This window comes from Mytilus californianus, unplaced genomic scaffold (assembly GCF_021869535.1).
Source record: "Mytilus californianus isolate M0D057914Y unplaced genomic scaffold, xbMytCali1.0.p SCAF_11, whole genome shotgun sequence".
NCBI classification, from domain to species: Eukaryota; Metazoa; Mollusca; class Bivalvia; order Mytilida; family Mytilidae; genus Mytilus; species Mytilus californianus.
Genome location: NW_026262593.1, coordinates 26335961 through 26445503, shown reverse-complemented (window position 1 = coordinate 26445503; position 109543 = coordinate 26335961). Strand labels below are relative to the sequence as shown.

The 109543-nt window shown below is 32.5% G+C and overlaps 6 protein-coding genes across 9 annotated transcripts; 4 read left to right on the top strand and 2 right to left on the bottom strand.

Moving 5' to 3' along the window:
* Window positions 1-7753: 7753 nt before the first annotated feature.
* On the bottom strand, window positions 7754-16491 carry LOC127719808 (E3 ubiquitin-protein ligase TRAIP-like). Of its 2 annotated transcripts, XM_052226113.1 has the most exons (3): window positions 16421-16491; window positions 10839-11347; window positions 7754-9814 (listed from the first exon to the last, which is right to left on the bottom strand). In XM_052226113.1, exons 2-3 carry the CDS (start codon window positions 11341-11343, stop codon window positions 9027-9029), a joined length of 1293 nt encoding a protein of 430 aa, XP_052082073.1. In that variant the 5' UTR covers window positions 11344-11347; window positions 16421-16491; the 3' UTR covers window positions 7754-9026. The 2 variants fall into 2 exon arrangements, with proteins under 2 accessions (XP_052082073.1, XP_052082072.1); XM_052226112.1 differs by lacking the exon at window positions 16421-16491 and having other exon boundaries at window positions 10839-11426.
* A 286-nt stretch (window positions 16492-16777) lies between these two features.
* On the top strand, window positions 16778-68815 carry LOC127720841 (DNA-directed RNA polymerase, mitochondrial-like). The gene is made up of 32 exons (XM_052227589.1): window positions 16778-16980; window positions 20422-20646; window positions 20850-21781; window positions 22301-22417; window positions 23966-24127; window positions 24514-24582; window positions 25514-25621; window positions 27497-27646; window positions 27810-27903; window positions 28747-28820; window positions 29441-29572; window positions 30051-30167; window positions 30966-31007; window positions 31936-32036; window positions 34380-34446; window positions 35225-35360; window positions 35868-36004; window positions 36926-37026; window positions 37532-37652; window positions 38671-38755; window positions 39321-39432; window positions 47268-47346; window positions 48269-48391; window positions 49764-49890; window positions 50464-50537; window positions 51410-51598; window positions 52654-52814; window positions 54552-54650; window positions 55660-55732; window positions 56517-56608; window positions 57463-57518; window positions 65244-68815. Exons 1-32 carry the CDS (start codon window positions 16824-16826, stop codon window positions 65291-65293), a joined length of 4362 nt encoding a protein of 1453 aa, XP_052083549.1. The 5' UTR covers window positions 16778-16823; the 3' UTR covers window positions 65294-68815.
* On the top strand, window positions 39529-41954 carry LOC127719825 (uncharacterized). The gene is made up of 2 exons (XM_052226134.1): window positions 39529-40534; window positions 41108-41954. Exons 1-2 carry the CDS (start codon window positions 40450-40452, stop codon window positions 41467-41469), a joined length of 447 nt encoding a protein of 148 aa, XP_052082094.1. The 5' UTR covers window positions 39529-40449; the 3' UTR covers window positions 41470-41954.
* A 7813-nt stretch (window positions 68816-76628) lies between the features above and the next one.
* On the bottom strand, window positions 76629-85147 carry LOC127719804 (uncharacterized). 2 transcript variants are annotated; one of them, XM_052226108.1, is made up of 2 exons: window positions 84938-85147; window positions 76629-78418 (listed from the first exon to the last, which is right to left on the bottom strand). In XM_052226108.1, the coding sequence occupies exons 1-2, from the start codon at window positions 84969-84971 to the stop codon at window positions 76938-76940; spliced, it is 1515 nt and encodes a 504-aa protein (XP_052082068.1). In that variant the 5' UTR covers window positions 84972-85147; the 3' UTR covers window positions 76629-76937. The 2 variants fall into 2 exon arrangements, with proteins under 2 accessions (XP_052082068.1, XP_052082069.1); XM_052226109.1 differs by having other exon boundaries at window positions 84993-85147.
* Window positions 85148-85168: 21 nt separating this feature from the next.
* On the top strand, window positions 85169-99980 carry LOC127719820 (ciliogenesis and planar polarity effector 2-like). Of its 2 annotated transcripts, none has more exons than XM_052226128.1 (6): window positions 85169-85618; window positions 93311-93428; window positions 94504-94650; window positions 95423-95547; window positions 97344-97480; window positions 98717-99980. In XM_052226128.1, exons 2-6 carry the CDS (start codon window positions 93320-93322, stop codon window positions 98937-98939), a joined length of 741 nt encoding a protein of 246 aa, XP_052082088.1. In that variant the 5' UTR covers window positions 85169-85618; window positions 93311-93319; the 3' UTR covers window positions 98940-99980. The 2 variants fall into 2 exon arrangements, with proteins under 2 accessions (XP_052082088.1, XP_052082089.1); XM_052226129.1 differs by lacking the exon at window positions 85169-85618 and adding an exon at window positions 85775-85930.
* A 7927-nt stretch (window positions 99981-107907) lies between these two features.
* Window positions 107908-109340, top strand: LOC127719815 (type-1 angiotensin II receptor A-like). The gene has a single exon (XM_052226122.1). The coding sequence runs from the start codon at window positions 108035-108037 to the stop codon at window positions 109118-109120; it is 1086 nt and encodes a 361-aa protein (XP_052082082.1). The 5' UTR covers window positions 107908-108034; the 3' UTR covers window positions 109121-109340.
* Window positions 109341-109543: the final 203 nt, after the last annotated feature.

The window sequence follows — 109543 nt, the reverse complement described above, 5'->3', positions numbered from 1 at the left end:
AGACATAACTTGTGTGTTAGTTTATGGATCTCTCTGACATTGTACCACAAGGTTCCATATCACAAAAGGAATGCTGGGATTGATTTTGGGGGTAATTGCCTCAAAATTTTAGGAATTAGGGGCCAAAAAAGGGGCAAAAAACAAGCATTTTTCTAGTTTCATGACAATAACTTGTGTGTAAGTGTATGGATCTTTCTGAAATTGTACTACAAGGTTCCATATCACAAAGGGAAAGCTGGGTTTGAGTTTGGGGGTAATTGCCGAAATGTTTAGGAATTTGGGGCCAAAAAGGGGCCAAAAATAAGCATTTTTCTAGTTTCCAGACAATAACTTGTGTTCAAGTGTATGGATCTCTGAAATTGTAGTGCAAGGTACCATACCACAAAGGGAAGGCTGGGATTGAGTTTGGGGGTGATGAATCATAAGGGGGTTCAAATATTGGGGGGGGGGGGATTTTTTTTTTTTTCCTTTTTTTTTTCTTTTAAAATTTTCCATTTTCAGTTGGTTATTTCTGATTTATATTTAAAAGCAAATAATAATGATATGATAGGAGATACACACCAAACAGGATGTGTAAATTATTATATAATAAGTATTGTGCAAATGCAAGAAATTTTCAATTGCACAGTATTGCACAATAGCAAGAAATCTTCAATTGCACAGTATTGCGCAATAGCAAGAAATCTTCAATTGCACAGTATTGCGCAATACATGTATTTTCTAATAGCACAATATTGCGCAATAGCAAGAAATTGTCAATTGTACAGTATTGCGCAATAGCAAGAAATATTTAATTGCACAGTATTGTGCAAAAGAAGATACTTCGTATAAATTGCTTATTTCTTGACCAATTTCAATGGGGTTTTATTCTTGAATTCTTGGGGTTCTTTAATATGCTGAATCAAACCGTGTATTTAGTTTTTGGATTTTGGGCCCCATTTTTAAATTGGTCCACATTGAGGTCCAAAGGGTCCAAAATTAAACTTTGTTTGATTTCATCAAAAATTGAATTATTGGGGTTCTTTGATATGCCGAATCTAACTGTGTATTTAGATTCTTAATTTTTGGTTCCGTTTTCAAATTGGTCTACATTAAGGTCCAAAGGGTCCAAAATTAAACTTAGTTTGATTTTAACAAAAATTGAATTCTTAGGGTTCTTTGATATGCTGAATCTAAACATGTATTTAGATTTTTGATTATGGGCCCAATTTTCAAGTTGGTCCAAATCGGGGTCCAAAATTAAACTTTGTTTGATTTCAACAAAAATTGAATATATGGGGTTCTTTGATATGCTGAATCTAACCATGTATTTAGATTTTGATTTTTGGGCCCCGTTATCAACTTTGTCCACATTGAGGTCAAAAGGGTCCAAAATTAAACTTTGTTTGATTTCATCAAAAATTGAATTCTTGGGGTTCTTTGATATGCTGAATCTAACCATGTATTTAGATTTTGGATATTGGACCATAATAGGTGAATGTCCAATTTAAAATTTTTAAGTTCTTAGACCACATTCATTCTGTGTCAGAAACCTATGCTGTGTCAAATATTTAATCACAATCCAAATGCAAAGCTGTATCAAGCTTGAATGTTGTGTCCATACTTGCCCCAACTGTTCAGGGTTCGACCTCTGCGGTCGTATCAAGCTGCACCCTGCGGAGCATTTTATTGGTTATTATCTTGAATATTATTATAGATAGAGATAAACTGTAAACAGCATTAATGTTCAGCAAAGTAAGATCTACAAATAAGTCGTCATGACCAAAATTGTCAGTTGATCCCTTTAGGAGTTATTGCCCTTTATAGTCAATTTTTAACAATTTTTCGTAAATTTTTGAAACCTTTTCAAAAATCTTCTTCTCTGAAACAACTGAGACAAATTTAACCATACTTGGCCATAATCATTTTTAGGGTATATTGTTTAAAAAATTTGTCCGATGACCCCGCCTTCCAACCATCATGGCCGACTTGGTTAAAAATAGAACATAAGGGTAAAATGCAGTTTTTGGTTTATATCTCTGAAACTAAAGCATTTAGAGCAAATCTGACAGGTGGCAAAAATTTTCATCAGATTTAGAGTTATCTGCCCTGAAATTTTCAGACCAATCCGTCAGCCCGTTGTTGGGTTGCTACCCCTGAGTTAGTAATTTTACAAAAATTTTACAGTTTTTTGTTATTATCTTAGATATCATTATAATATCTAATATCTAATACTATTAATTATGATTTTAACCTTATTTTACATGATTTCCAAAGCATCAGTAAATACAGGTGAGCGACACAGGCTCTTGAGAGCCTCTAGTTTACAATTTTCATAAATTTTGTAAATTTTTGTAAATTTTTACAAAATATTTTCCACTGTAACTACTGGGCCAAGTCCATTATAGATAGAGATAATAGTAAGGAGCAAGAATGTTCAGTAAAGTAAGATCTACAAACACATCACCATCACCAAAACATAATTTTGTCATGAATCCATCTGTGTCCTTTGTTTAATATGCACATAGACCAAGGTGAGTGACACAGGCTCTTTAGAGCCTCTAGTTTAATTTGTTTATGTTGAAAAAGTACATTTTCAATGCCCTTTATTGGAAAATATAAAATTATAAATTGAATTAAAATGCACTTTACCACTTTTAATTTTCAGTGTCATATAATGATAATTGTTTTCAAAATCAATGAGCAATTCTTAGAGGAGATAAATAGTACACCTATGTTTCAACTTACCAAAACACCCCCAAAACAGCTTTTTAGATTAATTTTTGGAGACAATAAAGATCTTAGTTTCAAGTCTATCTGTTGGTCCCATGTTCTATAAGGATAATTGATAAACTTTATTAGAAGAAATTAATCTTTATTTGGAAATTTCTTGTTTCTAAACATAAAACGTTAAAGGTGAAACATGTAATAGGGAACATTATTTGGTTAAGATATGAAATTGCAATTTAAACAAAATTGTTGTGCCAATTAAAGGACCCGCTATCATTGATTGGCGTCAACAATGTATTAGTTTGTATTAGTTTGTGATTAGTTCTAGTTCATGGTGAACCGTTAGTGGTAGGTCAATGATATTTGGTATGCAGTTGTATTATCACTGGCACATCTCATTACCATGGAGATTATTTGGCCCCGCCCCCTCAGTCAAGGTCTATTGACTTTGAAACTTTTCATAGTTTAATTGTATTTGTGATTAGGTCAATTTATGGGGAACCACTAGTGGTAGGTCAATGATATTTGGTATGCAGTTGTATAAGCATTGGCATATCTCATTTCCATGGAGATTATTTGGCTTCACCCCTTAGTCATGGTCTATAGACTTTGAAAATTTTGCTAAGTTAACATGTATTAGTTTGTGATTAGGTCAGTTCAAGGGGAACCATTAGTGGTAGGCCAATGTTAATTGGTGTTCAGTTGTATAAGCATTAGCACATCTCATTTCCATGGAGAATATTTGGCCCCGCCCCCTCAGTCATGGTCTATTTACTTTGAAACTTTTGCTTAGTTTACATGTATTAGTTTGTGATTAGATCAGTTTAAGATGAACTGCTAATGTTAAGTCAATGATATTTGGTATACAAATTTATTGGCATTTGCAAGTATCGTTTCCATGGAGATCATATAGCCCCACCCCTGATCATGGTTCATTGACTTTGAAACTTTTACATAGTTTACAAGTTAATGTTTGTGTTTGGGTTTGTTTAAAGGGAACGACTTATAATAAGTCAATGGTAATTGGTATGCAGTTGTATTAGCATTGGCACATCTCATTCCATGGAGATTGTTTAGCCATGTACCTTCAGTCATGGTTCATCGACTTTGAAATTTGCATAACTTACATGTTAAAGTATTGCTATTTTAATTTCAACATTTGCATTATCAAAATTACAAAAAGGCGAGACATATCTTTGTGATAACAGTTTATTGCTTATAGTATTAATTACAAAAATTGAACATTGACCAATGGACGATTAAAATAAGGTAAAGGTCAGATGAATCCTGCCAGACAACATGCACACCATGCAATCATTCCATGTACCAGTACCAGATATAGTTGACCTTTACTTATAGTTTCTGAGAAACAAACATAACCAAGAACCATGAGAAATAGACCAAACCACAAAAACTTAACATTGTTGAATGAACCATGTAAATGAGGTCAAGGTAAAATTAAAACTGCCAGACATACATGTGTACAATCATTCAATACACCAAATATAGTTGACCCATTACTTATAGTAACTGATAAACAGACAAAACCATGAAAACTCAGCATTGACTAATGAAACATGAAAATGAGGTCAAGGTCAAATAAACCCAGCCCGTTGGAAATGTAGGCTTAATAATCATTCCATACACCAAATATAGTTGATCTATTGCTTACAGTATCTGAGGTACAGACTTGATCACTGATCCATGAAATGAGGCCGAGGTCAGGTGAACCCTGTATGACTGACATGTAGACATTGCAAGGAACCCATATATATGGCAATGCAGACCAAATATAGTTATCCTATTATTCATCATGCTTATAACAAGTGAGTATTTCACATATTAATAAAAAAAAAAAAAAAAATCAGCAGTCACTGAACCATGAAAATGAGGTCAAGGACAATGTACATATGACAGAAGGAAACTATGTAACATAAAGCATCTGCATTCAAGACAAAGTATCCAGGTCTTCTACCTTTTGAAATATAAAGCTTTATACCTATGTTTACCTGTAGCTGCAGTCGAAAAGTAATCCATGTCTTGCATTCTGGCAAGACAATAATGAATCCACAGTATCATTTTTGTCACTCTCCAGCATGAGCGCATGATCTTTGCATCAGTACAGAGCGAGTTATGGAATATGTATGTCTGTGTTGCCCTTTAGTATAAGTATTATTTAAAAGGCTTTTTCTTAAAATTTCTTAATGGGTTTCGCTAAAATTTCTATGAAAGATTTATATTTCCAATATTTAACTTTTTTTTGAAAATTAGTGCTCCATGAAAATCTTTATTAGAAATATGGCTCTTGTAGATGTTAAGTACTAGGAAATATTCTTGTAAAAATACTGCTGCTAAAGATTTGTTCAGGTCAAATTATTATTTTTTTGTATGCATGTAAGCTTGTAAAAGCCAGAATATACTGTATCTTTTAACATAGATTCTTCATATAAGGCATGTTGGTGAAAACATATGCAAAACAGTCATAGACTATGTGTTGCATACCATCATGACCAGCAAGTTCACATATAACTTGAATATTGACCTCCAGGTCAAAATGCAAATGTTTTGACAACTAAAGTTGTGTTTGCATCTTCTTTATCTTGTGATGCATTGTTGTGTAGTCTATGAACCTGCATGTTAAATACATGTATCCAACAAGAGTGCACATGCTGAAATGTCTCACCTGCTTTACTGACCATTGATTTTATGCTGAAAGTCTTAAAGATGAAGGTTTACCTAAAAGCATCACAGAAACTCTGGTCAGATAAATGCTGTCAGATAGACATATACACCTTACAATTTTTTTATGCTCAAGATATATTTGACCTATTGTATATGATAATTGAAAAAAAAAAAAACTTACATTGACCAATGAACCATCAAAATGAGGACAAGGTCAGATGATACCTGCAAGACAGACATGTACACCTTACAATCCTTCCATACATTGAATATAGTTGACCTATTGCTTATAAAACTTGAAAAACAGACCAAACCACAAAAACTTAACATTGACCAATGAACCATGAAAATGAGGTCAAGGTCAGATGAAACCTGCCAGACTGACATGTACCCATTACAGTCTTTCCATACACCACATATAGTTGACCTGTGGTTTATAGTATTTGAGAAACAGACCTAATCACGTAACTTTAACCTTGATCACTGATCCATGAAATGAGGTCGAGGTCAGGGAAACCCTGTATGACTGACATGTAGACATTGCAAGGAACCCATATATATGGCAATGCAGACCAAATATAGTTATCCTATTATTCATCATGCTTAAAACAAGTGAGTATTTCACATATTAATAAAAAAAACCAAAAAAAAACAGCAGTCACTAAACCATGAAAATGAGGTCAAGGACAATGTACATATGACAGAAGGAAACTTTGTAACATAAAGCATCTGCATTCAAGACAAAGTATCCAGGTCTTCTACCTTTTGAAAAATAAAGCTTTATACCTATGTTTACCTGTAGCTGCAGCCGAAAAGTAATCCATGTCTTGCATTCTGGCAAGACAATAATGAATCCACAGTATCATTTTTGTCACTCTCCAGCATGAGCGCATGATCTTTGCATCAGTACAGAGCGAGTTATGGAATATGTATGTCTGTGTTGCCCTTTAGTATAAGTATTATTTAAAAGGCTTTTTCTTAAAATTTCTTAATGGGTTTCGCTAAAATTTCTATGAAAGATTTATATTTCCAATATTTAACTTTTTTTTGAAAATTAGTGCTCCATGAAAGTCTTTATTAGAAATATGGCTCTTGTAGATGTTAAGTACTAGGAAATGTTCTTGTAAAAATACTGCTGCTAAAGATTTGTTCAGGTCAAATTATTATTTTTTTGTATGCATGTTTAATAGCTTGTAAAGGCCAGAATATACTGTATCTTTTAACATAGATTCTTCATATAAGGCACGTTGGTGAAAACATATGCAAAACAGTCATAGACTATGTGTTGCATACCATCATGACCAGCAAGTTCACATATAACTTGAATATTGACCTCCAGGTCAAAATGCAAATGTTTTGACAACTAAAGTTGTGTTTGCATCTTCTTTATCTTGTGATGCATTGTTGTGTAGTCTATGAACCTGCATGTTAAATACATGTACCCAACAAGAGTGCACACGCTGAAATGTCTCGCCTGCTTTACTGACCATTGATTTTATGTTGAAAGTCTCAAAGATGAAGGTTTACCTAAAAGCATCACAGAAACTCAGGTCAGATAAATGCTGTCAGATAGACATATACACCTTACAATTTTTTTATGCACAAGATATATTTGACCTATTTTATATGATAATTGAAAAACAGACGAAAACAAAAAAAACTTAACATTGACCAATGAACCATGAGAATGAGGTCAAAGTCATATGATACCTGCAAGACAGACATGTACACCTTACAATCATTCCATTCACCAAATACATTTGACCTGTTGCCTATAGTACTTGAAAAACAGACCAAAACACAATAACTTAACATTGACCAATGAACCATGAAAATGAGGTCAAGGTCATATGAAACCTGCCAGACTGACATGTACCCATTACAGTCTTTCCATACACCACATATAGTTGACCTGTGGTTTATAGTATTTGAGAAACAGACCTAATCACGTAACTTTAACCTTGATCACTGATCCTTGAAATGAGGTCGAGGTCAGGGAAACCCTGTATGACCGACATGTAGATGTTGCAAGGAACCCATATACCAAATATGGTTATCCTATTACTCATAATAATTGAGAAATTTACATGACAAAAAAAACCACTTTTTTTTTCAAGCAGTCGTTGAACCATGAAAATGAGGTCAAGGACATTGGACATATGACAGACGGAAACTTCGTAACATAAGGTATCTGCATACAAGATATGAAGCATCCAGGTCTTATACCTTCTGAAATATAAAGCTTTATACAAATAGTTTACGTCGCTGACGCCAGATACATGTAGTAATACCTATGTCTCGCATACTGCAACTTTCGTCGCAGGCGAGACAAAAACAACAAAATCAAAGGTGCTTGTTTTTTTTATGTTTTATGATAAAAATCTTGATCTTATACACAAAAACATATCACAAAATCATCCCATGCAAACATTTACATATTTGAGGTATAAATCACACCATTATGTACACACAATCAATCATACAAATAATTCATATTTTCATATACACCATATAAACATTTCTGTTCAAACTTTCAGTAAGATGATTTATTGTAAAATTAAAAATTTCCTGAAGTTTTGGCAATGAGGTAATGCATTTTAACAACAGAAATATTTAAGAATTCATAAGTTGAGACTTTTTTTTAATGGATTTTTAGCAAATCTGTTCACAATTAATTTTAATTTGATCCACATTTTTACTACCCAAAGATGCCTTACAAAAATACAAATGATGCACAACTAAAAGTGTCCAGAATGATGGAAACATCAAAATTCAAATTAAACCATGATAATACAAATGTAAATAATGTATAATTATACCAGTATACAACACCTTATCCCCTTTTTACCATTAACTTTAAAACTACAAAAATTGCTCTGTCTGTATCATCAATCAAGCAGCCATACAGAGGAAGCCTGAGTTACAGAATACAACTTCAACATCCATTCAATTGTCCTTGGAAGTATCATTTACTCACTAACAAATCAAAGACCCGAGACAAAAAAGATCTTCATTCATATTTAAGATAAGTTGTTTAGAATTAAGCATTGAACACATGACCAGTTGCTGTCATGGTCAATGTATTCACTCCATTACCTTATCTTGTTAATAAAATTCTTAATGACTTATGCAGAGTTTTGAAGTTAACTTGCAAAGTTTGTATACAACATCATAGATAAATATGCACTGCTAAATAAGCAACATTATTAAAAATTCTGATTTTTAATTACTGTAAATTCAGAAATTAATACATGCGTTTATTATTGGGAATCCTTGACTACTGGCAAAAATGCAAAATCTAATAAATGGGATTGCAAACATTCAATGACGGAAAATCATTACTGAAATTATAAATGCAAGTTTTTATTATTGCAAAACCTGATACTGTCACATACTTCACATTAATAAAAACATTGCAATAATTTCTGAATTTACAAAAGATATTTTCATGATTTTCAAAGATATGTATAACTCAAACAGACTAGCACATTAAAATTTGTTTAGTACTCTTAAAGAAATAAGTTTTTTTCTTTATTGACATATTATAATATATATAACTAAATATATCAAATGCGTTAATCACATGACTTTTTAATTAACAATCCATATACAACTAGCACAAATATGTTAGCATGTTATTCGATGGTGATAAAATTATCAAGCGATGGAAGCTTAGGAACACGTGCCATCTTCCCTTTTCTTATATCAACTGTTCTACTAACAGACTTCTTCATTGCCAGTTTTGGCTTCATCTGACGTTCTGTAAATGTCATGTGACCTCCAAGTCCATCATATCCTTTACGTATTGCACTTTTCATATCACCAAGTCCTGATTTCTTCTTGAAAATATTTAAGTTGCCTAATGTGTTAACATCATCACATTTTTGTTTTTTCGCTGGTGGTTGACTTGAGGCTGAAGTAATCTTCATAACCTTGATATTATTTTCTTGACAATGGTGTCGTAACTGAGTATTTGGACTAGGCTTGACTATTTCTGGTGTATCTGATATAATGTTGTGAGAGAAATTTGTCAGTACTGGTGTAGATATCATAGGACTAGCCTGAGTAACCGTCTCTATAAAGCTGTCATTACCATTTACTCTTGGACTCTTTAACAAGTTCTGTAACTTAGACACCTTTTTCTGTAAATGATCATTATGTTTTTCTGCTTTTTGTAAGTCTTCTTCTGATTTCTTAGACACCTCTCTTAAATATGATAATTCTTTTGATGTGTCTTTTAGCTTGGTATCTTTGGAAATAAAGTCTCTTTTAAATTTTTCATATTCAGATTTGATAGCTTTTCGACTAGATTTAAGTTGTTCAAATTCACTTTTTAATATTGCACAATATTTGGCAAGTTCTTTAACAGAGCCATCACTGTTAGTTCTTGTTTCTAATAGTTCCTGTACATCGGTCTCACAACCTGAAAAATATGCAAATATACTCATGATATTTGTTAATAAATGTTTCTTTTTCCTTAAAACTAAATTTTATTTCTTTTTGTAATAAAATGACTCACTTCTAGATTCAGCTCATAAAATCTTGATAGTGTAATTAAGGACAATAAATCCTTATTCATAAGCAGTTATCAGGAGCATTTTTGTAGATCATGTATTGATGATAATTTTTACCATTCACTGTTTCTACCTACCCATACATGTATCTATTATAATTTTTGAGATAATAGGCAAAAACATGAAAATTAGCCAAAAATCCTGATGGAAGGGCAATTACTCCATTAGAAGTCATCTGATAATTTTATTGAAAATACAAATGAAGGTAGATCATGACATTTTGAGCATTTTGCAGTGTAAGATTATCTTTAATGATTTTCAACATGTTCAAGATACAAAACAAACAATTCATTTCACACTTATGTTCTTTGTTAAGCCATGATGGCTATGTTAGTTAACCTACCATAACCAGAATAAAAAAAAACCATTAACTTTATACCAAATACCCAAGAAACAGTCACCTTATGTTCGGTTGTTATTGTTTCAAGAGTTTCATAGAAGTTCTTTGGAAAAGTTACAACAGACGATGGACAAAGAATAATGGACAACAATGGACGTTGATGATGACCAATGCTCACATGACCTTTTTGGCCAGGTGACCTTAAAAGGGCAGGGAGTTGAGAAAAACCCTGCCAAAACCTCCTGTAGGAAACATTAAAACCATGAATATAAATTGTTGTGAATATGTCAAATTTAGGTATTCTCTTTTATGAATACATAACATTAACTTTGTCAACAAAAATAGGAAGAAGATATATTAATCATGTTAATTATAACAAAGTTAGATAGAAACGACTAAACAAAAAAAATATCAGCAAAAATAAATTGGTTTGTAACAGTCATGACAGTAGTTGATTACACCAAATTTTGATTAACCTAGAAATTGTTTTACTATTCATGCTGTTACTTCATGTTCTTAAACCTCAATATTACCTGTTAAGAGTATTTGAACATTTTGCAGTTCAATCATTTTGCGTTTGGCCTTCCTACATTCATCTCTTTCTACTTCTAGTGATTTCTGCTGAGCCTGGAAGTATTGTAACTCTTTCTTCATAGAGGACACTGTAGTTTGTTTCTCTTTGATTTTGACATCTTGGTTCTTAATCTCTATCTCCAGATTTTTAATCTTGCTCTGCAATGTTTGTTTTTCATCGTCAAATTTTTCACGTTCACGATCTTTTTCTCGTAGCTTAGCTTTGAGATTATTATTTTCATTGGATAATTTGCTTTCATCTATTCCTTCGTCATCTCCTTTATCAAAGAATAGTTTTTTAATGGCCTTTCCTCGCTCTACAGGAACTCGACAACTTGGACAAGTATTGGCATTTTTTAACCATTGATTTATGCAGTTTTCGTGGAAGGTATGTCCACATGGTAAAGCTGATATAGCATTATCATCTTCAAACAAATCAGTACAAATGGAACACTGTGCCTTCATTCTTCTGAAAAAACAAATGAACATGAAATGAAAGAGAGGCTTGCATGTCAGACATCCTGTGTCACCAGTCCAACAAGAGGCTTTAAGTTTAATTGAAGTCTGGAGCTGGCATGTCAGTTAACTGCTAGTAGTCTGTTGTTATTTATGTATTATTGTCATTTTGTTTATTTTCTTTGGTTACATCTTCTGACATCAGACTCGGACTTCTCTTGAACTGAATTTTAATGTGCGTATTGTTATGCGTTTACTTTTCTACATTGGCTAGAGGTATAGGGGGAGGGTTGAGATCTCATAAACATGTTTAACCCCGCCGCATTTTTGCGCCTGTCCCAAGTCAGGAGCCTCTAGCCTTTGTCAGTCTTGTATTATTTTTAATTTTAGTTTCTTGTGTACAATTTGGAGTTTAGTATGGCGTTCATTATCACTGAACTAGTATATATATTTGTTTAGGGGCCAGCTGAAGGATGCCTCCGGGAGCGGGAATTTCTTGCTGCATTGAAGACCTGTTGGTGACCTTCTGCTGTTGTCTGTTCTATGGTCAGGTTGTTGTCTCTTTGACACATTCCCAATTTCCATTCTCAATTTTATTAAGTTGCCTGAATTGTCATCTGGGAAAAATATGCCATATGTCCCCCCTCCCATAAAATAAAATTCCATCCCTTAAATTCAAATTGCCTTCCCCAATCATCAAAATATCAATAACCAATTTGATGGTTTATCAATTTCAATGTCTACATTTTCTATTACCCATCATCATCATGATAATTGATATCAAGATAATGCCCAAAAAGCTTAAATTCATTAACGGTCATCATTAAAGGCAATAACTCTTATACAGCCAAACAAAAAAATATGTATTTAACTATTCCCCCTTAATAAAAATAGGTCAGGAAGATTAATTGTATTTTATTCTGCTCAATTTTTTTTTTACCTTGACAATATGAGAAACCTGCAATTATACATGTTATATGTCCCAATTAACTACCAAAAGGTTCTGTAAGAACTTTAAGGTAGGCATTTTTAGTCATAAAAAATATGATAGGTTGGGAAATCCTATACACAATTATTTTTTTTATTAGGCCTAAGGAAGCATCTGATAATTTCGATGGGCTAATAGTTGATCTTGACTTTTCCAGCATTTCTGCACCTACAAGATATTCCCTACTTAAGTAAGTTATCAGAAATCTAGGACAGGTACTTGTGGTATGATTGCCAATGAGACAACTACATGTATCCACCAGAGTTCCAAAGACATGGATATGCATAAACATTGAAAGAAAATGTTTGAAAGAATCTCCCTAAAAACTATTTTGGAGTTATTGCTCTTGGACAGATAAACTACATTTTTACGTGCATTGACAAGGGGACATTAGAATGCTGTTGTTATATTAATATAAATACATGTTCTTAATTATTAAATAGTACTCGGTTTTAAAAACCAAAGGAATAAATCTTGAACTTTATACTATTTAACACACACAATTATTTGTTTTGACCTATTAAACGCAATGTACAATAAGCTGCAAAAATATATTTTCAGGACATGACTGATAAGCCGCAATAATTTCTTAACAGCATCTGATTTTAACTCGATAGCTGCATGTGCCTGATGAAGCTAATTTGTTTAGGGAAATATTGCATGAATATATAAAATATAACTATTTTTATAACACTCATTAGTGTGTTAATGTTGCATTCTTAGACATTTATATAATTTAATTTAGTAACGGCATCAGTTTATTTTCAAACTGATCCACATCTTGATAGATTGAATGTTGATTGTTGTTATTTTTAGAGAATGCGGGACAACTCAGCCCCACTAATAAGTCAACTCTGACCGTCTATAAAGTCAACTCGGAATGTTTATAATGATAACTCAGACAAAATATTTAAATTGGATTTGAACTATTTAAATCATTATGAATGATTAAATATTATATTTTACATGACAGTATCATTTACGTGTTGCCAAATTTGCAAAAAATAATCAAAATAATTGATTAATGTGAATTCAAATTTCTACTTGTCTCTATCAATTTATTATAAAACTTACTTTAACATGTTTAAGTAAAAAAAAGTCTAGGTTGAATTTGTTATATTTATTTGATGATTTTGTTATTTATCATTTGTTTAAACTAAAGTCTGTCAATAAGTCATCTCGGATTGATGTTTTAAAGTGAGCTCAGGCCATCTATAATGCCAAATCTAACAAAGTATAGACATAGAGTTTAGGCTATTTATATGATAAAATGTTATATTTAACATAAAAATATCCTCTTTACATTGCTGCATTTGCAAATGACAACCCATGCAATAATTGATTTAATCCAAATTTTAATTTTTACTTCATTACATTGATTTTATATTTTGAATAAAATCTTTGTTAATTCATTAAACAAACTTGATTTATCCATTAATTGAAATTGTTATTTATCATATATTTGTTTCTTATAATCTCATTTCATTTTACCTACAGCCATATAATTCAATTGCATTAAATCAACAATCCGAGTTGTCTTTTTCGTCATTTTTATAGTCAAAACGGGTGTCAATACTGACTCCCTATTTTTTTTGCATTAAAGGCATTCTGACTTCTCTTTAGACACAGTCTTTTTCATTGAAAACTCATTGAATCATTTATATAGTCAAAACTCTCCTTTTATACTTAGTCTGAGTTGGCATTATAGACGGTCCAAATTGACTTATTGATGGTCAGAGTTGTCTTCATTGACGGTATGAGTTGTCTTTTTTGTAGACGGTCCGAGGTCGTCTTGCACCCTTTAAAGGGCAATAACTCCTTAAGGGCTCAATTGATAACTTTGGTCATATTGACTTATTTGTAGATCTTACTTTGCTGAACAGTTTTGCTGTTTACAGTTTATCTCCATCTATTATAATATTCAAGATAATAACCAAAAACTGCAAAATTTCCTTAAAATTACCAATTCAGGGGCAGCAACCCAACAACAAGTTGTCTGATTTGTCTGAAAATTTCAGGGCAGATAGATCTTGACCTGATGATCATTTTTACCCCATCAGATTTGCTCTAAATGCTTTAGTTTCATAGATATAAGCCAAAAACAGAATTTTACCCCTATGTTCCTTTTTTAGCCATGGCGGCCATCTTGATTGGTGGGCGGGGTCATCGAATACATTTTTTTAAACTAGTTACCCTAAGAATGATTAAAGCCAAGTTTGGTTTAATTTGGCCCAGTGGTTTCAGAGGAGAAGATTTTTTAAAAAGTTAACAGATGACAATGGACGCCAAGTGATGGGTCAGGTGAGCTAAAAAGGAATCTCAAAATCCAGAAAAGTTTATATTTTCTGAAACACAAAATGCATTTAAAATTTTTAAGTATCTACACATGTAGTTCCTGCCATGCCTTAAAACTTTTCCAGGTGCACATGTTTGTCTGTACTCAAAGAGTAAAATTTGTCTTCTTTATAATTCAGTACTCCATCAATATACAGATGATAGCGTGCCAGGCACTGATTTTACTATGCTGCACGTGCGTGGGATCTAATTTCTATTTACAGTTATATATCATGTATATATACAAAATATTAATAAAATAAAAATTCCAACGTAATTCCTTCTTCCTCTGTTTTTGTACTATACATTTTGGTTACAACTATATACAGTGTAGATTTTATTTAGATGTTTAGATGTTTGTTGAGAACAGATATTGGAATCTGTTCTCGGAAACAGTCAAGAGTAGTACTTTTACTGCAGCTACAGATAGAGGGTTCCATTGTCTGTCAGGGGTACTACTTGAACAAGTTATTTTTATTAACTTCAAGAAGTAAATATTAATATATTTATAAGTAAATTTGTACGATACTTATACAAGTGTATTTTCTTTTCTTGTATAGGTAAATTATTTTAATGGCTTAGTTATGTCCCTTAGACATTCAAATGCGAGGGTTTTATAGCCAGTCAAGGTCGTTAAAAACCCCCATTTTCATTGAACTCTAATAAAAAATTATGAGAAAAATTGTTTAAAGCATGTTTTTACATCCCAAAACTTGAGAATTTTAGGGATTGCAAAAAAAAATTACTTATACAAGTAAATTTTTTGAGAAAATTAACATGATTAAGGGAAGATTATTCAAACCTTATAAGAAAATATGAATATAACAAATTTACTTATATATTATCATTTACTTCTTCAAGTAAATAAAAATAACTTGTACAAGTAGTACCCCTGACTGATTGTAATATTGTTCTTGCCAAGAACTTCATTGGTAAAATGAATATTTGTATGAATCTTTAGTGGTCCGTATAGGCCTGAAAGGTGAATGTTGCCTTGTTTCTTGTGTCAGATTGGGTAAGTAGACCTGCCGGGTATAATGGCTACAAGATGGTGTATGATTTAGCATGGGATACTGCTCGACAGTAAAGCCGGGCGGAATACAACGACATGATGCATCGTGGGATAGCGTCATTTCTTGACACATGGCGGAAAATATTTATATTGTCACGAATTTATTGAAAATTATTTGTCATTTCATATTAAATGCAAATTTCGAAAAAATTTAGCATATACAACTCAAACGTTATTGACTAAAATTGTGAATGAACTGTTAATTAACGATCCGATCGATATATTCCTTATTTATAGAACATGCACATATAGGCTGGGCAGTAATTCAGTCCTATTCAGCGCTGATAGTTGGTCACGTGGATTGTATTACGAATGGCCCTATCAACGAAGTATTAGATTGGGTCAGGATGCCAGGCTAGTAACTAGTAGTGTATGATTTTGAATTTTTGTAGAAGATGATGCGTGTTCTGTTGTGTAAATACGTCCAGATTATTCAAAGGGTATGATGAACCTAAAGAACAATATGAAATAGGCTGACCGAATCGACTTTGGCCGAAATGGTACTGTGGTTATAACGACCTATGGCCGATCTGGTTGTGTGTCCGCAACGTCTCGAAAGCAAAATCAGAACACAGTTCGGTCTCTGGAAAATCCCTACAAGGAGCACCAAAGATCTGGACATCTTTATGGAAAATCATGGTGAATAACGAGGACATAAATATGTTGTGAAGTTAATGTAAACCAAAACATACAGAGCACAGCATAATCTGTAATGTAAAGTTATGTTGTTCAAAGTTCGCGCTGTTGTTAGATGATAAATAGTCTGGTTTCCGGCAGGAGTAATAATTATAAAATGTGGCAAAATATTAATGCAATTTGTGAACTGTCGAGGTTCAAAGTCGAATTTTATTAGATTTAATCTAAATTCTGTAGAAAAAATATATTCATCAACGTTTAAACTCTACTGCATTCTAATTCTAAATATATTTAATTTTAATTTACGAAAGGAAATGATTACTCCCAAAATAATATTACATTGTCGTTGAAGCGTTTATTCAAATGAAAGATAGTAATGAAATTTTAAAAACCATATTGATTGGTCAGGGTAAAGGACGAAGCACATGTCCTACACGATTTACGTAATTTTAGCCACAAATGTCTCAGATCCTTAGACTGTGTTGTTCTAGCTTATACAGCAAACCAATTACTTTTCATTTGACATGTCTTCCCCTCAAAATAGAAGTAGAAGTCATCAGACTCCAGGGTTGCAATGGCTGCAGGGCCTTTAGATCTAACAGTAACAGAGGACAGGGTAAGGAGATCACTTGGGGCGTGTTTTTTTGTTCTTCGGTAGTGAGCCAGAAGAGGTCCATTTCTGTTTTTTTTTGCATAGGGAAGATCTTCTGGCTCTCTTCCACCTCTTCTTTTTTGATAGGTAGTTTAGACGGCAGAGGCACATAACAAACATGGCGTCGTTTAGTCTAAATGACATTGATAAATTTATGAATGCAGATATATTAGAATGTGAGCTGTGTTATAAACGTTTTTATGGTATGACAGTCTTAGTAGGACATCCCTGTAGGACGATAAGCTGGATAAATATAAGAACTACACGGACAATAACAGTTAAGGGACGACAATTTGATATTCTAGGGAAAGGATTTTGATTGATTGGTGTTTAACGCTACTTTCAACACTAAGTTGGGCTATTCCGTGGTGGTAAGTTTAAATTATAGATGAAGGATGGGGAAGGGAAGAGGGCATTATTAACTTTTTTAATCTGTCGCTAATTATGCCTATTTTTCAGCTCTTACCAGGCAACCATATTCATATATGAAATCCTCCTGTCCCCCACCCCAATAAATGAATAAATATCATATGGTTTTTCTTCTTATTTAACACAAGTTTAAATTCATTGATTGTTTGTTGCTAATTTTTAACCCCCAGTGACAAATATGTCATGCATGTTCAGGACTCGGTTCAGGAAAACACGAGTTTAAAAGTCAGGTATATAATAAAAAAACGAAGAGATGTATGATTGCTAATGAGGCAACTATCCACCGGAGTTTAAATATGAAGTGGATGTAAGCAATTATAGGCAACAGTAAAAAGTAAGGCCTTCAACAATAACAAAACTCGATACTGTATTAAAAGTCGTCTATAAAAGGCCCGACGTGAAAAGTGTGAGAAACAATTCAAACGAAAAAATTAACGGCCTAATTATACATAACAAAATAATTTACAAAATATCAAATATGAGTCGAGAAATGAACCAACGACAACCACTAAACTACAGACTCCTGACTTGGGACAGGCACACAAAGAATATGGCAGGGTTGATATAAAAACGAAGAATGCCAATGAGACAACCATCCACAAGAGACCAAATGACACAGCAATTAACAGCTATAGGTCACCATACGGCCTTCAACAATAAGCAAAGCCCATACCGCATAGTCAGCTATAAAAGGCCCCGAAATCACAAATGTAAAACAATTCAAACGAGAAAACCAACGGTCTAATTAATGTACAAAAAAATGAACGAAAAACAAATATGTAACACAGCAACAAACGACAACCACTGAATTATAGGCTCCCGACTTGGGACAGGCACATACATACAGAATGTGGCGGGGTTAAACATGTTAGCGGGATCCGGCCCAACCCGCCCCCTAACCTTGGAAAGTGGTGTAACAGTACAAGAACATGTTTGTGAGCGCTCAACCCTCCCCGAAGCTGGGACAGTGGTGTAATAGTACAATATAAGAATAACCTGCACAAATCAATTGCAATTAGATTAACTCGAAAAATCAGTACGAGACACACACAAAAAACTTACATTAAGACAATAGACACAAAGCACCGAAATAAGAGTATTTGCAATTACTGGAAAATTATTTAAAGCTAATTACAACTAGTACTGAAATAAATCTTGTTCTCCCAGACTGAAGTATCAATCAGTACACAACCAACGGATTTATTAAAAAAAAAAGAATAAAAAGAGTCTGAGAAATGTCTGGTATACATTGTATACTTGCATATGAAGATCCATATACAATGAAAATTTTTGAAAAGTGGTGGTCCGAAGGTTTTGACCATCGAAATTTTGCAATAGAAATAATAGTTAGGACCAGAAGATTTTCTTCAAGGACCACCAGAGAAAAATGATTTTGAGAACTTTCCGATATCTTTGCTTTATACAAAAATAATCCAGTTTGGTTACTTTAAAAAAAAATTGGATAGACAAGATGTCCTTTTTTATCATATTCGAGACAAACATTGACGAATTTTTGTGCAGTTTAAGATTGTTCTTAAAAATCAAATAGTGATTTGTCTAGCAAAATTGAGTTAGAAGAAAGAACAAAGAAAAATGTCACGAACAGAGCACACTTTTACAGTCATGTCTACCGGACGTATCTTAATTTTCTATAAAATCATCGTAAACTTCATTTATATCACCCAACATAACAAAAATCTGCTATATTCGACGGCAAATTGAATTTTTGTTTTATTGATCTTCCGTAGAATATCTCCAGGATATCTCCAGATTCATTTTTTTGGACTCTTCACCAGAAGACATTCTGGAGATGTGCAGAAGAGACCAATAAAACACGCCCTTGTTTTCCCTCTCACATCTGACGATTTTGGTGCACATTTATATAAACTAATTCGAGTCGTTTCGTATCCTTCGCCTCTCATTTGACATGAATTCAATCGACATAAATGTCATTGAAGAGGGTAGGAACGCCCTTTATCGTCAGTTGTCAAAACGCTCATTTTTGGCTACTGTTAGCCTCTAATCGGTTGAAATTTCATAGTGATTTGTCAAAATATCCTCTTCATGATTCATCAGAGGTCTCAAATAATTATCTGTTACCATTTAAGTTTTGGAAAGAATTTTAATGTGAATTGTTTAAATCAGTTGATTTTTTTTTGGTCGTAAAGAAAATGTACATTTTTACGTCATGCACCTAAAATTACTGTTAACGCCATTTGGCAAGATTTTTTTTACAGTTATTCTTCATGAAGGTACCCTCATTACAATTGATTAAATTTATTTGCAACTTTAACTTCGCTTTTGACATGAGTTCAGTTAATTTTTCACTTAACAAAGGAATTAAAATGACCTAGGGTCTGGGTAACCAAAACAGACATATTTTTTTTTTGGCATATAAGATAAGCGTTGTGACATGGGCAAGTACAAGAAAGTCGTCTATAATAATATGACATAGGTGTTATACCTGGGAAAGAGAACGAAGTTCATACCAAAGTGTCAATGATCACTTCAACATGTAACAGGTTAATCCATCGAGAGGTTTCTGGGCCATTGTTGCACAATTTATGTTCCCATTTGTACATGTTTTACTGAGCGAGTACTCAAGTATCACTTAGTAAAACTAACAAGTATTGATTAGTAATTCTTCTCAGAGTCGACATCTCTATTGTATTTTGAAGACTTTTAAAACGTTTTCTATCAAAAATTTGCAGTTCTTGGAGCATCAGTTGACAGTGTTTTTCCTGTAATTGTAAAAAATGGTTCAAGCAGGTGACATGTTGTTTACATTAATAAGATAGCAACACAGGAACAAAAATAACCTAAAGGCATCTTGAGATCAGCAAATAGTCTTTAACAATATGTTCCTGACACCCAGACTACTTGGGTACCTTGAACTATTATCTTAAAAACTAAAAAGCAATTATGAATTACAAACTTTAAAAATTCTGTAGATTTATTGTTAAACTTTTCTTTTAGGACCACAGCATATCCATGGAGGTGTATCCATGCATGTTCGTCGTCATGATTCATTTCCAAGTGTCCGTTATAAAAATAAACGAAGCTATGGAAAGGCATGGTTTAAAGAGAAGGAATATGAAAACACAGTCAACATAGAGAAGTTAAAGTCAAAAGGAATCAATTACAAGAACTTAAAAAGCTCTTCAACGTTTGAGGGAAAGGATAAACCCTATCTTCATATTGGTAAGCTTAATCAAAGATATCTGTATTTTATATAACAAAAAGAGTATGGAAAGAGGTTATGAATGTCAGAAAAATATAGTTTAAAGTTTAAAACCTTTTGCAAAAAGTTCTAACTAATTCAATACACTGAACCTTGAATTTTAAAGTTTATTACCATATTATTAATATTTCTCTCTCTATTATATATATAATTATATTGTCAGATGGCTGGGAAAATCAGTTGAAGAAATTTCAGAAACAGATTTCACATCAAACTGTTGGTAGTGAACCAGAACAAATAAATGACATGGAACATTTGAATGTGGAAGAAATACATGGAACGCTCCAAAATCTGGAAGGAATGCAGAAACCATTTCCTTCCACTGAAAACAAGACTGTGAATACTAATAATAGTGCTAATGAACAACTAACACAAATAATAGGATCAACGTCAAAATCTTTACAGTCTGTCAAAGATGCTTTAAAAGATGAAAAAATTAGTCAGAATGACCAAAGATTTCATCATCAAGTGAATTATAATGACTCAAGAAGAATATCTGAAACAGAAATAAGCTCAGTTGAGGACTATTTAACTGCAAATGTTAGTGATAAAATTAAAAATCAGAATAAGAGAAAACCACATGGAAAGGTCAGAACTGCTGTTCAAAAGTCAAGTACTTCTAGTTCTAAATTAAGAAATTTATCTGGAAATTTGAAATCAGAAAAATTTTCAAGTTGTCCAAAATCAGAAACAATTTCTAGTAGTCCAAAATCCGAAACATTTTCCAGTAGTGAAAAATCAGAAACGTTTTCAAGTAGTCCAAAATCCGAAATGTTGAGTCATTGGAAGCCAGAAAATTTATCAGGAATAAATTTCAGCAAGCAAACTAATAGTACAGTTGTGGATGTTACTGAAAGTATAGATGCTCCTTTTGAATTAGGGTCACATGCTATGGACAGTTCAAAAGACTCTTCCAAAATAGCAACAAAGACAAAAACAAGTAAAAAACATACTGAACAAAAGTCAAAGAAGAAGAAAGATTGGAGTCAGCATTTAGATAATAATAATAAAACTGTAGAAGATATTGAAAGGAAAAATGCAATATTTAATATGGATTTTAGATACTTCGTAGATGCATGTCTGTTTTCAGATCAGGTAAGAAATTAATGGCTTTAGGAATACTAATAGTCAAACCAAAGACTTTAAAATTTGTATTTGCTGCTTCTCCGTTAAGCACGCATCATTAATGAGAAAGAGCAAAGACTGGTCACTTCGGAGTCAGAATAATGTGTCCGGTTTAGGTGACATGTCCTCCTGTGCACTGTTACATTGCGAAACAGCACATTAAAAATTCGGCACAGCGTGTCAGTCTAGTACAAAGCAGGGTTAATATTCATATTACATTAACATATTCTCTTCCTGAATATGCATATTAATTTCCCGCTGGACGTTAAGCAGCCGTCCATCGTCATTAGTACTGGAGTGGTTCACGATCTTAAATTATGTGATAATCACACTACATTGAATAATTGTGTTTTTACCAATAATTTATATTATAGGCTACCCTTACATCAAGATAACCTAGCCTCCCTTTGTCAGTTTTAATGGATTTTTTTGATACACAAAGAATACCAGTACATTTAATATGTTTCTTACCACTAATTTATATTGTAGGCTGACAAAGCTTACTTTGCTTTGAGGTATAATAGACACAAGCAGTTTAAGAAGCCAGAATATGCCATCACAGATAATTCCATATATTCTACTCTGCTTCAACATTATGCAGTAATTGTAAGTACACAATTTTTGGTACAATTAATAATAAATCAGCAAACATTCAAATGAGCACTGACAACAAATTTTTATGCGCCGCTGTAACGGAGGGGGCATTAAGTTTTACCCTTGTCCGTCTGTATGTCCGTACGTATGAACGTCCCAAAATTGGTTTCCGTTCTCTAACTTTAGTTTGCCTCAACCAAATGTTATGAAACTTTTACACAATGCTTATAACCACAAACACAGATCAAGATTGAATTTTGGTGGCGTCACTTTTACCGTTCTAGAGTTATCAGTCAGGGGCATTACTTAAACAAGTAACTTTTAAAATTACTTATACAAGTAATGTTGAAAACGAGGCTATATTAAATATTACTTATATAAGTCACTTTTCTAAATATTATTTTTATAGGTGTCCATTAATACAGATTTTACAAGCTTTAACAAATTTTCACAGTCATCTGGTTATTTTTCCCATGAAATATAAAAGTTAATCATCCTGAAACACAAATTGCCTCTCCGACGCACTTATCTTTCATATCGAGGCTTCTTGGTCAAAGATTAGTCTCTTGGGACTATTAAAATATCATTTTCCTTGAAAATCTTGAAGGTAGACAGATATAAATAGATAGAAACTTGTGATTTAATTAAGACTTAAAGTTATTTATAATTTGTAACCCAAAACAATTACATATGTTCCTTCAATAATTGTAATTACTAATTCTTTCAAAGATGTAAAAAATAATGAATTCAAGTAATATTTTTGTCATTATTTTTAAAGTAACCTCTTATCTCTATACTCCTCTCAAATTTAATAGATTCTTAATTTTATGTAATAAGATGATGTAAAAATTCATGAAAACTACATTTAGTCCATGCTTCTATTGAAACATAAAATAACTCTATTGAGTAATTTAATAATTTTTAAAAACACATATTACCTATATAAGTAACTAAAAAAAAATACTTGTTTAAGTAACGCCCCTGACTAGTTATGTCCCTTTACAAATTGAAAAATTGCTAAAATATTTGTTTCTGTTCTCTTACTTTATTTTGCCTCAAATAAATGTTATGAAACTTATGAACAATGCTAATTACAAGAAAACACAGATGAAGTTTGAATTTTGGTGGCGTCACTTTTACTGTTCTAGAGATATGCCCCTTTACAAATGGAAAAATTGCTGAATTTTCGTTTCTGTTCTCTAACTTAAAGAGTGCCTCCACTAAATGTTATGAAACTTATACACAATGCTTATTACTACAAAACTCAGATCAAGTACAAATTTGGGTAGCGTCACTTTTACAGTTCTTGAGTTGTGTCCTTTTATAATGTTATATGCAAGCGGGGGCATCATCTGTGTCCCATGGACACATTCCCCATTTATTTGGAATCTCTCACTGTTTTCATACCGGTAAGTAGAACACGTGAATCGACGTAGTGAAAAGATTTGGATATATTGATTTAAACCTCTCCTTGCCTTTGTATGCCTGAATATATATGAAGTATAATTGATAAAGTAAATGAATACCAGGTAACCAAACTATAAGTTTTATTTATTTCAGGGCGATGTAACAAAAATGGTAGAAATAATGGATTGTTTAAAAGAGCAGGATGATATCAAGCCATCATTACAGTGCTATTCAGCTTTTCTGAGCTATCTTGGAAGGCAAACACAAATGGATTTAGAAATGGGACAGGAGATACTAAAGGAGATCAGTTCTCAGGTGCGTACAGAAAGCATTAGAAACTTATTGAAATATGGACATCTTCTTGACAGCATTTAATTTTTTATGTAAATTGTCTATTTTTTCAACATTTTTGGGTTAGAATTTCTGGACTAATTTTTAATTCTGACCTTTGATTTTATTGTGTATCCCAAACCTTAAGATTTATTTTTTTATTAAAGATATGGGAAATCTATGTGCACATATTTCTATTTATTAGACAACATACTCTGTCATTTAAAATATTGGAAGAAAGACAATTACTTTTTTTTTCTTTGTTTTCTTTTAAATTGCATGGAATTTTGTAGCAGCACATCTAAATGTGAATTAAAATATGAAATGGGAGAGAGAATAGATATTGTATTTGAATATTGTTTTTTTTGCAGGGTTATGATGTAAAAAATATTTTCAATGAATGTGTGATGAGGAAAAATGAAAGGCAAATTATTCTAAAAGTAAGTAAAAGTATAAAAAAGAATGTTGAAGCCTAGGTGTTATATAAAAAAATATTTATTTGAAGTTACAAACAACAATATAAATAAGAAGATGTGGTATGAGTGCCAATGAGACAACTATCCATCCAAGTCACAATGTATAAAAAGTAAACAATTATAGGTCAAAGTACCGCCTTCAACACGGAGCCTTGGCTCACACCGAAACAGCAAGCTTTAAAGGGCCCCAAAATGATGTATATTTTATATGATATAGATTTCAATCTGATATTGAATACCAATCCTTGGTATATATTGAAAGAGCATCAGAACAAAGAGAGACTTACCTCTGTACCTCTTTGATTTAAAAACTCTTGAAAATACAGTCGTATTTCATATCCCTTTTGAATGATTCTCTTTGGCTTAACAAAATTTCCTTTAACTGCAAACATGTAATACATTTATTTAATACATATTGCTTCATTGTTTGCAACATTTAGATAAATAAGGAAAGGAATATTCATAGTTATGATAGTTTTGACTGAAACACAAATGTTTTCTATTGTGATTTTACTGATCTCAGATAATGACTATAAAGGGGAGCTAAGGAGTCTTAGATGAATGAAAATTAAGTTGTGGTTTATCTTCCCTTGCAGTTATCGGTTTCTTTGTTTTTGTTACTATACATACAAGTCATTAATACATATATTTGTACTAATTAAAAAACTTTTGTATGCCTCTTTTATTGATACTATCTCATAACTTATTTCAGGTTAATTTCAGTTTACAAATATATTTTTTTCATCCATGCAAGTTGTTAATGTAAACCTCTAATTTCAAGCATAAAATCAGTTGATAGATCCTTAGAAATTGTTGCTTTTATTTATGTTATTTTACTTGAGAGATAATTTTGAGCCACTTATACCTTTTATGCTATAAAACCATATCGTTTTAGGCTTTTAATCAGTTGATAGAGGATTTTGTGCCACATCCTGCAGAAGGACCCCGGCCTTATACTGGACCTCTTCTCAAACCTCTTAATGAACCAATTGATGTATCTCAGGTAAATTTCACAGCATGTTATAAAGTTTGCAATGTTAAGCCATTTTTAGTGGGTTGTTAGTATTCTAAAACAATTGTAACTAGAAAAGTAAAGTTTGAATTAGGCCATGAAAATAGATGGACAGCATAAGTAGTTTTTAAACAACTTTGCCAAAAATGATGGAGTAGTATAACTACAAAATTTTTCACATGAACAAACGCTCCATGATATGCAAAAAGGGATAAGTGGTTGTCACTGAGTTTTCTATATAATAGCTGGTTGACATAAGGAATTATAATTATAGTGAAATCTGTCTGAACAAAACCCCTTAAAAATGAACATTTATTGATACGTATCAGGTATTAGATCTAACAGGTCAAGAAACCAAAGAATTCTTATCCTAGTTTAAGATATAAAAATAAGAGGATGTGGTATGATTGCCAATGAGACCAAATGGCATAGAAGTAAAAAACTGTAGGTCATTGTATGGCCTTTAACGTTGAGCAAAACCCATAAGAGTTTGTTTTAGACAACTTTTACATGTTTTATTGTCGAGCCTTCGACTTTAGTCAAAAAAACGAGACATAGCGATCCTACATTCCGTCGACGTCGTCGGCGGCGGCGGCGTCCACAAATATTCACTCTGTGGTTAAAGTTTTTGAAATTTTAATAACTTTCTTAAACTATCCTGGATTTCTACCAAACTTGGACAGAGGCTTGTTTATGATCATAAGATAGTATCCAGAAGTAAATTTTGTAAAAATAAAATTCCATTTTTTCCGTATTTTACTTATAAATGGACTTAGTTTTTCTGCCGGGAAATATTACATTCACTCTGTGGTTAAAGTTTTTAAAATTTTGATAACTTTCTTAAACTATCCTGGGTTTGTACCAAACTTGGACAGAAGCTTGTTTATGATCATAAGATAGTATCCAGAAGTAAATTTTGTAAAAAAATAAATCCATTTTTTCATTATTTAATTTTAAATGGACTTAGATTTTCTGCCAGGAAACAACACATTCACTCTGTGGTTAAAGTTTTTTAAATGTTAATAACTTTCTTATACTATTTTGGATTTGTACCAAACTTGGACAGAAGCTTGTTTATGATCAAAAGCTAGTATCTAGAAGGAAATTTTGTTAAAAAATACATCCATTTTTTCCGTATTTTACTTTTAAATCGACTTAGATTTTCTGCCAGGAAACAACACTTAAAATTTTAATAACTTTCTTATACTATTTTGGATTTGTACCAAACTTGGACAGAAGCTTGTTTATGATCAAATGCTAGTATCTAGTAGGAAATTTTGTTTTCTTCCAGTTAACATTACATTCAGTCTGCAGTTAAAGTTTTTAAACATTTATTAGATTCATAAACTATCCTGGATTTTAACCAAACTTGGACAGAAGCTTCTTACAATCAAAAGATAGTATCAAGAGGAATATTTTCATTGATTTACTTCCTCATTTTTGTTGAGCCTGCAATTAACAGAAAAAGTAGGCAAGACACTGAGTTTTGCTGAACCCTTACGAATTTATTATTTTATGCATTATTATTTTATTATGACCCACTTAAATAGTAGTGGGGCGTTATGTATTTCTGGTCTCTGCATCCATCTGTCCAGTTCGTCCCCTTACAGGTCAAAGTTTTTTTTAAGGTAATTAACCATGAAGTTGAGATCACATCAACTTTAAGCTTTGTACACATGTTCATTATGATGTGAACTTCTTAAGATGTATGCCAAATTAGGGGTTTGACCCAGATTTCATGGTTTACTGAACATTGATATAGATAAACAAGGCATGTTGTCCTTTATATGGACATAAATTCTTGTTTATTTATAAATTCATGAAAGTGTCACAATTTGAAATGGAAAGATATACATGTAATTTTAGGTACAAGAAATGAACCCTTATCATGGTGTTATCACACCTGAATATCTCCACGAGCAGACCAAGAAACAGATGGCCCTTGAGAAAAATGATGTTATATATGTCAAAACCATAGAGAAGAAACGACCTTTGACGGAGACAGACATTGAAATGGTATGGTTAACCACAAATCAAGCTACTTTATGATTGTTTAAATTTCGTTTAAAAATACCTAATAAAATCAGTATTAGCAGAGATGTAATTTTAAAAAAAATGGCAATTTATATTGCTTATATATGTGAAGTATAATGTTTTCATTATATGAAACTAATTTCAGAAAAATAAATTGGAAAAATTGAAAAAGAACTGGAGATATATTTTACTGTGCGCTTTTGAAAAAGAAATAGAGCGATTAGAGAAGACAGAGAATGGTAAGTCTAGATATTTATTAGTTAAACTAGGTTTATGTATTGTAACAAATATTTGAATACAAAATATACTTTATATTTATATAATTGATAGCTCATGATTAATGGTAAGACTTCTCCTTACAGCAAAGATTCTTAAATGTTCATCGTTTTGATGACCAAATTTGTTCGTCCTTGCAGAAGATGGAAAAAATAAACTCCTGAATTTTGTTTGATGCCTTCCATTCAGTTACACTGTTTGAATCACTTTTGGTGTGTAGATATCTATTATCCTTTATTTGTCCATATCAATCAATACAATACAATTATTACCCAAGGGGAACATCTTGAAGCTTTTACCCAACATAGTTTATTTTAACACCTACTGTAGGATCAGAAAAAAAGGCACATTAAATTTCAGGAAAGTTTTTAATTTTCTGAAACACAAAATGCATTTTATGACAAAAGACACTGATTAATCTTGCAATACTAACAACAGCATATCTTGAATTTTGGTACGGGAAAGAGATTTTTCAGCTTGGACAGTTTATGCCTATGCTCAACAATTCTCTTTGCAATCTTAACACTCAGCAATGAAACTAATTAGGGCCTGTCTAGTGGCGGGTCACCCTACAGTGATCAATCTGTCCATCCATTCGTAACAAATTGTGTCCTCTCTATATCTAGAGAACCGTAATAATTTCATACTTTATACTTGACATGTATATTAACCAACACCAGAGGGTGTGTCATAATGTTTGTACGACTTCCTAGGTCAAAGGTCAAGGTCAAAAACTTTGGTTTCAGTTGACAACTGTTATTTAATAAGATAGATCTCCATGTGTTATTTTCTGGTTGTATTTTCAGGTAATAGTGACGTTTGCATCTCTCCATTTTTGAAACTGTTTAAACCAGAAGAATATGTTGACCTGATGATGACAGTGAGTTCCATATTTTATGTATATCTTGCACAGAGTCTTAACTGATTTTATTGTATTATTCATTATGACTTTATATTACTGTCAGTATGAATCAAAGAAAATGTGGGGTATAGGTCAATGTGATGTTACCCATTGACCCAAAAAACAATGGATCTAGAGGTTGAAATATGTTCTAAACAATAATGCACTGTTTGTAATAAATATATATCAATTCTAAATTTGATGCATACACATTTTGTCTGGAATTAAGAGGTTCATTAAGTATAAAAATAAGGAGATGTGGTATGATTTCCAATGAGACAACTGTCCACTAAAGTTTTAATGAAGTTGAAGTAAGCAATTATGCACATTGAAAAAAATCAGGAAGGTCAAATACACACAAATTATTAGCTCGGCTTTTTATGACTTTCATTGCATACATGACAAAAACTTGCATTTTGTAAACGTAATCTCATTGTTTCTATGCAGAATTTCCTGAAATTGCATTATCTGATTTTTCTTTTTTGTCAATGATATATTTAATTGATAAATGCACACAATAATTTTTGAATTAACACTCTAGCTAGTATCTGGGCTATTTCAGTATTTTTTATAGTCTGTAAAATGGTTTGAATTTTTAGGAAGTGGAACGTTTATGTCTTGGATCAGGTGGATACAGTCCGTCTGCAAACCATTTATGGCTGATGTTTGGTAAAAGAATTTATCAGATGTGTCTTATAAGATTCAAAGATAAACATGGAATTACAGACCAGGTAATATTTCCTCTTTATATATATCACCTAGAAAACAGGTGTACAATACATGACAAGAGACTAATCAAAAACAAAGATGATTGATTAATGTCACAACACAAAAGCAGTGACACTGTGCATACAAACAAACAAAACGTATATAAAAAATGATTTCTGAATACAGTTCTTTTTGTATAGAACGCTAATACCATAATGTTTTCATTGAGTTTTGCAAACAGCAGTGTATTTGAAATTTTGATTTTGGAATAATGTTGAACGTAAGACATGCAACATTTTCAGATTTTAAAGATCCTTCTTTTCTCAATCACTAAATGATGGGGAGGGGGAATAAGTATTGGGTTAGGTAAGAATTTATGATTTTTTTTAATTGTAGCTTTTGTTTGTTAATCTGGGAAAATATTTTGTTTTTGTGTTATATTTTATCTGACTATAATAGAAAGGTTTTGTTTTAAGAAAATAATTATTTTTTATTTCGTAGATATTAAAGCAATACAATGATTTTGCTGAGTTGTATACAAGAGAAGATTTCCCATATAACAACCAAAGAGAATGTTGGCAAGAACTAGGTCAAAAATATCTAGATGGACCGTCTGCTGTAAGTCCTGTTAGTAAGGGCAATAAAATGATAATTGTGTTTTGTTTTTTTAATAATATGAAATAAAGAGATACGATATAATTGCTAATGAGACTACTGTATAAGTAAGACCAAAGGACTAGAACTAAATCTCTACATATCACTAACTGTCTTCAACAATGAGCAAAACCCGTATCTTGTAAGGTTTAAAAGGCCCCAGCATAACAATATGTAAAATAATTAAAAAAAAATCAATGGAATGATTATAAATGAAAAAAAAAAAACAATTTTGGTACAAAAGCAGGCAACAACAACCACTAAACAACAGCCCTGGCTTTGGAAAGACCTAAAGAATGTGGCGGGGTTAATTAATTTTGTGAGTGCTTAAAACTCCCCTAACCTAGGACATTGGCCTAACATTACAACATTAAAACAAAGGGTAAAAAAAACAGGTGAAGAGGGCTTGACTCATCAGATCAGTAGCTGCAGTGACAAAAAAATTATCACTTCTGTTGTCCACGTCACATTTTGTTAATATACAATAGCTGGCTTCAGGAAATCACAAGATTTTGATTTTCGTTGCCAGTTGAAGAATTTTGGAGCCCAAAACTTTTTAATAACTTTTAAAGACATCAAGTTTCAAAGTCACCTTGGAGATATATGACAAACAATGTTCTTGTTACAAATAGGTGTATTTATTTGAGAAAATTTGCAAAATTCCTAGTGAAAAACTTTCATTTTCAAGGAAATATATTAAAAAGGATATTTATAGAAACTTGTAGATATATAATTTTCCCTTGGCTTATTTATTTCTCACAGGATCTATCTATGAAAAGATGGTCTGACCATTTGAAGAAAAAAGTAAGTAGCAAAAATTCATTTAATAATGTGTATATCATATTCCTCAACTCTTCTGAGGTTGTCATTTCTTTGTTTTGGTAACACCAATGAAGTTTTGATATAAATCAGTATCTAGTTATCATTGTATTGTTTTGAACGAATGTTAATGTGAGTTTATTCAGATGGATCAAATGTGATTTTGTTTTGCATGTATGATACAGATTGTCATGTTTTTGCTTATGAATATTTTAAAATATCTGTGGTTTAACACAATATGAAGCTTGATGAATACGAAATGGATAAGTTAAAAAACTATTTTATATATTTTTTTTTAGTATCAAGGGTAAGTTTGGCAATTTTTGAAACAAAACCTACAGTTGGGTCAATATCCCTAATGCGCCTCGAAATGAGGAACTCAAAAGTTGTGTGTAAACAAAAAATCTCTGTGTAGTGATATTGGACATGTTTCTATTTTTTACAAATGACTGAGCTTAACCATTTGTGGTGATTAGGAAAGTAGAGGAACATAGAATAAATGTGTAAAAACTATGTGGCTATAAAATGTGTTCAAAGTATTAAATTTTCAAAGAACTTATTGTGTTAAAAAAGGGATTTTTTACCACGAGGAGCCGCATCACGAAAGGATGTACGGGGTATGCTAATTTACGGAAAAAGTAATCTCACTTAGTACCCCGAAAATTTAACCACATATGTGAAAATGTCACAGCTTCGAAACGAGCTATCATACATATCCAAGTTTACTATATGGACTGAGCTTCAGGAAAAAACGTTACCATTACCGCCTATGGAAAAACAATTAAAGATATTGACCCAGTTATTGCACTCAAATACCTCCTTACCGTATTGACCACTATCAGTGATAGAAGAAATTTTTGAGTATGTCAGAATGCATAAAAGTTACAACTTTTAAAAGCATTTGTATTTTTAGATTGGAAAGACTTTATATGAGTTAATAATGTACAAGTTAACAATAGACGGTAGTGTATTAAGTGATCCAGATAATGGAACAGAACAGGATGGTCATTCCAAGTGAGTACCAGTAGATGGATTAAAAGTAGATACTAAACCAACTATACTTGAATGGATACTAAAAGAATCAAGAAGACTAAATGCATAAAAGGATATGTGGGGTATACATCAATGAGACAGCAGCCTAACAACAAAAATAACCAAAGGACATGCATCTAGAGGTCAACATTCAATCTTCACCAATATACAATATGTTGAGCTGTAAAATGGTACCAAATCTCTAAAAGCTGTGAATAAATTAAAACAGAAATAGTCAGAGATTTGCTATCAATAACAAATTCTCTAAATAACAAAAACATTAAAGTATGATATGACAGCCACTGCTTTTCATGAAGAGGCTTCTCATGGTACTTTTTCACTTCTAAAATACTGAATAACATGATCATGAAATAAGGATTTTTTATTAAGTTTTTTCATAATATACAGAGTAAAGTACCTCCTACAAATTTGAAAAGAACCAGTGCAGTGAAATTAGAGGTAATGGAGCCTCTAAAAGCACAAAACAGGGGTACCAACAAACGGATGAAGGAGTATACAAGGATATTACTTAAAATTGAACCTTTGGAATGAAAGAGTTCCCATAAAAAAACTGGTTTTGATAGCAGGTGCTCTTTTAGAATATATTTTAAAAGCATGTCTTGCTTCATTAAAAAAGAATATTTGTTTACTGAATCTGCACGTTTTTGTATCTCTTTTGATAAACCTTGTATGCTTCAAGTATTATTATTACTCTGGTTTATTGTTGACACACATTTTGTAATAAAAAACTTTTTGAACACACAGTAATGTATATGTATTACAGCCAATTTCATTGAGTGTGTAGAAAAAGGTAAAATCTTTGGTTAGCTTGCTTGCTAGCTGAAGCGTGAAGTCATTATTAGGTTAGGTAAACTACCCTCCTTTATGAGTAGACTAGTCCGACAGACAGATAGAATTGGTTATCTGTGGGACTAGTCTACTCATAAGATAGGGTAGTTAACCTAACCTAATAATGACTTCATGGTTCAGCTAACAAGCAAGCTAACCAAAGATAATACCTATTCCTACACACTCAATGAAATCGGCTGTAAATGGTTTTATTGTCGAGCCTGCGACTTTTGTCGCAGAAAGCTCGACATAGGGATAGCGATCCGGCGGCGGCGGCGGCGTTAGCTAACTTCTTAAAAGCTTTATATTTTAGAAGATGGAAGACCTGTATGCTTCATACTTTGTATATGGATGCCTCATGTTACGAAGTTTCCGTCAGTCACATGTCCAATGTCCTTGACCTCATTTTCATGGTTCAGTGACTACTTGAAAAAAAAGTTCAGATTTTTTGTAATGTTAAATTCTCTCTTATTATAAGTAATAGGATAACTATATTTGGTATGTGCGTACCTTGCAAGGTCCTCATGCCCGTCAGACAGTTTTCACTTGACCTCGACCTCATTTCATGGATCAGTGAACAAGGTTAAGTTTTGGTGGTCAAGTCCATATCTCAGATACTATAAGCAATAGGTCTAGTATATTCGGTGTATGGAAGGACTGTAAGGTGTACATGTCCAACTGGCAGGTGTCATCTGACCTTGACCTCATTTTCATGGTTCAGTGGTTATAGTTAAGTTTTTGTGTTTTGGTCTGTTTTTCTTATACTGTATGCAATAGGTCTACTATATTTGGTGTATGGAATGATTGTAAGGTGTACATGTCTAGCTGGCAGGTGTCATCTGACCTTGACCTCATTTTCATGGTTCAGTGGTCAAAGTTAAGTTTTTGAGTTTTGGTCTTTCTTTCTAATACTGCATGCAATAGGTCAGCTATATTTGGTGTATGGAATGATTGTAAGGTGTACATGTCTAGCTGGCAGGTGTCATCTTACCTTGACCTCATTTTCATGGTTCAGTGGTCAAAGTTAAGTTTTTGAGTTTTGGTCTTTTTTTCTAATACTATATGCAATAGTTCAACTATATTTGGTGTATGGAAATATTTTATGATCTATATGTCAGTCACGCAGGTTTTATTTGACCTTGACCTCATTTTCAAGGTTCATTGCTCAGTGTTAAGTTTTTGTGTTTTTGTCTGTTTTTCTTAAACTATAAGCAATAGGTCAACTATATTTGTTGTATGGAAGAATTGTTAGCTGTACATGCCTGCCTAGCATGGTTCATCTGACCTTGACCTTATTTTCATGGTTCATTGGTCAATGTTTAGTTTACTTGGTTAATGTTAAGTTTATGTGACAGTTGTAATAAAGCTTTATATTTAGGACTATCAACATAATATCAATGATTAGTAAAGAAGGCGAGACATTTCAGCGTGTGCACTCTTGTTTAGTTTGCTAACAGTAATCTTGTATTTTTATAGGAACAAGATTCCAGCATTTTACTACGTTTATAGATCATATAAAGGGAAATCTAAAGCAGAAGTTAAGGTAAAAAATAAAAACACTTTTGATGTCATTCTATTTGATTGTGTTGTTTCATTCTATCTCATTTGAACTGTATAATCATTATTTCATTATTTGTTATAAAAAATCACAAAAATATTTCTTCAACTAATCTGTTTTAAATCTGGTAAGGGTTGTTACATTTCACCTATGTGACAGTGCAATAAATAAAGATGCATGGTTTAAGTTTTGTAATAATGGCATCCCTGTCATCATGTTTATTTAAGTAGGACAACCATTAAGGCTATTCCATTAAAATGTATGTGGGAGGGTAGGAAGGGAAGTTTTATTATTGAATGTTGGTCATGGGTCTTTTTTCAGTATGCGTCTATTACCATTATATGCAAAATAATCTTAAAAATTGGTTCTTGGTTGTAGGGATATTTTGAAAGTCCCTTCCTACCCTCCCACATACATTTTAATGGAATAGCCCTTACTTGAAAAAATAAATCCATTTGATTTTTATCTATTTCTTGTTTGAGTTCTAAAGTGTATACAGTGCAGTGTAAACTGTAAAAGAGGAGATATTGGCAGCTAAGGCAAAATCCTTATTAATGAAGCATTTTTTTCAAATTTTGTTTTTCTATTATATGTTTAGATTTAATGGACCATAAATTAAGATTGCAATGCCTTTACTGTTGAAAAAAAAACCCAAAAAAAACAATTGTATTTGATTTTGCTAAAGTTCAAAGTTGTCACCTGATGATTCCTTGGCTAAAGGAAATATTCAATGGTCCTTGAAAATATCTTATTACTTTTTCAGCCTCATCCAATTGTTCTAAAGTTACATGATGGTAATTATATCCAAGATATTCCATTTGAGACGTCAGAGCTTCCAATGTTAGTGCCACCTATACCATGGCACGCACCAGACAGGGGAGGCTACCTCCTAAATCAACGTATGTATTACATAAATAAATGAAAATTCTAAACAGTTGGTTAAGAAAGTTATGGATTTCTATTTTTAAATTGATAGACAAACATTATTCGGGGATACACAATTTCCAGTTGCTTTAATTGGAGCAAAATATCAACAAACTGCAATGTTAAACACACCCACACACTAGAAGTATTATGATACAAATAAAAACTGCAATTTTTTCCATGATAATGTGTGCTGGTCATACACACACCTGTTTTGAGTGGGAGTTTATTAAGAAAATGATTGATTGATTGTTGGTTGCTTAACATCCAGTGGCAAATATTTCATGCATATTCAGGACGATATTAAGAAAATGAAAGTCCTCTTGAGACTTTTTGAACTTTTATTTAAATATTTTATTGAATATTCCCACTTTTATATAAGATAATTTACATTTGAAATTTGTGAACAGCATAGAAATATACAGAGAAATTTTATACTGAACATAGTAATGATATGTTAATTAATGCTTTGACATTTTTAGCAAAGACCGTGAGAATGGTGGATAGATCGATGTCCAATAATTCCTCTGTAATTGAATCTGTACCAAGTCACAAGTTAAATGGCGTATTTGATGCTTTGAATATTCTTGACATGTGTCCATGGATCATCAACAAACCAGTATGTAAATAAGTTGTATACAGTAGAAAAAAAATTCTGCTTTTTGCAGTGCTCCCTGGTATTCTTAAATTATTTTCTGATTTTTGGAACTAAATTTGGACATATGAATTTTGAAAATTGATTTGGACTTTAGTGCTTTGGTTATTTTTTCTTCTTTTTGTTTTCCAGATTTTTTATGTAAAGGTTTTTAATGGAAGATTTTGGTATTTCGGTTTATTAATTCCCATCCTAATAATTGTCCAAATTTTATCTCAGTTGAAGTTAATGATCAATAAGAAGACCTTTTAACTTTATTTAAAATGTCTTGCAAAATATATTTCACATGTATATCATCAAAATGAAAAAAGAAAGTTTTGTATTTGATAGCTGGAAACCCAACAAACTTTGTTTTAATAGAACATGCATACGTCTTTAGAACTCCAAATTTGTATAGACTCTTCTCCTTTACATTAGTATTTACCTGATTCTTGGAGCTATTGTTTGAACATGAAATTTCAATGAAGGAAACACCAAAACAAAGCATTTATATGTCAGTATTTTTATTCCCCCGCTTTAAAAAAGTGGGGATATACTGTTTTACCTCTGTCTGTCTGTCCGTCCAACCATCCATCTGTTCATCCGTCAGTCCATCCATCCCATGAATATTTTTCGTCGCAGCTTTCTCAGGAACTACATCATAAGTTTTTCTGAAATTTAGTTTCAGGGTTTATATAAGTCAGCTATACAGTGTGATGCATTTTCAGATTCATCACTCAACAACTTCCTGTTTACTGAAATATTTGGGCGGGGATATCATCAGTGAGCAGTAGCTCACAGTTTCACTTGTTAATTGTCAAATGATTATATACTTAATTTATTTTTGTAAAATGTTAGAAAATGTGATACAATAGTAATAATGTATATACTATATATTTTTGTTAGATGTTAGAAGTGGTGATAGATTTGTTCAACAAAAAGGGAGATAAGAATTTAGACATACCCCAACCTCCATCAGAATGTCCTGCACCACCAAAAATATCTCCGTAAGTATCTGTTAAATGTAAATTATTGGAAATGTTAGTGTAAACTGAGACATGTAGCTGTATACTGCAATGACCTTGTATGTCATCTGTTCGTCTATCAATTACTTTGACAATGTGTTTACTTTCAACTTTCATTTTTATAAAATCCAGCTTCTGTATGAAGACATGATTGATATTTGGTCTTTAGTTTTATAATTTTGAGTTGAAATCTAAGTGATTTTCCATAGAATTTATCTTTTCAAGGGACATAATTACTGTAAAAAAATAATAGATTTCTGCTGATTTTATAATTTGTTTGAGACATTGCTGATTTAAACCCTTGATATTTAAAAAAGTAAATAAATTTTAAAATGTTTTACAAGAAATGTAGTCTTGAGAGTGCTTACAATGCAATTTTCCATATAATCTATATTTCCAAGGGGCAGAACTGTTTTCTTTTTATTGGAATGCCTTGATCCTTTCTCAGAAAAATATGTAAAACAATAATTTTCTTATTCTTTTGCAGTGACATGACACCTGCCCAGAAGAATGAAATAAAGTTAAAGAGAGGCCATCTAAAACAACAAAAATCAGAGATGAACAGCCTGTGGTGTAGTGCACTGTATAAACTTTCCATTGCCAATAAGGTACTGTCTGTCCTTCTGTCAAAGCAATTGTTGTTAAAGAATTATAGGACATTTAATCTTCAAATATATTTGGTGATAACTCAAATTTTTTTTCACACAATTATTTGAAATTTTTTGACAATATCACACTTGATATTTGTAAGCTTTCATTTGATTTTGAGGATTTTCAGATTACAAATGTATTTTATTCAGAGTTATAGGACTTTAACCATCAAAATTATTCTTTTACTTTTACATATGCCTCAGGAGAGATAAAATTAATCTTCACAAGTCATAGATTTTTACACATTGCAAGATTTCATGAAGACATATGTATTTCCCATTTTCAGATTGGTCATTCCAGTTATTGGACTTAAATTGTTAAAAACTATGCATAGTTTCATATATCTGGTGATAACTCAAGTTTGCTTTCAATGATTCACATGACATTTATTTTCCAACAATGTTACAAACAATGATCCATTTCCCAATTTTGAAGATTTTAAAAATTAGTCATCCTAGAGTTATGGGACTTAAATCACTTAAAGTTGTGAACCTTGATTTTATTGTTTATTTTAGTATAAATATAACATTTTCTGTTCCCTGCATGAACTCCATTTTATTATTTATTCAGTATTTCTGGTTCCCTTCTAAAATTTATTTTATGCCCCACCTACGATAGAAGAGGGGAATTATATTTTTCAGTCTGTGAGTCCCTTCGTTCATCCGTCTGTCCGTTTGTCCGTCCATTCATCCATCTGTCCTGCTTCAGGTTAAAGTTTTTGGTCAAGGTAGTTTTTGATGAAGTTGAAGTCCAATCAACTTGAAACAAGAGTACACATGTTCCCTATGAAATGATCTTTCTAATTTTAATGTCAAATTAGAGTTTTGACCCCAATTTCATGATCCACTGAACATAGAAAATGAAAGTGCGAGTGGGGCATCCGTGTACTATGGACACATTCTTGTTCTGTTTATTTCAGTATAAAGACGATATTTTCTGATTCCCACATAACCTTGATTTTTCTGTATATTTCAGTATAAAGATGACATTTTCTGGTTCCCGCATAACCTTGATTTTAGAGGACGTACTTATCCATGTCCACCTCATTTTAATCATCTAGGTAAGGTTTGTAATAAGTTAATAAATAAGAATTGCATACTTCAGTACTGACAGAACCATACCATGACAATTTACAATGATACACGTACATAATATTACTGGTAATTGCAAATAGCTGTTTTCATAGAATAAATATCTTGACTAATATTGATGATACTGAATTGCTCGTAATAAACTTACTTTTTTCAAGTGGCAACCAGTGGATATTATAAAACAGATAGCATTGTTGCAGAAATAAATGTATGGAGTTTCGATGGTTGGGAAGGCACTTTTTATTTTATAGCAATGCATAAAACTTAAATTGTTCAACCTATCTTTCTGAAATAATCAAAACCCATCATATTTTTAGTAGAAGTGCCTTGTGACACCCACCAATACAATCAGTTCTGGTACAGTTGTTATAATCATTATTTTTGTTGATGTGAGTAAAAAACAAATGGCTGGTTATACAAGAGGTTGTCTATTTTCATATTAAGGTATTTTCACATGAATGTATTTTCAATTTTATGTATTTTCACATGAATGTATTTTCAATTTTATGTATTTTCACATGAATATATTTTCAGGAGATGATGTTACGAGAAGTATATTATGTTTTGCCAAGGGTAAACCTTTAGGGAAGAAAGGACTTGATTGGCTTAAAATACATCTGATAAATCTTACTGGATTGAAAAAGAGGTATGTTATGCCATTAAATGACAAGAATGCAGTAAAAATGGCCACAGCAGTTTAATCACTTGTTAATTTTCATCTTGGGCCAACAATAAATATAATTATACCCCACGCAACGAGTTGCGGAGGGTATAATGTTTTTGACCCATCCGTCCGTCCGTCTGTCCGTCCGTCTGTCCGTCTGTCTGTCCGTCCGTCAGTCCGTCAGTCCTGTTTCTTGTCATCGCAACTCCTCTCAAACCACACAACAGAATTTCACGAAACCTTTTTAGATGATAAGGACATACTATGTAGTTGTGCATATCGACAGGAAATTACGATTCAATTTTTAAAGGCAGTGCTTTAATGCCTTTCTAGTTGCCGGGTTAATCCTTCCTTCCGCGATATCCAACTTATCTACGTGGGGGGTCATTAGACTCCAAGTAGATCCGGAAATGTTGAATTCTCTCCTCTTCTTATTGCGATATAAAATGTTTTTTGTTTCATTTCATTTACATTGGGAAATAGAGAAACGATCATTGTGTTTTGTTAGTTTTAAAAACTTTTGATATATTAGTATTTTGCATTATAAGCAGTCAACCGATTGACAAACTAGAATTATTTGAATTCCGTGTGGAAAGAGCTCGGGTTAATTTCGAGTGTTATCTGCAATCTAGATGTTTATAAATCATTTCAGTCGTTGATATAATAATTAAAGGTCGACTGAACATGAATTATATTATACAATTTAAAGCGCATTTCTGTTTATGCACGTGAACCCGTCTAACGTTATTTTCGCAGTTATATGAAGTAGCAAATTATCGTTCTTGAATAGGTGGCGCCGTGGTAGCGGATCCTGTTGCTCTTCTTCCGGTTTCTGCACTGTGCAACTATTTCAGTTATATTTTTAATTAACGATGCCAAGTACTTGTTGTTGTGTACCTGGATGTCATTTAAGAGGAGGACATGCATTTCCAAATGACTTAAAAAGAAGGAAAAGTTGGATCAACGCCATGGCCCATACGCAGATTGGACGAGAACACGATGATATCGTGGAGTCCATCTCAATCAGCTGTTGTTTGCAAGGCACGTTTTACTGAAAAAGACTACGTGCAGGAAACTATTCTTGGTAAAACTCTATTTTCTTTGTGAAATATATAGCTATATATGTAATCTCCATGCGAATTGAACCAAAGTCTGTTTACAACCGCAATTACCGTTTTAGAATAAAAGGGGGTGGGTAATTCAAGACGTCATAATTTATTGGATTACGATTCAATGTGATCTGTTTGAGATTTTTTGGTGATTGCTACAATTATAATGATTTCTTACAAGAGGTATATCATACTGAGAATTATTTTAGCAGTAATTATGCTAATGTAGTAATGACAGGAATGCATAAGCTATGCCTTATAGACTTTCTTGAAAAATATCAATGACAATGTTAACAGGAACAAAACAATGACATGCTCTCATCTATATTATAGTTATTTAGGTACAAACAATGTATGTTTGTTGCATAAGTCTCTCATTGTTTGTCCTTTGGATTTACATAACATACATTGAATCAGGCAAACATAGTTTTATCCAGATTGTAATGAATAAATCTAGTTAATATTTCGCCAGGTAGTACAAAGTATACATTGCTAATGGAAGTTCATTTAATTATAAAAAAACTAATGTTTTATAACCTTTTTTTCAGGGCGCAAACCCACCATACAGAGACTTAAGTCTACTGCAATTCCCAGCCTATTTTCCTGGACCAAGCAAGAGACTGAATCGTCCCCAAAAAGAAAAATCAGGGCAGTTTCCTGTGAAAACAAAAGAACTAAACTTGATGTATATTGTAGTAGAAATCTAGAGGAAAGTTTTGATTGTAAAGTTGGTTTTCCTGAAGAAGTCATTCATACTGCAGAAAGGATTTATGACTGTCCAGCACCAACTGCCGAGCTAATGTTGAGCTTCACAGATGGAATTACGCAAACACCATCAATGCCTATGTTTTCAGCAGAGAATTTTGAAATGAAGACACGTGACACAGCCATGCATTTTTATACCGGTTAAGAGTTGTATACTAAATTTTTATTTGTTTTGACCACACTTGGTCCAGCAGCACATTGTTTGAGATACATATATTTTCAAATTGATAGGGTGTCAGTTGAAAATCAGATTTTTATGACTTTGATGAAATTGAGGCATCATACAACCAACTTTGAACCGTCTAGATTCTAGATTGAATCTAGTGTTAAGAATATTGTGTATACATGGATTGTTTTTATGTCTAAACAGTGGTGTGAGGCTAACACTTGACCATCTAGTGGTTTAGTCAGGTATTTTTCACCATCCAACTTCAAATTAAATTTCCTACGACTTGGATTATTATTGACAGCACAGAATATCCCGTGATAAAACCTAAAGCTCCTAGAGCTCAGGCAACCTATTCATCAAATAAAAACAGAAACACTGAAAATTCTTGAATGTTCGACACCTGGTGGTTTAGTCAACTATGTCTCTATGTCACATAGAGCGAATTATTGGACTTGGCAAAACATACTTAATTCTTAATTAAGAACTCCTTTTTATACAACAGCAAAAAAAATTTTGTGGTCGTATATTGGTATGACGTTGGCGTCGTCGTGTTCGTCGTCCGAAGACACATTAGTTTTCGCACTCTAACTTTAGTTTAAGTGAATGGATCTCAATGAAATTTTAAAATAAGGTTCAATACCACAAAAGGAAAGTGGGGATTGATTTTGGGGGTTATGGTACCAACAGTTAAGGAATTAGGGGCCAAAAATAAGCATTTTTGTAACTTCCAAACATAACTTGTGTGTAAGTGTATGGATCTCTCTGACATTGTACCACAAGGATCCATATCACAAAGGGAATGCTGGGATTGATTTTTGGGGGTAATTGCCTCCAAATTTTAGGAATTAGGGGCAAAAAACAAGCACTTTTCTAGTTTCATGACAGTAACTTGTGTGCAAGTCTATGGATCTCTCTGACATTGTATCACAAGGTTCCATATCACAAAGGGAATGCTGGGATTGAATTGGGGGGTAATTGCCTCCAAATTTTAGGAATTAGGGGCCAAAAAGGGGCAAAAAACAAGCATTTTTCTAGTTTCATGGCAATAACTTGTGTGTAAGTGTATGGATCTTTATGAAATTGTACTACAAGGTTCCATATCACAAAGGGAAAGCTGGAATTGAGTTTGGGGGTAATTGCCCAAAAAGTTTAGGAATAAGGGGCCAAAAATAAGCATTTTTCTAGTTTCCAGAAAATAACTTGTGTTCAAGTGTATGGATCTCTCTGAAATATGTACTGCAAGGTACCATACCACAAAGGGAATGCTGGGATTGATTTTGGGGGTAATTGCCTCCAAATTTTAGGAATTAGGGGCCAAAAAGGGGCAAAAAACGCATTTTTCTAGTTTCATGACAATAACTTGTGTGTAAGTCTATGGATCTCTCTGACATTGTATCACATGGTTCCATATCACAAAGGGAATGCTGGGATTGATTTTGGGGGTAATTGCCTCCAAATTTTAGGAATTAGGGGCCAAAAAGGGGCAAAAAACAAGCATTTTTCTAGTTTCATGGTAATAACTTGTGTGTTAGTGTATGGATCTTTATGAAATTGTACTACAAGGTTCCATATCACAAAGGGAAAGCTGGGTTTGAGTTTGGGGGTAATTGCCCTAAATGTTTAGGAATTTGGGACCAAAAAGGGGCCTAAAAACAAGCATTTTTCTAGTTTCCAGACAATAACATGTGTTCAAGTGTATGGATCTCTCTGAAATTGCACTGCAAGGTACCATACCACAAAGGGAAGGCTGGGATTGAGTTTTGGGGTGATGAATCATAAGGGGGTTCAAAAAATTTGGGGGGGGATTCTTTTTCCTTTGTTTTCTTTAAAATTTTCCATTTTGAATTGGTTATTTCTGATTTATATATAAAAGCAAATAATAATGATATGGTTTGAATACTGTAAATTCAGAAATTAATGCGAGGTTTTTATTAATGCGAATAATGCGACTGAAAGAGTATCGCATTAATAAGAACTCGCATTCTTATATCTGATACATATAACTGTATGTACATTTTTCTGAAATCGCAATAATTAATCTTGCATTTTAGTCCTTTCTACAAAATTCGCAATAATAAATGCACGCAATAATTTCTGAATTTACAGTAGGTAAATTAAATTTTTTTAAGTATCTTAGCCCACTTTCATTCTGTGTCAGAAACCTATGCTGTGTCAAATATTTAATTACAATCCAAATTCAGTGCTGAATCAAGCTTGAATGTTGTGTTCATACTTGCCCCAACTGTTCAGGGTTCGACCTCTGCGGTCGTATCAAGCTGCGCCCCAGCGGAGCATTTTATTTCATTCATAAATTACTTTATGCTTGGAAATATCATTTTGCTTGGAGTTGAAAGAGTTGACATGTTGCAATGTACATTTACTCTACATAGTTCTATGGTACCAAATCAAAAGTTTATATAAAGAAAGAAGTCAAAGGTTTCCCATCATAGTTTAGTTAAATACATTTTTTTTGTACCTGAGGTCGTTGAATATAGATCATTATATAAATAAGGAGATGTGTTATGATTGCCAATGAAAAAACTAAGGATTTTCTTATCCAAGGAATAGATTTCCTTAGCCGTATTTGGCACAACTTTTTGGAATTTTGGGTCCTCAATGCTCTTCAACCTTGTACTTGTTTGGCTTTGTTACTATTTTGATCTGAACGTCACTGATGAGTCTTATGTAGACGAAACACACGTCTGGCGTATTAAATTATAATCCTGGTACCTTTGATAACTAATTTGACTATAAACATAGATAAAAAAGGTACAAACTGGACATAATGCACTAGTTCATAAACAAGTGAGAACAATCGCCTTCATATAGTGCTCAGAATATGACATTCATAAAACTTATTCAATATCATTAGAGAACTCTAAATCTTAAATACTGAAAGCCACCTCTGATAAGTACACTGTACTATGCAAGATAATGATATAACTGGACTTAAAATACACACAACCTGTAATTAACTGCCTTTACAGCGCTTTCGTGCTTTGATTTTCCCAGGAGTTACGCCCCTTTGAACTTATTTGCCCAATATTCTACTGCAACAGTTTGTCATCGCAACTCCTCTCAAACCACACAACAGAATTTCATGAAACCTATTCAGATAATAAGGACATACTACGTAGATGTGCATATTGACAGGAAATTACGATTCAATTTTTTTTTCAGGAGTTATGCCCCTTTGAACTTATTTGCCCAATATACTACTGCAACCTTTTGTCATCGCAACTCCTCTCAAACCACACAACAGAATTTCACGAAACCTTTTTAGATAATAAGGACATACTATGTAATTGTGCATATCGACAGGAAATTACGATTCAATTTTTTTTCTAGGAGTTACGCCCCTTTGAACTTATTTACTTTAATGTACTACTGCAACAGTTTGTCATCTCAACTCCTCTGAAACCACACAACAAAATTTCATGAAACTTTGTAGATAATAAGGACATACTACGCAGATGTGCATATCGACAGGAAATTACAATTCAATTTTTTTTCTAGGAGTTACGCCCCATTTGAACTTATTTGCATCAATATACCTCTGCAACAGTTTGTCATCGCAACTCCTCTGAAACCACACAATAGAATTTCATGAAACTTTGTAGATAATAAGGACATACTACGTAGATGTGCATATCGACAGGAAATTATGATTCAATTTTTTTTCTAGGAGTTACGCCCCTTTGAACTTATTTGCATCAATATACCTCTGCAACAGTTTGTCATCGCAACTCCTCTGAAACCACACAATAGAATTTCATGAAACTTTGTAGATAATAAGGACATACTACGTAGATGTGCATATCGACAGGAAATTATGATTCAATTTTTTTTTCTTACAGTTATTTTATTTCTCCAGTGACAATGTGGGGACGTGGGGTATGTGAGCGCGCTCACTAAGGTTCTTTAATTAAGTTTATGGTTATATCTGTTTAAAAAAATAGGGTAAGTCAGTAGGCATTTTGAAATATTTACTTTTTTAGCTCACCTGACCTGAAAGGTCAAGTGAGCTTTTCTCATCACTTTGCGTCCGTCGTCCGTCGTCCTGCGTCCGTCGTCCGTAAACTTTTACAAAAATCTTCTCCTCTGAAACTACTGGGCCAAATTTGACCAAACTTGGCCACAATCATCATTGGGGTATCTAGTTTAAAAAATGTGTCCGATGACCCCGCCAACCAACCAAGATGGCCGCCATGGCTAAAAATAGAACATAGGGGTAAAATGTAGATTTTGGCTTATATCTCTGAAACCAAAGCATTTAGAGCAAATCTGACAAGGGTAAAATTGTTTATCAGGTCAAGATCTATCTGCCCTGAAATTTTCAGATGAATCGGACAACCTGTTGTTGGGTTGCTGCCCCTGAATTGGTAATTTTAAGGAAATTTTGCCGTTTTTGGTTATTATCTTGAATATTATTATAGATAGAGATAAACTGTAAACAGCAATAATGTTCAGCAAAGTATGATCTACAAATAAGTCAACTTGACCAAAATGGTCAGTTGACCCCTTAAGGAGTTATTGCCCTTTATAGTCAATTTTTAACCATTTTTCGTAAATTTTTGTAATCTTTTACAAAAATCTTCTCCTCTGAAACTACTAAGACAAATTTAACCAAAATTGTCCACAATCATCATTAGGGTATCTAGTTTAAAAAATGTGTCCGATGACCCTGCCCGCAAACCAAGATGGCCGACATGGCAAAAAAATAATACATAGGGTAAAATGCAGTTTTTGGCTCATATCTCTGAAACCAAAGCATTAAGAGCAAATCTGATGGTATAAAATTGTTCATTAGGTCAAGATCTATCTGCCCTGAAATTTTCAGACCAATCAGGCAACATGTTGTTGGGTTGCTGCCCCTGAATTGGTAATTTTAAGAAAATTTTGCAGCTTTTGGTTATTATCTTGAATATTATTATAGATAGAGATAAACTGTAAACAGCAATAATGTACAGCAAAGTTAGATCTACAAATAAGTCAACATGACCAAAATTGTCAATTGACCCCTTAAGGAGTTATTGCCCTTTATAGTCAATTTTTTACAATTTTCATAAATTTTGTAAATTTTTGTAAATTTTTACAAAATATTTTCCACTGTAACTACTGGGCCAAGTTCATTATAGATAGAGATAATAGTAAGGAGCAAGAATGTTCAGTAAAGTAAGATCTACAAACACATCACCATCACCAAAACACAATTTTGTAATGAATCCATCTGTGTCCATTGTTTAATATGCACATAGACCAAGGTGAGCGACACAGGCTCTTTAGAGCCTCTAGTTTTAAGTTTCCACTCTGTCCATCTGTCAGTCACTTCCTTAAGTTTTTTGCACTTTTTTCTCTGTAATCTTCAATATATTGATTAGATATTTGGAGTGTAGTCATGTTATAAGAATTTACAGATCAAATTTGGATTTCATCATGGCTGAGGGATTTTTATGGAAGTGTGTGGCACTTGGACTTCAATATTTTGTTCCCTTTTGGAAATTTGGTGCCAAGAAAGACAACTTACTTACTTCCAAATCCAGTTCAGCAATAAAATATTGGAACAGTAGGGTAACAGTAAACACATATATATCTTTTTATACCTAATAGGTTCTACCTAAATCTTCTGTATACTCAGACATAAAATACTAATGTAAATATTAGTGGGAGATGTTTTGTGTGTATAGCTTTTGTGATAATTTATGTGAGTAGCTGATTCACTTGTCTTATGACACTTTTAGAATAGTTCTTTTACCAATTTTTTCCTGTTTCAGATCTTCCAACAAAGAAAGACTTGCTTATGCTGATGAATTGTTACCTGAAATTTTTGATTCAGCTGACTATCCAATGGATGTAAGATTTAATATGTATTCTTTAAATTAATGCTGCTAGAAATAAACAAATATTGCACAATAGTATGATGAAAGAATTGGAACAGTTACATACAACAAAAGATACACACTTAGTATATTAGTTTGTAAAGACTCTTAGGCTATGTAGTAATACATAAAAGAAATGATTGTAAATAACAATAATATTTCCCAGTACAACAGATCTCAACAACTCCCAACTCCTCCAAGTTACAACAACAAACAACACATGGTGCAGATATCCTAACTTGGTTAAGGCACAAAATGTAATGGGATTAAATTAGTTAAACGTGCACGCAAACATCCCCCATGGCATTTCTAGACCATATGTTGTAAAATTAAATCCACAATAAAAAACCATCACAGTCTAGCTACTAACAGGATGACTACTAACTTGCACACAGAAATGAAAAAAAGCAGCTCGTATTTCGAAAAGCAGGAACACATGTACTGGTAACTACAGAGCAGCTGGCTAATGTAGCTGCAGTTATTGTTGAATATTGCTTGTTCTAGAAACAATACTCCGAACAAATATTTTGAAGTCTTCTCATAAATTTGATTGAAATCAATAATATTTGAGATGGCCTATAGCATATCAAATTATAAATTCAGTTATAAAGGTTTTGTAATGTTGGTTGACCAGGATGGTGTGCAGGAAATTTGATCTTTTTAATAAATAGAGTAAGTCAAGTTAGGTTTCACTTTATATACAGTCAAACCTGTGTATAAAGTACTCTTTCATGATTAAATAAAATTGACCTTATAACAGAGGTGACCTTTAAGTTGAGGTTCATATGATGCATAGGTATTTAATACTACAGTAGGACAAAAAAATGGTGACCCACAAGACAGGTTTTAAAGAGATGACATAACAGGTGTGACAGCATATTGATTTTTTTTTACAGGGAAACAGATGGTGGCAAGCTTCAGATGAACCATGGCAGACTTTAGCAGCCTGTAAGGAAATAGCTAATGCTGTAAGGAGTCCGGATGTAGAGAAATATATTTGTTATTATCCTGTCCATCAGGTAAGAAATAGCTAATGGTGTTAGAATGAGACATTAATGAAACCTGGGATAATCTATTAGTCCCAGATGAAACAACACACAAACAAAATTTCCTGGATCCTTGATTTCGTGGTTATTAGTCCTCTACCGACGAAGTCGAAGGGGACTTAAGGGTTGCACTCGGACCGTCTGTCAGTCCGGCAAATCAGTTTTCCAGACTTTTTTTCTTCATGCTTGAAGATATTGATTTGATATTTGGTTTATTGATTTATCATGAAAAGTTACAGGTCAAGTTCAATTTTCACGATTTTAGCTTTTCTCTTTGTTCAGTTAAAGCCCTTTCCCAAGAATTAAATTTTTGATGAAATACTTATTAATTAGTAGATTTCTGTTCAAAGGGAAATAACTCATTTTGTAAAAGACAAAATGACATTTTGGATTTTTTTCCTTTCTTTGGTAAATTGTTTGAAGAATTTAGTTGTAGGTTTGTTTGTCATTCTTGAAGATATTGATTTGATAATTAGTATATAGTTTTATCATGACAAGTTACAGATCAAGTTGGAATTTTGTTCCAGTCTGATAATTTTGTGCAGAGTTATGGTCTTTAGACATAGAAAATTCACTTAAATAATCAGTTTTCAACAGTTTTTTTCATCATGCTTGAAGATTTTGACTTGATATTTTTATGTAGTTTACACCATGACAAGATATAGATCAAGTTAGAATTTCATTCCATTACAATGAATTTTAACAGGTAGGGGACTATGTATTGCCATGCAATACTCACAGAATGCTTGTTGGTAATTCTTTATATAGGTCTATAGGAAACTTGTATTTAGTTAAATATTAGAATTAGTGGTTAATCCACACCCATGAAATCCATACACATTAATGCACCACAAATAATATTGAATCCACATTATTTCTAATCTGGATTTTTCCGTTTATCTTCCTTTATTAACGTAGTATTTGGCTTCGTTAACAGCCATTTCTGCTTTTTATTTTCAATGTCAGAGTAAAATCATGTATGAAAATAACATAACAATTATTTATGAGAATGATATGAAAATAAGAATATCTGTTTATTAGAGGACAGATATTTATCCATTACAGATAGAAAAATTTTAGAATTTAAGTTAGAGATAAAACATCTAAAATGAGAAATTTATCATAGATATTCACATTTTTGTAGGTTTTCAATATCCTACTGTAAAACTTGTCTCTTAAATGAAGATAATCAAATTTGCATTTTGTTTTTACTATGTGTGTCTGTTCCATGTTGCAACAGAGTTGACTAGCTATGTTTTCTCAGAGCAGATAGTTTGATTTAAACAAATATTGACAACTCAGAAGTTACACTAAACCCCATTAATGGATTGATTGACCTTTGTAGGATGGTTCATGTAACGGTTTACAACATTATGCAGCACTTGGACGTGACAAGGCAGGAGCTGAGTCGGTTAATTTGTTCCCATTTGAAGCTCCTAAAGATGTATACAGTGATGTTGCTGAATTGGTAGGTATTTATATGTAATGTTGAATAGAGAGTATGGGGATGACAGACTGGATTTAATTATAATGGCATATACTCAACATACACATACTTTTTGCAAAGATCAGTTTTTCCTAAAATTTGTTTTCAAAGCATATTTTTTGTTCTTTTGAGAAGTATCTAAAGGAATCTTCATCCTTGGCCAAGGCAGATGTATTAAAGACCAAGACAACTAAAATTATTAAAGACAGATATGAAAACAAGCAAAATGTTGAAAATTCTAAATCTTTTGAATTTTACTTAACTTGAGGAATACATATTTGGTCTAGAGAATTTGAAAATGCTGTTTGTTCTAGATTAAGTTGAGATATGAATTTGAAATACTTTGTCCTTTACAGGGTAATATTTGTGTTCTTCAGAAGTCAATCTCTTCCCTGACCATCGTCAAGGTCATGAACTGTCATGAGATCTCTCATATAAATTATCAAACAAAATTTTCTTTCTAAAGTTAAAATGTTAATTAACAATTACATACATTTTTAAACCAATGATTTAGCATTGCATTTGGTCTTTTAAGTTTCCATTTATTTATTTCAGGTAGAAAAAGTAAGACTGATAGATGCAGCAAATGGAGACGAAATTGCACAAGTGTTAGAAGGATTTGTTCGTAGAAAGGTATTATTACATCATTCATACTGTACACCAACTAATTTTTCCGACTTTCACCAGTACAAAAATAATGTGAATACAAATTATCGCAAATGTGTAAAACTTGGATCTTTCTTTATTTAACTACATAAAGTAAATTTGAAATTTCAAAATCAAATTGATGCGGTGTAGGCTGCAATGGGCTAAACGGGAAATAAAGTATCTGCAAAAATAAGTTATTTTACAGTATACAGTTGTACTATAAAAAGAAAAAAATGAGCATGATAGTAAACTGGATTTTCACTAAGACGAGTCTTTGAGTCAGGTACTAATCAAAATCTGTCTGCACTCGTCATTACTTGACTTGTTGAGTTCAAAGATGGATCAAGTTTGTACATTGTTTTATCAGCTGACTCCAGTTGTCTTTGTTTCATTGCAAAAATTTAAAGATTAATATAAATTTTGGTTTTATATTCTACCTCTATTTTGTCATGGAGACTTTTATGAATTAAAAAATTAATGAAGGCATGGATATCGTTTTTGTTCCAACAGTGGGACTCATTACAGCCTATAATGATGAGCCTTTTGACTTAGATCCAAATATACTAAATAAGAACCCCATTTAAATTCATAAGAAACTAATTAAAAGGTAAACTGGATAAAAAAGTCCATTAAGGTTACCAATAAGTAATGAAATTTCAAACTGGATCAACATGCAACACAGAGGTCCCTGGTGGTCATTGAAGAAATTCTGCTGGTCTTCACTCTTATCTCTATTGCAGAATATAAAAAATGTGTTAGTTCTTTACAAATTTTTGTGGTCAAAACCTTTGGGCCGCCACTTTTTGAGAACTCAGGCAACACACCCATAACTGTTCTTTGTTTGATCAATTTTACAGGTTATTAAACAGACAGTTATGACCACAGTGTATGGTGTGACACGTTATGGGGCCAGATATCAAATATTAAGACAATTAAAAGACATTCCAGAATTTCCTGAGAAATATCAATGGAAAGCCAGTCATTACCTTACAGAGGCTACCTTCAGTTGTCTACAGCAAATGTTCACATCAACGAAAATGATCCAGGTTGGTATAAAATGCCTATTTAAAGTAAAGATAGTATCAAGTAAGATAGATTGTAGATATGGTATTGAAGTGAATAGTCAGCACATAGGCTACTGCTTCCGTTTTACTGATCTTAAAAAAAATCAATGCATTCCTTTGAAACTTTGTACAAATTTTGAAAGGAATTTGAGTCATTCAATATTTTTGAATTATTTTGATACAATATTTAAAAAAAGCAACGCATGAAATATTAATTAATATTCACCTGAATGTACTGTATAAGTGATCTTATAGGGTTGACTGTTGCATTGATTTCTTGTATTGTGGTTCAGGTTAAAATTGTACATTATTTCATTTAGACAATATATGACTTGTTACTACTGATAGATCTATATTCAGATCACCTATAAATAAGTTTGCGTGTTATGTTACCACCCACAAATTTTACTCCCCCTCCCCTTATGGAGTGGGTGGTGTACTGCAATGAATACTCCACTTTTTATTCCTCTGTGGGTTAAATTCAACAATTATTTAATATATAACTTGACATCTATACTAAGGATCGATTTGATATTTGGTCTTGGGAACTTTATATTGTTGTAGCAATTTTCAGTTCTGCCTGGAAGTCACCTGCTGTTTGATGATGCTTTGAAATCATTTCAGAGAATGGAATTTTCAGTCAATGTCTAATAACAAATATGGGGTACTGTAAAGCAACTATTCGTCAGCCATTTATTTTTCATGACTTTCGCTAGTAGAGAAATAATGCAAACATTAATCATAGAGAATATGTACAATGTAAAACTATATGGTCTTCACTTATATAAATACATCAAGGAAATATGAAAAGCGCTAGAATAAATGGCTGCTTACATCTGCAAAAAAGGGCCATACACGAAATAAACTATCAACGAAAATAAAGTTTGTTTGCAGTATACTTTATATGACATTATGTGCATATTCATGGTTAAGGACATTTCAACAACTTCTTTTATGACATATGTACAGCTAAACTTTGCTTTCAATCTTATCTTTATGACAACCACCAACCAGTCAATCATTTGAATGTTTTACAGGATTGGTTCACAGAATGTGCTGATATAATATCAAAGACCTGTAATAAACCAGTTGAATGGGTTACTCCCCTTGATTTACCTGTACTTCAGCCTTATTTTAAACAGAAGACTGTTAATCTCAAAGGAATAACCAAGTTATCAGGAGAGTTTGATAGACCTGAGTAAGTGTTTACAATGATAGGGTTTATATTTTATGAAATCATGCGCATGGTAAGCAATTGATTAATAATATATACACAAATATTCAAGTTACAAATGATGTGAAAAACCAAACTTATCAAGAAACTTTTTTTTATGAAAAATAGCATAAGTTGTGCATTATGCATGAACAAAATTTGGAGCTTCAATTCCCATAAACAAGACATTAAAGGGGCATTAGCTGTCAAATTCATGTTCACCGATTTGACTCAAATTCTCATAATTGATTTATAACATACTAAAACGTATATCCTAGTTATAAAAAGTCTTAAATAAACAATTTACAATGCATGGGCTCAATAATATGTATCAGCATTTTGTGTGTATTTTTGTCTAGACACCATCTAATAAACCCTTGAGGTGAACTCCGAAGACTGCTGACGGTCATAAAACCCGAAGTAAACATAATATAGATATAAATAGATAGTGAACTCGTGCAATTGGATTTTTCTAGGTCTGTTTGATTTCATATTATAGGTTACAAATATATGTAAATCATTGTGTTTACCTGTATGAGAATGAGTTTTTGTGGAGCGAATCAGTCAATCAAATGGTTTACCCTTGTTTCACTTTCAATGTTGACATTATATTTTTTAATAACTGAACACACCTTATTCATGCGTAATCCAACTCTAGCTAAGGGGTTAAATAGTAGGTCACATGAATACGGATTCAATGAGGTCGAATTATTCACTTGCAAGTGATTAATTCATCAGCGATGTTTCTTTGCTTATTTTGACATAATCAACCAAACTGGCTGCTAAAAGCGAATTATTATTTCACTATTTCACTTTCATTAAAGATTGACCAAAAAAATCATATTTAAAATTTTTTTTATATCTCGTAGCAGGAACATATATATTGACGGGACTTGACACTACCTGATTGTAGTCGATTTTATCGTCGTGCCATAGTTAATAAAGATACGATACAGAAACGGACATGTGTTAAAAACGGATTCGCTATTATCCTAATAATTTCTGATATTATCAATAAAATGTCATTCAAACTAGTTTTACAGTAATGCTAGTGTATCAAACTTGTATTCTGTCACTTCAAATTTGTTAAAATCGAAAGCATTTCATCACAGAATTGTGCAGAATGCAAACCAGGTAATAAAAAAATGGCGGCCATTGCCGCGATGATTTACAAATTCCCAAACTATTGTAAAACACTTCACATCAAATAAATCAAACTTATTTTGGTAATTTTATATAACAAAATATATCTACTAAATGATAAAACTTATATTTATTTACAAGTAGAGTTATGTGGTTTATTAGTTGAGCAGTTCTGATAGTTTTTCAGTCAGACGCTACCAAAATCCGTAAATCTCGGGAAGTCTCGGGGAGTCCGAGATTTTATCAATTTTATACTGAAAAGTGTATCAGATTCATTTCCCGTTAGATATACTGTTCCCAGCTCGTAGCTAATGCTCCTTTGAATTGGAGTGGCTTAAAGTTCAAGTACAATTATGAGCAAAGGAAGATAATCCACTTTGAAATATTTCCCCTATGTGTTCCATTGCAATTCAAAAATTAAAGTGTGCTTTCGTCTTTAGTGTAACATGTTTAATAGAATAATGATCAGAAGCAGATTTTGAATGAATTATTTAAAAGGTGAAGTAAATTACTCCAGAAACTAATTGTAGTTCTAAAACTCAACTTTTGAAATTCTACAGATTATGTTTATTTTTGCAGCAAGCCTAATAGTCAGAAACAAAAGAATGGGTTCCCTCCAAATTATATACATTCCTTAGATTCTGTCCACATGATGTTAACAGCTTTGTTTTGCTGGAGGTTAGTTGTAATATTTAAATTAACATACATTTATTGTTTATACTTTATGTCATGCCTCATCATTAACACAAAAAAAAAGTACAAACATACAAACTTCCATAAATTTATATGCAAAAACTTGAACTTGAAAAGTGATAGTTACTATAAACCATCTTATATTTGTAGATACTTTATTTTGTGGTTAGGTCTTTCTGGACAACTTTTCTGCAATTTATTTTCGTGATTTTCATAATTTCTCTGTATAGTATATTAGTGAAGATTCCAGTTTTACATATTCACAACAATTTATATTTGCATTATTTGTCTACTCTTGAAAATTAGTTGGTTTACAGTATTTCACATGAAAAGCATTGTCTCAGACCTGAAACTCTTTCATACATGTATTTCAGGGTTTAGCAACAACATATTTCTGATAGTATGTCCAGTACTGTCAGATTTGTATTGTTACATCAGTTACATCAAGAATATTCCCTTAGATACACATAGAAGCTTACAGTAATATGTCATTACAATAGGTCAGGAGTACATGTTTCTGGATTGAAAAAAGTATTAACAAATATACCGAACTCCAAGGTACCATTAATATAACTTTGAATAGATTACATTGCATAACATTCCTTAAACATTCATGAAATGGTAATCAGGCAATTTTTTATGCTCCTACACATATTCTTACTTATCTGTACCTCTGTCATTCTGAAAATAAACAGTTGTCAGGGCCTGTTTGTTTTTGTCCTTCAACTTTAAATTTTTGTGAAGATTGTACTTGGCTGGACTTTTTATTTTATTCTTTGAGAAGGTGTATATTAATGACTTTTAACATCAAGTGTTCATTTTGCTGTGGTTGATTTTCCCTCTGAGATAATGCTGAAATCAGGGGCATTCTTATGTCACAAACATATCTAGTTGACTCGGAGCAATATTTGATAAATGAATATATTAATTAAAGAGAAAGAGGCTGTTGGTTTGTAAAATTTTTTGTAACATGATTATGACATTGTATTTTCAGAGCTGGTATTACCTATGTTTCTGTTCACGACTGTTACTGGACACACCCATGTGATGTAGATATAATGAACAAGGTATATTCATTAGTTTATAGAATTTACTCAAATGTTTATTTATGCTTTGGTCTGTTCCATAAAAACATACATGGGACCCAGGGAAGGCACTTGGACATTTTATCTATGGGTGGTTGTTTTTGTGCAGTGAAAGTGTAAGAGAAATTCTAAAATTGCCACTATAGAGGGTTATCCAATTATCGAAGTACCTTTCCAGCGCTTTGCATAAATATTACTTTAAAAACTTTAAATCCCCCTACGAAAATCATTATATGTACTTTTGTTTTAGATATTTTAAGCTCTAAACTAACTTAGTCTTAACTTCAACTTAATGATGTTTGTGTCAAGATTTCAAATTATGACATGTCTAATATCTTGAAAAGGTGGTAATTAATGAAAAATTGACAGACACAAAAGTACTCAGAAACTGAAAATCTACTGAAAAAATATACCTAACAAAGTCGTAAGGCTATTCCTCTTTGGACTTACTGCACTTTAATGAAGATTTTAATGAATTTGTTTCTTCTATCTTATTGTTTACTTATCTCAAAATACCTGAATAAATCCAGTTGAGCAATTTACGTTCAAGGGAGGGTCTAGATTTATGTTCCACCATAAATATCTAAGGCATTTTCTTTGAAATATATGTATTATAAACCTGAATCAGAGATGAGCCCCTACCAACCCAAATTTCTATCATTTGTGTCATTGAACATAGATAACATTTTTGTGATACATGCCTCCACTTTATTTTGTTCTTAGATATGACTAATCTATATAGAAGTTTAATCTTTTTATATTGCAGATATGTAGAGAACAATTTATAGCCATACATAGCCAACCCATTCTGGAAGATTTGTCTAAATTTATGTTGGAAAGATTTGGTGACATACCAGAGTATGTATATTTATATACTGTAAAACCTGAAAAAATAAATTTTGTGGATCTTTATTCTGTTCAGTTGTTTTATGAAATGAGGTTAAAGCCCCATTTTAACAATGTGTACACATTTTTATGATGCGCCCGTTTACGCGACGTATAGTGGTATACCGTTATCCGTCGTCAACATGTCGGACAATAACTCAAAAACACTTTAACCAATTTGCATGAAACTTTGGTGAATTGTTTATATCTATTGACGTGAGCTCCCTTTCGATTTTTATAAATTTTGGATTTTATGTTTTTGAGTTATTTGGTTTTATTCATTAAAAAAGGGGGATTTTCCAGTTTCGGACAATAACTCAAAAATGCTTTGAGCAGTTTTCATGAAACTTTGGTGAATTGTTTATATCTATTGATGTAATCTGCCTTTTGATTTTTATAAATTTTAGATTTTATGTTTCTGAGTTATGGGGTTTTATTTATTAAAAAAGGGTATTTTCCAGTTTTCGGACAATAACTGAAAAGTTCTTTGAGCAGTTTTCATGAAACTTTGGTGACTGGTTTATAGCTATTAAGATAACCTCCCTTTAGTTTTTTATAAATTTCTGATATGACATTGAGGAGTTATATTTTTGTTGAAGCGACGGGCATATCATGCGCTCATGGTGCAGCGTTTTATTCTATCATTCAATGGAAACGTCACCTTATATATTGGGAATAATTCTTAAAATGTAAAAATAATTTTTCAGTAACTGTTGTGAAGATTTTATGACAGTTTTCATGTTGTACAATATGAAAAAGTGTCAGTTTCATTCTTCACATTTTTATTTGAAGGTTTTAGCTATGTATCCCTGTACTTATTATTTCAGTGACCTTACATTGAGAGCTCTTTTGAAAGAATGTCTAAGTAGAGTGCCAACCAAAGGTAATATTAAACATTTCTATCAAGGTTATAGCTTCTGTGTAGATAAAATAAGTTTTTATTTTGCCTTGACAAAGTCAAGGAGGCAAGACTACAGTGTGCTATTTCTGGAGGCAGCAGTGATGTATTAGTTCTGTGATTAGATCAGTTTAAAAGAGAGGCGAAAAATACCAAATAAATTCGAACTTGTAGGTCGATGACAAACTGACAACACCATGGCCAAAAATGACCAAAAGACAAACAATAGTATACAAAAGACAACATAGAAAACCTAAGAACTTTTGTTTATTTTACATGTTAAAGTTTGTGATTAGCTCAGGATTAGCTTAGGATGAACTTATAATAGTATATCAATGATACTCAAAAGAGAGGCGAAAGATACCAAAGGGACATTCAAATAGAGCAAATTTACATAAATTACTGTATTTTAACTCATGCAGAATTTTTGAGTCAACTTAGTTTGAGACGAGAGTCAACTATGTTATGTTTACCTATGGTAAAATGAGCATAAAGCATGACCTGAAACAAATATTTTGATTCTACTGGAAAATTCAGGACTTTTTCATTCAAAGCAGACCTATAAGACACTTTTCAAAAGGCAGCCATTTGATTTGATAAAGCAAAATTGTTCTGTAAAAACAACCATTTACGATTTAAAAATATGCAAATACAAATATACTGGTACTTACTTTTTATACGATCGCAAAAAAATTTTTGTGGTCGTATGTTGGTATGACGTTGGCGTCGTTGTCGTTGTCGTCGTCCGAAGACACATTAGTTTTTGCACTCTAACTTTAGTTTAAGTGAATGGATCTCAATGAAATTTTACCATAAGGTTCAATACCACAAAAGGAATGTGGGGATTGATTTTGGGGGTTATGGTACCAACAGTTAAGGAATTAGGGGCCAAAAAGGGGCAAAAAATAAGCATTTTTATACGACCGCAAAAAATTTTGTGTTCGTATATTGGTATGACGTTGGCGTCGGCGTCGTCGTCCGAAGACACATTGGTTTTCGCACTCTAACTTTAGTTTAAGTGAATGGATCTCTATGAAATTTTACCATAAGGTTCAATACCACAAAAGGAAGGTTGGGATTGATTTTGGGGGTTATGGTACCAACAGTTAAGGAATTAGGGGCCCAAAAGGGCCCAAAAATAAGCATTTTTGTAACTTCCAGACATAACTTGTGTGTTAGTGTATGGATCTCTCTGACATTGTACCACAAGGTTCCATATCATAAAGGGAATGCTGGGGATTGATTTTGGGGGTAATTGCCTCAAAATTTTAGAAATTAGGGGCCAAAAAAGGGGCAAAAAAGAAGCATTTTTATATGGACAAATACTTAAGTACAAAACATAATTTAAAGCAGTGTAAGGGAGATAAATCAAATACATCATTTGTATTACCTCCCTTACACTGCTTTTAAATTATGTATAAAGTAATGGTTAATGAACAATTAAGACAATTTAAAACAGTGTAAGGGAGGTAAAAAGAAATTGTGGGGGGTCAATTTTTTCTCATTTCAGATTTCAGAAATTAAAAAGAATTATTCTTCAAATATTATTTTTTGTTCAAATTTGTTCAAATTTCAAATATTGAAAAATTTCAAGAAGTAATCTTTAATTGCACAGTATGGCGCATTAGATTTGTAAAATCTTTGACCACATATATTTATTTGTTATGCCAAATCTGACCGTGTATTTAGATTTGTAATTTTGGGTCCAGTTTTCAAATTGGTCTACATTAAGGTCCAAAGGGTCCAAAATTAAACTTAGTTTGATTTTAACAAAAATTGAATATATGGGGTTATTTGATATGCTGAATCTTAACATGTATTTAGAATTTTGATTTCGGGCCCAGTTTTCAAGATGGTCCAAATAGGGGTCCAAAATTAAACTTTGTTTGATTTCAACAAAAAATGAATATATGGGGTTCTTTGATATGCTGAATCTAACCATGTATTTAGATTTTTTATTTGAGGGCCCCCGCTATCAAATAGGTTCATATTGAGGTCAAAAGGGTCCAAAATTAAACTTTGTTTTATTTCATCAAAAATTGAATAATTGGGGTTCTTTGATATGCCAAATCTAACTGTGTAATTAGATTTTTAATTTTGGGTCCAGTTTTCAAATTGGTCCACATTAACGTCCAAAGGGTCCAAAATTAAAGTTAGTTTGATTTTAACAAAAATTGAAAACATGGGGTTCTTTGATATGCTGCATCTAAACATGTATTTAGATTTTTTTATTTCGGGCCCAGTTTTCAAGTTGGTCCAAATTGGGGTCCAAAATTAAACTTTGTTTGATTTCAACAAAAATTGAATATATGGTTCTTTGATATGCTGAATCTAACCATGAATTTAGATTTTTTATTTGTGGGCCCCGCTATCAAATTGGTTCATATTGAGGTCAAAAGGGTCCAAAATTAAACTTTGTTTTATTTCATCAAAAATTGAATTATTGGGGTTCTTTGATATGCCAAATCTAACCGAGTATTTAGATTTTTAATTTTGGGTCCAGTTTTCAAATTGGTCTACATTAACGTCCAAAGGGTCCAAAATTAAACTTAGTTTGATTTTAACAAAAATTGAATATATGGGGTTCTTTGATATGCTGAATCTAAACATGTATTTAAATTTTTGATTTCGGGCCCAGTTTTCAAGTTGGTCCAAATTGGGGTCCAAAATTAAACTTTGGTTGATTTCAACAAAAATTGAATATATGGGGTTCTTTGATATGCTGAATCTAACCATGTATTTAGATTTTTTATTTGTGGGCCCCGCTATCAAATTGGTTCATACTGAGGTCAAAAGGGTCCAAAATTAAACTTTGTTTTATTTCATCAAAAATTGAATTATTGGGTTTCTTTGATATGCCAAATCTAACTGTGTATTTAGATTTTAAATTTTGGGTCCCGTTTTTAGGCAGTTAAGCTGCCTTATGCTAGCACCCTAGATTTGTGTTCTTCCTAACGAATGCTGAAAAAAAGTGCCATTGTTGTAATCTAGCAGGCTAATATGTTATTTATAACTAATTGGACATTTTTTTCATTCTTTTAATTCTGGAATACAAAAAATATGACCAGAATAACCTTAAATGATCGTCGAACGACGCATAATATTTGAAGTTGCACATAGGAAATAGTGCTCAATAGAAATCCGTACGTAGTTTATTATCCCCTGTGCTTTTGGCTAAGATGGCAAAGAACAATTGTATGAAATATTTCATCGCCGAAAATCTGTAATTACAAGTCGTTTATATTTCCCAAATGGCAAAATGCGCAGGAATATTGTTCATGTACACCAAATCTCTATGATAGAGGGAATAAAGTTATATATAGTACACATGTAGTCTAAGTTGGCGGTAATTTTAACTTACACGAAACGTAAGTTCGTTTGATTCTGATGATATAAAGTCCGATTAAGCGAAAGTACTCTTAATCATGATATTCTTTTAGTTTAAGAAGATTGTGATTATTTAATTGATTTCAATTAAATGTATGCACATTTAAATTCCTTTCTTTTATTAAATTATTCCGTTTATCACTGAACTTGTTGTTATTTTATGAATGAAAAACCGGAAATCGACGTAATCAATGTCGACCAATCAGGTCGATGTTTTAAGAAATGCGGAATAACTCGTCCCAGAGACAAGTCGGACCGAGTCCACTCGGACCGTCTAAGAAAACAACTCGGACCTCTTGTCAGATTAACTTAGGGTTTCATAAAATGTAAGACTAACATGTCTAGCGGAGCCATCAATCTTTCGTTTGTGCATTGGGAACTATTTAGGGGTATTTTGAGGGGCCTAAAGAAGGGAGGGGTTTACTGTAGAACCCTATGGGATTTTATTTTCAAATGACTATTTATACTCGAAAACAGTAAGTGATAGACACGCGTGGTCTTCAGGAATGAGAACAGGACAATGAAACAAATCAAATAAAATATAGGGTGAGTCCCTGGGGGTCATCCCACCCCCCTTCAATTTGAAAATGTTCTTTTATCTTGTAAACGGTCGCGATCCCCACCCCTAAACCATATATATACTTGTATGGGACAATAAAACAAATCAAATGAAAATTTGGGGGAATCCCTGGCGTCACCCCACCCCTTTCTGTTTCAGAACTTGTAAAAGGTCGATATCCCCACCCCTAAACCATATATATTCATGTATGGGACAATATAACAAATTAAATGAAATATAGGGGGAGTCCCTTGGGTCACCCCACCCCCTCCTGTTTGAGAACTTGGAAACGGTCGAGATCCCCACCCCTAAACCATATATATTAATATATGGGACAATATAACAAATCAAATGAAATATAGGGGGAGTCCCTGGGGTCACCCCACCCCCTCTTGTTTCAGAACTTGGAAACGGTCGAGATCCCCACCCCTAAACCATATATATTAATGTATGGGACAATATAAAAAATCAAATGAAATATAGGGGGAGTCCCTGGGGTCACCCCACCCCCTATTGTTTGAGAACTTGTAAACGGTTGAAATCCCCACTCCTAAACCATATATATTCATGTATGGGACAATATAACAAATCAAATGAAATATAGGGGGAGTCCCTGGGGTCAACCCACCCCCTCCTGTTTGAGAACTTGTAAACGGTCCCCACTCCTAAACCATATTTATTCCTGTTTGTCATTTCAAAATAATTTGAATGATATACAGGGTCAATCTCCTAGGCGTCACATTATGTGACATATGCATATCACTTTACTAGACCAAACCAATGTGTACTGGACTTTGCCCAATGTCAGGCGACCATGGGAATGACGAATTATGGGAGCTTTGTTTGGGAGACTTCGTAACAGCATCCTGTTACAATTATTTCTTGTTTATTATAAAATTTTATTGATGCAAAAAATGAGTCTAGGTAAATTGAATTTACTTTAATTATTTTTTGAATTATTTCTGGGCCTATAAAAATTTTCATTTATGGCTCATTTTAAAGAAAACATATAAATCTTTCAAGCAGTGTAAAGCCCAATAATGTTTGACCAATTGTTTTATTTGACCGGAGAACCTGAGATCACCCCCAGTTTTTGGTGGGGTTCGTGTTGCTTAGTCTTCAGTTTTCTATGTTGTGTCATCTGTACTATTATTTGTCTGTTTGTCTTTTTATTTTTGGCCATGGCGTTGTCAGTTTGTTTTCGATCTATGAGTTTGACTGTCCCTCTGGTATCTTTCGTCCCTCTTTTATAATCACCTGTCATTTTATTCCAAAATTGGTATGGAGTGATATCACGGACTTGGGGTGAAGGTGGGGGTCATTTACATTTACTATGGTCAGGGCAGTCAGACCTCACCTTTGATCCCTGTAGTAGTAAACATTTGTCTGATTTGTGTCTCATAACTTTTGTACTGTAGAACCCAAACTCAGTGTTCCTTCCAGGGAAGCAAGTCCATTCATACAATTACGTCAACTTGTACCACTAAAAGTCAACTGGTACCAACGTTAACTACCAACTAGAACACCTGCAATCATTGCGAACTTGTACCACTGCAGACTCACCATTAAAAATATACATTGATATATGCGTTGCTTTAGAAAACCTTGATAAAATATTAATTAATTTGCCTTAATAATCAATTCATTAAATAAACATAAATGTACAATATACGAATGTTTAATGTTTGTTCTTTCAAATCTGAAAAAAAAATTTGAAGCAACACTGCCACAGTTTTCATAATTACGTTTGCCTTGGTTTTTGGTTAACTGCCTGCAGCGCTTACAGTGCTTTGATTTAAATTGGTCTACATTAAGGTCCAAAGGGTTCAAAATTAAAGTTAGTTTGATTTTAACAAAAATTGAATTCTTGGGGTTCTTTGATATGCTGAATCTAAACATGTGTTTAGATTTTTGATTATGGGCCCAGTTTTCAAGTTGGTCCAAGTTGGGTTCCAAAATTAATTTTGTTTGATTTCAACAAAAATTGAATATATGGGGTTCTTTGATATGCTGAATCTAACCATGTATTTTGATTTTTGGGCCCAGTTATCAAATTGGTCCACATTGAGGTCAAAAGGGTCCAAAATTAAATTTGTTTGATTTCATCAAAAATTGAATTCTTTGGATTCTTTGATTTAGATTTTGGATATTGGACCATAATAGGTAAATTAAAAAAATTTAAGTTCTTAGACCCCATTCATTCTGTGTCAGAAACCTATGCTGTGTCAAATATTTAATCACAATCCAAATTCAGAGCTGTATCAAGCTTGAATGTTGTGTCCATACTTGCCCCAACTGTTCAGGGTTCGACCTCTGCGGTCGTATCAAGCTGCGCCCAGCGGAGCATTTTATTGTAACTTCCAGCCATAACTTGTGTGTAAGTGTACCGATCTCTCTGACATTGTACCACAAGGTTCCATATCACAAAGGGAATGCTGGGATTGATTTTGGGGGTAATTGCCTCCAAATTTTAGGAATTAGGGGCCAAAAAGGGGCAAAAAACAAACATTTTTCTAGTTTCATGACAATAACTTGTGTGTAAGTGTATGGATCTCTCTGACATTGTATCACAAGGTTCCATATCACAAAGGGAATGCTGGGATTGATTTAGGGGGTAATGGCCTCTAAATTTTAGGAATTAGGGGCAAAAAAGGGGCAAAAAACAAGCATTTTTCTAGTTTCATGACAATAACTTGTGTGTAAGTGTATGGATCTTTATGAAATTGTACTACAAGGTTCCATATCACAAAGGGAAAGCTGGAATTGAGTTTGGGGGTAATTGCCCAAAAAGTTTAGGAATAAGGGGCCAAAAATAAGCATTTTTCTAGTTTCCAGACAATAACTTGTGTTCAAGTGTATGGATCTCTCTGAATTTGTACTGCAAGGTACCATACCACAAAGGGAAGGCTGGGATTGATTTTTGGGGTAATTCCCTCAACATTTTAGTAATTAGGGGCCATAAAGGGCAAAAAACAAGCATTTTTCTAGTTCCAGGACAACTACTTGTGTGTTAGTGTATGGATTTTTATGAAATTGTTCTACAAGGTTCCATATCACAAAGAGAAAGCTGGAATTGAGTTTGGGGGTAATTGCCTCCAAAAAGGAGCAAAAAAACAAGCATTTTTCTAGTTTCCAGACAATAACTTGTGTTCAAGTGTATGGATCTCTCTGAAATTGTACTGCAAGGTACCATACCACAAAGGGAAGGCTGGGATTGAGTTTTGGGGTGATGAATCATAAGGGGGTTGGGGGGGGGATTTTTTTTTCCTTTTTTTTTCTTTAAAATTTTCCATTTTAAATTGGTTATTTCTGATTTATATATAAAATCAAATAATAATGATGTGGTTTGAATGGGTAAATTAAAAATTTTTAAGTTCTTAGACCACTTTCATTCTGTGTCAGAAACCTATGCTGTGTCAAATATTTAATTACAATCCAAATTCAGTGCTGAATCAAGCTTGAATGTTGTGTCCATACTTGCCCCAACTGTTCAGGGTTCGACCTCTGCGGTCGTATCAAGCTGCGCCCCAGCGGAGCATTTTATTAAAAGATTTTATTGAATTTCATGACAAGCAACTCCCAGAGAAATGTACATTTTGATCTTGAGTGTCATTCTAAATATAATTTAATTGTGATGTCAAGGATGTGTTCCCCATATTTAATTGGAATAAGAACATGGCTTTGTTTACAAAGCAAAAGAAGAGCATCATATTAGAATAAGTTTATTGCACTCACTTGACCTATTCCTTAACTTTCTATTTCAGGTACATTTGATCTTAATAGTGTACAGAACTCAACATACTTCTTTAGTTGATGTGAGCTGTATGTAGACCAACAAATATCATGATTCAGATACTCCAGAGATGCTCAGTCAGATATACTCAGGAAGTCATGTGACTGTAAATAAACCCTGACCATGTGACTCTAAAATCAACCTAACTGTGATATAGACTAGTATAGATCGTGAAGATATAAAGTGTAATTTATGATATTCTAAAACATTCTACATGTGAAATGATAGTATGATCTATTTCAAAAGATCGAATACTATCCATTTTAATTATGCTATGCAGTATCATCTTAACAAATGATTTTTTAACCATGAAGAATATTGATGTCCCATATTGTAACAGAATTGTCCCATATCATCTGTAACTGGTGAATTGCAACATACATTTCCTTACTTCTTTTTGTAACCATTAGGGAGAGAGATTTGTGATGACTAATATGACAAGGGAAGAAGCTGTGATAATGTCAGGTGGAACACCCCTCCCCCCCCTTTTAGTTGGAAAAAATGTTGGTTTTTTTTGCACAAAATCACCATGTTATGTGATATTTTGTACAATGAAAGACAATTATTGTACAAAATATCACGTAACATGCTGATTTTGTTCAAAACAAATCAAGGAAAGGGGGCATAATTCCTCGATATGAAATCTTTCCAAAATGATTTCTACAATTTAATATTCAAATATATTATTAAGATGCTTTAACAAGAAAATGTATGTTAAAAAAAAGCGCCAATATATTGTCTACTGGACATTAAACTTATTGAATTAGTAAAATTTTTGTTTTCAAATGTTATGTCTTATAAAGATTTACATGGTGCTTCATAGATGTTTGTTGTATAGTGCTAAATTTTTTTTAATTACTTCTTTAACCTCAGACATGTGACCAATAGCAGCTGTATGCTAATTTTTTATATGATGATGTTGAAGATATTATATGCTCAAGTTATGAACATTTATGCATATGTTTAACAAAATGTTGACAGTAATAAACCCAATGAAATTCTGATGCATGAATAGACATTTTTCTTAAACCTACATTCTGTAGATTGCTAGTAATGTCCAAAATTTACCAAAGTTTCCAAGGGCTTTTCCAGTAAAAATATGCTCTTGGACGGAGACCCCTACTGTATTCATAATAGATTTAATACATCAAAATGACATATAAAACCTTCCCTGTATATAACACTAATATTGAACATTTTTGTTTGCTGTGATACATATTTATATCAGTAATCATAAGGATCTCTAATCATGTATAAATTATAATATGATTTATTTTTTCATTATTAATCTGGACACATTGTTGGACTGCATACTGTAATGCATTTCTGTGAAAAAAAGATTGTTGTGTAAATTATTATGGTTGTGATGAAAAATGAACTTGTTGAACAAAAAATTCCTGGTCTAATCAAAATTCTACAGATCAAATTAGACTTGAATTTTCCCTATAATGAATTTATCTTTTATATGGTTTAGGTTGAGCACTGAATGTCAGTATAAAAAGGTTACAATATAACGTAATTTGAGTTTTAACTTTTCCCTGTGACCACCATTTTTGAGGGGTAAATGGTTACTAATAATTTTCCTATTTGACTAACCAAATTGATACATTTGGTTCCAACAAGTCAGATAAAAGATACTTACTAGATAGAAGTGATGAATCAAGCAAGGCTAAAAAAAATTAAAATTGTTCAGAAAACAATTTTTATGCCCCGGCCATAGCGGAGGGGGCATTAAGTTTTACCCTTGTCCGTCTGTACGTCCCACAAATTGGTTTCCGTTCTCTAACTTCAGTTTGCCTCAACCAAATGTTATGAAACTTGTACACAATGCTTATTACCACAAAACACAGATCAAATTTGCATTTTGGTGGCGACACTTTTACTGTTCTAGAGTCATGTCCCTTTAAAAATGGAAAAATTGCTGAATTTTTCATTTCCATTCTCTAACTTAAGATTGCTTCGACCAATTGTTATGCAACTTGTACACAAAATTCAGATCAAGTATGAATGTGGGTAGCATCACTTTTACCGTTCTTGATTTATGTCCTATTATAACGTTACGTCGTTAAATGCAAGCGGGGGCATCATCTGTGTCCCATGGACACATTCTCCATTTATTTGTAAAGTCTAGCCGTGAGTATAACAAGATGAATTTGGCTGATTTATGAAGGAATTTGGGCACATAGTCCTCCAACATGGAAACTAATGGGAGGTTACTCTTGCTCAAATTGTGTCAATTGAAACCTATCTATTAGTGTATGTCTGGTATATATGTAGCAATGAATGCCAGTTTTAGCTGCTGTTTGGTACAAAAAATGTGCAAGTTGGTACATGTAAATGTTGATCATTGAATGTTAGATTGAACTTGGATGGTTGATATAAGATGAGCATTATGGATGTTTGCTACTCTGTTTCAAAAAACAAGTTTTAATAAAAAACTGTTATAAATTGATAGTATATAAATCGAGGAACTGAAAAAGCAGAAAAAAATGAAGGGTGGTTTTCGAGATATAAGCCATTGAAAATTTGGCGGGAAATTATTCTCTTTAGATTTTTCTTACATTTAACATTGGCACCTGTTTTCTTTAAAAAACTACGAAAAAATAACAAGGATTTCATAAGATTTTCAAATATGGCTTTTAAACTTTATGTAATAAAATTATGAAAGGAAAAGTAGGGGTTAGCGGGCAAAATTTTTAATGGCACTACCAGAGGATTCCGAATATCTGGCAAAAAATCAAAAACAATAGGAGTGAACATCTTTAAAGGATAATATGATATTGTGTACATGTATAAAGGAGATCATTCCAAACTAATAGTGCTATTTGAAAGTTAATATGGTGGAATTCATATGCATATTGACAAAATCTTGTTATTGTGTTGCTCTGTTTTTTGTTTTGCAATTTTTTGAGAAAACATGTGTGGAATAAATTGCACAGTGTGGAATCATTATTATTTGTAGGAAACCAATTTTTTTTTTGTAGTAAGTAAAATATGAAATTAAATGTTCATTGAAGTACAAATTTTCTACACACTAGTATGCGAAATGATATAATTACGAAATCAAATATCCATGAAAATATAATTTTATGATATATGATAGGTTAAGATTTTGAAAGAATCATTATTTTTGATGAAAAAGTTTTTTCACCTTGGGTCATAAGGAATTGCATGAAAATTGTTATATAAACATATTGATAACACTTATGAAGAACCATTGATTCAGTAAAAACAAATGAAATATTTGTAAAAACAATATTTGGCAAGTTCTTGTTAATAATCAGTGGGTTTTAAACAAACACATTTTTTCTCAGAATAGGTTGCATATTTTTCACTTCTCAATTTTTTTATGCAATTGGCAGAAATTGTTAAGAATAGACAATTAGCAACCACAATGTATAATAGATGAGACAGGAAAAGTTTTTTGTATTCAATTCTTGTAAAACTAACAGTATTAATAGCTATGCAATTTATATGAGTCCACTGTATATGAACAATGTACTGGTTACAACAATAACCTATTATTAAAGATAGAAAACTGGACTTGGTTATTTTTGTGGTACCTTTGTGTTGAACTGTTACTCTTAACATTGTACACTCCATCTTCCTTAAAATCATTTATATTTACCTTTATCTTGCAGTACATACATCCATCCAGAATATCTACAATGAGGTATATTTCTCCCTGGGCTTATGATGGTATATCAATTGTATTTTGTCACCTTAATTCTTTTATATGGTAAAGCATTGATTAACAATATTGGAGTCCCCTGACCTATATTTCATGCTGCAATAACTGAAATAAAAATAAAAGAACAGAGTTCCAATGTCCCCCGCATTGCACATATTTTATCTCTCAAAGGTACAAGGGCAATAACTAAAAAAGCACTTTTTTGTTGTTCTTTAAACTTTTTTTTATTAATATCTTGGAGAAATGAAGGCTTTAAAGCAAATGCAATGTGATTTCAATTATAATTAATATTTCCAAGAGGCATAACTCTTTAAAAATATTTGATCAGAACTTATATTTTTGAAAGTTTAAAGACATTGCTGATATAAACCTATGATATAAGTTTCATAAAATTCTGACAAGAACTGAACACATGAGAGTGCTAACAATGCAATTTTCCATATAATCAATATTTCCAAGGCGCATAACTCTTTTATAAATAATTGATCAGCACTGATTTTTATACGACCGCAAAAAAATTTTTGTGGTCGTATATTGGTATGACGTTGGCGTCGTCGTCGTCGTCGTCGTCGTCCGAATACACATTGGTTTTCGCACTCTAACTTTAGTTTAAGTGAATGGATCTTTTTGAAATTTTACCATAAGGTTAAATACCACAAAAGGAAGGTTGGGATTGATTTTGGGGGTTATGGTACCAACAGTTAAGGAATTAGGGGCCAAAAAGGGCCTTTTCTAGTTTCCAGACAATAACTGTGGAACAGTGTATGGATCTCTCTGAAATTATACTACAAGTTTCCATACCACAAAGGGATGGTTAGGATTTGCTTTGGGGGGTTATGGCTCAAACCGTTTAGGAATTAGGGGCAAAAAAGGGGGAAAAACAAGGTTGTCCTGGTTAATGGACAAATACTTTAGTACAAAACATAATTTAAAGCAGTGTAAGGGAGATAAATCAAATACATCATTGAAATTATCTCCCTTACACTGCTTTTAAATTATGTATAAAGTAATGGTTAATGAACAATAAAGATAATTTAAAACAGTGTAAGGGAGGTAATCCAAATACAAAGTTTTGGTTACTTCCCTTACACTGCTTTTAAATTATGTTTAAAGAAATGCATATTTATAAAGGAAGACCAGTAAAAATATCTGCAAATGTTGCATCATTTTATTTTACAAAAAAATCTATATGAAAGATTTGACACTATATTTTTAATTCTATTATAAAATAGATTAAGTTAGCACTATGGTAAAATTAAATGGGTAATTATGGTTGCCAACTCCATTGGAAATTTGAATTGAGATTATGACCATATCTTGAGGGATAGAATTTTTTGGGGGTAAAAAAGGGGGGGGGGGGTGATAAAAAGAAATTGTGGGGGGTCAATTTTTTCTCATTTCAGATTTCAGAAATTAAAAAGAATTATTCTTCAAATATTATTTTTTTTTCAAATTTCAAATATTGAAAAATTTCAAGAAGTAATCTTTAATTGCACAGTATGGCCCATTAGATTTGTAAAATCTTTGATCACATTTATTTATTTGTTATGCTGAATCTAACAGTGTATTTAGATTTTTAATTTTGGGTCCAGTTTTCAAAATAGTCTTCATTAAGGTCCAAAGGGTCCAAAATTAAACTTTGTTTGATTTTAGCAAAAATTGAATATATGAGGTTCTTTGATATGCTGAATCTAAACATGTATTTAGATTTTTGATTTTTGGCCCAGTTTTCAAGTTGGTCCAAATTGGGGTCCAAAATTAAACTTTGTTTGATTTCAACAAAAATTGAATATATGGGGTTCTTTGATATGCTGAATCTAACCATGTATTTAGATTTTTTATTTGTGGACCCCGTTATCAAATTGGTTCATATTGAGGTCAAAAGGGTCCAAAATTAAACTTTGTTTGATTTCATCTAAAATTGAATTATTGGGGCTCTTTGATATTCCAAATCTAACCGTGTATTTAGATTTTTAATTTTGGGTCCTGTTTTTTTAAATTGGTCTACATTAAGGTCCAAAGGGTCCAAAATTAAACTTAGTTTGATTTTAACAAAAATTGAATTCTTGGGGTTCTTTGATATGCTGAATCTAAACATGTGTTTAGATTTTTGATTATGGGCCCAGTTTTCAAGTTGGTCCAAGATAGGGTCCAGTATTTAAACTTTGTTTGATTTCAACAAAAATTGAATATATGGGGTTCTTTGATATGCTGAATCTAAACATGTGTTTAGATTTTTGATTATGGGCCCAGTTTTCAAGTTGGTCCAAGATAGGGTCCAGTATTTAAACTTTGTTTGATTTCAACAAAAATTGAATATATGGGGTTCTTTGATATGCTGAATCTAAACATGTATTTAGATTTTTGATTATGGGCCCAGTTTTCAAGTTGGTCCAAATTGGGGTCCAAAATTAAACTTTGTTTGATTTCAACAAAAATTGAATATATGAGGTTCTTTGATATGCTGAATCTAACCATGTATTTAGATTTTTTATTTGTAGGCCCCGCTATCAAATTTGTTCATATTGAGGTCAAAAGGGTCCAAAATTAAACTTTGTTTGATTTCATCAAAAATTGAATTATTGGGGTTCTTTGATATGCCAAATCTAACCGTGTTTTTAGATGTTTAATTTGGGTCCCGTTTTTTAAATTGGTCTTCATTGAGGTCCAAAGGGTCCAAAATTAAACTTAGTTTGATTTTAACAAAAATTGAATTCTTTGGGTTCTTTGATATGCTGAATCTAAACATGTGTTTAGATTTTTGATTATAGGCCCAGTTTTCAAGTTGGTCTAAGTTGGGGTCCAAAATTAAACTTTTTTTGATTTCAACAAAAATTGAATATATGGGGTTCTTTGATATGCTGAATCTAACCATGAATTTAGATTTTTTATTTGTGGGCCCCGCTATCAAATTGGTTCATATTGAGGTCAAAAGGGTCCAAAATTAAACTTTGTTTGATTTCATCAAAAATTGAATTATTGGGGTTCTTTGATATTCCAAATCTAACCGTGTATTTAGATTTTTAATTTTAAGTCCTGTTTTTTAAATTGGTCTACATTAAGGTCTAAAGGGTCCAAAATTAAACTAAGTTTGATTTTAGCAAAAATTGATTTCTTGGGGTTCTTTGATATGCTGAATCTAAACATATGTTTAGATTTTTGATTATGGGCCCAGTTTTCAAGTTTGTCCAAGTTGGGGTCCAAAATTAAACTTTGTTTGATTTTAACAAAAATTGAATATATGGGGTTCTTTGATATGCTGAATCTAACCATGTATTTTGATTTTGGACATTGGACCATAATAGGTAAATTAAAAAAATTCAAGTTCTTAGACCACATTCTTTCTGTGTCAGAAACCTATGCTGTGTCAAATATTTAATAACAATCCAAATTCAGAGCTGTATCAAACTTGAATGTTGTGTCCATACTTGCCCCAACTGTTCAGGGTTCGACCTCTGCGGTCGTATCAAGCTGCGCCCCAGGGAAGCATTTTATTGAAATTGTCAAAGACATTGATGATGTTAACCTATGATATAAATTTCCTAAAAATCTGGCAAAAATTGTACACCCTAGAGCGCTCATAAGGCAATTCTCCATATAATTGATATTTCCAAGGGGCATAACTCTCTTAAAAAAAGTCGATCGTCCACCATTAAAGAACTTGTCCGAGATATTGCTGTTATTAACCTATAGTATAAGTTTTATAAAAATCTGGCAAGATTTGTAACCGTGAGATTGCTAATGAGGCCATTTTCCATAAATTTAATATTTCCAAGGGGCATAACTCTTTTAAAAAAGTAAATCGTCCACCATTATAGAACTTGTCCGAGATATTGCTGATATTAACCTCTAGTATAAGTTTTATAAAAATCTGGCAAGAATTGTACCTGTGAGAGCGCTAACAAGGCCATTTTCCATAAATTTAATGTTTCCAAGGGGTATAACTCTTTTAAAAATAGTCGATCGTCAACCATTATAGAACTTGTCCGAGATATTGCTGATATTAACCTGTAGTAAAGTTTATAAAAATCTGGCAAGTATTGTACCCATGAGAGCACTTACGAGGCCATTTTCCATAAATTTAATATTTCCAAGGGGCATAACTCTTTTTAAAAAAGTCAATCGGCCACCATTATAGAACTTGTCCAAGATATTGCTGATATTAACCTATAGTATAAGTTTTAAAAAAATCTGGCAAGAATTGTAGCTGTGAGAGCGCTAACAAGACCTGACGGACACAAGGACGCCCGGTATTTCTATGTCCCCCCCCCAAAAGCATGCACAGGGGACAATAAGCAGATAAGGTATAATTAACAATGAGACAGCAATACACCTGAAGACACAAGGATAAGGATGTAGACTATAACAGGTTACCAGATGTTCTCAACACAATGAGCAAACTGACACTGTATAGTATAAAAGTACAAAATGTCACAAAATGCACGACATAGGGATTACTACAGTATGTACTATTTATATTAAGTTTTATATTACAGAAGGTAGGTAAGTTTCTGTCTGTCATATCTTCATTGTCCTTGACCTTATTTTCATGGTTCAGGGACTGCTTGTTAAAAATGTATATTATTTTGTCATGTAAGACTCACTTATATATGAGTGATAGGGTTAACTGTATTTCGTTACGTATATGGCATCCTTGCAAGGCCTACATGTCAGTTAGGCAGGGCTTGCTCTACCTCATTTAATGGAATGGTGATCCAAGGTTACGTTTCCATGGTCAATTCCTTACTATATGCAACAGGTCATTAAAATTTGGTGTATGGTGTACATGTCAGACTGGCAGGTTTCATCTGACTTTGACCTCATTTTCATGGTTTATTGGTCAATTTAAAAAAATTTTTAGGTCCGTTTCTCAGATACTACAATAAGCAATAGATCAGCTATATTTGGTGTATAGAATGATTGTAAGGTCTGGCAGGTTTTTACATGACCTTGACCTCTACTTCATGGTTCATTGGACACTTATATTTTTGTGGTTTGGTCTATTCCTCGGACACTATATTGGTGAATGGAATAATTGTAAGGTGCTCATGTCTGGTTGGCTGGTTTTATCTTACCTTAATCTCATTTTCATGGTTCATTTGTCGATGTTATAATTTAGTTGGTTTATCAGATACTATTAGGCAAACTGTATTTGATATATGGTATGTTTGGAAAGTGTTAATGTTTGTATGGCAGGATTCATCTGACCTTGACCTCATATACATGGATTATTGATAATGTTTTTCAAACCCTTCATATTACAGACTTTCAACATAAATGCAATCCTTTAAGTTAAGCAGGTGAGACATTTGAGTGTGTGCACTCTTGTTAACTCCTTGGTATCTTTGAACTTCATGCTGTTGTACTATATGGCACAGTAAGCAGTTCTACTAGTGAAAATTTGTGATTTACTACCTACTTCCTGAAAGTACTATTTGATATATTTTCCTATTTAAAAAATCTCACCCAAGGTTTAAATTTCCTTAGGCAAAGTTGACGTTCAAATGTTCTTTAGGCCCTTAAAGGCCTTGTGAATATAAAGCATTATTTTAGCTTTTCAGACATTCAGCTGTGAGCATTTTTATAAGATTAATTTAGTGAAAAAAGGTTTGAATGCAACATATTCATTTAGTCTGCATGTCATTTTCACTCTTTGTTTCTGTGCACTAGCTGTGGCTCCAACATGATCAAATCAAACCTGCAACCTTGGGGGTTTGGCAGGGACCTGACATCTCATTTAAAGGGACCAACAACCTTTAACACAGGTAATTTTTTTAACATAAACCTGTCAAATTTTCTTAAAAGTGACCTGGTGACTTGAGCTTATTTTTAAACAAAACTTTGTGACCTTAGGGGTAATCTACTGGAGCCCCCTAGCTAAATGTAGAAAAAAGGAAGGATGAGTGAATGCCTGGAAACTGTACAGAGATTGGAAACCCTAATCAGTAATTGTTGTTTGTGAGTGTAACATACTGTGGATACATTTATTTCTGTGGGTACCATTTCGGTGGATTGAAGGAACATTGTTTTTTTGTGGATATTTGATTTAGTGGTTTTGTATAAGTTTGCATCCAAGCTTATAGAAAATTTGTACTTCGTTGAACATTTAAATTTGTGGTTCACCTTTAACCACAATATCCACAAAAATTGGTATCCAACAAGTCTTTGTAGAAACATTATAGAAAAGATCTCAGATCATCTGAATAATAAAGTAACAACTAAGTGTTAAACCTGTATTTAATCAGAAAATATAGAGGTAGACTTGTTGGTTTGTGTAACAAAAACAATAAATAATATAAACATATGGACAATAGTGTAGTTAATTCTGTTATTTAACATACAGACAAAACTTTACTATTGAAAAAGAGAAACATCAATATACAATGTACATGTAAATTTTTAAGTGAGGAACCAAGCTCTTCGGTTCTGTGCTGAATCCTAATTTTTTTGTGGATTTTTAATTTCGTCCGCATGAATCAGAAAATTTCCTAAGGACCATAAGTGTTATGGTTCCCTATCTAGAAGCTTCCTAGCTGCTGGTTAATAATAATACTAGGTTTTAAATATGTGCTCCTCCCCGTTCAACTCCACATTGAAACTACTAACGTGAGGGTACCCAAATTGCACCTATTTTGACAGTTTTTTCACCTACGTTTATTTATGATCCAGACAAAAGTTTCCATTCTGTGTTTATTTTGTAGATGTATCATTATTTACTATATAATTCCACCAATTTAATTTTGAATCCATATTAATTCATAGAAAAATGGGTTAGAGCTGACCTCCAAACGACCCATAATATGTAATGAGGAGCACCTAAATTGCATCCATGCTTAAATTCACATCATTAAAAATCTAATAACAGATGTTTTGTTTCAAATATTTAGAACAATTGGACATTATTCTATGCTTACTTTTCATTTTTTAAGAAATGGATGCTTGTAATATATTTTATTTGCTCATTTTTAAAAGATGATTTTTTGTGGACGTCGCATGGCGATGTTTCCGTAGATTTTACTTTTTCCAGTGAATACCTCATCTGTTGATATACTGTGAACGTTTTGTGTACATATAAATATATTTACCTATGTTGGAAAACGTGCATAATGCCAATTCATAAAAATACAAATTGTTTGGTCTGTAAGAAAACTTGTAAGATTTCCACTGCTATTTTGCTAAGTAGGTGCAATTTGGGTACTGTGACCTTATATATAGATATGTCAAATTTCCATGTTATGATAAGAGAAACATTAACCCCTTAAGAATTTTTGTTCATTAAAATAAAATAGGAGGAACAAATTGGGATTAAGTAATGAAGTTATAAATAACATTCTTTCATTTAGTTGTAGATTAAGGATACATGTTGAATATGCCCATACCATGCTATGATGGCTATGGGAAACTTGAAAACAAAAATTTGGATAAAAATTAAAATGTAAATGAACATGGTAAAGATTTTGTGAATAAATTCATCAAATTCATTTACTTGTTAAGGACAATGAAGGAGTTTTGGAATATATTGAATACTTTAGTTCCTCCAAAGATTTACATAATTTAGTACATTGACCTGTATTAAATGATTAATTGTCAATGGTAATTTAAAAATAAAACACAAAAAAAAAAAACAACTAAAAAATTCAAAAAGTATACAATTACATGTACTAGTACTTATTATTCATTGTAATTGTAATATTTTATCAGCATTTGAGTATTATTCGTTACAAAACTAGGTTTTGATTAATAGAGGCTACAATGCATTATTAAAGCAGGTATATTTACAATACATTTACTATACAAACATATATGTGCAACTTCACATATGTATTACATGCATGCCATCTATACATACACTAAAACATTTTTGTACATTATTATCATATACCACACTTGTAAATGTTCATACAACTGTTTGTACTATACTACATCTTATAACAAATATGCACATCTGTTCTAGACAATTACAATATTTTCACATTAAGATGACTTCCGATTGCAACAAAACCTCAATAAGAGGGAAAAGAGTGCAAAAAGAGCCATCAACGGAGCTAGCACACAACTCATTAGTGTCATTTTGTTACACCCAAAGTTCCTTGGCTTGCCATGTATGGTCAACAGATACTGATCAAACTGTTTGGCAGCTAATGCATCATGATGAAATGGATACGGTGCTCCCAAGCGGTGAGCTGCTGCAAGACCAGAGATCATTGCAATTTCGTGAGTGTTTATCAGCGTATAAGCACCACAAAACCATGTGTGTTTCTTCCCTTGGAGGTATCTCATCAGGGGAACAGTGAACGCAAAATGAGTCCAGGAATGAGAGAACTGTCGCCACCATGTCTCAAGTAAGACTTTATCCTTCTTCACTTCATTTACAGTCCAGTATTTCTCTCTCAGATTGTCATCTAAGTATATCGTCTGGTAAATATTTCTCTTGGAATTTTTCAGCTGTGGTTGGTAGTTAGACAGATTGAAAGACATTTCTATTTTGGCTGGGTCTGTCGGATCAGTTCTGACAAAGTATTGATCTTTGTCTTTGTTTACTTCATAATGTTTGTTCATGTAATTATCATCTTCATGCGTCAGAATTAAATCATTATAATATTTCACATTGCCGAGTGCTTTTCTTTCAAAGAAGGTCGGGTTTTCCAATAATTTAAGGACAGTTTCTGCATCACATGCAAACAGGATTTCATCGAATGTAGCAGTTTTCCCATCTTGATCAATCACAGTCACATGAGTCCCATATCTCTTGACAGAAGTTATTGGTCTATTCAAACAAATTTTCACTCCACTTTTTCTTAAGATTGTTTCATACATTTGTTCTAGCTTTGGAAAGGCAAACATTTCTGGTGATTGACTTAACAGAAGTTCTGAGTCATAATCAAATAATCGCAGGTCTTCATCTAAAAATACTCTAGCCATGATAGCAGCTGACACGTATGGAGTACGGTTTCCTGTTCCAAAGAAAAGAGCTGTGAGTGGAAAAACCATTTCATTTGCAAAATCATCAGAAAATCCATTCCATTTCAAAACTTTGTACATTGGAACAAAAATATAAAAGAACTCAAATCTGTTGATCTTCTTTAAGACATCTTCAAAACGTTTGATTTCATTTTTCAACTTTTCTGTCAGGGGTGACTTTGCATAGTTAGTCCAGTGAGTCTTTCCATTACCAAAGGATATCATCATATGTACTGGTGATGTCTTAAACCCAAACTCATTCATCATTATCAAAGTATTTCTGTATGAAGGTGTACCTCCTTGAACCCCATAATTAACAAACGCATCTCCTTTAATATCGCTTGAACAGGCAACGCCTCCAGGTACTGATAGTTTTTCCCAGACTTCTACTTGGAATTTCTCTGGATGTTTTGATAAACTGTAAGCAGCTGCAGTTCCTGCAGCCCCTGCTCCAACAATTAGAACTCTCTTTTTACTCGTCATCTTTTCAGCACCTGCAACATACAAGATAATTAATAAGACATGACAAATGCTTAATATATAAAGAATGTAGATATTAATATATAAGTCAGTGCTAAATGTCAGTACATGAACTAATTTAGACAATTTATTATGAATTACCATGTTTTAATAAAGTGTGATCATGGTAAGGAGTTTTAGACCAGTACTTATTATATGACTATATGTATTCAGAACCAACATATTAAGTCCTTTTATTTGAATGGATTATACAAATGCATACCACATCTTCTTATTTCTATATGAACTGTAAATTTTTTAAGAAAGGACAAAAATGTGAGATTATTTATTGCGATTATAGGAATATCTGCAGACAGTTCTATATATTCGATATCAGACATGTCAGAATGCAAGTTCTAATTATTGCGATACTTACCCCGTCGCATTATTTGCATTAATAAAAACCTCGCAATAATTTCTGAATTTACAGTGCTTGCTGTCTGTCATATTTTTGTTTTTTTGTTTTAGTGTTAATCAGGCAGTTGGTTTTCTCGTTTGAATTGTTTCACATTTTGCCAAGTGGGGCAATTTATAGATGACTATACCGTATGTGTTTTGCTCATTGTTGAAGGCCATACAGTAACCTATAGTTGCTTACATCAATGTCTTGGTCTCTAGTGAATTAGTAATATTGATGTCATCACCTAATAAAAGTTTAGGTAAATCCAAATTGAATGGACTTGAGTTGAAAAAAATGAAAAAACACTATTTTTCACATTAACAAAAACAGATACATGTATGAGAAACAAAGGAACAAATTTAATGAGTCAAGGCAAAAGGATGCAGCCTGGAGGGGTGGAGCACAGTACTCCTCTATTTTAGGCTATGGTGGTAAAAAAAAAAATACATGTCTGACACGAAATATATTTTTACTAATCTACTAATGTGGAAGTCTTGAAGATGATTTCTGAATGCACCTATTAATTTTAACCAATATTGTGAAGGGAAAAAAAAAAAAAAACTGTAGTTTTTCATACATTTGACTAAACCATTGATTATAATTCATTCATGCATATCATGTACATTAGCATCACACAACACCAGCATTGTTTATTATGTCTTTTCTTTGTTACTGTTATTTATTTATGCTGTCTTCACTCTAATATATAAATATAAATAGAACAATACAAGCATTGCTTATATTTCAAGGCTGCAAATGGGTTTTAACACACAGGCACTTGTCTCTGAACTTTTGAACCAATATATATTAATATCACTTTAAATCCAACGCAATCATAGGTTTGAACGTTGTTTTCAATTTAGACTTGTTTACTTTAAATCAAAGTATATAGGTAAATTCTTTTCAGAGACATTAGTGCCTGTGTTTAAGCACCCTACCTTTTAGCTAATTAAATTGTTTGTTTTTAATATATTTCTGTTGTTACTTATTCATTTATCCCCAGCAAGATCACAAGGCTAGCTGATCGCCAACTTGAAAATAAAAAAAGTTATTTTAACTCACTATGGTAGACCTACACAAATGGCAAATGGCAAATGTCCCTTTCTAAATATTAAGACTGCAACTCATCATGTGTTTGAAGTATGGTAAGATATTGAAAGTTGTCAATTATATACTTTGTGTAGTAGTAAGTCTCAGAACTTTATAAAAAAACTCTGTGATGGGTTTTTCTTAACATGCTTAATAAAATGCTCCGCAGGGCGCAGCTTGATACGACCGCAGAGGTCGAACCCTGAACAGTTGGGGCAAGTATGGACACAACATTCAAGCTTGATACAGCTCTGAATTTGGATTGTGATTAAATATTTGACACAGCATAGGTTTCTGACACAGAATGAATGTGGTCTAAGAACTTAAAAATTTTAAATTGGACATTCACCTATTATGGTCCAATATCCAAAATCTAAATACATGGTTAGATTCAGCATATCAAAGAACCCCAAGAATTCAATTTTTGATGAAATCAAACAAAGTTTAATTTTGGACCCTTTTGATCTCAATGTGGACAAAAATGATAACAGGGCCCAAAAATCAAAAATCTAAATACATGGTTAGATTCAGCATATCAAAGAACCCCATATATTCAATTTTTGTTGAAATCAAACAAAGTTTAATTTTGGACCAACTTGAAAACTGGGCCCATAATCAAAAATCTAAATACATGTTTAGATTCAGCATATCAAAGAACCCTAAAAATTCAATTTTTGTTAAAATCAAACTAAGTTTAATTTTTGACACTTTGGACCTTTATGTAGACCAATTTGAAAACGGAACCAAAAATTAAGAATCTAAATACACGGTTAGATTCGGCATATCAAAGAACCCCAATAATTCAATTTTTGATGAAATCAAACAAAGTTAAATTTTGGACCCTTTGGAATTCAATGTGGACCAATTTAAAAACGGGGCCCAAAATCCAAAAACTTAATACACGGTTAGATTCAGCATATTACAGAACCCCATATATTCAATTTTTGTTGAAATCAAACAAAGTTTAATTTTGGACCCCGATTTGGACCAACTTGAAAACTGGGCCCATAATCAAAAATCTAAATACATGGTTAGATTCAGCATATCAAAGAACCCCATATATTCAATTTTTGTTGAAATCAAACAAAGTTAAATTTTGGACCCCGATTTGGACCAACTTGAAAACTGGGCCTATAATCAAAAATCTAAATACATGGTTAGATTCAGCATATCAAAGAACCCCATATATTCAATTTTTGATGAAATCAAACAAAGTTTAATTTTGGACCCTTTTGATCTCAATGTGGACAAAGTTGATAATGGGGCCCAACAATCAAAAATCTAAATACATGGTTAGATTCAGCATATCAAAGAACCCCATATATTCAATTTTTGTTGAAATCAAACAAAGTTTAATTTTGGACCCCGATTTGGACCAACTTGAAAACTGGGCCCATAATCAAAAATCTAAATACATGGTTAGATTCAGCATATCAAAGAACCCCATATATTCAATTTTTGTTGAAATCAAACAAAGTTTAATTTTGGACCCCGATTTGGACCAACTTGAAAACTGGGCCCATAATCAAAAATCTAAATACATGGTTAGATTCAGCATATCAAAGAACCCCATATATTCAATTTTTGTTGAAATCAAACTAAGTTTAATTTTGGACCCTTTGGACCTTTATGTAGACCAATTTGAAAACAGAACCAAAAATTAAGAATCTAAATACACGGTTAGATTCGGCATATCAAAGAACCACAATAATTCAATTTTTGATGAAATCAAACAAAGTTAAATTTTGGACCCTTTGGACCTCACTGTGGACCAATTTAAAAACGGGGCCCAAAATCCAAAAACTTAATACACGGTTAGATTCAGCATATTAAAGAACCCCAAGAATTCAAGAATAAAACCCCATTGAAATTGATCAAGAAATAAGCAATTTATACGAAGTATCTTCTTTTGCACAATACTGTGCAATTGATTATTTCTTGCTATTGCGCAATACTGTACAATTGACAATTTCTTGCTATTGCGCAATAGTGTGCTATTGGATATTTCTTGCTATTGCGCAATACTGTGCAATTGAAGATTTCTTGCTATTGCGCAATACTGTGCAATTGAAGATTTCTTGCTATTGTGCAATACTGTGCAATTGAAAATTTCTTGCTATTGCACAATACTTATTATATAATAATTTACACATCCTGTTTGGTGTGTATCTCCTACCATATCATTATTATTTGCTTTTAAATATAAATCAGAAATAACCAACTTAAAATGGAAAATTTTAAAAGAAAAAAAAAAAGGAAAAAAAGAAAAAAAAAAAGAAAAAAAAAATCCCCCCCCAAAATTTTTTGAACCCCCTTATGATTCATCACCCCCAAACTCAATCTCAGCCTTCCCTTTGTGGTATGGTACCTTGCAGTACAATTTCAGAGAGATCCATACACTTGAACACAAGTTATTGTCTGGAAACTAGAAAAATGCTTATTTTTGGCCCCTTTTTGGCCCCCAATTCCTAAACGTTTCGGGCAATTACCCCCAAACTCAATTCCAGCTTTCCCTTTGTGATATGGAACCTTGTAGTACAATTTCAGAAATATCCAAACACTTACACACAAGTTATTGTCATGAAACTAGAAAAATGCTTGTTTTTTGCCCCTTTTTTGGCCCCTAATTCCTAACATTTTGAGGCAATTACCCCCAAAATCAATTACAGCCTTCCCTTTGTGATATGGAACCTTGTGGTACAATGTCAGAGAGATCCATACACTTACACACAAGTTATTGTCTGGAAGTTACAAAAATGCTTATTGTTGGCCCCTTTTTGGCCCCTAATTCCTTAACTGTTGGTACCATAACCCCCAAAATCAATCCCAACCTTCCTTTCATGGTATTGAACCTTATGGTAAAATTTCATGGAGATCCATTCACTTAAACTAAAGTTAGAGTGCGAAAACCAATGTGTCTTCGGACGACGCCGGACGACGACGACGACAACGACGACGACGACGACGCCAACGTCATACCAATATACGACCAAAAAATTTTCAATTTTTGCGGTCGTATAAAAACTGGAGCTGTGGTTGTTAAACTACCCTATTTACATTTTAAAATTATGAAAAAACAATCACATGAATATACATCAATAAATACAACATTACATCTTTATATACCTTTTTATCAGGTTGGGGAAGATCCTCATGAATATATGTTCTAATAGAAAAACAAAGGATGTTCGGTATCCATCCACGAAATCAGTTCATGTACAGCAAAAAAAAAAAAACACACACAAAAAGCAAAGGAACAGCACTTTTATTGCTGTTCTTCATCTCAAAGTCACAGTGAGGCTAACCCCATTTATTGGTATTCTACCCCAAATCGGGTATCAATTTACTGTGGCAGAGTGAGTGACAAATCAATCAGATTTTTTGTATTTCATTTTAACGGCTGTCAAGGTGCAAATATTAATGGCTATTATGCAAATGACAACATTTTCCCTTTTAAGACAATAGTTCAAATAACAATTCAATACAAAGATAATGGCCTCAAAAATTCTTTCTTTTATCCAGATGATATTTCAGTCATGGTGTCTTTGGGCAAAATCATGTTGTCATTTACCTGAATGTTTGCACTAAAACAGCAAATATCTTGAAATCCCAAGTTTACATTTTTATCACTGAAAATTTATACATGTTTGTAGTATAATGCACATAAATGGTATCAGGTCCGTTCGCCCTAATAACATGTTCGCCGTGGGTCCGTTCGCCCTGAGTTCGTTCGCCCATAGAGTCCGTTCGCCCTACTAAAAAAATATTAATATGCAGGGCATTGAAGTTGAATAAACTTATTCAGATATTTCTATGGTATATATTCTTGAAATTTATGGAAACATGGAAATATTTAAAAGTTTATGGCTTGTTTAGGATCATTAATTGTTCAATGACAAAATAATTCGGATCACTGATTATTGTGATACTTGTCTTTTGATGGATTAATAATAAAAACAAACGTTTTGTTTTGATAAAATATTCAGCTTGAAATTAATAAAAACAATGATGTACAAACTGTAAATCATGAAACGGATTTACAAGTTCATTTATTTATACTCTGAGACTGTCTCAATTATACTGCATATATTCGTGATTGACTGAATACAATTATTTTGTTAACAAATATCAATAAAGATAAATACATTGTATTCCAGTATTCTCCTCTGCAAATCAAAGGGAAAATGATAAATTGATTGCGGCAATATAAATATTCTGTCAATTTTTCAACAAACTTTAACATATTTTGTTCAAATACTTAAAATTATGCGACTAGACAACTGTAATTGGAGAGCATGATTCTACTTGCAAAATCGTATGTCTCCACTGGGACTCGAACCCGGGACCTCTGTGTTACAAGGCAGCGCGTATACCCACTGAGCTAAAGAAGTACTTCCTTAGCTCAACCGCTTACGGCTGTCTAAGTATCTACTAACTTTCTAAGGGAGGCAATCCCGTCACATTTCCCCCACCTCAAGAGTCATCATACCATTATGACTCTAACACACATACCCTAGCTAGAAATCCTCTCTAACTACCATGGGTTTTTATTGTTGGGCGCCAATGTAACCGGAGAGCATGATTCTACTTGCAAAATTGTATGTATCCACCGGGACCTCAACCTGGGACCTCTGTGTTACAAGGCAGCGCGTATACCGACTGAGCTAAAGAAGTACTTCCTTAGCTCAACCGCTTACGGCTGTCTAAGTATCTACTAAATTTCTAAGGGAGGCAATCCCGTCACACAACAATTAGAAAAAAATAAAATTCATGGCGAATGGACCCTGGGCTAACAGGTATCAGGGAGAACGTGAATAGGGCGAACGGACCCGGATTCCCCATAAATGGAGATAATACCCATTTATTAAGGTCTTGTTTAGAGTGGTCCGAGTTGTCATGTATTGATTCATTCTACATTGATCAAAACAATCAATTAACTAATTTACTGACACATTTTAAACAAACTGTATAAACTGCTGCTAAATAACGACACATGTATGCCTACCTTCCATATCAACTTTTACACAGTCAACTGACATTTCCCAAGATTCGTTCCTTACCTCTCTATTGACATTTGTTAAATGTTTAAACTTTTTGATCGTCTTTCTCCAAATAAGGCCTCATGCCAACATTTCGGTGCCAATGAAAATCTAACCGTGATAAAACGTGATTTTGTACTTATGCAACATTTACTGTTTACATAACAAATTGGGATAACCTTCACCATTGGAACCGGGAACCAATCAATATACAAGAAGATTGACCGGATAGTGATAGGGTAATGACCGGATTATAGATATAAATGGTCATTACTTTTTTGTTATTTGGTTGTTTTTTTTTTATATTTGGAGACCTTGAGATACTAAACTATTTTATGAAAATCTGAAAAAATGTTTTTAAAATATTTTTGAGCTCCAAATGTTGGCCTGAATGAGTTCATCGACAATTAAAAGTACCAATCCGGTCAATCATCCTGTCATTAGTGTAACACTAGGTTTTAGCATTTTCAATATGTCAGCGTCCATGGTTTCAGTAAAGTTTGAACAATCGAACATTTTTTTAATATGTATAGAAACCACACCGCATTTTCTCCCAGTGCGAATATAAAAATATCAACAAGTACTTTGCTGTTGGCTGGCTAATGTGACGCATTTGAGACTTTTTATTATTGTCTATGAATTTCAAGGTACATTTTTTAAAAGATTGATACACTGGTCGAGGACTAGTCCAAATAATTATGACATTGAGTGGAAACAGGCAAATGTTGTGCAAATTTTTAAAAAGGGAGATAAGCATAATGCAATTAACTATAGACCTGTTTCTTTAACGGCTATATTATGTTGTAAGGTTTTAGAACACGTCTTAACAAGTAACATTAGAAAACATTTAGATTTAAATAATATTTTAAATGATTGCCAACATGGCTTTAGGAGTAAACGTTCCTGTGAAGCACAACTTGTTATCAGCATCCAGGACATAGCCAAATACTTAGCAGAAGGTAATCAAGTTGATGCAATACTTTTAGATTTTTCCAAAGCTTTTGATAAGGTCCCCCATGAAAGGTTAATAACAAAGCTCAATTATTATGGTATACGTGAAAATAACTTACTTTGGATAAAAGATTTTTTGTCAAACAGGCAACAGCAAGTCCTGCTTAACGGTGTTTAATCTTCCAAATTAGCTGTTGACTCTGGTGTTCCTCAGTATTACTGTAGGCCCAACTTTATTTTTGTTATTCATAAACGACCTACCTGAGCATGTCTCCTGTAAGGTTCGTCTTTTTGCTGACGACTGTTTACTTTATGAAACATCAAATAATATAAATGAGGCCATAAGATTCTCAAGCACTCCAAAAAAATCTATCAAGCCTTGAAAATTGGGAATCTGAATGGCAAATGAAATTTAATCCTGAAAAATGCTATGTCATAAATATTTCTAATAAGTCGAAAACTAATTTATTTCAATATAAATTACATAACCATGTACTTGAATCTGTTAAAGACAGCAAGTATCTAGGAGTTACGATAAGCAATGATCTTGATTGGGGGCCCCATATTAATAATATAACTTCAAAGGCAAATAAAACACTAGGATTTTTACGTAGAAACATGAAAAATTGTACACGTAAGGTTAAAAACCTTACGTACACATCACTTGTGCGTCCGACCGTCGAGTACTCCTCACCAGTTTGGGATCCGTACAAACAAAGCCAAATAAACCAAATTGAGCAGATACAGCATAAGGCAGCAAGATATGTTTTTAATGACTATAACGATAGATCACCAGGTGCTGTCACTGGTATGTTAAACAAACTAAAATGGGAAAACTTGCAATCCCGTAGAACAAAAGCTAAGCTTGTCTTGATTTATAAGATTAATGGGGGGTTGGTCGAAGTCACTAATGACGTCCTGACACAATCTGATAGGCGAACTAGAGGCCTACATAAATTTCGACATATATATACAAATAAAGACTTTTTTAAATCATCTTTTTTCCCAAGTACTATTGCTGTCTGGAACGATCTCCCAGAAACAATTTGCATGTCACCCTCCCTAGAATCCTTCAAAGGTGGTATCTCCACCTTAACATTTGGAGGTTTTAGTCTGGCTAATTAATTAGTGTATTTAAGCCACTGTACATAATGTGAATATGTTTAACATAAAGCTACAACTAATGTTATTTTAAATTGTAATTGAACTGTGGCAAATATTTTTATCTTATAACAAAATTTTCGACATCCATTTGCATGTACATAGCGCCACAGTTCCGGGATATTCCACACTCCGGCACCGGAGTCTTTCCCGTACCAGGAAGAAGAAGAAGACATCTTGAAAGGCTATTATATTTTTTTCTTTGACGCCTTACATCGCAGGAAGGCGTCAAAGCAAAAATTTAAAATAGCCTTCCAAGATGTCATAATTATTTGGACTAGTCGAGGACTAGCTGCGGAGCGAATTGTCAAAAAATATCATAAGGACCCAAGAGCCACGGTTTTGGAATTAGTCGAGGACCAATTACCGTCATCTGCCATCTTATTTAACAGGTTGGGAACAACCCATCAAATGAGGGATAACTCCAAAATGTAATAACTATCCCTTTTATGAGGTGTAGAATAGACGTACAGTACAACCTGTGACTTCCTCTTAATTATGTCCACCCTCTTGTATGGTCACCATCGAATGGTGGCCATTTATTGGGGTATTCAATCTTGAGATGCTGGCCATTTATTGGGGTCATAAAACATAGGTTGATGTTTTATCTAATTATGTTACCTGTTGAAATCAATCAGCATTGAAGTTTTCAGCTTGTATGTTTCATTAAAATTTACCTGTACAGGTAGCTCAGGTTTCTTATCAAATTGACATTTCACCTTTTCTTGAAAATGAAGAATAGAATGTTGCTTTAGTCTTTGTTAATTAAACTTAATTCATATCATTTGTTGATTTTTCTGTCTAAATTTACATTTTTTCTTTTTTTTCCTAATGTTTTTCTTTTTTAATTTTTTCATGTTATTTTTTATTTTTTATTTGTTTTTTTGCTTCTTATTCTTTTAATTTCTTCTTGCAAAGAATCTTGAGTAAAAATGACAAAAATTCAAAGATAAGTTATTGACTAGCATTTGAAAACAAAACAGAGAATCCTTTAAATTATTATTTTTTTCAATACTGCCATGACGTTCATAGGATATATCGGCCATACCTAGAAAAGATGTATCAGCCATGGGACAACATCATCCATACTTTGTGAAGATGCGTCGTCCATGGGTTTTTTTTTCTTCGAAAATTAATTTTATTAATAAAGTATTGTGAAAGTATTGTGATATATACATGTAGATGGTTATTATAACTTGTAAATGTATTTTGTATTCTGTTAAAAAGCTGTAAATCAATTTTCGAAGTCATAGTAGGGATGAATTATCAAAAACATTACCATAAAACCAGCCTTCTATGAGTCTACTTGTCTTTAGCAGATGTTCAGAAGTAAAAATAAATATATAGTCTAGATCTATACTGACTATTTCAAATCAGCAAACTTGTACATTTAACAAAATATACTATAGAATCATATTTATGTTATAACTATAAAAAAATAGTTGTTGTATTATTATATTTTATGTTATAACCACAATGGAATAAATACTTAAAGTATGGATGATATGTTCTATGGACGATATGGCGGTATGGACGGCACATCCTATGGACGTCTTGGAAGTATGGCCGTTGCGTCTCGAAAGCGTATTTACACTTGTATGCAAATTTGTCCGCCATTACTTAAAATCACACAAGTTCCAGTAAAATTTGACATCACAATTTAAAAAATGTGACGTCATAATTAAAAAGTGGGTGTTGCTTGACGTCAAAAGGTTATTCAGAGCAGATCTAAGGTCATTCGGAGACAAACTTCAGCTAAATACCATTCTAAATACATTCCAACATACCCAGAATCTTCAATTAGTTGATCAAGAACTTTAAGATTGTCACTAAGATTGTCCTATGTTTTGGGGGTAAAGACTTTTTGCACAATCTGCATGTCAGTCAGGGGTACTACTTGTACAAGTAATTTTTATTTACTTGAAGAAGTGATATTAATATACTTATATAAGTAAATTTGTAGGATACTTATACAAGTGTATTTTATTTACTTGTATAGGTAAAAAAAAAATTGGCTTAGTTATGTCCCTTAGACATTCAGATTTTTATATTAAGTTTTACCCTTGTCCGTCTGTACGTACTTAGTAACGTACATACGAACGTACAGCCCAAAATTGGTTTCCATTCTCTAACTTGAGTTTGCCTTAACCAAATGTTATGAAACTTATACACAATGCTTATTACCACAAAACACAGATCAACTTTAACTGTTCTAGAGTTATGCCCCTTTATAAATGGAAAAATTGCAAAATTTTTAGTTTCTGTTCTCTAACTTAAGTTTACCTCAATCAAATGTAATGAAACTTATACTTGCTTATTACCACAAAACACAGATCAAGTGTGAATTTTGGTGGCGTCACTTTAACTGTTCTAGAGTTATGCCCCTTTATAAATGTAAAAATTGCAAAATTTTAATTTCCGTTCTCTAACTTAAGTTTGTCTCAACCAAATGTCATGAAACTTATACACAATGCTTATTACCACAAAACACAGATCAAGTTTGAATTTTGGTGGTGTCACTTTTACCGTTCTAGAGTTATTTTACTTATACAAGTTAAAAAGTCATCCTATCTTCTTTTCTTGAATTCTTAGGACTTCTTTGCTCTAATAGAATTTTAAATTGTCTGTCCTTTGCAGATGTCTTCACTAATCATTTAAGTGTAATTTCATGGACAATGAAAATCTCATTTGTCTGTTATCTTCAGAACACTGCTCATTTACAAGCCCCCAAGGAGCAATTTTTGAAGGCCTTGCACAAATACATAAGATCTTTGCGCAATCAGTTTCTTTGTTGAATTAATGAGATGAAACATTGAACTCTAATAAAAAATTATGAGCTAACCTGGGAAAAGTCATTAAAGGCATGTTTTTACATCTCAAAACTTGAGAATTTTTGTGGGATTGTAAAAATTTTTTACTTATACAAGTGACTTTTTGAGAAAATTAAGGGGAGATTATTCAAACATTATAATTAACTTATACAAGTATATTTTTTTTGAATTCTTCAAGTAAATAAAGATTACTTGTACTAGAAGTACCCCTGACTGCATGTGGCAATTGTTTATTTACATTTTCTACATTCACACATGATCATATTAAAAACTCTTTTTGATTGGATGCAGCCAGTTACAACTGCGACCAATGGAAATCTCTACATAGTGGATCCGAAATTCTATCTTAATCCGCCATGGGTGGAGAGGAGGGGACTAGATCGTAATCCTTGGCTAGTGAAGGTGTATTTTTATATACATATGTACATTCATGGCCCTACAATCTGTATATACCTGTTTGTTGGCTTTGCAAAAGGTCATGTTTTTCTCCTACTGTTAATGACATCTTTACACTGAATCCATTAAATGGTGAATGTGTACTGATTGATATTTAAGTCTTAGATGCATGATTTTTTTATTTCATTGTTATTGGCTTTTAACTTGTTGTCAGTAACTGCGAGTACTCTCAGATCTGTACTTTCAAAAAAATATAGAGTGTCTTTTTTGTTGTTGGGATGTATAAATACCCTGCCATGTCCAGTCTATGTTTTTATAAGCCCATTTACTGGATGTATGTTACCATGTAATATGGTCTACTATTGTCCTTTCGTCCTTCGTGAACATGTCAGACAATAACTCAAAAACACTTTAACCAATTTTTATGAAATTGTTTATATCTATTGACGTGAGCTCCCTTTCTATTTTAATAAATTTTAGATTTATGTTTCCGAGTGATGGGATTTTATTCATAAAAAAGGGTGGATTTCCAGTTTTCGGACAATAACTGAAAAATGCTTGCAGCAGTTTTTATGACACTTTGGTATCTGGTTTATATCTATTAAAATAAGCTCCATTTTGTTTTTTTTTAAGTTTCTGATATGACATTGAGGAGTTTTTGAACTTTATTCATTGAAAAAGCGACAGGCGTATCATGCCCTCACGTTAAGCTCTTTTCAACTGGTTTTTATAGTTTGTTTTTATGACAACTTGTACTGTTACACCAAAGATACATGTACAAATGTACATATAGATATAGATCTTGACATGCTGATCATTCTTACTATGTCTGTTTTGCTACAACTTCTTTAACTATTAAGATATATAAGCCAAAAACTACAGTATTTCCTCATTGTTTTATTTTTAGCATTGTACAGTCATCATGGTCATGGGAACAGAAATAAGTGATTTTAAATCACTCATTTAAGTAGCAAATTAGAAATTCTGTGATTTTGTAGTTTTATCAAAATTTTAAACATACATGTTTAGTTTATATCTGATTATTAGTCATGTCAGTAAAATAATAAAAAAAATGGATCTTTTACTTCTTTTATGTAGCAAGGTTTATTTATGCCTTTGATGCAATCATTCATCTGTAATTCTAATTTTGTTGATATAAATGCTATAATGAAGGCTTTATATATTTTCATACATCTAACAACAAAATTATTATATTTAAATTTACCTGTGTACGGTACACCATTTTGTCCCAGGTTAGAGTTGTCTTTTTGACATTGTCTTTTTTATTAATTGTATTTATAATGTGACATAGATCAGATTTATTTGTTTAGTGTATGTTTACTTTGTTTTTGTTTATACGTCTTTTTGGTCCTGTTAAGCCATTTCAATTGATATTTTATAGTGTGTCTTTTAATGTTGTAATGTTACACTACTGTTTCAGGTTAGGGTGAAGGTTGGCACCTGTTAAAATGTTCAAACCTGCTGCATTTGTATGCACCTGTCCTAAGTCAGGAGCCTGTTATTCAATGGTTGTCGTTTGTTGATGTGGTTCATAAGTGTTTCTCGTTTTTTATATAGATTAGACTGTTAGTTTTCCTGTTTGAATTGATTTACACTAGTCATTTTGGGGCCCTTTATAGCTTGCTGATTGGTGTGAGCCAAGGCTCCGTGTTGAAGGCTGTACTTTGACCTATAATTGTTTTCTTTTTACACATTGTGACTTGGAAGAAGAGTTGTCTCATTGGCACTCATACCACATCCATTTTTTTGACATCTTCTTATTTCTATTTACATAATGAACTAATACTTTCTTAACAGAACTGGAAGTATTTTCTTGTAAAATTCAAGGTTTCAGCTTACAGATTATGTAATAAAATTTTACTGTCACGCCCACAATTTGACTGTACGTGGGTGTTGAAAATAGTGGGGTAATTAAAAAAAACGATACTTAAAGAAGTGATTTTTTGGAAGAAAAATAGAGGTATGATACTAAAACAAGTGATTTTCATGTCATTATCCCAGATTCAGTACAGGGTCATCACCTGACATTACTGGTCATCCTATAAACACGCTTTTGGTTCTTATAATTTTAGCATCGTAATTACTTCCAGGATCATTAATATTATACATTTAAAGGTAAATCACTTTGTCTCTTTATACTCTTTAAGTCACAAATATATAGGTAAAACTATACAAGTTTTGTCATTTTTTGTAGAACATTATATTTTTGCTATCTTATATAGATATGTAAAGTGTAGGTGAATATATTCATTATACATGTATTAAAAAAAAAACAGCATTACAGCTCAATGTTTGCATATACTTTTTTTTTATTATACCCCACGCAACGAGTTGCGGAGGGTATAATGTTTTTGACCCGTCCGTCCGTCTGTCTGTCCATCAGTCCGTCAGTACTGTTTCTTGTCATCGCAACTCCTCTCAAACCACAACAGAATTTCATGAAACCTTTCTAGATAGTAAGGACATACTATGCAGATGTGCATATCGACAGGAAATTACAATTCAATTTTTTTTCTAGGAGTTATGCCCCTTTGAACTTATTTGCTTCAATATACTACTGCAACAGTTTGTCATCGCAACTCCTCTGAAACCACACAACAGAATTTCATAAAACCTTTCTAGATAATAAGGACATCCTATGCAGATGTGCATATCGACAGGAAATTACAATTCAATTTTTTTTCTAGGAGTTATGCCCCTTTGAACTTATTTGCTTCAATATACTACTGCAACAGTTTGTCATCGCAACTCCTCCGAAACCACACAACAGAATTTCATGAAACCTTTCTAGATAATAAGGACATACTACGTAGATGTGCATATCGACAGGAAATTATGATTCAATTTTTTTTTCTTACTGTTATTTTATTTCTCCAGTGACAATGTGGGGATGTGGGGTATGTGAGCGCGCTCACTAAGGTTCTTTAATTTTATTTAAAAAATTATTATAGGATTTTATTGTTTTATCTTTATTTTTAGGAATAAATAATGCTGTCTCCAGGAACATATCTAAATCATGAATGGTATCGGTCACAAGAAGGAAGGGAAATAATCTCATCATTACTTCAGAAGAACTTGGTCACTAGGAAAACTTTTGGTAAGATGAAGTTAACTTCTCACAAAAAAAAAAAATTAAAATAAAAATAAATTTTTTTATTTGGTTCAATTTGACCAAAAAGAACAAACCAATAGCCATATATAGAATATCCTTGTTTGGTTAGTCTAAGTAGCCATAAATGAGACTGCATTGAAGTTCTGCCAAAAAAAATCAAGCATTACACAAGTTTATATCTCTCTGCACTGTTTTATGACGTTGCTGTAAGAGGATCTTGATGGGGGGTCCTTCATTTATGTATTCTTTAATTTTTTTAGACCATTTTTCTCTATTCTTTATATTTTAGCACCTCATTATTCTCTATTCTTTATTTTTTTGGTCACTTTTTCTCCATTCTTTAAATTTTTTGCCCATTATTCTCTATTCTGTAAACCTCCATCCACACCCTCCTGTATGATATCTCAAAGTGTTTTGTAATTTTTTCTTTAGATTGAAGAAGTCTGATGGCCTACTATTAAAAGCATATATGTTATTCAAAGTCAATCATAATATGGTATCTGAGTGACCAATGTTTTGTTGACATCTTAACTCTTAAGGTTTTTGTTTGATAAATACTAGAGGATACTTTGTGACTTTTTTTTCAGGCCAAGGATATGAAAAAGTGCCTTAGCAAACCTTCTCTTATTCTGGTAAAAATCCAGACATTTTAATGAAAATTTGATAGCATATAAACTGTACAAATAGTAGTTTTATTTGTTATTTTTCTTTCACAAAAAAATATAACTACCGATAAACATAATAGATTTATCTGTTCATTTAATACTTGTCTGGCTGATTAAAAAGCCTGTAAATTTTTAATGTACCATTTCATTTGGAATATCCTTTCTTTCTGCAACGAGAAAATGCTAATGTGATATGAATATGAACTCTGCTTTGTACCTCATAGATATGCCCCCTTGAACAACTGTTAACTCTTACCATGAGTTTTTGTAATATCTACATGTTTTATAGTGATCTGATACAATTTTTCTCAATTCTTACATCATATACATGTTATTTGACAAATCAATATTATTATAATCAATAATTACTATTACCTGTACATTTATTTTTACAGGTCTCCTAGAAAAACCCAATGTTCCTACACAAGTTGAGGAAGTGATATACAAAATATTTCTGGTCGGTAAGAGTGGTGTAGGAAAAACTAGTACTATTGCAAAATTATCAGGGAACCAGATTCCTACCAGTCATAGTGAGACCGCAGGTATAATGTTGTCATGACAATAACAGTTAAAATGAACATAAGAAAATTTGTTTTGGATCTTAAAGTGCATTATAGAACCATTTTTGCATAAAATATGTGATCAACAATCATAAATATTATAAAGTTTGCCAGAGGATGCAGTTTTTATGAAAAAATTCTAGATCAGACACAGTTAAAGATTTTATTTAGATAAGTATTAAAGAAAGGAAAGCTTAATAGCTTAATACTGAAATATGGGAAATATTTAGTTGTAACTCAGGAATTATTCCTTCAGTTTTATGTTGACTGTACATGTGTATAATGGAGTCTACATGTAGGAATTACTATTGCAAACATCAACCACTTAACAATTGCCATCACTCTCAGTTAACATTAGACTACTCCACAGAATACAAACTCTTCTTCAGGAATTGAAAACCCCTATATTATAGCATTTTACATGAATATTGAGTAGATTTTTATATTTAAAGAGCTTGCAGGTTCATGAAATAACTCTTTTTTTTTTGTATAGGAAAGTTTGAAAATCTGTATAAAACATATTTTTGCCACTCTCGACTTACTATTTTGAAGCTTTATTCGCAGAAGTGTAATATGCCTTTAATGGTACATTGTATATTATTGCTCACTAGTTTTTCTTACTTTCTGTTAGAAGTACAATGGGTATACCATAGTCAGACAGTGGTTTTCATTGTTTTTAAACCCTGATGCATGTGTCAAACTATTTTTTTCTGATTCTTAAGACTAAGAACTAATAAATACATTGTCATTGAAGGAATACAGACAACAACTATTTACTGGCCAGGAAAAATACAGCAATTCAACAAAGTGATAATGTTCAAGCTACAATTATGGGATGCAGGTGAAGGGGCATTGAAAAAGTTTGACCATATTCAGCCGGTAAGGCGTTTGCCTAATTAATTCAGAAAATTTATTTTCAATGTCTTCTATTTACTTCTTGATCATTATACCTCACCTGGCATAATGGATACAATATTAATTTAAATGGTACAGGATGTTAAAAAAAACCTTTTTTTTTTAAAGGGCTGGGGCATATTGGTTTACCTCTGTCGGTCCATCTGTCAATGTGTCCACCCCCCACCCCTCAGTCACATGAAATGACACTATTTTCTCAGGCACTGCAAATCAGTGTTTCTTGAAATTTTGCAGCAAGTGATAGGTTTACACATTCATTGCTCATCAACTTCCTGTTTTTTAATGAATACATTTTTTGAACATATATTTTTGAACACATAATGCTATGGCCATGTAATTTACAATTAAAATTGCATCTTAAAATTCTGTAAAAATAAAATTAAAAAAAAAAAGGAATTTTGTTGATTATAAGTTGCTGGTACTTTAGGTCAAAACAATTCTCCTTATTTAGGCATTTGAAACTATAGATAAATATTGAAGTTTCATTCCAGAATGTAGAAGAGCTTCATATAAGAAAAAAGGATATTTATATACATTTTGTACAAAAAATTCCTGTTTCTGATGAGACCTATTTTTACTTCACACTAATTTAGATAAATACAACATTTAATCAAATGTTATTTATATTAAACTTTTGTTAAATATTCACAAATTTTCAGAAACATTGTTGATATAGTGACATAATAAGTTATTCCAAATTGAATTCAGGTTTCCTGATGTCAAATTTGCAGTTCAATTGGAAATGATTGGGGGGTAGATGTGTTGAAAACTTAGTTTTTTGTCTCACCTCTACAAAGAAGTGAAGGCAAGAAATAAGAGGTGCTGTTTCCATTTTCATTTTACTATCAAAATTACATACAGGCGAGACATATCTCTGTAACAACAGTTTATGTTAAAAATTATTCTTATGCAAAGATTTAAACAAAAATTGAAACATAGGTGAAATAAGATATTTTTCCTTTTGATTGAAGGTACCAAAGTTTAAAAAGGTTAAAAAAAGGGTATTGACTTACTTTGTTAAAAAATCAAAAATTGAGAAACAATTTTTTTTTTTGCTATGATTTCAACAAAAATTTAGATATTTGTATAATGTGCTATTCCAAATTGATTGTACATGTAAAATATTTGGTAAAGGCTTTGTTTTTCTGTGTAAATATTGAGAAATACTTTTTGTTTAAGAATTTTTACAAAAATTGATGTATAGGTGAAATATGCATTCCAAATTAATCCCTGGTGCCAAATGTTTTAGAAATGTTTTAAATAGAATTTCTATGAAAATCATTATGTAGATATAATTTGCTATTTCAAAATGATAACTGTGTCAAAAAAATATTTGTTGCCTACCACTTACCTAAATACCTATCAAAATAAAAAAGTGCTTAGATATTAACAAAACATTAGATTTATCCTAAATTATCCTACCTGTAAATTAAATCTCTGTGTCAGAGTTTATGAAATTGACCCCCAATGAACATGAATTGCTGTGTATGCATGTATACACAGCATCAGACTCTGTGCCTAACATAAAATGTGCAAGCAGGCCCTTAGTGACATCTCAGTTTTTCTAGTTTTATCTTTTGTTATATTCTTGATAATAGAATTCTTTTGTAATTTTTTAGTAAAATTAACATTTCTTCTTTATGTGAAAAAAAACACAGGTATTTTATTTTTTTGTTTCTGCTTTTGTCTTGCTGGCACCTTAAAAGAAATAAAAATAATGCTTAAAAACTAAACATGTTTTTCTTTTTTTTTCTTTTCAGGCATGTTTAGAAAAGTGTGACTGTACTATGTACCTATTTTCATTTGTTGACAAGAGTAGTTTTGATGACATTCCACAGAACTTTGGAAGATTTAGTGGACCAAAAGATACATCTTGTAAAATCATCATGGGAACAAAGTATCCTTTGTGTAATATACATAAAAAAAGAAAAAAATTCTTATCAGCATAGCATAATAATAGCTGTTATAACAACTGGAATACTTCAAACAGAGAAGAGAAAACACTATATATAAACAGGGATAATAGGACTCACCAAAAAATACCTCACAATACAAAAGTCCACATCAACCAAAGACATCCCTCTCCTACTACAAAAAACGTTGTCTTATTACTTTGTACATCATACAAGAAGATTCAAAGACATCAAAACTATAGTAGGCTGTCACTAAGTTGTGGTATCTTTTATTGTGTCAACTAGTTTTGCCACAGGGGTGCCATCATCACAATAAAAGATACCGCAACTTAGTGATATAGCCTTAGTGTTGTTTGTCTTTGTTTGATGTGTCTATGATGGTATAAACATGTCTCTATGAAAAGTTTTATGCATAATATATTGTTTGAACAAGGTACCAGATAGCTTCAACTGGTCTGAAAAAGTTGTGTAATTTTAGAACTTATCCAGATTGGCATAAATAGCAATAAGGTGTATTGTCCTTGACCTCTTTTCATGGTTCAGTGACTGCTTGAAAAAAAATAGTGAAATACTCACTTATTATGAGTAATATGATAACTATATTTGGTATATGGGTTCCTTGCAATGTCTACATATCAGTCAGGTAGGGTTCACCTGACCTAGACCTCATTTCATGGATCAAGGTTAAAGTTAGGTGGTCAAATCTGTATCTCAGATACCATAAGCATAAGTTCAAATAAATTTGGTGAATGGAATGATTGTAAGGTGTACATGTCCGACTGGCAGGTTAATATGAACTTGACCTCAATTTCATGGTTCATTGGTCAATGTTAAGATTTTGTGCCTTGATCTGTTTCTCAGGTACTATTAGAGATATTTGGTGTATTGGATGATTGTAAGGTGTACATGTCTGTCTGGCATAGTTCATCTGACCCTATCCTCATTTTCATAGAACATTGATAATGTTAAGTTTATGTGTCACTGAACTAATAATAAAACCTTCATATTACAGACTTTCATATGAAAAATTACAAGAATTCTTTTTTCTGTTGAAACTTCAAATTTATTTTTTTAATTGCTATTATCTAAAAACCAATACATGAACCTATCTTAATTTTCCAATAATTTTCATTTATTATAAATGAACTTTGACAAAGATATCATTTATAAAAAGGTTTATATTTTCAATATTAGCAAAAAATATCCTTAACTTATTTAAGATTTGATCAGCATGCACATACAGAAATAACGCAAAGAGACATCAGAGATTTTGAACAAAATTGGAAAATCCCAATCTTGAAAATAAGAAATATTCCCGATAATGATGGTAAAACAGACTTTAATGATGTCGCACAAATATTAAATATTATCTGCGAACATTTATGGTACAGAGATGTACTGTTATCAAATAAAACAGAAGAAGGGAAGATATCATACTGTTAAATAGACACAGGAATTATATCAATTTGTTTAATAGACACAGGAATTATATCAATTTGTTAAATAGACACAGGCATGATATCATATTATTAAATAAATGAAGGGATGATATCATATTGTTAAATAGATGCAGGGATGATATCATATTGTTAAATACATGCAAGGATGATATCATATTGTTAAATAGATACAGGGATGATTTTATATTGTAAATTAGACATTGGGATGATGTCATATTGTTAAATAGATGCAGGGATGATATCATATTTGTGAAATAGATGAAGGGACATGCATGTACAATATCATATAGTTAACAAGACAAAGGGCAGATATCGTATAGTTAACAAGACAAAGGGCAGATATCATATAGATAACAAGACAAAATGCAGATTTCATATTGTTAACTGGAAGAAGGGAAGAAATCCTACTGTTTTGTTAACTATGGTTATACAATTGTAAAAAAATTATAGGTGAAGGTTCTTTTTCAGAAAGTTCGAACTATAGGAAACATTTGTCTAGTGAATGTTTGATATATTTAGAAACTGAAAGAGAAGATGAAATTGGACAAAATAAGATTTATTCCTGAATATTCCTGAATATTCTTGAATTATCCTTGAATATTCTTAAATTATCCTTGAATATTTATGAATAATTCATATTCATGAAAACAGGGTAGCTAGATATTAGAAATAATGTTGTAATGTTTTTTCAGTCTGTACATGTATATGAGGTATACATGTTAGGCCATAAAAAAGACTATGTTTGTTTGCCCTAACCCTACCTACCCAGAAAATAGCTGCCTACTAAAATCTTAAATTGCCCTGATGTGAAATTTTTTTTAATCTTTTTAATCAGATAGTCATGAATACTAAAAAACATCTGACAATTCATCTTCTCTTTGCCGAAAAAAAAAAGAAAATGCCTACCTACCTACCTACCTACTGTCTCTACCTTTGGGTAGGGTTTGGGCAAACCAAAATATTTTTAATATATGCATAAAAACAAAACAATTCTTTGTAAACTATATATATATATATATATATATATATATATATAATGTATGCGTACACCCATTTTGTACATTTATTTAGTATATTTTCTTTTCAGTTTATTTTTTATCAATTGAAAATAATTTGTTAAGAAAAGTAAATTAAAAAAAAAATCCTTTGCTGCTTCTACGATCAAAAGATTATTATTTTTAATCAATGCATAACAGATAATGTTTTCTTTTCTCTTCATTTTAAATTAAGCCAGAGATGTGATGTCAGCCAATTAAAGAATCATGTTTCATTTTTCTAGAATAAATAAATGGTCATCTAAAATAAATGACATAGATTCATTTTGTTGGCTTAATTTATTCAACTTTAATTTGTTGGTTGATTACTTTTTCACAAATGGTATTTTTATCTGCCTTCACTGGGATTTAACATTTAATAATCTATGTCTCTCTTATGTTTTGATGTATTCTCTCCTGTCAGTTTGATTTAGCTTTCAATTTGATTGTAGTATGAAATTTCGATGGAATATATATGATAATGAAGCAAGAGTAATTTGGTACAGCATGCTAAATTTCAATTGTCACCTTAAGTGGGTGGTAAGCTTAAAATTGATGGTCTGACACACTACAATATAATGGCCATGTCAGCTGGTAGACTTGCTAAAGTACTATGGTTTATCACAGAGAAGTGTTGACTTATTTGACCTTATTGTTTCTAACTGCATATCACAACAGGAAAGAAGTCCAAACCGTTTTTGTTTGATAAGGGACTACTGTCTGACTGTTCACAAAAATGTGTACAAAATAACATACAAGTAAAATGTTAAAGCAAAAATCACAACTGAATTGTAAAGTTTCATTGAGTTCTAAGCATGCTGATAGACAACTATGTTGCTATCACTGTTGATACTACAGGCTTTTACACAAAATACATTATCTATTTTTTTAGGCAGTTAAGCTGCTTTATGCGAGCATCCTAACTAGATTTGTGTTCTACCCAATAAATGCTGAAATACGTGCCATTGTTATTATCTAGCTGGCTATTATGTTATTTATAACTATTTGGACATTTTTTTAATACTTTTATTTCTGGAATACAAAAAATATGACCAGAAAAACCTTAAATGATCGTCGAACTACCCAAAACTTTTGAAGTTGCACATAGGAAGTAGTGCTCAATAGAAATCCGTACGTAGTTTATTATCCCCTGTGCTTTTGGCTACGATGTCAAAGAACAATTGTATGAAATATTTCATCGCCGAAAATCGGAACTTTATACAAGTCGTTTATATTTCCCAAATGCGAAAATGCGCAGGAATATTGTTCATGTACAACAAATCTCTATGATAGAGGAAATAAAGTTATATAAGTGGGCGGTAATTTTTAACTTATCTTGCCAAATAAGGTTGTTGTTATTTTATGAATGAAACGAGATCATGAAACAGTAAACTGGTCCGCCGTTCTATCTATAGCTTCGCACCGAAGTGTAGCGATAAGTGAACACAACAGGGGTCCAGTTTAATGAAACAGATGCGGAAATCGACGTTGATGCACATAATAATTTATGAGGTGGCTGAATTTTTTTTATATTTTAATATATAAAGTGATGCGCGTTGTATTGTAAATTATCGTGTACTGACTTTTCCCTCTATGTGAATGGAGGTGTGCCTTGCTTGGCAGAATTACGATCACAGATTACAGAGATGGGATGTTTTAAGTAATGTGGACAACTCGTCCCCGAGACAAGTCGGACCGAATCCACTCAAACCGTCAAAGAAGACAACTTTGACCGTTTGTCAGATTTACTTAGGGTTTCATAGAATATTAGACTAACATGTCTAGCGGAGCCATTAATCTTTTGTTTGTGCATTGGGGTCTATTTAGCGGTATTTGAGGGACATGAAGAAGGGAGGGGTTAACTATAGAACCCTATAGGATTTTATTTTTATACGACCGCAAAAAAATTTTGTGGTCGTATATTGGTATGACGTTGGCGTCGTCGTCGTCGTCGTCGTCTGGCGTCGTCGTCGTCGTCGTCCGGCGTCGTCGTCCGAATACATATTGGTTTTCGCACTCTAACTTTAGTTTAAGTGAATGGATCTTTTTGAAATTTGACCATAAGGTTAAATACCACAAAAGGAAGGTTGGGATTGATTTTGGGGGTTATGGTACCAACAGTTAAGGAATTAGGGGCCAAAAAGGGGCCAAAAATTAGCATTTTCTAGTTTCCAGACAATAACTGTGGAACGGTGTATGGATCTCTCTGAAATTATACTACAAGTTTCCATACCACAAAGGGATGGTTAGGATTTGCTTTGGGGGGTTATGGCTCAAACCGTTTAGGAATTAGGGGCAAAAAAGGGGGAAAAACAAGGTTGTCCTGGTTAATGGACAAATACTTTAGTACAAATCATAATTTAAAGCAGTGTAAGGGAGATAAATCAAATACATCATTGAAATTATCTCCCTTACACTGCTTTTAAATTATGTATAAAGTAATGGTTAATGAACAATAAAGATAATCTAAAACAGTGTAAGGGAGGTAATCCAAATACAACGTTTTGGTTACTTCCCTTACACTGCTTTTAAATTATGTTTAAAGAAATGCATATTTATAAAGGAAGACCAGTAAAAATATCTGCAAATGTTTTCATCTTTTTTTTTTACAAAAAAATCCATATGAAAGATTTGACACTATATTTTTATTAATTCTATTATAAAATAGATTAAGTTAGCACTATGGTAAATTTAAATGGGTAATTATGGTTGCCAACTCCATTGGAAATTTGAATTGAGATTATGACCATATCTTGAGGGAAAGAATTTTTTTGGGGGAAAAAGGGGGGGGGGATAAAAAGAAATTGTGGGGGGCCAATTTTTTCTCATTTCAGATTTCAGAAATTAAAAAGAATTATTCTTCAAATATTATTTTTTTTTCAAATTTCAAATATTGAAAAATTTCAAGAAGTAATCTTTAATTGCACAGTATGGCGCATTAGATTTGTAAAATCTTTGATCACATTTATTTATTTGTTATGCCGAATCTAACAGTGTATTTAGATTTTTAATTTTGGGTCCAGTTTTCAAATTGGTCTACATTAATGTCCAAAGGGTCCAAAATTAAACTTTGTTTGATTTTAGCAAAAATTGAATATATGAGGTTCTTTGATATGCTGAATCTAAACATGTATTTAGATTTTTGATTTTTGGCCCAGTTTTCAAGTTGGTCCAAATTGGGGTCCAAAATTAAACTTTGTTTGATTTCAACAAAAATTGAATATATGGGGTTCTTTGATATGCTGAATCTAACCATGTATTTAGATTTTTTATTTGTGGACATTGTTATCTAATTGGTTCATATTGAGGTCAAAAGGGTCCAAAATTAAACTTTGTTTGATTTCATCTAAAATTGAATTATTGGGGTTCTTTGATATTCCAAATCTAACCGTGTATTTAGGTTTTTAATTTTGGGTCCTGTTTTTTAAATTGGTCTACATTGAGGTCCAAAGGGTCCAAAATTAAACTTAGTTTGATTTTGACAAAAATTGAATTCTTGGGGTTCTTTGATTTGCTGAATCTAAACATGTGTTTAGATTTTTTATTATGGGCCCTGTTTTCAAGTTGGTCCAAGATAGGGTCCAGTATTTAAACTTTGTTTGATTTCAACAAAAATTGAATACATGGGGTTCTTTGATATGCTAAATCTAAACATGTATTTAGATTTTTGATTATGGGCCCAGTTTTCAAGTTGGTCCAAATTGGGGTCCAAAATTAAACTTTGTTTGATTTCAACAAAAATTGAATATATGAGGTTCTTTGATATGCTGAATCTAACCATGTATTTAGATTTTTTATTTGTAGGCCCCGCTATCAAATTGGTTCATATTGAGGTCAAAAGGGTCCAAAATTAAACTTTGTTTGAATTCATCGAAAATTGAATTATTGGGGTTCTTTGATATGCCAAATCTAACCGTATTTTTAATTTGGGTCCCGTTTTTTAAATTGGTCTTCATTGAGGTCCAAAGGGTCCAAAATTAAACTTAGTTTGATTTTAACAAAAATTGAATTCTTGGGGTTCTTTGATATGCTGAATCTAAACATGTGTTTAGATTTTTGATTATGGGCCCAGTTTTCAAGTTGGTCCAAGTTGGGGTCCAAAATTAAACTTTTTTTGATTTCAACAAAAATTGAATATATGGGGTTCTTTGATATGCTGAATCTAACCATGAATTTAGATTTTTTATTTGTGGGCCCCGCTATCAAATTGCTTCATATTGAGGTCAAAAGGGTCCAAAATTAAACTTTGTTTGATTTCATCAAAAATTGAATTATTGGGGTTCTTTGATATTCCAAATCTAAACGTGTATTTAGATTTTTAATTTTAAGTCCCGTTTTTTAAATTGGTCTACATTAAGGTCCAAAGGGTCCAAAATTAAACTTAGTTTGATTTTAGCAAAAATTGAATTCTTGGGGTTCTTTGATATGCTGAATCTAAACATGTGTTTAGATTTTTGATTATGGGCCCAGTTTTCAAGTTTGTCCAAGTTGGGGTCCAAAATTAAACTTTGTTTGATTTTAACAAAAATTGAATATATGGGGTTCTTTGATATGCTGAATCTAACCATGTATTTTGATTTTGGACATTGGACCATAATAGGTAAATTAAAAAAATTCAAGTTCTTAGACCACATTCTTTCTGTGTCAGAAACCTATGCTGTGTCAAATATTTAATAACAATCCAAATGCAGAGCTGTATCAAGCTTGAATGTTGTGTCCATACTTGCCCCAACTGTTCAGGGTTCAACCTCTGCAGTCGTATCAAGCTGCGCCCCAGCGAAGCATTTTATTTTTAAATTTTCAAATGACTATTTCTCGAAAACAGTAAGTGATAGACACATGCAGTCTTCAGTAATGAGAACAGGACAATACAAAAAATCAACCAAAATATAGGGTGATTCCGTGGGGGTCATCCCCACCCCCTTTAATTTGAAAATGTACTTTTATCTTGTAAACCGTCGCGATCCCCACCCCTAAACAATATATATACTTGTATGGGACAATAAAAGAAATCAAATGAAAATAATTTGGGGGAGTCCCCGGTGTCGTCCCACCCCCTCCTGTTTGAGAACTTGGAAATGGTCGAGACCCCCACCCCTAAACCATACATATTCATGTATGGGACAAAAAAACAAATCAAATGAAATATAGGGGGAGTCCCTGGGGTCACCCCATCCCTCTTGTTTGAGAACTTGTAAACGGTCGAGATCCCCACCCCTAAACCATATATTCATGTATGGGACAATTTAACAAATCAAATGAAATATATGGGGAGTCCCTGGGGTCACCCCAACCCCTCCTGTTTGAGAACTTGGAAATGGTTGAGATCCCCACCCTAAACCATATACATTCATGTATGGGACAATAAAACAAATCAAATGAAATATAGGCGGAGTCCCTGGGGACACCCCAGCCCCTCCTGTTTGAGAACTTGTAAACAGTCAAGATCCCCACCCCTTAACCATATATATTCATGTATGGGACAATATAACAAATCAAATGAAATATATGGGGAGTTCCTCGGGTCACCCCACCCCCTCCTGATTGAGAACTTGGAAATGGTCGAGATTCCCACCCCTAAACCATATATATTCATGTATGAGACAATAAAACAAATCAAATGAAACATAGGGAGAGTCCCTGTGGTCACCGAGATACACACAGCTAAACCATATTTATTCCTGTTCATCATTTCAAAAAAATTTGAATGACATACAGGGTCAATCTCCTAGGTGTCACATATGCATATCACTTTACTAGACCAAACCAATATGAACTGGACTTATGCCCAATGTCAGGAGACCATGGAAATGACGAATAATGGGGCTTTGTTTTGGAGACTTCCTGTTACAATTATTTCTTGTTTATTATAAAAAAAAATTTGATGCAAAAAATGAGTCTAGGTTAATTGAATTTACTTTAATTATTTATTAAATTATTTCTTGGTTATAATAATTTTCATGTATGGCTCATTTTAAAGAAAACATATAAATCTTTCAAGCAGTGAATGTTTGACCAACTGTTTTATAATCACCTGTCATTTTATTCCAAACTTGGTATGGAATAACAGCATGCACTTGGGGGTGAAGATGGGGGTCATTTACATTGATATATGAGTTGCTTTTGAAAACCTTGATGAAATATTAATTAATAAAATAAAATAAATGTACAATATACGAATGTTTAATGTTTGTTCTTTCAAATCTTAAAAAAAAAAAATTGAAGCAACACTGCCACAGTTTTCATAATTACGTTTGCCTTGGTTTTTGGTTAACTGCCTACAGCGCTTACAGTGCTTTGATTCTAATATTTAGGTTGCAACAGACAATTAGAAAATTTGTTGAATCAACAATTATTCAATCATCTTTTGAAGCTCATCTGGCAAAAGGCCAATTAAAGTCCAGTATAAACTTTTTGGATCACTTGGCATTTGTTGTGAAGTGTTGTCCCTCCACTGTTCATCTTTGCTTAAATGACACATTGAAATAGTCCCCAGGGGTCATCCCCACACCATGTCATATGAGAATGTTCTTATATCTTGTAAATGATTCAGATCCCGACCCCTAAACAATGATTTCTGCAAGATGAATTGAATGAATAATAGGAAGAGTCCTTAGGGATATATAGTTATTGGGACTTTTTTGGGAGACTTCGTAATAGCATTCTGTTAAAATAATTTTTGCTCTATTTTTGTTCATCAACCAAGATGGCCACCATACCTAAGGATGAAACAAAAAGGTAAAATGCAAGCAATCGTCTAATATCTATAAATTATTGAAGATACTGGCATATTTTGGTATTAATATTGATTCACTCATAGGGTCTTTGCATCGGAAATAAACACATTTATTCTAAAACCAGTTGTTGGCATGACACGGGTTATTTTCTCATATATTTTATAATGTCATTATACTAAACCCTTAACAAGAGGGATTGTGCTTGATTTTCATATGATGAAGACATAATCTTTCAATCAGTTTAATTGAGGTCTGGAGCTGGCATGTTAGTAACTGCTAGTAGTCCTTTGTTAATTTATGTATCATTGTCATTTTGCTTAGTTTCTTTTGTTACCTATTCTGACATCGGAATCGGACTTCTTTTAAACTGAGTTTTACTGTGCGTATTGCTGTGTGTTTGGTTATTCTACATTGGCTAGAGTTATAGGGGGAGGGTTGAGATATCAAAAAAAAAAAATGTTTAACCCCGCCGCATTTTTGCGTCTGTCCCAAGTCAGGAGCCTCTGGCCTTTGTTAGTCTTGTATGTTTTTTAATTTTAGTTCATTTATATGTTTTGGAGTTTGGTGTGACGTCCATTTTCATTGAACTAGTGCTCATTTTTGTTTTGGGGCCAGCTGAAGCCCGCCCCCGGGTGCGGGATTTTCTCGCTGTGTTGAAGACCCATTGGTAGCCTTCGGCGGTTTTCTGCTCTTTGGTCGGGTTGTTGTTTCTTTGACACATTCCCTATTTCCATTCTCAATTTCATTAAATATTATCTTTCGCACTCAAATTGCCCTGCAATAAAGTTCTACAAAAAGACGTCCGATAATATTCGGAAACAGTTGATAATACTTTGTCGGAAAGTGGAATTCATTTAGATAGAATTAACTGAACGCTGTATTGCGTTCAAAATAGCCTCGAAAATAAGAAAATCGTACAAGTAAGCAAGCAATCATTAGAACTAAGTCACAGCGGAATGAATTTCGATCAAATGCTTGTTAATCTTATTAACAGCAGGTTGCTATATTCCCAATTCTAAATGTATCTATTCATAGAGAAAATAATTGCACGAGGAAGCACTTGTTTCATTTAATAAAATATGAATCCCGATTTGATATACGAAGCATAAGATATTAGATTTACACTCTTCATATCCGCTTTTTAATCATTAATTTAAAGTGTTGTTATATAACGAAACATCATTATTTTGACACTCTTAACTGTATTTTATTATATACTTGAATATTTAAACTTTTCTTTATTTGCAAATACCAGTGAATACTAACGACATATATTGCATTTAGTTTTCACCACTAATAACACATGTATGCACATTGGATTTGATGTCAAGCAAACAACTGCATTCCGTGTGCATTTCGAATTAATCATGGCTAATTTAACAATGACAATAAGTGATTTCGAAGATGAAAAATTCAGGAATTTATTGCCACCTATAGTTTTTATCGTGATTACTTTAATAATTGGAGTTCCTGGGAACATCGTAGTTCTGGTTATTTATGGTAAGAAATATGTTAAAAGCGTACACAGAACTATTGTTTGGAATCTAGCAGTGGCGGATCAGATATTCTGTACGATAGGAATACCATTTAACATTGCTCGGATAGTACACTATTATTCATTTGAAGGAGAATGGGCATGTGTTGTGTTTGTTGTTTTGCTGTATTTCCTACTGTTGTATTCAACACACTTATTACTACTTCTATCCATTCACAGATTCCGGAAGATATGCTTCCCGCTGAGAACACAAATAAGTTTGGATAACGTCAACTACTGGGTAATTGCTTGCTTCAGCATTGCACTCATCCTATCTGCACCACATTTTGGCCTCTCTAAATACGAAAAAATAAAAGTTGGATATAACTTAACTGGCTTTAGCTGTGCTATATCACTTTCCAATCCGTCAATTTATTCCACTGCATTCAGTTACGGTTTTCTAGCATTGTTCTTTGTTTACACAATTGTCTTAGTCGTGATATACTCGATTATAGGACGGAAATTATACATACAGCATACGGGACGAATCAAAAAGAAAATCACCAGCTCTACACAGAAGGCTATTTCAAGTAAAATGACCAAAATCGCTTTTGCAATATCTATGGTTTTTGCAGTGAGTTACATTCCACTGTTTATACTTCAGATTACAGAGAAAATGATCGATAAGGACGATCTAAACACTTTCCAGTTTGCAATGTTAAGGATTGGCGAAAGACTTTATCTTGTCAACCACGTTGCAAACCCATTTATATACGGGATATTTGATAACCAATTCAAGAAACATTTTAAAAAACTTATTACGTGCAATTGGCGCCATGACGAAACAAAAAGCAACAATAGAGATTCTACTACTGTAACAGAAGTTCAGCTTGAGCAGTTTATAAATACTAATGTGTAACGGAATAATGTAAGGTATAAATTTGACGATACACCGACGACAGCCAGGGAAACGATACAAAGCGATCCTATATTCTGTCGTCGGTGTCTTCATTGTTGAAGTTAGGTTTGTGGTTAAAGTGTTTTTTTCTAATATCAATAACCTTCACAGATTATTATGAAAGTGAGAAAAGGCTATTTCATGAACAAAAGACAGTATCCAGAATAAAGTTTAAAAAATATTTGTTTTCATTTTCCATGTTTTACTGATAAATAGACTTATTTTTTGGGGCAAATATATATATATATATGTTTTAAATGTTAGGTATATTATTAATGAATGGACTTAGCTTTGCCGTCATAATTACCCTTTTACACTACCAGCAACCATTGCAAGCGAGACAAAGGTTTCTGTTACCCTTTACGATTCTTTTATTATGATATT

Excerpts from the sequence above, each read along its gene's own strand:
- LOC127719808 (XM_052226112.1), bottom strand. The coding sequence starts at position 11,367 with ATGTTCATTTGTTTTTTCAGAAGAATGAAGGCACAGTGTTCCATTTGT. Across the intron at positions 9,815-10,838 it reads TGTTCAAATACTCTTAACAG|GTTGTGAGACCGATGTACAG; the intron begins GTAATATTGAGG and ends CATATTTTTCAG.
- LOC127720841 (XM_052227589.1), top strand. The coding sequence starts at position 16,824 with ATGTCTCAGATCCTTAGACTGTGTTGTTCTAGCTTATACAGCAAACCA. Across the intron at positions 27,904-28,746 it reads ATTAGAGAAGACAGAGAATG|GTAATAGTGACGTTTGCATC; the intron begins GTAAGTCTAGAT and ends TTGTATTTTCAG. Across the intron at positions 38,756-39,320 it reads ACCTCATTTTAATCATCTAG|GAGATGATGTTACGAGAAGT; the intron begins GTAAGGTTTGTA and ends ATATATTTTCAG.
- LOC127719825 (XM_052226134.1), top strand. The coding sequence starts at position 40,450 with ATGATATCGTGGAGTCCATCTCAATCAGCTGTTGTTTGCAAGGCACGT. Across the intron at positions 40,535-41,107 it reads CGTGCAGGAAACTATTCTTG|GGCGCAAACCCACCATACAG; the intron begins GTAAAACTCTAT and ends CCTTTTTTTCAG.
- LOC127719804 (XM_052226108.1), bottom strand. The coding sequence starts at position 84,971 with ATGTCAGTTGACTGTGTAAAAGTTGATATGGAAG. Across the intron at positions 78,419-84,937 it reads TGTAAAAGTTGATATGGAAG|GTGCTGAAAAGATGACGAGT; the intron begins GTAGGCATACAT and ends TGTATGTTGCAG.
- LOC127719820 (XM_052226128.1), top strand. The coding sequence starts at position 93,320 with ATGCTGTCTCCAGGAACATATCTAAATCATGAATGGTATCGGTCACAA. Across the intron at positions 93,429-94,503 it reads GGTCACTAGGAAAACTTTTG|GTCTCCTAGAAAAACCCAAT; the intron begins GTAAGATGAAGT and ends TTATTTTTACAG. Across the intron at positions 95,548-97,343 it reads AGTTTGACCATATTCAGCCG|GCATGTTTAGAAAAGTGTGA; the intron begins GTAAGGCGTTTG and ends TTTTCTTTTCAG.
- LOC127719815 (XM_052226122.1), top strand. The coding sequence starts at position 108,035 with ATGCACATTGGATTTGATGTCAAGCAAACAACTGCATTCCGTGTGCAT.